At 39.9% G+C, this 144179-nt stretch overlaps 9 protein-coding genes and 1 long non-coding RNA gene across 13 annotated transcripts in view; 5 read left to right on the top strand and 5 right to left on the bottom strand.

Annotated features, from left to right (window-relative positions):
• Positions 1 to 1003, top strand: part of LOC123747587 (four-domain proteases inhibitor-like) — a 6450-nt gene extending 5447 nt beyond the window's left edge. Inside the window, exon 5 of the mRNA XM_045729811.2 lies at positions 754 to 1003. Coding sequence (XP_045585767.2) covers positions 754 to 758 — 5 coding nt within the window. The 3' untranslated portion in view covers positions 759 to 1003. The remainder of the gene's footprint in view (positions 1 to 753) is intronic.
• Positions 1004 to 10671: 9668 nt separating this feature from the next.
• Positions 10672 to 22484, top strand: LOC123747586 (four-domain proteases inhibitor-like). Of its 3 annotated transcripts, none has more exons than XM_069311702.1 (5): positions 10672 to 10826; positions 11419 to 11528; positions 20604 to 20759; positions 21337 to 21489; positions 22250 to 22484. In XM_069311702.1, the coding sequence occupies exons 2-5, from the start codon at positions 11456 to 11458 to the stop codon at positions 22273 to 22275; spliced, it is 408 nt and encodes a 135-aa protein (XP_069167803.1). In that variant the 5' UTR covers positions 10672 to 10826; positions 11419 to 11455; the 3' UTR covers positions 22276 to 22484. The 3 variants fall into 3 exon arrangements, with proteins under 3 accessions (XP_069167803.1, XP_069167802.1, XP_045585765.2); XM_069311701.1 differs by lacking the exon at positions 11419 to 11528 and adding an exon at positions 19960 to 20069 and having other exon boundaries at positions 10803 to 10826; XM_045729809.2 differs by lacking the exons at positions 10672 to 10826; positions 11419 to 11528 and adding exons at positions 19518 to 19564; positions 19960 to 20069.
• A 1781-nt stretch (positions 22485 to 24265) lies between these two features.
• On the bottom strand, positions 24266 to 24688 carry LOC138356077 (uncharacterized). The gene is made up of 2 exons (XR_011224181.1): positions 24545 to 24688; positions 24266 to 24500 (listed from the first exon to the last, which is right to left on the bottom strand). It is a non-coding gene; the product is annotated as an uncharacterized lncRNA (long non-coding RNA).
• A 4049-nt stretch (positions 24689 to 28737) lies between these two features.
• Positions 28738 to 57433, bottom strand: not (ubiquitin carboxyl-terminal hydrolase nonstop). The gene is made up of 11 exons (XM_045729814.2): positions 57205 to 57433; positions 55624 to 55753; positions 55074 to 55289; positions 53981 to 54153; positions 46577 to 46723; positions 39949 to 40052; positions 37336 to 37478; positions 36724 to 36827; positions 34685 to 34836; positions 34209 to 34358; positions 28738 to 32846 (listed from the first exon to the last, which is right to left on the bottom strand). The coding sequence occupies exons 1-11, from the start codon at positions 57322 to 57324 to the stop codon at positions 32804 to 32806; spliced, it is 1482 nt and encodes a 493-aa protein (XP_045585770.1). The 5' UTR covers positions 57325 to 57433; the 3' UTR covers positions 28738 to 32803.
• Positions 57434 to 72637: 15204 nt separating this feature from the next.
• LOC138356006 (uncharacterized) lies at positions 72638 to 73688 on the bottom strand. The gene is made up of 2 exons (XM_069311554.1): positions 73586 to 73688; positions 72638 to 73182 (listed from the first exon to the last, which is right to left on the bottom strand). Exons 1-2 carry the CDS (start codon positions 73686 to 73688, stop codon positions 72638 to 72640), a joined length of 648 nt encoding a protein of 215 aa, XP_069167655.1.
• A 54-nt stretch (positions 73689 to 73742) lies between these two features.
• LOC123747593 (uncharacterized) lies at positions 73743 to 83668 on the top strand. The gene is given in 13 exon segments (XM_069311555.1): positions 73743 to 73839; positions 74924 to 75121; positions 75945 to 76154; positions 76713 to 76825; positions 77051 to 77239; positions 77370 to 77864; positions 78199 to 78808; positions 79326 to 79429; positions 80190 to 80298; positions 81476 to 81714; positions 82483 to 82656; positions 82856 to 83236; positions 83238 to 83668. Coding segments are annotated over 13 exon segments (2973 nt in total). The 3' UTR covers positions 83292 to 83668.
• A 1771-nt stretch (positions 83669 to 85439) lies between these two features.
• LOC123747582 (lipase 3) lies at positions 85440 to 94034 on the bottom strand. The gene is made up of 11 exons (XM_069311556.1): positions 94005 to 94034; positions 93354 to 93539; positions 92476 to 92852; positions 92001 to 92182; positions 91689 to 91803; positions 90766 to 90916; positions 89756 to 89848; positions 88729 to 88890; positions 87467 to 87551; positions 86804 to 86946; positions 85440 to 85609 (listed from the first exon to the last, which is right to left on the bottom strand). Exons 1-11 carry the CDS (start codon positions 94032 to 94034, stop codon positions 85454 to 85456), a joined length of 1680 nt encoding a protein of 559 aa, XP_069167657.1. The 3' UTR covers positions 85440 to 85453.
• A 3893-nt stretch (positions 94035 to 97927) lies between these two features.
• LOC123747596 (ubiquitin-like protein 4A) lies at positions 97928 to 108610 on the top strand. The gene is made up of 4 exons (XM_045729818.2): positions 97928 to 98084; positions 101662 to 101767; positions 102849 to 103063; positions 106992 to 108610. The coding sequence occupies exons 1-4, from the start codon at positions 97947 to 97949 to the stop codon at positions 107067 to 107069; spliced, it is 537 nt and encodes a 178-aa protein (XP_045585774.1). The 5' UTR covers positions 97928 to 97946; the 3' UTR covers positions 107070 to 108610.
• Positions 108611 to 111622: 3012 nt separating this feature from the next.
• On the bottom strand, positions 111623 to 128927 carry LOC123747595 (uncharacterized). 2 transcript variants are annotated; one of them, XM_069311699.1, is made up of 9 exons: positions 128720 to 128927; positions 126409 to 126535; positions 124255 to 124397; positions 122851 to 123024; positions 121610 to 121722; positions 120556 to 120737; positions 119362 to 119475; positions 116432 to 116554; positions 111623 to 115107 (listed from the first exon to the last, which is right to left on the bottom strand). In XM_069311699.1, exons 2-9 carry the CDS (start codon positions 126511 to 126513, stop codon positions 114859 to 114861), a joined length of 1203 nt encoding a protein of 400 aa, XP_069167800.1. In that variant the 5' UTR covers positions 126514 to 126535; positions 128720 to 128927; the 3' UTR covers positions 111623 to 114858. The 2 variants fall into 2 exon arrangements, with proteins under 2 accessions (XP_069167800.1, XP_045585773.1); XM_045729817.2 differs by having other exon boundaries at positions 119362 to 119478; positions 128720 to 128907.
• Positions 128928 to 136339: 7412 nt separating this feature from the next.
• LOC123747583 (uncharacterized PE-PGRS family protein PE_PGRS20-like) lies at positions 136340 to 136855 on the top strand. Its single transcript, XM_045729803.2, has one exon. The coding sequence runs from the start codon at positions 136340 to 136342 to the stop codon at positions 136853 to 136855; it is 516 nt and encodes a 171-aa protein (XP_045585759.2).
• The last annotated feature ends 7324 nt before the right edge of the window (positions 136856 to 144179 follow it).

The following is a 144179-nucleotide window of genomic DNA, read 5'->3' on the forward strand; positions in this document are numbered from 1 at the left end:
TTTTCTGAGTGAAATTATTTTTCAGTTATAATTTTGTTGTCTTCACTCCCCGGAGACACGCACTATCTTCTTAATTATCTTTATCTTTTGAGAAAAATACCTTTACCAAGGAGTAACTGTCCCAGCCTGTACTTAAGGGAAAGTGATTATACCGGACGCAACTCTCTCTGGTTAATCACCTTGAATATTTAGCGACATATTTGTGTTGCTCTAAAGGTTCCAAAAATATTTTAGTGCAGCTCAGTTTTCGTGTCAGTACTAGTGGAGACAAGTTCAAAAATGAAGAATGGAGAAAAATTCTCAAAATTCTCAAAAATAGAGAATGCGTACAGACAAGGGGTTACAAAGTTAATCCTTATGAAAGGAGATTAAGAAAGCTTCACTACATTCCCAAAGAGAAACAAAGACTAGGGGTGACAAGATTATAAGATGTAAATAGGTGGAAGTGAATGACAAAGAGGATATAGAAAAAGTTTATATAAATATAATGGTATTATTGAGGCAAGACGTTGGTAAATACTAGTTTGCGTAATATAATGAACCATCCCAAATCGCTGGATTGTTTCAAGGTTAGACATACATGAAAGAATTTGGAAGGATATCAAGAGGGACAACTTCGTATGGGCTAATAGGTGTTCTACAGTTTTCTTTATGGCAAAAATATGTTCAGTCTAATGTTAGGCTATTCCAAAATCTAAGATAACATAATAAAAATATTCACATGGATTTAAACTATTGTCTTCGAACTTTCAGGTTAGATTCAGGCCAGCAACTGGAGAAGACTTCCAGAGATCGTCCTGCCATTTCCGGCAGTGATCGGAGAAGACTTACAGATTTACCACCATTGTGAAAGCTTTGGCCACAACGCCTCAGTAGCCGTCCACCACCTCATCTAGGCACCGGCACTCTCTGCAACGCCAGTAGCACCGCTCTGTGTACCACTTTGTCATCTGTACCACTATTTTGATTCTCATTAATTATGTTAATAAAACTGGAATACTGAGCATTATTTAACTGTGTCCTAACCATGTCTTTTGCGTTGTTGGTGTTTTTACTCTATCTCGGTTTTGCTTTAATATCTAGTCATGTGTTTGACCGCGCTCCTCGGCTAGTACTCTGATCATATGGTTAGTTAACTATTCACTAGCTTGTCTAGGGATGTATGATGGATATTAGCTTTGCTGGTAAAGCCCAGGGAAATCCCTACAGAAGGGTAGAAACATCTAGGTCGAGTGACATAAATAAAACATATATTTACAAATAAATAACGTAACAGGGAATATTATTTAGGATAAAACTTCCCCTACTCTTCATGTACCTTAACATCTATATAATAATAATCACCAATATGTTTTACCATTCACTGATAGCATAAGCAATATTTCAAACCTAAATACTTTAATATGATAATTGTATGTTGAAGGAAAACCCACACATGCAATAATATTTACCAGACACACATGGATATACTAGGAAGCCTGGACTCTTTATGTATCCCTACTTTTCTCCGCAGCTTCTCAACCTACTCTAGGGTCCCCACCAACTTGAATAAATACGAAATTGTGGTTTATCTGGACATCTGGCAGTGTAACCCTTAAAATTCACGATCGTCAGTTAACGTTTTTAGGAGATGCAGGTTCAAGGCTGTGAAAGTCCTAGACTATGATGGTCCTAGGCTGTAAAGGTCTCGGGAACTACATAACGGAAACCAGGACAATGAGAGGATTCCTTACTCTGTGTAAGACATTTTGTTTTGTCCTTAGGAAGTAAGTGCTATTTGCTTATTACTTAGGGCTATAGTACAGAAAATGGTTATTATTCCCCCTCTAACACTGCTCTGACCCTTGTCTTAAGCCAGCTTAGGGAAGATGTCTTGAAGGTTACTTTAACGCTGCCGACTCCTTCTCTAGAGCTGTGACAAACCTTGACAAACTGTATACTGTAGAGAGAAGAGGTGCGTGAGGGAGATTGTGCCATAATTTATAACTTTGCCTATTGAGATCCAAGACTTCGTATTGCTTATAAATATGCAAGTCTCATTGTAGAAACAGAGAATAATAAATATTGTAAAAATAATTTTGAGGTAATAGTGACTTTAACTGGCGTTCTGGTGATTCCTAGCCACCTGTTACCACCACTATCCTTAACTCCTTGTCTGGCTGTCCGTGGGGACAATTGTGTCGCTGTGTGCTCCAGTGTTCGATGGTTCGTACTCACCTAATTGTGCTTGCGGGGGTTGAGCTTTGGCTCTTTGGTCCCGCCTCGAAGAGTGTAACCAAAACACTCCACCAAACACTGAGAGTGTTTGTTGGTGGGCGCTGTTGGGGGCCGTGCTGGCCAGTGGTATGGGGGTGCCTTTGTCCCTGTAAAGCGGAAGGATACAATTGGCCTGGAATTCACCGGACATACGTCTTACCCAGCAGATAAAGTAGTGCTGTTGGACCTTTTGCGATTGGATGTGTCGGTGGTGTGTAGTGTACAGATTGTTGCAAGTCACCGGGCGGTGGTGAAGTTCGGTTCCATGACTGTCTACCAGGGCTTTGTGGATCGTTATGATGGGTGACTCTTCACGCTACCTGCAGGCAGCCCGTCCTCCAAACAAAGATCCAAAAGTGATTCCATCCACCCGCCAAACCCCCTGTTTATGAATGAAAAGCGGTTTACACATGACTCACAACTGCTGCGTTCGAACATATTCGGAACAAGTGCTTCACTGACGAATTTTGTTCGAATCACAACGCTGTAAATGCTTCACCCACGTACTACAAATACAAATAATCGCCAGCAGAACCTAAACACCTAACCTAACCTAACCTATGCCTATTTATACACAATATGCTAATACATTATAATATTAATTTATACTTGAGAAAATTCCCGTTTTCAATGAACAGCATGTTAAAATATATGAATGCGTCTGTGGGGTTGACCGCTGAATGTAATGGACTTGAGTCGAGGACGGATTGAATACAAATAATCGCCAGCAGAACCTAAAGTTATTATCACACACGACTAGGATGGTCTAGGATGGACTGAGAAGTCTTCGGCGTTTCTTAAGTAGCCTGGTGTAACCATGGCATATAAAAATTGTATGGTATAAACGGTGGAAAGTGGCACTTCAGCAGTGTGTAGTCTCATCACCTTAGGACTCCAAAAGTCAAATATAATCAAGTCATGGCCTTCCCCCCCCCCCCTCACTCTACACCCAAGACATTTCTACCCCTTAGTCTACACGTCAGTTATACCCCCTCCCTCCCTCCCCCTACACCTCAGTCACATCTCCCTTACTCTAGACTGTCTGTAAAATGTAAATTATGTTAATTTATCTTCACAGAGTTCATAATTCACAGAAGTAACTTTGCCGTGTATATGGTACAGGAGTTTACACTGCACTCAAATCTTTACAGCATAAACCAAGTGGCTCCAGACAAGGCCAAGATACAGCTGAAGGAATACAGTACAGCTTGTTACAGAAGGTTCTAACTATAAACATCCTTGAATCGAATTATGAATAAATTTACGAATAATTTGATCGGTATCAGATCATCTCGACTTACTGACGCTTTTCACAATCAGATTTAATAATGTCGTGAGAGTTTATGTGATGTCTGATTTATTTTCCTAGTTTTAGATTCTTACACATTAGCGCTCGAGGGAACACTGGAAGTTACGACTAATGATTTCCTGTTGTCGGGGGACAGGAAGCCTGTTTGGTTTGTCGTGGTCCTGGGTGAACAGAGGCATCATCTCGCCCGGGAACCGTAATGACCATTCAGTTGTGAGCCAACTGTGTAGACCACTACGCTACCGTTAATTAATAACAGGTTACTATAGCTCCTCGAGAGTAGAACCGAACTGTGATACGCGGACATTCAGCGTAAGTAAAGGAATTCACAATTACAAATATCTAGATAACTGTGCAGGTGCTTTCAGGGTGGGTGTGGCTTATTGTGGTAATGGATATGTCTACTACATATATTTCTAACACACATATCCCCAGGAAGCAGCCCTTGGTAGCTGTCTAACTCCCAGGTATCTATTTACTGCTAGGTGAATAGGGGCGCCAGGCTGAAAGAAATTCTGCCCATTTGTTTCTACCTCTGCCGGGGATGGAAGCCGGACCCTTAGGACTAAGACCCCAGAGCGCTGTCCATTCAGCCACGAGGCCCCTCTCGCGTGTGCAAAAAATAGAGAGAACTATTTCTTAAAAGTGGGCATTAACAAAAAACTAATATATCTATACCTACTTTATTGACAAATGTAAGTGAGGAACCACTAAGTTATTATTAGTAAAGTGCGTGGTAGAGAGAGCGTCCATCAGGACGTGCGAGCTGGTGGGGGCGACCTGGACCTGGAGCCACAACACTCCAAAAGTGTTCTTCATTCGTCTGGAGTAAGTCGGAGTCCTTGGCTGGCATCTAACCTGAAGTAATAGAGAACAATATCTTAATTTTAAGAGAATACCGATTATATATAAAATTATATTACCGGGGTTGTAGTAGAGGCAGAGACGTCCTGAAGGCAAACAATCATGGATTGTTGACTGGTTTCAAGAATAGATTGGACAGGAAGATGAGATAGAGAGAGAGAGAGAGCGAGAGAGAGAAAGTATATATGTGGGCCCCGCCAAACATGAGGCACCAGACCTGCTCCGGTGTAACCTAATTATCATGTTGTTGAACCCTTGAACCAACGTAGTGATGACGTAACTCTGGTGACAGTGGGTTCAGTAGTCGTCACGTACAGTAACGTCTAGCGAGAGCTGTTTGGCTTACTGGTCGTTACCTTCATTGAGATCATGTCTCACTTGGTCGATCTTATCAAACTGTCTTAACTTAAAGACAGAATTGGAATTAATATGAGCAGGCATTTAAGAGTTTCGCAAAGGATAAAAATGAGAAACTAGTAAACTATTGACCCGACAACATAATAACACAAATGAAGTTTGTAAGAAAGAAAATTAATTGGAAATATGTCATAAAGTGAAAGCCTTCTTCGCTGCTCAACAAGACGAATTCGGCACGAACCAAATTTTCCGGAGTTGTCGAGGGCTTAAGACTGTGGCACCAACACTTAAGACAGAACAGCTCACTTGTCAACTTGTACCATGTCGTGGTACAGTTGACTAAGTCGCATCTGGGAACATCCCATGCGTAGGTTCGAACCCTCATCACGCCCTTTGTGGATTTGCTCACTTGTTAAGACGTCAGTCTTTAAGACAATTACTTGATGATGAACCTAAGTTCCCTGACTAACGGTTCTTATGTATATTCATTTATAAGAAAGTATTACTATAGTTAAAAAGTTGATTAGTATTATCATTAGTATTTATTATAAACATTAATTACATTGATTATATCCTTACGGTTGTATTATGTTTGTAATTATGTATTAACTTTCGGGTTCTAATATATGAATGGGGGACGATCTTACTAATAGCGAAGAAAAACGTTCATTAGTGATACTTATTACTCCAATTTCGTCTAAATTCTTTATTAAGTCTTTGGAAAACTTTCCGCCAAAGTCATTTACTGATAACAAATTGAAACAGATCACATTGAAATACTCACTACAAGAGCCGTCGTGTAGCTTCTTGATGCTCCAGTTGCTGTTGCAAGAAGCAATACTCAAGTAGCAGTCGTTGTCGTACGTCACGCCGTCAGAGCCACAGACCGGATGGTAAATTTCCCGGCACCCTTGGGGACATCTGGACGTGCCCGCCGCCGCTGTAGGGGCTGGGGGGAGGGGGGGGAACAGTGTACATGTGGGCACCGAAAACAAAAAATCATCCATAAATATAATTCCTAACAATGGAAAATAACTTTACTTTTCACCAAAACTCATTTAAGTAAAGCTAACTGTGAACTTCTCGTGCGCAGAAGAACATTATCACGTCCCATGATGAACACGAGAGACTCATTACTCACCCAAGATGTCTCGTGCATTTATAAAAAAAAAATGGGGTAATCAAGACACACACCCATGAGCGCAAAAAGTTACTGATTTGAACTATTGGTAGTCTAAAGGCGGAGCTTAATTAAGAGCAGATGCTCAACCTTCCAGGTACAAACTGGTGAACCAACCCGTTCTCGCACTTTCGTATAGTCAATATTGACTTATTAAATATGTGCATATGTGACATACTAAACATACTAGTTTACCTTGAAAAGCTTCATAGAAAACACCGACCTTACCTAACCTTCTAAGTATGTTAAGATAAGCATCTTATTGCTTCGTAATTACAATTATTACTTAACCTATACCTATAATAGGTTAAGTAATAATTGTAATTATTAATTGTAATAATAATGTAATTATTATAGGTATAACCTATACCTATAATAGGTTAAGTAATAATTGTAATTACGAAGCAATAAGATGCTTATCTTAACATACTAAGAAGGTTAGGTAAGGTCGGTGTTTTCTATGAAGCTTTTCAAGGTAAACTAGTATGTTTAGTATGTCACATATGCACGTATTTAATAAGTCAATATTGACTGTAATAAAGTGTGAGAACGGGTTGTGTGAACACACACACACATACAAACACATATAGTGAGAACATAACTAGGTGAGCATATATGAAGTGATTTAAGAAGTAGATATGACAGCGCAATATGCTCCGGAACCTATATACCAGTAGATTACAGAGTTTAGAGTCAGGAACTCAATTACCCGCAAGTACAAATAAGTAAGTAAAACTAGGTTACCATACGCGCATAACTAACGTGACAGAACAAGCCACAATAACTTACAAGCCACAAGCACCAGCAGCAGGAGGGCGGAGGTGAAGGTCAGGGAACCCATCGTTGTCACAAGTCTTCACAAGGTGGCAGAACACAACCTTGGGAGAGAAAAGTAAGACATTGTGGTCATTGTTGACCCCCGCTGTTGCTGCCACGACCTGAGACCCTTACCCATGTTTGGTTCAGTGTCTACCACAACCACCATTACTGCTACCACGACCTGAGACCCTTACCCATGTTTGGTGGAGTGTCTACCACCATTACTGCTGCAGCTACCACTACCAGTATCGTCTTAACAGGTAAAACCATGCGTTTTTGAAAAACAGCGCCATCTGATGCACATAATAGCAACATTCACGCTATACTAAATATGTCACGAATTCCATTTCAATGTTTCCGATTGCATTGATAAATTTTATTTTCATAGATTTCGATTACTTTCTTTTTATTGAATTATTTTGTGTGACATTGTGTTGGAATTGAGCTGTGTTGTTTACCATACCGTTCATTTCGTGAGTATAGTTTATTTTTTTATTTTTTCATATTTTCATTTCATTTTTTAACTGTTTTTCTTATATTTCAGTGATGGGAACATCAAATCACTTGATGTTCCCAATTTTCTGATGGGGAACATCAGACCATTTGGGAAGGCATCGGATGAGGGAGTGGGGAATGGTGGGGATGACGAGGGGACAAGGGAGGGGGAAGGATGAGGGGACGGGGGAGTTTGGGATGGTGGGGACGAGGGGATGGGGGAATGGAGAATGGTGGGGAGGACAAAGGGACAGGGGAGTGGAGCATGGTGGGAAGGAAGAGAGGATGGTGGGGAAAGGACGAGGGGAATGGTTGGGAAGCCGAGGAGACGGGTGAGGACTGGGTGACAGGGAAGGTTGCTGTAGCCGGGTACTGCTAGTAATAATATAAACATATTTACTTTGGGCTTGTATCGAGGTCCACCGCCCAAGGTCGAATTGCTGACCCTTCCCACGATACAAACCCGCGACAGTTGACTAACTGTCGGGTAGCTGTTTATATCGAGGTGAACAAACGCGTTAGGTGATAATAAACGTGTCCAACCATTTTCATCGTGCCCTAAAATCGAATCCAGGATTCCCCATTGTGAGTCGAGAACGAAGCCAACTGTACTGCGAGACCCTTAATGTTTAAACCCAAATGCAAGTTGGGGCCTCCTAGGCTTGAGGACTACAGCATTATCACAAAATTAAGTTCTCACCTTTTTTTCTCATCCAGTTGTGGCAGGACTGACGCTGGGTAGCTGATTGCCCGCCTTTTATACCCACTTCTGATGCTGGGTTGAACCGCCTCTGAAAACTTTCCTAGAATAACAGGTTTACATGATATTTTCCCGCGCAGTTCAGAGAGAACTAGCGCGCATGTGTGTGTGTGTGCTCACCTGAATGTGACGTCAGCTACAGCCCCGCTCCTGTGCCAGGTAAGTTCACTACGGGCTCACCATACCCTGTGCTACTTGGAACGTTTTGTTCCCAGTAGCTGAATCTAAAACAACAACAACCCGAATGTGCTGACAGAGACAAGCTGGGCTCCTAGGCCTGCCTTCCGTACACTCTTATATCAAATTGTGTATTAATTAAGTTAGCTACAGTGACTTCTTCATTTTACCTAATCTTCTGATTGACGTCTCTTAATACTGTAAAAGAGTCCTTCTGTCATCTGTATCTCTAGTTTGCACCTATGACCAGGTACATAGCTTATGCAGTTCCCAGCTTTAAATAACGTTTCTTTATCTACTTTATCAGGTTCCCCTTATATCAGTTCAGTCCACTTTCTCGCTCCACCCATACTCAAGATGTTTATTTTGATATAGATATATGTATATGTATGTAGCTGATGTTGATATGTGTGTGACTCTCACGTGTGACTCTCTTCTTGTCTCTATTATTTGTTGACTTTGTCAATGTCTAAGTGTTTTCTATGTCGTATTTATATCCTTGGGAATCTCCACTTCTTTAAGTATCAACTGTTATCTATGTGCTATATATAAGAAGGACCCACATATATAGATGTACAATGTCTCTCCTCTAGAAACACTGCACATCTTAAGCCATCACGTCATATGCATCAAGCTCAGCTGTTTGTTTCACCACATTTCTTCGTGATAAGTGTTTAAGAGTGAACACTGTAACATTTAGCAGCTTCTTCTTCGTAGACCTGATGATATACGTAAAGGTATCTAGCAATTGCAGGTTAACCGTTACGGATCAACAGATTTATTTTAAAGCTAATTTTATTCAGCTTTTGTCATATGTCTTGGAAGCATCAAGAAACAGAGAACAGAGCTGTCATGTAGTGTTGTTGTACTGATTATATTATCTTACAGCACAAACAGGATGGGCCCAAGGATTTTCTATTGAGAAACTCACTTATTATAATAATAATATAATAATAATAATAATAATAATAATAATAATAATAATAATAATATTTAATGAAAAAATATGTATGTTTATCATTGGTTGTTTCACTACTCCCATCTGATATATCCGCTCTCAGTGTTAACTTCTTCTACAGGAAGATCACTTCAGCCAGTGAGTACCGCCCCTAACACGCCCCTGAGCCCTCAGTCAAGCACTGTATGTAAGGCCTTAGGATTGTCATGGATTATGCAGTCAACCTGTACTTAACTCTTTCCGCTTCATCTCTCTCACTCTATCAGTTTTTCCACACCCAGCATCCATGATGTGAGATTCAGTCTTGAGTAAGTATTCCCAGCATGGAACCCCAACTTGGAGAAACTCAACATGCACCAATACCAGTTCCTGAGCCGAAGGGATTAAGTTAAGTGGAAAGACTGAAGGAACTGGCTCTCATAACATTTAATGAAAGAATGAGCGTGAGAGACATGCTAGCATTATAATAATCCAACCCTCACGTAATATACCAAATGATCGCCACGTGACGATTTGATAAGGGTCCACGACGGACCGAAACGTCGTCACATAAGGGTCCACGACGGACCGAAACGTCGTCACATAAGGGTCCACGACGGACCGAAACGTCGTCACATAAGGGTCCACAACGAGCCAAAACGTCATCACATAAGGTATCAACGACGGACTGAAACGTCGTCATATAAGGGTCCACGACGGACCGAAACTTCGTCATATTAGGGTCCACGACGGGCCGAAATATCGCTTTCATATCACGTCATATGTTAGGATTGGGTTATAGGTTTCAGTTCCGTCATGGTGACTTATTCTCTGATAACAAGGGGGACCGAGACACAGACGAAGACAAGAGAGACACAGACTGAAACATGAGACACAGACTGAAACAAGAGACACAGACTGAAACAAGAGACACAGACTGAAACATGAGACACAGACTGAAACAAGAGTCACAGACTGAAACAAGAGACACAGACTGAAACATGAGACACAGACTGAAACAAGAGACACAGACTGAAACAAGAGACACAGACTGAAACAAGAGACACAGACTGAAACAAAGAAACACAGATGAATAACAAAGATAACACAAAATTTCCCCAAAAAACTCGTAAATAATTCCCAATTTTGGCGGGGACAGAAAGCCTGTATAGTTAGGCTTTTGGAAATAAAGTAAACCACTAGTGAGTCGTAAGGCGGGGATCAAGAGCTGACGTTCGATCCCGTAGACACACACATTTAGGATAATACACAAGCGCCTCGCTACAGGGGCCGGCTTCTGGGGGACTTTCTCTCGCTTCTCTCACTCTAGGAAAAGTTTCAGAAGCTGCTTTTAAGAGTAAAAAACTCCCCCATGTAATCCTTATGTAACAAAATATTGAATGAATTTTAAGGAAGTTCTGAAATCTGATGATGGTACAGCATGTCTTCTAGATGCATATACACTTAAAGAGTTTACTTTAGTCCTAGACAACGTTCATATATAGTATTGCTGATTGGTCAATAAACCAGTGTGGTTAATAGGTCTTAATTCCAGTACAAAATCCTATAAGTGTTAGTTTGAACGTCTGGCAGCCCCGCATCTGGGGAGGGTATAAAAGGCGTGAGAGCCACAGCCACACTGTCAGTCCCGCCGCCACAGTAGGAGTTACAGGTAAGAAGTTTAGTTTGTGGACATTTAGAATCTACTTTGATAATGATGGAGTCTTCAAGCCTTTCATGCCCCCTACTTGCATTTACGTTTAAACATTAACTAACGATAAAATTAACAAACACCAGACCCCGATTTTAATCTTGGTTCTCATTATAGATAATAATGTGTCCAGCTATATACACAGTAACTGGTCCGGAGTAGTGGTGATGGCAGTATTAGTGATGATGGTTGTGGTGGCAGCAGAAGTGATGGTACCTAAGAATACATGTCTCTAAGAGTCTCAGGTCGTGGCTGCAGTAATGGTGGTTGTGGTAGACACTCCACCAGACATGGGTAAGGGTCTCAGGTCGTGGTAGCAGTAATGGTAGTTGAGGTAGACACTACCAAACATGCCACTAAGGGTCTCAGGTCGTGGTAGCAGTAATGGTGGTTGTGGTAGACACTCCACCAAACATGGGTAAGAGTCTCAGGTCGTGGTAGCAGTAATGGTGGTTGTGGTAGACACTCCACCAAACATGGGTAAGGGCCTCAGGTCGTGGCAGCAACAGCGGGGGTCAACAATGACCACAATGTCTTACTTTTCTCTCCCAAGGTTGTGTTCTGCCACCTTGTGAAGACTTGTGACAACGATGGGTTCCCTGACCTTCACCTCCGCCCTCCTGCTGCTGCTGGTGGCTTGTGGCCCTCTAGTGTCCGCTAAACGTAAGTTTATCTGGAGTTTGTGGTTTGTTCATTCTAACGCTTAATATACCTGCAGCTTCTTTGTTACACAGTTTGTTTGCGTCGTCTAGCGTACTGCGTGTCATGTTAGTTTAAATTTAGAAGAAGAATATTGGTTCTGGAACAGTTTGTTTGTTAATTGTGTTTATCAATCTCATTCTAAGCTGTTTTTTAGGATTGTTATATACTAGTGATAGTGTTAATTTATTATGTTAGTCTTTATTATATAATATTAAGCAGCAAATTGTATTTCTGTAGATAAAATTAGGCTTTATCACAACCATATCATATAAGTATTAACCTGTTTTATGGTATCATTTGTTTTGTGTGATGAACTCAGTGTATTATACTCTGCTCAATCGTCCTGGATAAAACTACTTTATAACTGAGAAAATCAGTAGGTGACATGAGAAGGATTCGAACGTGCACAGTAGGTACTCCCAAGCACACGTCTTAATAAGACCACCAAGGCGTGTGCTTGTGAGTATACACAGCTTGTGCGGGTTCGAATCCTTTCCCCCCAAATGGTTCCAGCTGATTTTATAATTAATACATCACGATAATCTGGATTTATTTGTGCACTTAAATTCATTGTTTTTAATTATTTCGGGAATTATGCTTATATAACAATGTAATATTTATTACAAGCATAAATATTTTATACTAGAGGGGGAGGGATACCCGGCGTTACTCGGGTGACGGAGGCCGCATCTACACTACACATGGCCTTCACCACTGTAACATCTACACTACACACGCCCTTCATCACTGTAACCATCTACACTACACGCGAGATAGAGTAGCTTAGGCTGCAGACGAGGAGTCACAATAACGTGGCTGAAATATTTGTTATTTCAAATATATGAAACGTAGTCGTCTCTTCACTTTCTAGTGTGTAGCTTAGGCTATCTCTACCCACCTCTGCCAACTATCCCTGGTTGCTGGCTACATCTCTCCCTGGGGATGGGTGGTCAGGTCCCAGACGTTGGCCTCCAGCCTCCCTCTGCTGCCCCTTAGCCAGTCTGTTGCTGAGAAAGGCGCTGACCAGCCGAAACGCTCAACATTCACCTTTCCCATTTATCTATGGTTTTCCCGCATATATATATTATATATTCTGTATATAACATCTTGTTGAACCTGCAAACGACTGCTAGTAGGATCATCGCACATCATTGTCTCTGTGCTACAAGTGACTTCATTTTTCAGGCCCAGCAAATCAATGCTCGGATGTCTGCATACTTAACTACGACCCTGTGTGTGGCACAGACGGGACGACTTACCCTAACGCCTGTGCCCTGGGGATCGAAGCCTGCAATTTCCCTGAGCTCAATATCAAAGTTGATTACGATGGAGAATGTCGTAAGTTCTAAACTTCGTCACCTTGAGTCCATATTTTCTATTGGTGTGTTTTTTTCTGAGTGAAATTATTTTTTATTTATAATTGTGTTGTCTTCATTCCCCGGAGACACGCACTACCTTCTTAATTATCTTAATCCTTTGAGAAAAATACCTTTACCAAGGAGTAACTGTCCCAGCCTGTACTTAAGGTAAAGTGATTATACCGGACGCAACTCTCTCTGGTTAAACACCTTGAATATTTAGCGACATATTTGTGTTGCTCTAAAGGTTCCAAAAATATTTTAGACACAGAAATTACCGGTATCAGCTGAACATTGTTCAGTTTGCGAAATATAAATACAGAAAAGATCTGTGTCAAGAATAGTAGGGATCTAAGGCTCAAAAAAATGTTGGGAAAATGCTTGGAATAAAGGCGATAGGAGATTAGTGTACACAAACAAAGAGTTTACATTAGTCCTGGACTATGTTCAAGACTAAAGTACACTTGCTGCTTGGTCACATACCTTGCGATGATTTCGGGGCTCAACGTCCCCGCGGCCCGGTCCCCGACCAGGCCACCTTATTGCTGAACTGGTCAACCAGGCTGTTGGATCGCAGATAGACGTATGAGTCACAGCCTGGTTGATCAGGTATCAAAGACGGTAGATATTGTTCTTCAGCTTTATCTCGACAATGTTGGGGCCGGAATAGACTGTGCAGCTCAGTTTTGGTCTCAGTATTAGTGGAGACAAGTTCACTGGAATGCGTACAGACAAGGATTACAAAGTTAATCCTTATGAATGGAGATTAAGAAAGCTTCACTACATTGACAGAGTAGGATGTATCTTATTATCTTATCTATGTAACATGTATCTTATTGTATTTTTATCTTAAAAATAATAAAATTTACATTAAAATATGTAAATAGGTGGACGTGTATAAAAAAGAGGATATACAAAAAGTATATATAAATTTAATGGTATTATTAAGGCAAGACGTTAGTATATACTAGTTTGGGTAACATAATGGACCAGCCTAAATCGATGGATTGTTTCAAGTGCAAATTAGACATACACGAAAGAGTTTGGAAGGATATAAAGAGGGACTGCATCGTATGGGCTAATAGGTGTTCTAAAGTTTTCTTTATGGCAAGAATATATGTTTATATAGTCTCATGTTAGGCTATTCAAAAATCTAAGATAACAAAGTAACAAAAATATGCACATGGACTTAAACTATTGCCTTCTAACTTTCAGGTTAGATTCAGGCCAGCAGCTGGAGAAGACTTCCAGAGATCGTCCTGCCATTTCCGGCAGTGATCGGAGAAGACTTACAGATTTACCACCACTGTGAAAGCTTTGGCCACAAGCAGGCGATGAGTCACAATAACGTGGCTTAAGTATGTTGACCAGACCACACACACTAGAAGGTGAAGGGACGACGACGTTTCGGTCCGTCCTGGACCATTCTCAAGTCGATTGAGTATGGTCTCACAATCGACTTGAGAATGGTCCAGGACGGACCGAAATGTCGTCGTCCCTTCACCTTTTAGTGTGTGGTCTGGTCAACTTTGGCCACAACACCTCAGTAGCCGTCCACCTCACCTCGACGCCGGCACGCTGTGCAACGCCAGTAACTCCATTCTCTGTACCACTTTGTAAACTGTACTACTATTTTGATTCTCATTAAGTATGTTAATAAAACTGGAATACTGAGCATGTTTAACTGTCCTAACTATGCCTTTTGTGTGTTGGTGTTTTTACTGTCTCGGCCTGACCTTTAATATCCAGTCATGTGTTGAGCAGCGCCCCTATCCTAGTACTCCGATCATATGCTTAGTTAACACTTACTTCACTAGCTTGTCAAGGGATGTATGATGGTTATTAGCTTTGATGGTAAAGCACAGGGGAAATCCCCACATGAGCATAACAACATCTAGGTCGAGTGTCTAATAAAATATATATTTCTAAATAGCAATATATATAACAGGGAATATTATTCATGAGAAAACTTCCCCTATTCTTCATGTACCTTAACATATATATAATAATAATAATAATCAATCACCAATTTATATTACCATTCACAAAGAGCATAAACAATACCTCAAACCTAAATACTTTAGTCTGATAATTGTATGTTGAAGAAGTACCCACACATGCAATAATATTTACGACACACGAATATACTAGAAACCCTAGACTCTTATGTATCCCTACTCCGCAGTTTCTCAAACTACTCTTAAGAGTCTCCAGCAACTTAAATAAATACAAAATTGTGGCTTATCTGGACATCTGGCAGAGTGTAACCCTCAAAATAGAGCAGTCTCCGTGGTGTAGTGGTAAGACACTCGCCTGGCGTTCCGCGAGCGCTATGTCATGGGTTCGTATCCTGGCCGGAGAGGATTTACTGGGCGCAATTTCTTAACTGTAGCCTCTGTTCTGTTTGGATGAAAAAACGATTCTTCGCGGCAGGGGATCGTATTCCAGGGACCATAGGATTAAGGACTTGCCCGAAACGCTACGCGTACTAGTGGCTGTACAAGAATGTAACAACTCTTGTATATATCTCAAAAAAAAAAATATCTAAAAAAAAAAAAAAATCACTAATTCAGGTAACGGCCTCCAGCGCCCTCCGCCATGTTCTTTTACTGTCCATGGAGCCAGCCAGGTCACTCGCCCCTTGATACCAGAACGTCCATTATTTCTGATTAATCTTTAAATATTCCCTTTTACCTGTACTCTGTTTGAATGTCATATACAAAAGAAAATTTGTCCAATACAAAAGGTGTACATACAATCTTCATGTATTCCATAATAAGCCTTTGATTCCCAGTACTAGTTTCATGGGCGGTGTGATATCAGCGCTCTACGGCCTCCTGACTCCAGGAAACAAACATTTTTCTCAAAACTTTTATATAAACACTCTCTCTCTCTAGCCAAATTGCTACATAAACTGTTTACACAAAATATATCTTAATGGAGGATTCGTAACAATCCTCACTTTAAAAACTTTGATGTGTTTACACTATATTACAGTATAATATTAATTTTTCTTCTGTTATGACCCAATATTAATATATTTTGCTGATTTCTACCATGTCCTATTTACTTACACAATTAATAAACAAAAGTCTTACTTGTGAATACTTTTTTTATACAAGAGTTCTTACAATCTTGTAAAGGCACCAGCATGCATAGCGTTTCAGGCAGGTCCTTAATCTTAATATTCCCTGGAATACGACCCTCCAAAACGTTTAACAATCACATACCCATTCACTGCAGGGTGAACAGAGGCGTTCAGTTAAAGAGTGGCGCCTAGTCAATCCTCCCCGGCCTGGATACGAACCTAGGCCAAAGCGCTGGCGAAACGCCGGGCGAGTGTATTACCATTGCGCCACGGGACTTTGCAGTTAATACCTTGGCCCATTAACTGCGCAGTTAATATTTGGTCCATAATTTTACATACGAACATGTTTTGTACGCAAACAGGATTATAATGTAATGTGTCTCCACGGGTCCTGTATTTTTTATGCTACATAAATAGAATAAAACAAAGGCACCGACGCACCCCAAATTTTGCAGGATATATATACCCACATATATATAGGGGTACATTATATATATATATATATATATATATATATATATATATATATATATATATATATATATATATATATATATATATATATATATATATATATATATTTAATTATGGAAGGGAGTACCACCTCTAGCTGGAAGATTGGGGACCCATAGCCTCGGAGGAAACCACGCATAACGCATTAGAGGGAATGTTTAGATCCCCTCCAATACAGTTTCTGTGTGCTTTTCTCCTACCACCCCCTTCCTTTTTTATTTTTTGTGCTTTATTATGCATTTGATGGTTACAAGATATACATGGGTTGATACAAAAATAATAATGCAAAAAGGTGCTTAAAGGTTATGGATCTCTTGAAAAACACAACAATGGGAAACATTGATGAATGTCACAGACGGGTTCGATCATTGTTGCAAGTCAAACACTTCTTCGAATTCCTCTGAAGTTGGACTAGTGCCCAAGACGCAACAGGCATTTCCCCTCTGAATCGCAACACTGAGGCGCTGGAACAAGAAACTTTTTGCTCTCTGGTCTTTTGTAGCGCTGATCAATTTGTCCCCCAATTCCTTCAGGAACTTCAATGCACATTTTCCCCACGAACCGAGGGTCTCCGAGCCGATCGGAACAAAGCTGTAGCAGTGTGCTAGACCTCTGTATTTAATAATTTTATGCGATTCCCTGAAAGAAGCAGCACCACCGCTTTCACGTGTGCTGTAGTGGAGGTAGGTACTGGCCAGTGTGGCAGCGCACGTGTAGTCCCATACCACTTGCTTACCATCCTTCCAAGGTAGCAAGGTGACCCCATCAGGGCGCTTCTGAGGGTCGTTAGGTCTGGATAAGTGTGGTTCTCTTTGTGCCGGGCAGCGGGCTGTGGCGAGGCTCCTCTTGATGATGTCGTTGACTTCTTCATGTCTTGCAATTTTACCCTGTGATTTACGACATACCAGACCATGACGACCATATTGGTCTGCCATCGCAGTTCCGCAGATGCACCTATGTTCGGTGAGGATGGGGGCGGCTAGGCGAAGGGCAACTCCAATGCGGAGAGCGTCATGACTGAGGCGAGTTCCCAGGGCTGCATTGGGCACAGCAAATAAAAAATCCCCGGCGTGGGGTGCTGTTACCGCTAGGAGGCGGGCTTTGTTTTCAGCATCAGCGTTGTCAATCATTGCTGTGACAGTCTTTTCCATTATGGGGCTATCCCAGTGGGCCTGCTTGTGGTCTTTTGGGACTTGTGGTCGGGGTTGAGGGTGTGCAATGGTGTCCCATTGTCTGGCTGCTTCGATGAACGTTTGATCATGAGTTCCCGCTGTCTCTCTCATACGCTCTGGTAGGATCTGCCCTGCCAATTCGTTGGCTGCTGTACATGAGGATAAGAATGCTGGAAGTGCTACCTCAGTTGCCTTTCGTATGCCTATCCCTCCAAATCTCACTGGCAGTGTTGCTTGGTCCCACTGACTGTCATCTAAATCTAGGTTGAGCGCCTTCCTGAATATTGACCTGAGGAGCTCATCATATTGATTTAGAAGTGGGTTGCCAAAAGTTGGTGCACACCTTAAGAAGTATGTTAGCCTGGGCAGGGTAAGGCACTTTGTGAGAAGGTAGAGGGCATCGTGGGAGTCCAAGTCCCCAATTCTCTCTTCCATCCTCTTTAGGTCTCTAAACTTTTCGTCAAGGACTGCAGCAATGGCATTGTGGCCCAGAGGTGCTCCGAGTAGTGTGCTGTCGGTAGGTTTAACGACTGAGGCTTCTGGTAGAACTGATTTCACTGCTCTAATGATTACTTCACTGGATGCAATAATTTCGCACTTGGAGGGGTTAAGAACGAGACCCATGGACTCCCCCCCGTGTCTTCACCAGCTGTAGGTCTTATAGCAGGGAATCTTGTGTGCCTGCCAGAGTGCCATCATCCAGGAACCAGATGTTGAGCTCGCTATATATATATTATATATATATATATATATTATATATATATATATATATATATATATATATATATATATATATATATATATATATATACAGTATATATATACAGTATATATACAGTATATATATATATATAAATATATATATATATATATATATATATATATATATATATATATATATATATATATATATATATATATATATATATATATTCTTGTAAGTTCTTAAATACTTGTAGTTCTTGCATTCTTGTAAGAACTTTTGTACATTTAAAAGAGAACTTACCACAAAAATCGTAACTAAATCCCTTTGCCGGGGGACAGGAAGCCTGTAAAAAGGTCTATGACAATGCAGTAAACTACTAATGTGATGTAAAGCCGGGGTTTAGGAGCCAACGCTCGATCCAGTAGACACATATAGGTGAGTACACAAACACGGTTTCAGGAAAATTCCTCCCGCTTCCCTGTCTTAAAAAAAAGCTCTCGGATTCTGCTCTATAAGTCAAAACTCTCTCTTACTCTTTACATAACAAAAGTCTGAAGGAATTTTAAGACATTTTTAAACGTCTTAAAATTCGTAACATTTACAGGACACTGATGGAAAAAACAATGAAACAAATTACAGGCAAACTTAAATATTTTTTACGAAAATTTTTTTTCCAGAGACCAGTGGAGTCACCTAGAGGTTACTTTACAGTAATATTATTTGATTAGCCCAATCATATGTAAACATTCAAATGAAGAAAATAACAAAATTAATAAAACTGCAGTTTAGAATTAAAACGTAAAAATTCATGTATTGTTAATATTGTTTTGTTCATTTTAAATTTAACATGTGATTGGGTTAATAAAATAATATTACGGTAAAAGTAACCTTATGGACCACCTTGTATCGTATATAGACCGTGAGGTATACCCATCTAGGTGGTCGTTCATTTGAGTTAACATAAGTCCTAGACAATATTCAGGACTAAAGTATTCTCGCTGGTTTGGTTAGTAAACTATTGTGTTTAATAGGTTAATAATCCCAGTACAAAATCGTGCCAGTGTTAGTTTAAACGTCTGGCAGCCCCGCATCTGGAGCGGGTATAAAAGGTGCGAGATCCACAGCCACAGTCAGTCCCGCCGCCACAGTAGGAATTACAGGTAAGAAATCGAAGATTTGTTCATTTACACGTAAGAACTTATTTGTGGAAGTTTTAAGTCTACCTTGATAAATGATAGTCCTCAAGCCTAGGATGCCCCGACTGGCATTTTGGGTTCAGCATTAAAGATAAAACTAACAATTGCCAGCCGTGTATATTAAAATGTTAGTCTACGGTACAGATAATGTTGTTTAGGTAAACAGTGACTGGTCTGGAGCAGTGTAACAAGACAACAGCCTTCTTCCCACTTATTACAGTAGCAGCTGCAGTCATAAATGTGACAGCAGTGATGGTGGTTGTGGTAGACACTCCGCCAAACATGGGTAAGGGTCTCAGGTCGTGGCAGCAACAGCGGGGGTCAACAATGACCACAATGTCTTACTTTTCTCTCCCAAGGTTGTGTTCTGCCACCTTGTGAAGACTTGTGACAACGATGGGTTCCCTAACCTTCACCTCCGCCCTCCTCCTGCTGCTGGTGGCTTGTGGCCCTCTAGTGTCTGCTAAACGTAAGTTTATCTGGAGATTGTGGTTACACTAATACATACACTCGTGTGCCTGCAGCTTCTTTGTTATAGATTCTTTGCGTCGTCTAGTGTACTGTCGGGCTAGTTTTCATTAGCAAATAAATATTGGTTTTGGAACTGCTTTGTTAATTTTGTTCATCATTCTTTCCCTTTATCACTGTACCCGTCTTGGCTAAATACTATCTTCAATAAACTTCATATACCAAACTAACATTTCATCATATTTTGGTCGAATCTTTGAGGGAGTGAGGGAGGGGAATTTTTAGGGGAAAGCGCAAAACCATTATATACATACAGGATGGAATCTGGTTATTTGTTGAGGTTATCAAGAAGAATGGACGTCAACCTTGACATAATCACCTACTATAATCCCCTAACGACCACCTTGTGAAGGTTTAAGTAGCCCCAGAATTCTAGCCAATTGCGAACGGACAAAATGGTAATTTTCTCTTTATTTAATATTGTTAAATCTGCAACTACAAAAGTCACTGTAATACAACAGACTTCACTTTCCAGGGCCAAGAATTAGTCAATGCTCGGACATCTGTACAGATGACTACATCCCGGTGTGTGGTACGGACGGGAAGACTTACAGCAACGCCTGTCGACTGAAAATCGTTGCATGCAAGAATCCTGACCTCAAGCTCTCAGTCGCTTATAAAGAAGAATGTCGTGAGTTTTCACAGTCGTCAAATTGTATTCATTAATTTTTCATGTTATTTATTTATCTTCTTGTGTGTGTATGTACTGCACTATTTTCAGTTATAAATTTGTCTAGAGAAAATCAATTGGAGCAACGAATGTTATGTTCGCTTGACTCGAACCAGCAAGATACTCCCAGCCGCGCACCTTGCCCCTGTACCACGACATAGCCGAATAAATCGACATGCCACGACTAAATCATGAAATTGCGTGCGTTAACGGGAGTAATTTCAAACTCTATAGAGATCACTTGCCCACTTTCATTTCAGACTTCATGAAAATCGCTCGGTGGTGGTCAGTTGTTATGCTATATTTCTTAATGCATTTAACTGAGGCCTACCCCGACCAGATTTGTCCGTCCCATACTTCAGTCCATTTCCCTGTAAATTTCCATGAGGCTACCACCAAGCCTATGACCTCCAACTTTGGACAGACTGACTGACTCACAGAAACAGACAAATAATTATACATGTTTAAACCTGCAACGACTACTAGTAGGATCATTACATATCATTGACACTGTACTAGAAGCGACTTCACTTGCCAGGCTCAGTAACTGACTGCAGGGACGCCTGCCCATTTAACTACAAACCTGTGTGTGGCACGGACGGGAAGACTTACAGTAACGCCTGTGCCCTGGGATTCGAAGCCTGCAAGAACCATCGCCTGGATCTTGAATTTGATTATGACGGAGAATGTCGTAAGTTCTCAACCTCGTCAGCTTGTGTCCATTTGTTCTATTAGTGTATCTATTTTTATTAGTTTTTTTTTTTAAATTTTCATGTATATATTTATGCTGGTGAATTTTTCCTTCATTCCCCGAGAAGAAACGTACCTTGGGTCTGGACTGTTAAAACAAAGGTATACATTCTGGTTGGTCGGTATGCACTTGTGTTTGTCTTAATAACTCTCCAGATGTTGATAAACTGCAGTTCAGTTTTGGTGTCAGTTCTAATGGAGATACGTTCAGGTGAACACATACAAACAAGAGTGACAAAGTTAATCCCAGGAATTAGAAACCTCCTTGATGAAGAGATTAAGGTGGTTTGGGTATGTTGCCTAGAGAGACTAAGATTAGGGGTGACAAGTGAAATATATATATATATGGATGAAAGTGTATAACAAAATATAGAAAATGTTAAATATATAACACAAAACAGTGTATATAAATGTAATAGTATTATTAAGGCAAGACGTTGGTAAACACTGATGTGTAACATAATGGACCAGCCCAAATCGCTGAAGTGTTTAAAGTGCAGGTTAAACATAAATGGACGAATTTCGAATTATATAAATAGGGACTGCTTCCTATGGGCTAATATTCCTGCTACAGTTTTTTTTTATGGCAAGAATATATGTTCAAAGTAATGGTTTTATGTTAGGTTATTCCAAAATCTAAGAACTTTGATATCAACAAAAAATACTCACATGGAATTAAACTATTGCCTTTGAACTTTCAGGTTTGATTCAGGCCAGCAACTGGTGAAGACTTCGTGAGATCGTCCTGCCATTTCCGGCAGTGATCGGAGAAGACTTATAGATTTACCACCACTGTGAAAGCTTTGGTCTCGTCACCTCAGTAGCCATCCACCTCACCTCGGCGCTGGCACGCTGTGTACCACATTGTAAACCACGTTGTAAACTGTACTACTAATCTGAGTCTCATTAAATATGTTAATAAAACTGGAATATTGAGCATTTTTTAACTGCGTCCGGAGTTTACATTTGTTTTGTTCTCGCGTTCACTGCGTTTATCATTATTTTTCAGTTTCGGCCCATTATTTAATTTGCTACTTTGTCATGTACAATTAAACAAAAATCTCACTTATGAACACTATTAATACTTGTCCTTAATTTTAGATTACGAAAATGTTTTGTGCACCAACAATATTATAATGTCGTGTCTCCATTGTCCTTTAATGGACACATTCATAATCACGACTACTCAGTGTAGTTAACACGCACTAACATGTACTCTAGAAGCATGCTAGTGACAAGACATGATATATACTAATTTTTTTTAATTTAATTGTTCATCAGCCTGATGGAAGCACAATTGAAAAACATAATAGTTAATAACTGGGCATCCACCTTGCAAGTTGAACTGGTAGTAGGTAGCACTCAATGAAGTAGACAGCTTAATTATTTCTGGTTCCCTTTCCTCACTACTAGCATTAAATAGTTTACAATCAAATAATAATGTGCTTGTATCTGAATCCAGACAGATGTATACGCATACTTAATAAGCGGGTAAACATCAAAATATTGTGGATTCCTTCTCACATTGGCCTGCAGGAACATAATCAAGTTGACGCCCTTGCTAAGATTGCAGTAAATAAAGACAGTGTTGATCGGAATCTTGAGTTATCAAATAGGTTCATTAAAAGTGTCATTAGATGAGAACTGTTGGATGAATTTGAAGAAAATAGAACGGTGCAAACTGGAAAACGCATTTATTATTATTAACATCTTTATTGACAAAATTAATTAAAATTTTGACTAATCTGAGGATTTCGATTGTCTTATTAAAGTGAGGATAATGGTTGTATTCACTGTCACGCAGGACAGAGGGTCATACACAAGACAATAAGTCTAAACTGTAGGCAGAAGCACATATATATCATGGTTACAATCAAGGTCCATTGTTCATGACAATGAAATGTGTCACGTAAAACATGTGTATGGAGGACAAGTAACAACATCAGCAGACTGTGGTGTTCCGTGTTGCTATGGAAGTCTTAGTTGTAGGGTTGCTATAAAGCCATTGCTTGGTTAATGACTTTAACACTTATAATGATACATGACTAGCAGCCAAACGTAGCGGGCGACCTGCACCCTCTCTTGTTTTTTTTACAAACAGACGTTGTCACAGCTCGAATAAGACTTTGCTACAAGTGTGTCTGGCAGTTCGGCTTGTATAGGGATCTTAATGAAGTTAAGCGTAGTTTTAACAAAAGACAAGGACACTACAATATTACATCTTGGATTTATTTATTTATATATATACAAGAAGGTACATTGGATAGTACAGTATTTACATTCTTGTAAAGCCACTAGTACGCGCAGCGTTTCGGGCAGGTCCTTAATCTAGCAGATAATTTTAAGTAGGTAATTTCAATCATCGTAATTGTAAAAAAAGGATTGTAAAAATACTGAGCCATTTGGAGATAAATCTAAACTCACGCTGTATGAAATGTCAATGTTTTTTACTTAGGATAAATTACCTGAAATTCTTGCACAATGATTAATTGTAACTACATGGCTAAGGAAATTGAACAATTTCTGTAACTGGCTGACATTATAAGGTTAGCAGGAGATATAGTGACACATTAGCACTCGCTGGCCGAGTATCCAGCACTATACTGCCGGGGGCATGTAAAGTCTAGCTGTCCGGGTTCGAATCCTTCAGGGGGGGGGGGGAGGGGGTTAAGATAATGAGTTTTCGTATATATATATTTTTTTCTAATGGATGAGCGTCAACTGAACGAGCGTCTAATGAATGAACGTCTATTGAACAAGCGTCACTGAATGAGAATTTACTAAACAAACGTTTAACAACGCACATTCAATGAGCAAACTTCTAATGAACGAACGTCTAACGAACAACCATCTAATGATTGAGCATATAATGAACAAGCATCTAATGACCGAGTATGTATGAAATAAGCATAGCTACCCTCCCCCTCCCTCACTCCATCAATCCTTTCTCCCCTCCCTCCCTCCATCCCACCCTACCTCCCTCCATCCCACCCTACCTCCCTCGCTCTCTCCCTCCCACTCGACTCCCCCAAATATTAGAATCCACCAATAAAAACTATTAACACCAGCACCTCACATATTTACTCCAAATGGAACTATTATTTGGCAGAGTTTAAAAGCAGAATGGATTAGGTTATAAGCCGATATTAGGTTATATGTAACATATGCTGGTTAAGAACATACTAACCAACCGGCTTGGAAGGAAATGTAGATGTTTATCTCTCAGAATGTTTGATAATATGTTTATTGTTTGTCATGTGTGTATATGTATGTATTAACACGATGTACTGAACGGGGTGAGAATAGCTTGAGCTGCCTCATCCCTTTGTGTGTATTTTACATCAATAAACTTATTTTAGTTTCAACCGGCTTTGTTGCTTCAGTAACCTCATCATTCGTGGAACTGGTTCCCGGAGAAATTGTGCGTCAATTGACTCTAGGAAAAAATTTAAAACAAAAATAATAGTTCAATGTGAACTATATTCGAATAGTTAACAATAACATTCTATATTCGAATGCACAATAACATTTATGTTATTGTGCAGACGGGAGACATCTCCCGTCACGTAGGGTGCAGTCGTACCTCCACAGATCTGCAGTATCATCTATTGATACTGGCAATGGCTCAAAAGGGCCACCATTTACGGGCTATTCATGCCCGTACCACCTTTTGGGTGACTTAATCTTCATCAATCAATCAATCTGTTATTGTGACATTTGCAATAAAATACCGTGCCACAAGTACCGAGTACTGAGCGTATCTCTACAGTGACCACCTTGTCTGGTTACACAGTGGACGGACAGTGGGGCCGCAAGGCACAAACCACTGCAAACACCGTTACAGTGACTCAGCAGCACTGCATAATTAACCAGTGAACACAATTTCCAAGTGAGGCGTTGGTTCAACGATGAATTTATGCACCTATTAATTAAACCCCTAACATATTCTTATGTATATTTTATAAATAAAATTAATTGTTATTATATATTTCCAGCTATATGGCAATTTCTACTAATATAGATTTTCAATGCAAGCTTTTACAGGGCTTATTCCTTCATTTGACAGCCCTACGTTAGCCTGTTCAAATACGGTTATTGACCAGACCACACACTAGAAGGTGAAGGGACGACGACGTTTCGGTCCGTCTTGGACCATTCTCAAGTCGATTCATTCACAATCGACTTGAGAATGGTCCAGGACGGACCGAAACGTCGTCGTCCATTGACATTGCTACCCTCCAGCCTAGCCTCAGGAGGGCTGACCGTTATGTCGGACGTGACCCAGATATGCCTTATCGAGCACAGAGGTCAGCTGCCTCCCCGGTGTGCGATCAAAACATGCACTTGGCTCGATTTCTAATTGAAACCCGTGTTGTTAGGTTAAGACTGGATTATATACATTATATGCAGGTTTTTGATTCGTTGGCGAACCGTTTTATGTTCGAAGTGATTTGCATCTCTGTACTGTGGTTTGAAATACAACACACAAAAATTGCCACTCCATGACTGCCCATTCCCGGATGCTGGAATGTGAGAAAACAAGGGAGCGCACGCACGCTCCCATGGGTGCGTGCGTGTGTGAGAGAATAGTTCTGCTGACAGTTAAATCTACATCAGTAGGTAGAGAAGCGCCCAAAGGCACTTGTAGCGGAGCCTAAGCCTAGCAGTGGAAACATCTAGAAGTCTGCTAACCTTATTGGATGATCAATAAGGTTAGCAGTCAATAAGGATACACTCGAAAATTATTTCGAGTGTATGATAGATGGGTGTAACTGGTGTGAATTTTACTTTACCTCAAATCAACTAGGTTTTGTTGATGTTCCTGGAATTTATTGTCCTCAGGCTGCTCAAAGACAATCCAAGACAGCAATCAATTGCCTCTTCACGGGCAAATGAAGATTAGCTCATTAGATTCTGATTAGCTCATTAGTTCTATCCTGCGTTCGGAGCAAGACTTGTAACTGTGCAGCCCGTCCTCCAAACAAAGATCCAAAAGTGATTCCATGCACCCGCCAAACCCCCTGTTTATGAATGAAAAGCGGTTTACACACGACTCAACTGCTGACGTTCGAACATATCCGGAACAAGTGTTTCACTGACCAATTTTGTTCGAATCACAACGCTATAAATGCTTCACCCACGTACTACAAATACAAATAATCGCCAACAGAACCTAAACACCTGACCTAACCTATCTTATGCCTATATATACACAATATGCCAATATATTACAATATTTTATACTTGAGAAAATTCCCGTTTTGAATGAACAGCAAGTTAAAATTTATGAATGCGTCTGTGGGGTCGACCGCTGAATGTAATGGACTTGAGTCGAGGACGGGTTTAACTGTGCGACTCATCATAGATGTAAAGTTCCTTGTATAGCGACTTGTGAGCCTCTTGTTGAATCACTTGTGACAAAAGATTATTGATGTATTTGAGTGGGTGATTAATTTAAATAGGTATGTGTATGTATACATGTATACGTATATATATGCACATGTATGAGTATGTGTACACATGTATATACTGTATAACATTAATAATTTTGTAACTAGCGTCAAAAGATTGTTACAGTATTTGCTTAGCTAAACGAACTAGAGGGTTCAGTTCCTGAACCGATTATGTGCCTCTGTAATCCTTTACACCACCGCTCATAATAAAGAAATTGAATTGGAGTTGAGTGCATTCAAGGATGACAAGGAGTCACGATTTAGCCTGTCCTCTCCAGCGTTCACAACGTCACTAAACTCCTGTATTTATTTATTTATATACAAGAAGGTACATTGGGTTTGTGAGAATACATAGCATAGTATTTACAATCTTGTAAAGCCACTAGTACGCGCTGCATTTCGGGCAGAAATTGCTTGTATTAAATTAGATTAAATAACTAAGTATTAAATTAAATAACTTGTATTAAATTGCCTGAACTTAACCAGAGGACCCACGATTATAAAACGGAACATTACGGCAATTTTGCGAGCCTCTTGTGATTTTTAGTACACCAGTTCTTGGCCGTAGGGGATTTATTCGTCAAAATGCGATGTACTATTCGAAATGACGGGTTGTACAATTAACGCGTCGACTTTAAGATTCCTATACACGTTCGAGTGTAAGGATTATGGCGAACAAATGTTTGAAAAGTGGTCGCCTAGTTATTTATACAAGCTCAATACACCGAGGAGTGTTACTAGCGGCGCACACTCGCCCTGATCAGAGATTTAGCCTGGGTTCGTATCTTAGCTGGGAGACTTGACTAACCTAGCTAGTCCTTGACTGTATGCCTCTGTTCACTCAGCAGTAATTGTGCATCTAGTTAAAAGATTGGCGGGCCGTATTCCAGTAAAACTAGTGAATAAGGATTAAACTACCCAATTTCGAGAAGCGTTCGTTTACCATGTTTTTCCAAGTTTGGGCCTCGGAGCCAAAGGATGCCACTTGCCAGCTCAGAGAGGGATAATGGGCATTGGCCAATGCAGGATAGGGTGTCGTCCCAAGCTGTGCACTCACTTTTCAACAGAGATCCTACTGTATTGTACATTTTCCAACATTGGTGCAGACTTCTCCCTCTCACCCCCGCCTAACAGCTGGGTGGACAGAGCTTCGGATTCAGAGTCCAGAGGTTCCGGGTTCGATCCCCGGTGGAGGCGGAGACAAATGGGCAAAATGTTTCTTTCACCCTGATGCCCCTGTTACCTAGTACCTGGGAGTTAAGACAGCTGCTACGGGCTGCTTCCTGGGGTGGAGGCCTGGTCGAGGACCGGGTCGCAGGGACACTAAGCCCTGAAATCATCTCAAGATAACCCCAGCCCGGATATCCAAACCCACCACCAAGGACGACCCCCACAAGCAAGGGGTCGTAACCCCTCCAGTTAGTGATCTGATGACTTGAACGGGAACCCTACATTGGTTCCTTTGCACATACAATACAATGCCCAGAATGGTAAGAGCATCCCCCAATGGACTCTGAGTCGCTTGCAAGCCCTCTCCACCATAAAGGAGAACTATTCAGTTGTTTAATGAATAGGAAGCCACCCTTGACAGCCCAGCAATGGTGTGCAAATGACCCCCTCGCCACACGGTGGTGTACAAGAGGGATCAACATAAAATGGTAAACAGCTTATTTAAATATTAAAGTAGAAAAGCTGATTTTCCCAACATTGTGGTAAGAGTAAATCAAACTAAAGCAGACTGTGACTTAAGTTTATTAAGACTGAGCCATGACATGAGGGCCAGGTAGTGTGTCCTGGCATTTATCACAGATAGTGGCTGGTCACGTGGTGGTGGTAGTACAAGCTAAGGCTGCACGCGCTCTTCTCGCTCACAACCAAATCAAGACTCGGATTCTCAAAGATTTGTACATTAAGTTTTCCCCGGAACTGTTGTTGATTTGGAAGGATTCCATCTCAATGCAGAAAACACTGAAGACAGTGAAAATGACAAAACACGTTGCAGCAACACTACCACGGCCATGTTTTCTCATGGGGGGTGGGGAAAGTAATATATGAACCTAAAGAATCTGCATCTAGAACCCTTTCATTCGCAACTTTTTATTGCACGCACACATTTCACTCATTTATATATCTTGCATGCACTTGGCTCACGGCTGGAAAAATGTTTTCCACATTCACTCTCCTTCTTTCCCTCCCCAATCCAGTAAAGAATACTGGTGTTGATTTCATAATCCTCAATTTCTCGCTTTAAAATGATATGTATGTTTTGCTAACGTACTCATTCATTGGAATCATTTCAGCAAGCTGGAACATTAAAAGCATCAGAATAAATGCAAGAACATAGAAAAGCCCTTTATAGCAACAGCAAAAACCTGACATTAAAAGTATACAAAATACTGACACTGCATTTGACATTAATGACTGGACATTAAGGTCCCTAATAATTGCTATAAAGTCAAATTTGGCAATACGTAATTTACTGTTAAGGCCATAATGGCCAAATACATGCTATTTAATATGCATTTAGTTCCACATTACAGAAAATAGTTGTATTTTATATTTAACATCTTGATTTTATTTAAACAATTGAATAAATTCTACTGACTGTAAATCAGATCCCAAGCCCTTAATTCCACTATACAGTATTTGACATACTTTCAAATTAAATGTTTTTATTTTTAATAGCCTGGGAGTTTAATCACTCTTAGAGATGTTTTAGTTAGCTAAAGCCAAAAAAAATTAAAATGTTCTAATACAATAACTAAAAGCAAATACAGGTATTACATAATTTAAAATATCATGTATAATCACAAACTGTGTCAATAATAAATTTAATCACCATTCGTAAAAAGAGAAATTAATTTAGTTACAACACACACTTCCAACACTTCACCAAATAATCTTTTAAGACACTTATGACTGCAATACAGACTATTTCCAATACCATTCAGTGTTATTGAGGGGCAGGAAATCATCCCAATTTGCAGCCTAAGCAATGTGAATTCATTCCCACAGATGATTACCTGAAATTTACTCAATAAATTTTTTTATTTTTGCACATACTTTTTACGCTGTGCAACTATAACACTGGGAGGATGTTTATCTTGCTAGTGCAAGATGCCAGAAGTGAAAATCTGTCAACTCGAGCTCTCGGGAAATAAACAATTTGCAATCTTAAAATACTAATCTTGAAATCCAGAAAGCCAGTATTTATAAGCTGCAGAACGAAATGCAGCCAGAATTAGGATGGGCATTAATATCCAAGTTAAGGCGACCAGTTTTGATTTTTGATAACCATAAAAATAGGCAATTACGTGAGTGTGTTCAACCGTGTTTTCTTACCAGCACTAGTTATTGAACTTATTTTTAACTATAGACTAACTTTAAAGGACCCCATAGAGTTTACCAAAATAATATATTGCATATCAAAATTATTCAGAAGTTAGGATTTTTACTTTAAACCCTAAATATAATGTTTAAAAACAAAAATTAATAAAAGTATATTTGTCAAGATTAATTCCAGTACTGTACTTAAAATATTAAACAGACTAAGACTTCAAATTCAGTTAAACCAGCTCTGCCAGTTGATTGTCACATTCTCCAAGCATACCATAATCTACACCACTTTTACCTACAAATTTTGACATGTACTTCAAATTAAAATTAATATTATTCCTTAACATTTTCTTGTCACACACATTTTCCAAACATACAAACTTCACATTCATACACATACACACACATCAAATTTACAGGTGCCATTCCCTTACAACTGCATTACACTGTCAGTTAACGTCATTCGTAATCATTAGTCAAACTCAGGTAGTGATGAAGTTCGCACGGAGAGGAATTTTTTTGATGAATCACTTTAAATGAATACATAACTACATCCATACATTCAAGAGCATGAGACAATTACCATGACTTACCATATTTGATTGACACACTTTAAAAGCTAATTGTGTGACAAAGCACCTAACAGTCTTAAATCTGTCCTGTGCAAAAGGTATCAATTAGAAGAAAAATATGGTAACTATCTAACCAGAGGCATTTACAAAAAAGAGTACAAAAGCCTACTTACAGTTCTAGAGGATTGCACGCAATGATGCCGGCAGGTTCCCTATGATACTTTGCAGAATCCATCATCGGCAAAGTATAACTAAATAGAATTGGCCGACTTTTAAAAGTACCAGCATAATTACCTTAATGCAATACTTTATGTATACATACATACCATTGCCAGCTTTCCAAATCACTGGTAACATAGAAATGAATATTACTTCTGACAACATTTACACACAAATCATCTCTTACACTGTATTTTCTGTACACAAATGATCTGTGCACTGTACTGTACTACGGCCTCATGAGGTGGGACAATGTTAATGCCTTTGAATGTGATACATTCAACAAGGCCGCTGCTTGAGCACCTTGCTGCGACTCAAAACATTCCGAGGGCTGTGTTGCAAGGCCATACTATCCATTAATCTTCTGTACAACTTGGAAAATACAATTATTGTACTTAGATCATTTTTCAAGGTATTCGGTTACCCTTAACATTTCTCAATATTCTTTTGCATGATACTTCAAGTTGTACACAAGATTAGAAAAAATATAGCAGTGTAATATGGCCTTAATTTCTCATACTTTGGCTTTTAATACCTGTAGTTTTAAGTAGTCATTCAACGTAAGTAATAAGAATATACTTTTGACATGGACATGACAAATAAACTGTACACACAAAATGCCCATAATACTGTTTGAAGTGTATAAAACATTCATACCATCAGAGGCAAAACCAAAGTTAATGTACCATGTCAGCAGAGGTTTTATTAAAAAGAGTGTGCACTAATAAAGTTACTCCTTCAAAATTAGCAAATTCAGCAGTCTTAAACTAACAATAGCTTCTCAATACCTAGAACAACTTTTCAACAGCTCCTCATCCTTGAAACAAAATGGAAAGCTGATGGCATTATCCTACAAAGTTGCCCAACCGAGTTACATGACATTTTTACACCTGCTATGCCCAAGACTGACGTATAGATCAACGTGCCAATGCTTACTTTAAGAGCTACGCACTGACAGTACATAGGCCAGCAATGGTGGTGGTTGCAGAGTGATCCTTTGCCAAGAGATCACCATATCTACCTTCAACACCAAGCCCTAATTCTTACTTTCAATCTGCAACGAAAGTAAGTTGTTATTACTATCACCTTAAGAAGCTCGGAATACCTGATAACCTTTTGCGTTTACATTCCAGAACCATAGTGGAACATTTATGTACTGAGGACTAGATCCAATTTACACCTTTACCTCCTGTTAAGTCATGGAAGACAAATTAAGATTGAAATTATCACCAAACTTTGGTGAAAATCCCTCAGCTATATAAAGTAAAAAGTAAACACTGTGACATCCTGATTATCTTCAAAAGCTAGAGCCTTTGGTCTCCCTCTGCAAGTATAGTACAAACTACAAAAAGAGGCAATTACAAAATGTTCTGAAATCTCTGCCACCTATTCCGCTATCACTCCTGAATGCAGTAATTTCCTCCTCAAGGTCTATACTGGCTTCATTATACGAACCTTTGGTACATCTTTTTTTCCTAAGAGTTGTCATTTTATAAATTACATTCATAGGTTTGTCGTCACAACTTGCAGAATGACCAGATCTGTTGGTTACCATGAAACGCATTCCCTGCATTCCATTCCAAGTTAGCAGGATAACAATGAAGACGTTCAGAAGTCAGCTGAGATTACAGAGGTTGAAGTTCATCATATCCAGTGGTTGTTGCATGCAAGCCATTCAGTCATACTCTAGTATTTGCTTGTGATAAAAAAGGAGGTATCTGAAAAAAAAAAAAAATGCAATTGTGCAACTGTATATTGATTCCGAGTGAAATAATGACCATCTGTAAGGTTACTACAGCTATATCATCACTATTAATACTCTGTTCTCCACTTGATGTGGTATAAAGGCAATTGCCAAGAAAGGATGAAAAAGTACTATGTAATAAGGAACACATTCTTTTTTTATGACAAAAAATATGGATTTTTCTTATAGTATACATATATAGTATATACTAATACTGTACAAGTTTCAGCCCATTCAGACATACAAATAATACTGTATATAAATGATTGTGTGTGTATATAAAGAGTAAGTAATAATCAAAAATTAGCAAAACACACACTCGTCCCAAAAATCAGGACATTCTACAAGGCAGTTCACAACTATAAGAGGGACACTGTAGTTTGGACAGCATTCTGGCAAGTGACCAAGAACTCGACAGGTGAGTGACACACAACCTAGCCAAAACCGTTTCCCGCCATCTATCAAAGTAGTAAGAGGGCAGCCAAGGGAAATAGATTACTTACAACATTTTTTCATTCTGATGACACTAAAACACGTACAGTAGGCCAACTGTTATTCACAAATCATTTGTATAATCATTGCTGTCCTGCATAATCTATTATAAATAGACTTTTTTGCATCTGTTCTCTAACAGTATTCATTTGTGAACATTTTGATGCCAAATTTATAGAATAACAAATAACTCAAAAAAGATGAAATGATTGTAAGCGTTTTCTTGTACAAGTTTTTGTTTTTGTATACTGCTGAATAGGACCTGCCAAGCACCCTATGTTTACATTCAAGAATGAGCAGAGAGGAGCATAAACTACTATAAATTCTCTTTTGTTTTTGCATCTATTCTCCAGACAATTTATTTGCCAACATTGAGACCAAATTTATTGCCATAAACTAATAACTAAAATGTAAATTTGTATAAAACCTTCCCACAACTGAGTGACCCACGAGTGGAGCGGACAGCCCACAACATTTACGCTCAAAAACTTGTAGAGGCCAGACCGCGAAAGTAATAAGAGTGAGCAGTTTATTACCTACACAGAGCAATGGCAGCCCAATGACCGACAGTGGAAGCAGATTCAAGAATGAACGACAGGGTAAAATCTAACCAAGAAAGCCCTTTCCGGGATTCCATACGAAGTTACTCCACCCTACCCAATGCTGGGGGTGTAGCAACCAAAGAAAGGCATCTCCTGGCAAAGCCTTTACTTTTGATGATGATGATGCATGACTGACTAATCATTGTAATACCCGACATACCAACCACCACTCTGCTGTTCTACACCTCACTTAAGTGCCCAAATTACAATTCCATCTGTTGTGCCATTTCAGCGTTACTAACCCTTCACTCTGAAGCACATCCTGGATGGTTGCTCGAGTGATCATATGATCATCACATTTGTACCACTGGTCGCGGTGCTGACGCACATACGCTGTGTAGTGACCGGCATCTAAGTTCCCTACATGATTTACTACTGCAAATAGAGAATACCTGCAAAAAAAATATAAAAAATGTGTGAAATTATAAGAGGAATACCAAAGACTATAGTCATGTTTCCCTACATTATTAAATAAAAATGTCAACTACATAACATTTCTATCTGAAAATCACAAATTTCAGAGATGCCAACACAACAAAGCCTACTTAAAAAAATTAGCTTTTATTATTCTTCTACAATACATTTTTACCTCTATAGTTATTTTTGCAATTATACAAATCAATTTTAGTTACTTGTGAATGCACCTTTGCACTTGTCAAACACTTCAGTGCACCTCTCCTGCTGTATAAAACATGCATTAAAACAAATACAAACTTGCCTATTATTAATATCAGTTGGATGTGTCGTAACACCGTTATGGTTATTATTGTTGTTTCTTCTGTTAGACATAAATGGAGTCATGTCCAAATGTTCAGGAAAGGAGATAAATGTGGAAATCTTCTTGTGTAACCTGTTGCTATGTTCAAATCTCTGAAAATGTTAATAAAAAGTTTGCATTATTACACGAGATATTTTGACAGTAAAAGCCACAACAGCTTCATAAAATATGGTATAGGACAATAAAATATGTATACAGTATAAATAATCCAACCAATACATGCAAAATAAAGAAGACATTTCGGACTACCTAGGACCCACATCAGCGAGTCTGGATAGATTACGATGTCATCACTTTTGTTTATTTTCATGTGAGGGGTTATTGGGTTATTTAAGACCATTAGATGATAAGAATAAATGAAATCACAGATGGCCTATTGGCCCATACAAGACTGCTCCTTATTTATATGCACCCAAACTTGTCATTTATGCTAACCAACAGTTGGAACAATTGAATGGTCCCACATCTGTTATGTTACCCAGTACATAATTTGTTCCACAGATCAACCAAAGATCAGCCTCATTATTGTGACTAATTCTTTACATACAATAAAACTCATTATCTGGACTTTGGATAACTGGAATTCACCAATACCGTCAACTCAATTGTTTGCTTGCTAGCCTGTCATTCTTTGATTACGGGTACACTTCAGAAAATATTCAGATACAATCCAAAATTTTATTCAAAGAACAGACAATTATCCTATTATGAGCAGTTTTTCCCCATTTGTCTAGACCACACGGTCCATGCAGGTTAAGCAATACTTTATTATAAATGGCCCTAAAATGCATACGTGTACACAGCATATACAAAGTGTTGCATTCAAACCCCCAATGAAATAATGTGACAATTTAATGGCCATGCAGGGAAGAATGCCCAAAGTCATACAGAAGGAAAGTGAGGAAATTTATGACAAATCTAATCTCTTAAAACAAAACCTATGACCGAGGTATAAAATATGATTAATGAATTCCAGTAAATCTGAACAAACAACCTTTAATGCTTTGTTTGGTATCTAAACAGCGAGTTTCAATTATTTAATAAACATTGACACGTTTTAAGAAATACTGTATAAATAATTAGCACTTTTGTGGCCCATCACCTCACCCATGCTCAGAATGAAATATGCTCAAGAAAATACACACACACACACTTTTGGTGTACAGTAATGTTTTAACATTACTCAGGGCACAATAAAGTATAAAATATCAGGTTAAATGTACTGACCAGGGCACAATAATGCATATATTATCAGGTTGGATGTACTGACCAGATCTCTCTAATGTGTAATGTAACCTTCGATTCACAATAACTAACACAGCAGGCAGGCACAAGACATTAAACCTTCAGCACTCGCTGTGCCAAAATGAAACGAATATCCATTAAAAGTTTGAGTTACAGTATATAGGTATCTGCACATTGTCCAGTAATAAATTTCCCCAAATCCTTAAGAAACACTAACTAATTTTATTGTGTGAATTCGGCCATTAGGTCACAAAATTATGGCGAAGGTATTTAATAGTATTGCATGTGCGTCTCCGGATAAGAATTGCAGAACCTATCTGTGTGATCTGAATAAGCTAAATTGAGTAGATAAAATACAATAACCAAATTTTAGAGAACAGAGTCATCAGGTCAATAAATATATCATTAAGAGTCTTAAGTCAGACATGTATATTCTTACTATAAACTCTAAAATCAGCCAACATTACTGTAGGTCAAGTCACATGTGCAAACCTACCCAATTCATGTAACTAACAACTGTAAACATGTTGTAAGGTTACACTATAATTTAAAGCAGTGTAACAATATGAATGAACTATTGATTCATGTATCGTGTTTGAAGTCATCGCTATATCATACTTATTAATAACCCAACAACCATAGATAAAAAGAAATGTTGAAATGGGTTGATTGGTTTGCTTTCACAGCCACGTTATTGTGACTTTTCATCTACACTGATTACATGTAACACTTACCTTGAGATGAAAACTACACACAATAGGAAGTTTCTTCATAGTAAGTTGCTTTGTGGACTCTTGGTAGCTTTGACACCCGCTACATTTAATTTTTGCACTGCTGCCTAAAATAACAAAAATTGTACGTATTACACAACACGACTCGTCTATATAATTGAATGTAATGTTAACTGAGATTTAAATTCATTTCAAGCACACATCAAAGAATCCAATGCTGAAAAGCATTGCTCAAAAAATATGGCTTTAAGTCTCTTTGAAGAGCAACGCACCAGCGTAATAAAATCAATAAATAAGGGAGACGTATCAATGTTTAAAGTTATATCTTGCAACTGATTTAATTTTTGTTTTTAAACCCTGTTATAAATATAACAGATATATATCTTAAGTTTCAAGCAGATAAAGGTGTTATCCATATATTGCACAGGCAGTGAATTTTTGAGTAACAGTATACTGTATACTGTATATAATTATACTATGTATGCATGCATGCATGCATGCATGCATGCATGCGTATATTTTTTACATACAATTCATTAATTATCAAATTCGATATACAGTACTAGCTGTATCAAGGGTATTTAATAGTAAAGGTCATCCTTCAAGTGAACTTACCTAAGTGCTCAGGTCGAGTAAACCGATCTAAGCAATCTGCAAGAGAGGTGGGAACAGTTTTGTCTGCTTTGCTTGTACCATAGGGACACGGTCCCAAATCCAGAGAAATATCCCAAAACGGATCTATCGTAGTCGAGACTCCACTGAAAATCATTAAAAACCTGATACTGAAGACATTTGAACTTTCAATTATATCAACCAGCATATAAAACAAAATTCTTCATTTAGCAAATTACTATATTACATTTCAAAACAATGAAATGCTGAAGCAAACAGAGTACTGTACTTTAACCCTACTTCCCCAAAATAGAACCATTTGTCAAAGCTTTGGGTTATAATCCACATAGTTAACAAACAATAGTGATAGCTATGAACTAAAATGAAAGCAACTTTTACACACAACAAATTTAGCTGCTTATTGTCAAACAAAACTTACATACCACATTATTAATAATAGTAAAAAAAAAAAAAAAAAAAAAAAAAACAATCTTTAGTATATGGTGTTCAGTACAGTATCATTATGCACTTTTCTGAACCAGTCCCACAGTGCTTCCCCAAGCTACCTTTATTTTTATATAGAAATTCGTTTTTTAGAAATGCAAACACAGTTATATACAGGCCCACTATACACACCACCACCAAGCACACATCGACTTTTCTCCCCACATCACAGGAGGGAATATTTCTAATGATATTTTCAAGTAGCTAAGGAATGAATGAAAGTGTGGGAAGTCCAATTTAGGTTGCCATAAAACCAAAAAAATTTTAATCCTCGTCTTTCCAGCAAGTGATCATTGACAATGAAAAAAAAAAAACACGTATTGCTCTGCATACTACATGTTAATAACCAAGTGTTATTCCAACCACCACTAGATGGCAGTATAGACCACAATAGCAAGGTTGGAGAATCAGACATACTATACAGTACTACATTTGAAGTGCCAGTCACACAAGCACACTCAGGAATATCTAGGCAAAAATGGAGAAACTGGAACATGCGAGAGAGCGTCTCGGAAAAGAATACTGTATTTCAACATGTTAGTACAGTACTCTACTCCCTATTTTAGACCTAGGGCCCTTCTGATGTTCCCCAAATCAATTTTCTATGGATGACTAAATCACACACAAGAAGATGAAGACGACGACATTTCGGTCCGTCTTGAACCATTATCACGTAATTTGTCCACTTGATAATGGTCCAGGACAGACCAAAATTTCATCGTCTATTTCCTGGTGTGTGGTTTGATCACACATCAGCCACGTTATTGTAACTCATCGTTTGCAATTTTCTAATGCATACAGAAATCAGAATTAAAGAACCAGATTGTTCCAGTAATTAGCCCAGGTGACAGGAAGCCAAAATGATGCCACACACCCACCAGGATACCCAGTCAAACCCAAGAAAACGTCAAAATGTGGGCAACATTGGAGAGCAAATGGACTAAAGGATCAAAAGAAAACCAGCCTCCATTTGTGAAAACTGCCCAAGAAGTGGGAAAACCCAACTCAAGAAGATATCTCAAGATATCTCAAGAGGGTTGACTAATGAAATGTTGAAACCTGAAAGAAGTTTGCAAACCTGGAAAAGTGGTATGATTACACAGACAAGGCACACTACACTTCATTTCCATCATGTCAACATAGGCAGAATAATGGAAGAGACAGGACAAAATATAATTTCACACATGAAAGGCCAAAGCCATAGATGCACAAAAGCATTACCCGCAAATGGAAAAGGCAGCAAGCCTCAGCAGGAACCCATGTCTCTATGGGTTGTATGACTTACAAGAAGCAACACAAAGCTTGAAGCAAACCACTTCAACACTCAATGTGCACAATGGTACAGTCAGGCCAACATGTTAATGTATACCAGAGATGACTGCACCATACCAGCTCATGGACAGGAAGGTGTCAAGGAATGTAGCCTCCACCTGAGTTACACTGAGGATGTATAACAGCAACACAATCATGTCATTGAAAACCACATTAGCAAAGTCCTAGACTAAACCCCAAGGCTAAAATCCAGTCACAAGAGCAGTTGAACCATGATGAAGGAACAGCCAAATGCCATCAGAGAAGATAACTCTGGAATTAAAAAAATCTTCAAACAACGCTTTAGAAAATACATATACCCAGTGGCTTACAAACAATTGGTACATCATACTACAAACAATGAAGTCTTTGCACAGGCGAATTCCATGACACGGTTCCAAGGCAAAAGCAATCAAGCTTAATTGACGTCATTTCAGAGCCTAGACAGTCGAGTAAACAAGCAAAAAATAAGGTACGCTGGCGCCTACGGTCTTGTTTCTTTGAGCCATGCTGCTACTTAATAGTAGTTAAAGTAACGCCTGGTTACTACACAAGTAGTTTACTGAGCAATCAGTGACTTTACTTGGGTTCCTAATGACCCGTGCAAAGAGGAGGCACATGACTGATTTTTATTATAGTGAACTTGTTCAGTGGATGTTCCTCGTTGCCATGGGTAGTGTGTGTCAAAGAGAGAAAGGTGGTCGATGTGCACACTTGGCGAGATCACTTGGCTCCTGCTCGAAAGCATCCTAGGGCTACTAGCTCATATCTACAAACTGCTCACCAAAACATTCTACTCACTTGCATGCTTGACACACAACATCAGACTGGAGTCCACCAGTAAAAATTTGGTCTATAATACAGGAACATGTGTGCGTGGAATCTCCATTGGAGGGAGGATTGCCCTGAAATTTAAGACAGGAACCTTTAAGTTTCAGCATTTGTATTATGAATAAAATTTACATCATTGCACTTAAGATATTTCCAGGCAAAATTTTCCAGCCAATTTGGAATTAAAATACCATGTAATTATATTCTACACATCTTCTACACTATCAACTCAAATGTAAACCATTTCCATAATCATTACCTCATTTCCCACTTTTGTGGGATGGGGAAGGCATTAGTCCAAAAAAATCAAGAGCAATATTGGAAAAATAGGGCTAGAGATGCTAGTGACATCTGACTCCCTATTACTTACACAAACTATAGTATCACAGAGATCCAGCTTCATCACACTCCTGTGAATCATCTACAGCAGTACCTCACCACTTCATAAAATATACAATGCTCAAGTTTTTATATATAAACTGAACACTTACTCCCTCTTCAAAAATCATTGCCATCATTCCTTTGTTCACCACTTTCTATGGAATCTTCACTCCATCCCAGCTTCCTGAAAGATAAGAGATGAGTGGCCTGTCCTCTACCAGTTTGTATATACAGTATTGGTGTTGTTGTTGTACAAGTTTGGAGGTGATATAATTGGCCAGTACATCATCCAGTAATATGGCAAGTTTCCAGGGTTTTGGCAAAGTAGGCTGTTGATGCTGGTGTCTCAAACCATTGAGTGCACTGACTGCTAAGCTGCTGAATCTCAAACTGTGCAAGCCCACACTGCCTCAGCACACTTGATACCAGATCCCTGGCTAGTAGACAAGTATACTGTAACTGGGAGCCCAAACAGATCCTTCAGGAAGGCTAGGACATGGACTTTCAACAGCAAAAGCTCTCAAAGGACTAACTTTGTTAATCTAGTGAATGGCCTAGACACCAGGTCGAGCCCAAAGGGAAGAGGCCTAAAGCAGCAAGTGTAATGCCCCACCCGAGGTTTAGGGACTGGGTAGCATGCCAACTTAAATGGAATGCTATTGTCTCAATGAAATGATGGGCTGCCTGAAATCCATGAGGTAAGACCCATCAACAACCAGAAAGTAGCAAAGGACTATACTCAAAGTTGGTATGGATCTAGATCAGGTGTACCATTCCTACTCAGAAGCAGGAATAAAAGCAAGTTCCATCAAACTTGAACAAGAGGTAGGTGGTACAGGAGAGAAAAAACTGCATAGCATGAGTGCATTCCTTTATCTCAAGGGATGAAAAACACTTGAGAAGTAGTTTTGGAGGAATTGAGCTCAAATTCCTAAGGCAAAAAAAAATTTCACTAACAAAAAATCTAGATTTAGTAAGCCAACACCCAAGTTGGAATGAATGGAAATCGGTAAACATCTTCAGCATCCCCCATAAACTTGCTTCTTTTTTTCCAACCACCGAAGAGGGGCGAGCCTTTGGAACCCAGCCTCGGATAACCCCCACTCTTCAATCTGGGCAAAATGGGAAGATGTGGCAACATCATAAAACTCCAAAGAAAGAAGGAATGACTAGGTGGGTATGTTGCAAGTTTTGCATCTCCTGATATAGTAGCATGGGTGGCAGTCCCTGTGTAACACTGTAAAAGTGTTTGGTTTAGTTGTATTTAAAATACATAGAGATACACGAGTCGCATACAAGGATTTGAGAAGGCGCCAGCTTGGTCGGCCTGAGTTTCACACCTCTAAGAGTTAATGACCCCAAGTGACCTGAGGTCAGATCATGTGAATTTCACCTTACTTCTACTAATCTTATAATTGGAGCCTGGTAGCCTTCAAACATGCCGATGTTTAAGGAGTGGCTTGGGAGAGAGCCGGAGGCTATCTACTTGTGGGCGGAGTTAGCTACTAGGTTCCCCAATATATACTCGGAGAGCTATCGATTCGAGAGCATTAACAAGACAGACAGAAGACCAGGCAGCAGAGCAGGACGACAACAGCCGAGACAGGCTGTCGGTCGGACGGGGGTGAAGCTGCCTGACAGCTGCAGACTCCCCCCCCCCCTCTCTATCCAACTATAGGCAGGCACTTGGCGAGTTGAACATTAAGGTGACTTGGTCGTGTTTACATATGTTGTGTGATGATCAGGGGCAGTCAGTTGTAGTGTTCTCAGATTCTTGGAGGATGACTCACTTTACATATATAGATCTTTGAACATTGAACATTGAACATTGCTTAAATTATGATACTTAGTATGTGAAATATAATTGAATTTATTATTTAAATTGCCTTTGTGTCCCCTAGAGTTGAGTTGAGGTGAGAAAGCCTCTGGGATTATTGGTTCCATGATTTTACTGAGTACATGAAAGATGGGACATACTAATAATGACCTTGATAACATCTTTTGTGAATATTTGTGATACAGACAAGTTCCATTCCTTGTCTTGTATGTGATGATCTAGAATGGATGGTGGCAGCATTTCGTCTTCTACTACCTACTCTTCTACTATCTACTCTTCTACTTCTACCTATCTACACCTCTCCCTCCACCCCTCTCTAAACTCTCACTTTCAACTAATGACCCTCCTCGCTCCTCCCACCTCCCTACCTCTCACCCCAAACCCTCACTCATTACTTCACTATTCATTTCTTTCCTTTCGTTTTCTCTTATACGTTGGTGGCAGTGAAAGGTATTCTAGAGTTCTCTCTAGAGTTTTGGGTAACTGATCAAGTTAAGGCGCCTTGTAGTCTTAGCACCTAGGTAGTCAAATACTTAGGTTACAAGGTGTTGAATGAGAGCGGTTGCCTTAGGAACTTTGGGAGTGCGCTAGAATAGTTAGCTAATTGGGGACGGGATAACGGACTAGAGAGAGCCGTTTCCCCCGGCCTCGTTAGTTAACTGGGGGGTGGAATAATGGACAAGATAGAGCTATTTCCCCCACCCCCGTTACACCTGCACCTTCCCACTTAACAGCCCAGCCACTGCCTATGCATCTGCGAGCCAATACCATCAGAACCTTGAGCAGCAGAGAAGGATGGGAAACCAGACAAAGATTTACAGGCCCAAAAAATTACTGACCAAACTAGGAGGAGCACCAACAATTAGTGTGTGTACATGTAGAAAGAACTAACACACAAAATCCTTTTCATAAAATTAGAAAGAGCTCTCTCCCTCCCTGCTAGGTAAAAAAGGAGAGTGCAAATTCCTATATCATAAACAAGCCACTGCCTCAATAAGCTGCCGAGCCACAAAGCTCAGCCAAGACTGGCATCCATCTTTGGCAGACTTCGCACACCTGTGAGTCAAAAAGCCATGAACGTAACAAAATGCATGTTGGGGGGGGGGGGGAGGAGACAAAGAGAATGACATACCAGGATCATAAAACACAGATTTACATACCTGGAAACTGCTAACTGCAGATTCAGGCTCTGGATAAGACCGGGTTATCTTTATAACGTCAAAAAGTAGTTACATGGTACACATACCTTCCTGAAGACAACCTAGGTTAGTTCCCAGGATGGGAGGCTAGCCAGAAATATAATTGGCTGGCTCTCACCTAAACTCAATACCTATTAATGAGAATAGCCACAGAAAATGCAAACAAAAACAATATCTTCATGGTCCTCAATACATAACACCTGGTACCGAGTTCAGCACACGGCCATCCAACCAAGACTGAATGAGCACCTCAGTATGAAACGCACAGAATTTATCCATCTGAGACTTCTGTCCATGCTGGGTTGAGTCTCGATAAGCACCAGGCATAATGAGCTAACCTTCCATCTGGTGGTAATTGGGTTAATTACATGTCAATTCATTAGGTTAAGAGCAAATTTTGGTGAATTATGAATTGCCAAGATTTGCTAAAATAAAAAAAAATTCAATCAAGTTGAAGAATGCCTTGTTCATTATAATGAATGGTTACCTCATGGTTGTCTGAAACATTCTCTGAGCTGCCAAAACCCCATTAATAGTTGAATAAGACCATTTGCGAATATATTGTGGTTTGCTCCCTAGGACTACTCACTCTAGCTACATCCAGGATTCATCAAGCATTTACGCATCCACTTCCAAAACCTGTACATCTTTCAGCATTCATGGCAGCTTCATTTACATTCATTAAGTAGTTTATGAGCTTCAAGGCTTCACAATCCAAGATTGTTATAAACAACCTCAGTGTGCTTCTGAGCTCAAACTATTTAATAAATGTAAGCTAAGGTGTTATGATTGAGGAAAGATTTTAACCCCGTCCACGCATACAAAGATCCAAGCTCGTTAATCCAGCTGCCAAACCCCGTTTAAGAATGAAAAATGGTTTGCACACGACTCGCAACTGATAATGTCCGAACACTTTCAGAACAAGTGCTTCGCTCACGTCCTCTGTTCGAACTACAATTCTATAAATGCTTCACCCACGTACAGTACTTCAAATTCAAATAATCACTAACGGAACCTAAACCCCTAACCTATGCCTAATTATACATAGAATTTTTATTTATAAGAATATTAATTTACATACATACGAGAACAAACCAATTTTGAATACACATTATGTTAAAATTAATGAATGCATCTGGGGAAGGACGGCCGCTGCTTTAAACAGCCTAGTGTGAGGACGAGTTGAAGATGGGTCGAGCAAGTGGTTTGTCCGAACAAGTCCAGTGCACAAGGCCAAGAAGCTACGGCGGTAAATCAACGCGGAAACCCCATCATTTTCATATTTACTGCTGTATTATTTATTTTAGCACTCTTAAGTCTTGAACATAAATAGTAACAAATTAAACCAAAAAAGTAGTCACTTAATTTTATACACACTGTACTATATTGTCCTGAATAAAATTTTTACAAGACATATAATACTGTATATATATATTATGTACAAAACCTGCAAGAGGCAAGTGTGAATGCTTAGTGTGTGGAGGGTAATTTCTGATCAACCACATGGGGATCAAATTTCTTTATACAAGCCAGATGTTTGCTAAATATTTACAGGATGTAGGAACTTTCTACACAATAGGGCCCCAGGTCAAATATTGCACTGATGGACCAAATCATGCTTTTTGTCCAGTTGAATATCAGAACAAAAAGGTTAAGGAATTGAGTACGAGATTGAGGCAGTGCATGTGTGTAGGGAAAGGAAATCATTTCCATATACAGTAATGACTTAACGACTATTTAGCTAGGCATGCCCTTCATTCTCTATCATCACAATTACGAACACGATCCAAAATATCAGTCCCAGTGTTAACCAACCCTTTGCTATGGCTACATACAAGCATTACCCACCCCCACATTTGGTGGCTTGCTCCTGTAAACACCGCAGCATTAAGATCTGCTTTGGGATAATTTTTAATTTATATTGTACATGGTTTTGCTTACCTAATACTGGCTCTCTGGTTTCTGAGGCACCAGAAACTGCCAAATAATTAATCTTAAAGCCCATTTATGAGCATTTACACACCTGTTATTCTACTTTAAAAGACCAAACGATAACCTGAAAAATGAGAAAATAAAAACTTACATTTGATAAACAAATTTGTCTGACATTTGGAAGAATCGCATGTAGTCACAGCAAACCAAACTTTTACAACTTTAATTTCAAATTTTTCTTTTTTTCTTTTTTTATATTAAATGTTAAAGTTTCAACAAATTATTGGAGTCTATTTGAAGAGCTAGTGAAAGATTTTGTGGCTTCGTTACATCCAACAATCCAGGTTCCATTGGTTTGTTTTTAAGGCCCATGTGGAAGGTCACCAGAGACTGACCCAATAAGATGTGAACTTACCCGTTGTAAGTTTGAGTACACACACAAAGACACACACACACATGAACAATGAAGTACATATCAAATATAATGAAAACAATTACAAAAAAAAAAAATTATTAAAACAAAGAAACACCTTTAGATCTATACATTATAATTATTCTCTTGTCAAGAAACAAATGTAAAACACAGTTTATCAGCATGATAATGAACAAATAATGAAAAATGATAAGTTATGAAAGCATAAAATAAGGAATAAAAAAATATGGTGAGGAGAGTGCAAAAATCAATAAGTAAGTAATTATCAAAAGAAGGCACCAAACCGGGAAGGCTATGTAGCACCGCAAAAATCAATAAATGGCAACACTGAGAGCATACCGAGATGGGTTAGGCATGCTGAAAGAATGAAAAGATGGGTCGACTGTCAAAAAGAATTAGATGGTAGACATGGGTAGACACGGTGCAAGTGAGCACCTCAGGAGGAGTAGAGCGAGTATGAAGAGCACACAGACAAGGGAACAAGGCTGGGCAGAAGAAAGTTTGTAAGAGCGTGGATCTATTTATTTTAAATGAATATGACGTGTTAGCACTGCACACCTGGTCTTATGAAGCAGTGAATTGCTGCTGTGAATGACTGCTGGAATGATGAACTGCAGTGCTTGTACATTTATGTTGGAACATGATGTGTTGCGACAAGATCCAATGAATGGAGGGGGAGGCCTTTTTAGCATTTTATAAATATATATACAAACAGTGCAGTACTTGCCTTTCATTTTCCTCTCTCCAGAATGATGCCTCCCACCCCAATGAAATGGAAAATTATCATTTTCCCCAAACAGTAAAATGAGTAGTTACCTGGCAATGACGATGCAGAACATCAAGGGCAGCAATAAAAAACTCGTGAGCATCTTGTTGCTCGTACCCTGCCAAGTGTCTGGCGTGAGTCCATATGAGATGTAGTAACTTGTGGAGGATTAGAGGAGCTTTGTTCCCACTGTAAAACTAAAATGAAAATAAAGTTTATATAGTACTAAACAATTTAAATACTGTACTTTAATAATTGTGTTAGCGAAAAATAAGTTACTAGACCTTCATAACTACAACAAAATGAAAGTTCCTTCCAAAAACCCATTTGAACTAGGAATTATGAAGTCTCATTTCTCAATGTGGGCGTCGTCTCTCCCCATTCCCCCCTGTTCACTTGTGTTTATATATGGTCTAAAGTGACTTTACTTTGTGTATTTCAAAGCCACTTGAGTAAGAGCTACCTATGAATATATTCACTAGAATACACCAGATGGGAAGGAGCAAAGGTAGGCCACATAGTCCACGCTTAAGAGCCACTGCCCTGGATAGTATAGTATCCAGGATCTGTCTTGTATCCTTTGGCCAAAAAGAGAGGCTACAAAAGCCCTTCAGGTTAAAGCACACAGTCCTCCCTTAACTATATAACAGCGGTGTCGCTAGAGGTCCCGAGGTTCACAGATCCACCAGTGCTAAACACGTTGCAGATTGTCATTGCTGGTATGCAAGACTTATTGCAATTCTTTCTCCTCTCCTATTTAACCTCTAATCCATGGTTTGAAAGGCGTTGGCACTTCAACAGACCATGGCAGCCATCTAGTAACCATTACCATCATATATCTGCACAAAACCTAGCCAAGTCTATCCTGCACACCACTAAACATAACTACAGTAATTTGAGACAAGTGCAGGTGATTTGTCATCATCTTTGATTTTTTCTAGTCTCTGCTAAAAACCACCTCACTGCTTGTCAGGCTCATTCTACTCGTGATCGTCTTATAAATCATACAAAGTGCAAAAAGCTTCAAATTCAACAGGCCACACAGTAAAAAAAAATTTTTTTTTTTAGCCCATAAGGTAATAAACCCATGGAATCGCCTACCCACCAAAGCAATAAATAGCAAGACAGTATCCAGCCCTATGTATCAATATAAAACTAGAAAATATCCTTGGGAATTATGAGAGTACCTTAAAAATCACTTGCTTCCTATCCCAGTCAAAGTCATTAGAGATGGAAGCGCTTGGGTAAATTATAGGTCCAACTCGTTTCATGATTACAGTGAATCTTTTGCCACAGTTCTGGACATTTCCAGCACTTTTTGGAGGATAAGGCACATACAGTATCTTTTTTCTCAGTTTCCAAACTTTGATTTTACATTCTCCCTGTGCAATTACTTCTAGCTCACTCTTAGATAAATTGTCAAGGTTTAGCATGTTAAATACCAAAGAATCAGAAAAATTTCATACTAAGGCAATTTGGTAATCATGATACCTGGTTGAAAATATGATACAACTATATAACTTAGTTTGAATGGTTGTGAACTATGGGTTCTGTAAAATGCCTGACCTAGATAAGCTGAAGTGAATGTGGAGGAAATTATCTAGGCATAGTTTTGATGTACAGGTGCATCCGCGCACACTATGCAACTTACGGCTTGGCCCGATACTCGTATCTACACCATAAGAAATAATTCGGAGAAATGGTTTCCTCATGTTGGGGAGAGCAGCCTGTATTTAGGCACATCTAGGTCCTCCTAAGCCAACTACTTATCTTTCCAAGATGTAATGAAATTGTCTAAATCCTGGGTACCTATTTTATTGACTGGTAAACAGAGGGCATCAGGTGAAAGGAAGCATGCCCAAGCATCGCTATCCTACTTTGGGAATCGAGCCCAAGATCTCTAATTGTGCAACGGCAATGTAGAGCAACCAACCAACCAACCAACAGCATTATAGAATAAAATAATGTTGGTATAGAAAATGGTGATGCACCCTCCCCTCCCCCCCCCCCCCTAGCTAGATACTTTGTATTTTTAAGAGTATTTGATCCAGGTTAGCCTCAATCTGCTGCTGATATTGAACTGAGGGTATATTTTATAATCTTCTAAAGTTCTTTATGCTACTTTGTATCTCCTCAAGATACATTATCTATGTAAGGAAATTCTCACATTTTCTTTAAGCTAGAGTATATTTTTGGCCTCTAATGCCACATTTCACATTATATGCAATATGTTTCATGTTTTTCACAGACTAATCAAACTACTTCAAGTTAAAAACCAATTGTAAATGTAAACATTTCTTAATTTATCAATAAAAATGTCTCGTCTCTCTCTCGCTTCTTCTAGTATCTCTCGCTCCTCTGCCAGCCTCACTCATCTCATCACTTAGATACCTGTAGTTAACTTTCATGAATGATGCCGCTTCCTTAGTTACTTTTCATCCTTCTTATCTTCATTCTACTTGCTTGGGTTAAAAATTTAGCAGTCATTTGTCTACCAGCTCTTTCAATTTCTTAAGGTCTTCCTGTAACTTTTTTTTTTTGTAATAGATGGGTACAGGAGCAAACTACTTACTGAATTTTGTTAGCAGCCCAAGAGCTTTCTCCTTCTCATAGGTCATAGCAAGTCTTATCCATTAGTTTTCCCTGGAACAAGACCTACCAGTCTGTTAGCAGCTGCCTACCCAATTACTACTAGGGTGAACTGTGATGAAACAGGCATGGATTGACACCTAGTAAATCCTCCCAGGCCTGAACTCAAACCCAGATCAAATCACTTTGTGAAGCACAGGGTGTTACCACTACAAAACTAGGGAAAGCTCTACAGCTTTTCCCAAGAATTTACTTAAGTCAATTTTTAATGGTCTGTAGACATAATACATAGGAAATCCCCCCCCCCCTTTTTTTTTATAGAGTATTAGATAAATTCAAAGTAGCAACTTGCTACGACAAAGCCTAGCGGGATTTCATTTCCAGTCTCCCATGTCCTGATATTGCTTCTATCCATGTTCGTTTCCCATTCACTAGATACTTTCATAGAAAGTTGTATGTCTTGAGTGTAATTCCATTGTATGCACTGTGCATCTGGAGTGATTTTAATCTGGGATAATTCCTAAATTTGTTGAGGTAGAATGCCGAGGGTTTGAAAAAATTGTATACAAGTATGGTATGATTAGTTTATATTAGTTCATAAATTGTTCTATCCTAATTTTGTAGTATAAATTGTGCCAATATTTCGTCTTGTTGTTTTAATGGGCGACTACACTTTTTCCAATATATATATCACCTTTCAAATTTTAAGCTACATGTTAATGCATTTTATGCCAAAAATATGTTTCATTTAGACTTACATACACCGGATTAGCTCAGCGACTATTGTAACAACAACAGTGATTTATTAAATCATTGATAAACGTAGCTTTTAAACATAAATCTGGCGTATACAACATAATTTAGTTTATTACATGTTAATGATATTATTACAACACCCTTAGCTAAATGAAAGTACGGTACTGTAAATTTGTGAAATCAAACCCAACTATAAATTTACAATCATTTATGAATAAAGCATTTGAATCTGCATTGTAACTTACCAAATTGTAGCTGCAGAACACAGCTATATTCATGGTGTTCCACCTTCATAATTTTTTTTCAAATTTATAATTAAAACTAGTGGCAGTTTTCATCATTAGCTAATCTCGTGATGGTTCTTCCATCTCCCATTATATTACAGAAGATGCATAATGATATTCTTTCTACATCTGTTTCTTGATTTATCTCCTAATTTAATTTGGGGTAGGCAATATTAAAAAAAATCCAACATTCCCCAACCATCATTGTTGCTTGTGAGAGTAACCATGTTCCTTTTCCCTGTCTGATATCATTAAACTCCAGTTGCAGACACACTAGGTAAAATGGGCATTTATTCTTGAGTGGTGCATGGCAGTGGCCAGGCTACTGGAACACAAGTTTTAGGCCCTAGGCTAAGCATTAGAACAATTAAGATATTCAACACTAGGTACTGTCCAGTGACCCAATTTGTCTATCGCTGCACACACTGTTCGATTGGCGGCAGACGTGCACACCAGTTCACAGTACTTCAGCAACTTCAAGTTGTGGTTTGGCTAATGTAATGTCTTCTTTAGCCTTCCCTTGTTGGTAAACAGGACTGGGTTTAAGCCAACCCAAGGGGTCTGTACTTAGGTGACCAAGCTACTCTTACCTTGTGTCGAGGGAGCAGACCTGGTAACCCCTTGTTCCACTTGTGGTATCGACTGGATTTTTTCCTCTTTACTGTTGGCAGCGTCATTCGACAATATGGGAGTGGAATAATTATGCCTGGTGTGCCAGGAATCCACTGAATTCTTTGATGCCTTTCATTTTCTGGATTTCCAAAGTTAGACCCAAGGGGGTTATCACTATAGAATTTGTGGTGTGCGAGATATATGGGTCAAATCTTTATATTGGCACAAGGCTTAGTCCATCATTAGAGTTTAGCCTAGTGCCAAAATTTCAGCTTTGGCTTTTCAGGTTTCCCAATTTGGCCTCCTCAACATAGGGTCCTTTAAATTTAAGACAATCTGGCCTATTCTTTTTGATTACCACAATTTGATATATCTGGGGGCCCCTGCACCCCCCCCCCCCCTTTTAGCTCTTAATCCAGCCCTGCTTGGAATCATCATCTGTCCGCAGGATGAGAATGAGTGTTGTCTGTTCTTCAAAACATGAGAAAGATTCTAAACTACCAGTGCAGTAAACAAAACTCGTTCAAAAAACCAGTTCGATTGCACACCACATCTTCCACGGAAAGGAATATTTCTATGCCAAGAAGACTGATCCACTAATCATAAGTCTTACACCTGTATCCCACCTGTTGCTCAATGTAGAGGACTCGTCAGTGCCCAAGCTACGAGGTCTGGACAACCTAGACTGCCAGATCATCCCTAGGCCATGCAAAAAAATGTAAACACTAAAATGCCAAAATCCAGGAAATATTTATTAAGTGCTAAATCATACAGGAATATCAAATAATGACATTGTAGGTGAGCTGCATGAAGGGAAACTAATAAGAGGAATGTAAATATTAACATACCACAGTCTAGTAATAAAAAAAAAAAAGTTGAAGCTAAAGCAATGCAGAAGTCGTACAGTGATCATAATGCAGCAGCTGCAGCGTCAGGATCTGCGGGATGGCACAAGAAATTTACCAACAATGAACCAATTATTCCATCCAAAGGACAATAGAACAGACACATACATGTATCATCAGTTTAAGGAAACAGGTTTACGGGTTCCAGAAGGAAATGGAGAAAGACTCGAGACAACAAATATTATCCAATATAATGCATGCAGTCACAATTTCCAACCCAGAAACTATGCTTTCCCATTATTGAAGATAGGAAGCCAATTAGACTTATCAAGGTTCCCAAGGCCAACAACAAGATCTAAGCCACAAATTTTTACTCGTCTCCCGAGTGCCTATAACTTCTCACCCAGCCTGGAAACCTAACTCGGGTCAAGATGCAAGCAAACCATTAACCACATTGGATACAAATTTGTCAAAATTAACAAGTCAAAAAAATTTATCCACTGCAAGTAATTCTCACATGAGAGTACTACAGAGCAGGTTAGCCAGAGACGTGGGGATAGAGGGTGGGGGGATGTACATCATGACCACCGGCAATCAACGTTACACCAGACACAAGCGTGATGCCATTTCTCTGTTCCCTCTTCTATAATCAAGCCTAGTTGATGGCCATAACTTCCCATTTTTGGAACGTGTTGAATATCCAGTACTGCAGTCTTTTTTTAATCCTAAACAAATGCCCATAACTAAGATTAGCCACTGCACAATTGCAAAGTAAATCAAGTGGAGGTGGCTAACAAACTATTGTGAATCAAGTTCAGACAAGCATGGAGTCACCCCACACAATAACAGTGAAGTGCTCCAACTGATGTCATAAAATATGTAAACAAGACTCGCAAAGAGGTCTTCACTACTTCACTCAAAAGAGTGAAGTACTATGACATTTCCCTGACCAATACAGGACTGCCATACTAAGAAAACTATCAGGTTGCTTACTGCCGATCCAAAATGACTGCTGCTCCAACGAAGTTAGGGGTCACAAATGACACGGAAATATGTTGGACAACACTTCTTGAAACTACAAACCTTGTTGAAAATACACGTGATGTTATTACAATGATGGCAACATAGGACAATGCACGTGTACCGTCATTTGTCAAAGTAGTACATAATGTACTAAAACTAAACAAAATACACAAGTGTTATTGAAGAATTTAAAGAATTGTACTCCTAGGATATAATGCTTAACCTAATAAGAATAATGCACTTTTGTTCAGGATATTTACACATTTATTATTTGAACCTTATATTAAATATGACTTACGTTATCTTGTGTGAGCCTTGTGTAGCCATTATAAATGCAAACCTACATATAAACAAAACCTAATAAATTTCAGAGCCAGAGCCATAAATTAAATAGACCCATGCACCAAGATTAAGAGTAATATTTCAAACAAATGGTCGCCATGTTGGAAAATGGCTGCTTTTCCAACTCTGGAAAAAATCAACAAGTTATTTCGGTAAATATTTTTGCATCTCGGGTATCTTTTCCACAACCAAATTTGTTGTTTGTATCACTAAATCCACAGTTTATTAACTATCTGCTACAATACTTACCAGGCCATTCATTGCCTCAGCCACATTCCATCTTTAACACCATCTGCTCTCAACTTCCTTTGCCAATAATTATCTTTTATAAATACCATAGCCAGGTATTTAATCAATTCCCAATTTCCTTCACTCTCCACATTATTTTTCCCCACATTCACATTTAGCAATCTTCAAATGAACACAAAAAATCTTTCAGTTATGAACATTTTTCTGCTACACCTGCATAACTTAAAAACTATCATAGCCTATATTCCTATCATACACTGTGGGTTTCCATGCTTCTCTCAATATTCTTGCCACCCTGACCACATACCAGTACTTTATAAATATATTAAACTGCCATTGGGGCATTACACAACCCGGGAAGATGTGTATACTGTATATATATAACCACACCTATTTCCGTACACCACTTAACAATGCTACTAGCTTCCCACCTATAATTTTAACCACAATTTATCCAAAGATCTAACTTAGTGCCTTAATACACAACTAATACAGTACACCTCAAAAGAACAGAAAATGTAAATCAGTTTGGATTTCTACTAGCAGAAATATTTTTAAGTGACAATTTGAATTCGCTCCCCATCTCATTGTATATAATAACCTTACACCTGCAGGAAAAGTAATTAATATTTTCTAAAGACATGCAAGAGAAATGTGTTCAATATAATGGAATAATATAAAAGCAGCACTATTATCAATATTCAAAATCAAAACATTCAATCTTTTTAAAAATAAAAAATGACATTGTACACACCTCCTGGAAGAGTCTAGAAATTTCGCAGACTAAGCAGCGTGTCGCATCATTATTAAACTGACACACGTGCTTGTCTGAGAGGAAGTAGTCTCTAAGCAATGGGGTGTGCGTCAACGCCTGGATAATGCAGCTCATAAAGCACGTGTTGCCTAGATTGATCAAACCACGAAGCCCTGATAGAAGACGAGCATAAAGTGAAAACAATTAATGGATTACAGTATAAGCACACACACAAATATAAGCTATTTTGTAAGAGATGAGTATTATTAATAATCATCCTTTTATATTTCCATCAAATACCGCAATGATGAGTTATCGCTTTAATTTAATGTTATTTAACTAGCAAATTATCGCTTCAGCAAAAAAAAAAAAAAAAAATCTTTGGTCCAATGAAATGTACCAACTACTTGGCATATGTTTAGTAAGTTATCTATAATAAACTCTTACATAACCTCAATATACAATGAATAAAAATCAATTCTAGAATTCAATTTTTTCACAACAAATGGTCACCTTCTGAACTTTGACAAACAATTCTGATTTTTTACAATCGCTTCTAATTGAACAACTATTTATAGTAAGTTATCAAAAGTGAAATGCATTACCTGAAAACTATTTCAAGACTTTGCCTCCCATCAAAGGGTGTGGTTTTTCATTTATATCTTGTGCTCTATAACAAGTGGAAGGCCCAGCTATTCATGTGGAGTGTGGCACATTTCATGAATGCCTTGTGTACCACATTTAATTAAAGGGTAGAGCAATCTACATATGATAACCGTTTTGTAATACCTCGGAGAAGCTTTGCCAAGAAGCTTCGGTCTTACAAAATAGATGGCCAGCAATGGCTATACTCTCCTGCCTAAGCCTACTATGCCGCACTTAAAGGAGATAATGCAATATCCTTTGCAAGCTTGAGTTTTGGCACACCAATCATGTGTCTAGATAATGCCTTTCCCTTTCCAATCCTTAATATATGGTCTTAAAACATTTTTATTACAAACTGCAATGAAACCTAGTGTTTCCAATTTTATCATTTAAATGTAATTTATTTATATGTACTGTTACTGTATTAAAATAAAGTGCCAAGACAAACCTATAGTTGAGTTTGCAGTGGGTCTTCGTCTTTTAGGATGCGCCTGAAGGAGTGTAACTTCCACGGCATCAGGCTCCCATGCTCTGTACTCGGTGTCTAACCCAAGTGATCTGCGGGACTTTTCCTTGCATGCCTGAGCAATGCGACCAACCTCCAGGTCATAAACATAATCACCGCACGCCATACACAAAATCTGACCTTGCTCTACTTCCACAACTGAAATGCCATTGTACTGCAATTACAATCATTATAAAAAGTATACTAGAAATTCCTATTTAGTTTAAACTGTCCAGTAAGGGAAAACAGCCAAGCTCTTGACTTTCAGAAGAAATATTCAACACATTTTACAAATGAATTTTACAGTGTAATGTTTTTCACAATGTCAAATTACATTAAATTTGCCTTCGGTGTATGATAGTGTATTTACAATTTTTACACAATACAGTATACAGATGCCGCAACAAAATATCAAATCTGAGTGCATATTTCAACCACTACCTTAGCCTCACGTATATCACCTACGAACATGCACCGATAAACTAACACTAACCTAGATTGTGTTGCATGGAAGCTGCGTGATCCTGAATGTGGCCCTGGTAACAGGCAAAGTGGACACAGTGCAAGCAGGCGTGAAGCCTGGGACTGTGCGCACCACATACTGCGCACACGCACCATTTTGCCTGCAATGGAAATTGATCAAATTACATATATAAAGCCTTTGACAGGGCGAGGGTTAGAGTATAACAATCTCTTAATATAAAAAAAATTTAGTCAAGTTAATTTATAATTAAGGCATTATGTTCCCTTAGTGTAAATAAAGCATTTAGCCTTAGCTTTGTAACCTTTTTCCATACCCACAAACACAATACCTGCACAAAGAATGAACTATTAAAAAAAATAAAAAAAAAATTAAATTAAAAAACTATTAAAATTAAAAAATAAAAATTAACAAAAATTACCAAAATATGCTGTAGATTAAGGTGATTCCAAAACTAAAAATTCTATATACAACTGTATGTACACCATGTGGAATAAACTTTATTCATTGTTTGCTTATAATTAAAATAACACAGTATTGAAAACTAAAGGATTATATTCTATAAACTCTACTTCTTAAAGGGTGACAACCTTGTGCCTCACCAAACGTGTTAAAATAAGCCAAAAATTATTTTTAAAATGACTACCAAGGTCTTGAATGAAAAAGAAATCTTTAAGCAACTCCCCTCACCAATACACAAATACTAATGCAGATTATCTACGGTTACAAAGCTTTGGAGGCAATTGTCCAGTGTTAAATAAGAGAAAGTACACTATTTATCATCGACAGTTTGCCTCAAAGTGCCAAAGCCAGTGACACTAAAAGTGACACCATTTCCAGTGTCAAACTAGACAGTAGGGCCAACTATAATTAGTTCAAATAGAGTTCACAGGTGAATTAAAATAGTTTTTTAATGTCACATGGGGCGGGAGGGTGAAAAGGGGGGGGGAGGGAATTTACTGTTCACACCACGAGTACAAAGTGATCGATTACGGCGTCTCGGCACTTCCTGCGTGATAGCGTCATATCATCAAATGACTCACCTGCCCCAGCCCCTCACTCATGTTAGATATGAATGAAAACTTTAATTCTGAAAGGTATAGTAACGCGGAATACGCTCAACAAAATCATTCATTCATTTACATGTGTGCCAAGAAAAAGGGGAAGAAAAACCTTTCTTCGCCTCAATATTATGACCTTTAGCTACTACGTGTGACAATCTTAAAAAAAAAATAATAATAAAATAGATAAATCTGGGCGAAAAAATTAAATGTTTTAGTGACGAAACTTTTCCACAATTGGGCCAAAATGCGGTTCCTGGCAACACGCCTCTCAGCTGATCGCTCACCAACACCCAAAACAAAGCATCTTGTCAAACCCAAACACCCGCTACCGCCACAAACACCTGCCTCAGGCCAGGCCAGCGGGGCCCCGGCCACACTGCCAGGGCCCTCGTCGGGCTCCGGGAGGGGCGAGTGGCCGGCCAGTGGCGCTACTCGCCCAATAACCCGCTAAAACAAGAGTGGCGCGGGCGAGAGGGGGGGGCCACGCACAGCCACTCGCCGCCGATCAGCTGACGGGGGGGAGCCTCACCTTCTGCTGGCGCGCCGCTTTACTCGTGCAGAACACGAAGAAGCTGTAGATGAGGCGGAATGGCTGCGTTCCTCTCGAGGACTTGAACTCAGAAAGATGAACACATCCTTCCATACTCATAGTTCACTGATGAACTCCCATTTGGCGTCGGTTCACAATAGTCACGACTAAAATCTCGCTGCCAGCCTGCCTCCAGCCCCACGCTGCCACTGTCGGTGTTGCCATCTGCCGGCGAGCCGCCACAACAAAGACTAAACTTGCGCGCCCAATTCAAAACTTACTCAACATTTGATTTGGGTTTTTTTCCAATTTGGTGGGAATTTGGCTCACATAATCAACAATTGTCTTGTCTCTCGATACAGAGAATTATCCCCAAGGTCTTGTAGACGGGGGGAAAAGGTCAAGAAAATGTGAGGGGAAAATGATAGGTTATTTAATTGATTTGCAATACAGCGTTCACGTCAACTCTCAAGGGCGTTTATCAACAATGTTGCCATTTTATGACCAAGTATTTTAATTATTCAATGAAAAAGATAAAAGTATACAAAGAGTTACTTTTCTTTGTATTTAAACATCTAAAAAAAACACTTCAAAGAGTAAAACTGTGGAATGAAAATGGATAACCCGCAATAAAATGATAAAGAGCAGAAATGAAAAATCCAGCAATCTGGCAAGTCCAATTCGTGACTCTTGGGAGGGGGGGGGGGGGTAAGGGAAATTGACTGGGCTATAAATGATTGATATCCTTTGTTTCTCTGCCTCTTACACACGTTTTATTTTGCAAATTAGTGATAGATTGATTGAGCTTAGTAAAGAAGAGAAAAGATAGTTCTTTGCAAATTAGATAATGTGCCAATTCTAACTTCATACTAAACAATGCCTAGCTATAATTGGTAACTGACCAAGGAACAATTTTTTTTTAATTCAATGTGTTTATATAAGGTCAATTATTAGAACAAAAGCCGCTATAAAAGCCCAATAAGACGCAAAAAGAATTTTGCTTGTGTGTTGCTCAACTATATGACAATATATGCATTACCTGCAATGGGTAATTGATATCGATAGTCGGCCAAGATTTGGGGTAACGTAGTTTGAATACAAATACTGTATTTATAAACTTCTTGAGCATAAATTATATGTTGAAATAGTCTCAACATTCTTGGATTTTTTGAAACGGTTTAGTTGCATAATATCTTACACTACTTTTACAGTGTAAGAGTTGTTTTATTTTGCTAAGAGTCTACATACTACCAAATTTACATAAATAGATAGTGTAAACTTTCAGATATATTCCTACTTAATTAAGCCGAGATTAAGCCCAGGTAAGTATAAGTATATAAAGACTTTTTATTTCAGATTTAGGCCTATGATCTAATTATAAGTGTGCCATAAGCAATTATGGCTCTTACTTCTTACATGCGAGTATAACGATTGATTAAAAATCTAGAGTGTTGGTGTGTATTAGTGTGTGTAGTGTGTATTAAACGTGCGGTGTATATTAGCGCGTGGTGTGTATTAACGAGTACCAACAGTGTCTTAAATAAATGGCGGCCTTCCCTATCAACACAATAGTGTTGAACTATTGTGTGGTCTTGAACTTTTGTGCCCGCGAGTTGACTGACGGCCAACGTCAAGCCGTTTAATTTATATTTTCCCTTTGTATCGTTATAAGCAGAACCGGCTCAACAATTTATATAAATCTAAGGAAATATTGTGTCATCGCTTAGTAATGGTTACTAAGTGATGGTTACTAATGGTGATGGAAATGGGCTGATATATATACTATACGGTAAATACAGGAGCCAAACACTCATATGATAGATATACCCTCCTTGCCCTCTCTATTACCAACAGTTTCTATTACTATTGAACCAATTAATTATCTGAACTCTTCTGTTTCTTATATAACCATACAATTCTTTTGGGGATTCGATGCTCTAGTCCGCAGTAAATGAATGAGCTAGTTGATGAGATAGCAAAGAGAGCCACGAAAAAAAAAACTTTTGTCGATGTTGTATGTCAGATAACTTTGAAACAAATAAAACAAGAATCAAGATGATCCAAGAGGATGAAGAAAAGGTTAAGAGAATGGCATTGGTGGACTGTAGTAACACAATTAAGAATTATGCAATAATAAATACAAATTCGTCCTTCACTTATGATAGAGGAAAGTCTATTTGGGAGGATTCACTTTACATGAGATTGAGATTAGGATACAAAATATATCTGGCAATACAGTGTTGATGTCATGTGAAAAAGATATCTAAATTATGTAGCATGCCGCACGCCCACACCTTAGATCATTATGTATTACAGCGTTAACGTATTGATAACTATAGAAATAAGGAAATAAGTAGTGTGCCACATCAAATTGTTTGGATATGTGATAATGGTATGATAGACAGAATACTTAGGAGCTACAAGAATTTTGCCCCAAGAGTATAAACACTTATATGCTGCGCTTACTATATTAATCTGCAATGTTAAATGGGAGTCTTGTATTATGATTTATGGATCTGTGCTCACTGAATTTATTCGCTCCTTGAGGGACTTGAAGTAGAAGGGGGGGGGGGGGAGTAATAGCCTAAGTTACTCTATCCCTTTGAGATGTATTTTTTTATTGTCTCAGTAAACACACTTCAACTTGAACATGAAACGAGTCATATAATTATGTTTGCCAAGACGAACGAATTTCCTAACTGTACGTCATAACACGATACATTCTGCTGTATTTTCATTCGTGTCCAGTTATCATTTTCTTGTTTCCGATTAGCGACGCATTTATATCTCATTTTCGCAACTTTGTTATATCATAATTCCACCATTTTGATTAAAAAGCACAGTGGAGGGGCGTCCTCGACTCACAACTGAGGAACCCCGGGTTCAATCCCGTGGCAGTAACATAAAATAACCCGCGAGTTATTCAACTGTTGTGGGTTGCATCCTGTGAGAGGGTTCGTAGTTGGCCTGCTAAGGGGGGGGGGAGACCTCGACACAATCCCACGTACAGGCTTCCTGTCCCTGACAACGGGAATTATTAATTAATTATTCCTGTCACAGCGACGTGTGAATACTTTCTGATCATGTATATACAAGCGTCTGAACTGTTTTCCTTGCTCCTCATGAGGTGCAGTTAATATGCATATCTTATACATGTTCTATACATAGAACTATACATTCTGCGTCATAGGGCATGCATATCCTATATTATTCAGTTTAGATATTAAAGCTTTTAACGTAAACTTTTCGCTTTTAATTTTTTTTTTTTGCGCTTTCTGTCTGTTTTATTATATAATTCGAAATTTAAGGTGATTTGACAACGAGTGCTTGAACAGAATTCTTCGGCTGTCATTACATTATTTTGCCTATCATTATCTTCGCCTATCAATAACTCCGATTATTGGTGGTTAAAATTATATCCAGTTCATTTGTATCACTCACTTAGATCATTAAAGATACAAACTTGGGCCTCAAAATTATGAAATTTGTCCAATGAACCGCCACGGATGCTCATAATAAGGAGGACTCTCAACAGTGCCTAACTGAGACTAAACCTTCCTTGGAACACCACTAAAGAATATGAACGTTCCTAATCCCTTAATCCTCGTCATTTGTCTCCCGTGTAGGCTTTTTTCTTGTCATTTAGAATAGCGTATTTTCCACAAATTCTACAAATTTTGTCCAGAATTTGTAGAAAGTGACTCCTTCCCTCCTCCAAAAAAAAAAAAAACACAATAAAGAAGTCCAATCCAAGCTTCGGCTTGAAGCAAAGTACAACGCCTTAGCCAGATCAATACTCTACTCCCCAAGCGTTCCCGTCTGCCATACCATACACTGGTGCTCCCATACAGGGAAGGCTTCAGAAAGGGCTCCTAGAGAAAGTAGTTCTGCGTCATTGGCTCGTCAAATGTACAGTCATTTATGAATACAGTTTTTTATTTGAGTTGCTAGTTCCCCTACACTGTCTGTAGCGGCGATAGATCTCGACGGAATCGGAAGAGTTAAATTTCTTTATTGTTGTGCTTTTAATAAAGTCTCCAGCGGTCGATAGGTCTTAAGCCCAATACTAGTCAAACCGGTTCACTGGTTCACCAGTACATCACTAAAATTCAAGCACTTTCGATAGGCCAACCCGTTATTGATTCAAACTATAAAATGTTAAAATATATTTTTTGAATTGGTCGGTAGAGCGACGGCCTCGCTTTTTTTTAAGTCATGTTCGATCCCTAGGATGATCGAAGTGGTTGAGTACCACCATTCCGTCAGTTCATCCTCATATCCCAGCTCATAGTCTGTCTTCAGATTCTTTATAATTGTTATATAGGTGGAAAGCTTTAGACGTGGAGGCTCTTGAAACAGTACATGATCAAAGCGTAGCATGTCTGTCATCAAAATTGGTTCACCCTATTACAAGTCTTTAATTGTATTACTATTATCTATAAACATATAAAGTAGAATTATGTTTGGAGAGATGAAATTGATGTCTTTAAGAGGATGTGAGGAAGTCTTTCACTATCTCCTCCGGACGTGACCTACATGGCTTTGTCTATAGCCTAGTGCGAGTTTCTGCTTCTGCAAACACTATTAAGAGGCGCTTCAGATTGAAATATGCTTATCTAGCGTCTTATTTTTTCTCATGTGTTATGATTCCATATCATCTTAGGAATATGTCTTTATTTCTTTGAAGAATTACAATCAGATTACTGCAGAGCAGAATGTGAGATCCTTGTTCGACGCTATTCAATCCTCGGAGCGAGACTTAACACGGGATGTCAATTAGGCCTTATAACTGCCACCCTTCTGGACACTTCACTGCTCCCTGGGAATCAATGCTCACTGCGCCCTGGGAAGCCATGCTCACTGCTTCCCTGGGAAACTGCTCACTGCTCCCTGGGAATCAATGCTCACTGCTCCCTGGGAAATTGCTCACTGCTCCCTGGGAATCAATGCTCACTGCTCCATGGAAAACAATGCTCACTACTCCCTCGGAATGGCTCACTGCTCTAGGGAAGCAGTGGGCAGCATTATACCAGAAACAATAATTTTCATGTGGTGTTGACCTATCAACCGCAGGTTTCCTAAAGTCCTCGAAAATATATAAACTCTCAGTATATATACACACCTGTAGACTCTCAGTATTTACACCTGTAAACTCTCAGTGTATATATACACCTGTGAGCTCTCAATGTATGTACACAGAGAAGAGGGGGTACATCTCTCGGTGCATAAATATATATCCGAGAGCACCGGGACAAAGAATTACGGGCTATTCATGCCCGTGCCAACTCTTGGGTGGCTGAATCTTTATCAATCAGGACAAAGAAAACCTGGTGTATACATCGCCTGCCATCCTCTGGCTGGAATATGGATGGCATCAGAACGTACACAAAGATGAATGGCAGCGAAACATACACAAGGATAGGCATGCTTAGAGGAGGCTTTGCCTGTCCATTCTCAACTGAAATATGGATGGAAACGCGACGTTCATAGATAGCATGATGGACTTTAAATTAATTATGTTTAATGCAAGAAATGAGATAGGTCAAGGCTCTCTGATCGATTCTGATGTCAAGACGTCGTAACTAAGATAAAGAGAGGCATAATTTTCGACAGTACACACATCACTGTGCCAGATTTCGTGGAAATTGACATGAAAAGTTAAAGCTGGATTGATATTCTCAAATCTTCATTGCAAAGAGATTCTTTGCGCGGTAAATTTGCCAATAACAGTTAACATATATAATTTTTTTTATGAACGTTCAGTCTGCTATTGCAAGATTATGTGCAAGGATATTTTTTATGAAATTGTAAAATTATACTATTTGGGACACACGAACACAAGGAAGCAGTGAAAGAAATATGTCAAAAAGTAGCTATTGAAATATTTAAGTTTAAGGATCTTTAAGGAATCTTGATTTTGTTAGATATCAGTTGGTCTATGGTAAACCCTCCGCACCCCATGACACGCCTTCCGCGCACCGCACCCGCCGCACGCCACACCCATTATCTTGGCACGCCGCACGCCGCACCCATTATCTTGGCACGCCGCACGCCACACCCATTCTCTTGGCACGCCGCACGCCACACCCTCCGCACGCCACACCCACTCCCTCCGCACGCCAGACCACACCCACTCTCCCCACAAGTCAAATCCACACCCTCCGCACGGCCCTAAGGGGCCTGACGGCTGAGTGAACAGCACTCGGGATTCGTAGTTCTAGGGTCCGGGGATCGATCCCCGGCGAAGGCGGAAACAAATGGGCAGTTTCTTTCATCCTGATGCCCCTATTCACCTAGCAGGTACGGCAGAGTTTCTTTCTTTCACCCTGGTGCCCCTGTTCACCTAGCAGTACATAGGTACCTGGGAGTTAGACAGCTGCTACGGGCTGCTTCCTGGAGATGTGTGAGTATGTCCGTGTGTTAGAGAGAAATATATCTAGTAGACATAATAAGGGGAAAAATAGATTGGTTAGAAAGGCGGAATCCAAGAGCTAATAGCTCGATCCTGCAGACACAAATAATAACTACACTCTCACCCTCCATACGCCACTTCGCTGGAAGACAGAAAAGCCCGGGGAGACATGATCACCACATACAAAATTCTCAGTGGAATTGACAGGGCTGACAAGGATGGATTATTTAACACGGGTGGTACACACACAAGGAGACACAGGTGGAAGCCGAGTACCCAAATGAGCCACAGAGACGTTAGAAAGGACTTTTTCAGTGTCAGAGTAGTTAGTAAATGCAATGCATTAGGCGCTGATGTGGTGGAGGCTGACTCCATACACAGTTTCAAATGTAGATATGATAGAGCCCAGTAGGCTCAGGAATCTATACATCAGTTGATTGACGGTTGAGAAGCGGGGCCAAAGAGCCAAAGCTCAACCCCCCAAAAGCACAACTAGGTGAGTACACACACCCTCTGCCACCACACACCACACCCTCCACACACCACACCCTCCACACACTACACCCTCCACACACCACACCCTCCACACACTACACCCTCCGCACATCAGAATTACAGCCTCGATCCTGTGCCAGGAAAGTCCACTTCAGGGCTCACCATAGCCCCATGCTACTTGAAACATTTGTTTCCAGTAGCTGAATCTCCACACAGTCCCATACTCTCTACAGGTTACGCAGCTCATCCTCCACTGCTCCACAGTCTACCAGTTGAGTATCTACTTGAAGACTGTTCAAACAGCCTTCGAGCAGATAACCATTTAGCCAGCTTAATTGGTGTGGGGTTACAGCCTGTTGAAGAGGGGGAGGGGGCAGTAATTCGACCTTGAGGAAGACGTCGATATAAACCAATAAAATAAATAAGACCTCGATATAAACTTATATATTATATATATATATATATATATATATATATATATATATATATATATATATATATATATATATATATATATATGTATATATATATATATATATACATATATATATATATATATATATATATATATATATATATATATATATATATATATATATATATATATATATATATATATATACTAGCTGCCTGTCCCCTCGACACGAATTAAAATGGCGGCACGCACGAGGCTACTGGTCTATCACCCGTCCTCACCCGTCTTTTACTTATCAAGGATATCACGAAGAGGGAGTGAACGCCGACAATTGAAAGGGGAAGATTGAAGGTAATAACAAAATAATTGGATCAATATAACAAAAGGCTTTTCAAGTAGTAAATAGACTTCATAACGAGCGCTGGGTCAATATTGTCCTCACCAACCCCATCCCTGACGTGACCCCCCCCTCCACCCCCGGTCATAACTTACACACGTGGACATATCTATCTAAGAAAAGCTATCACAGTTACATAATTATATATGCAACTGTACCCGGTCCTTGGCATCCAGCCTCTGACAGACAGTCAGATACAGACAGACAGACAGTCAGATACAGACAGACAGGCAGGCAGATAGATTTCCAATGACAGACAGATATACCCGGTAGATTAACCTCGTGTCTGGGTATAATAATAATAATAATAATAATAATAATAATAATAATAATAATAATAATAATAATAATAATAATAATAATAATAATAATAATAATAACAATTATTATTATTATTATTATTATTGCGTTAGTGGATTACGTAAGAAGCTTGAGAGGAGGATTGACTAGGCCGCGGCCCAATCAGTGCTGGTGGGTCTGGGTCGGGGAGGGTGGGGGAAGCGGCAGGGGGAAGGGGAGGAATAAGCACCTCGCTGCTCTAGTTACCAGAAAAAGGAATTATTTATAATTTTATAGTGCGAATTACTGGCTAGCTATCGACCAGTTGGTAGAAGGCGACCAGTTCACATCGACCTCATCCCCCCCCCCCCTTCCTTTCGTCCTCGTTGACTCCCACCGTCAAGAGGATCTTGACGGGGATATAAATATTACCTCCGTAGTCCTCCATTTTTCTGTCTCTCTTGTCCCGAAGCGTCACCTCTTGGAGAAAATGAAAGCCGTAATGGATTGTAAAACCTACTTTACCTTACCCTAGCCTAACTAAACCTGGCCCAAACTATAACCTACTCTATCCCAACATAGCCTAACCTGACGATAGATATATATATGCGGTTTAGAGAGACGGAAAGCGAGACTGGTTGAACCGACATAGGGTTCGATTTGACCGTATTCCCCCGCCCCCTCTAACCGTAATATACGCACTTCCTTGCGCAAGAGACAAGCCTCTCCCCACCCCCCCTTTCCCGCTTTTCTCTACCTCCTGCTCCCCCTTCTAAGGCCTTCCTTCTCTCCTATCTCCCACCACCTCCACCATGGGGGAGAGGCGCCTACTTCACCGTGGGAGACCACCTCACCCATTCTTCTCCTAGCAGCTGGGGGCCCTTGTGCTATCATAACTTATACTTTATTTCCCATTTCAAACAAATTCCCCCCATCACATGTACCACTTTATCTTCTTTATGATAATAATAATCTTTATTCACATGAAGGTACAATAGGGTTGGTGAGGTTTCATAAGATTTATATTTTTACATTCTTGTAAAAGGATTTTCTCCCCCCCCCCCCTCCTCCTCTCCCACCAGCCTGGGAGTATACCTACACTGTATACCCTCCTCTCTTATCCTCAACGTTGTAGACTGTTATTGCCCACCGTGGGAGATATAGTTATTCCCCACCGTGGGAGACAGCTATAGCTATTATTCCCCACCGGGGAAGACAGCTATCCTCAGCATGGGATACAGCTATTTCTCAGCACAGGAGACATCTATCCCTAATGTGGGAGACAGCTAATTATTATAACCCAACACCGTTGGAATTATTCACGCATCCTCTGTGCGAAACGCAGCAACATCATAGCGTGGGATTCAATTATACCCCAACGTGGGAGAATGTTTACCTCCCTCGCCTTTCCTTAACGTGTAAAACAGCTTGTCCTTAACCTGAGAGACAGCTACCCCCCCCCCCCCCTCCTCCTAACTAGGGAAACGAATACGCCCTAACATGGGAGACATTACCCCCCTAATATGGAAGACAGCTGCCCTTAACGTGGGAGATAGCTACTTCCTAACCTAAGACCAACCATTTGGGCCGGACGGTCTCATTCATGTAGGTCGATGTTCAAACCAAAAAAATACAAAAATCCCCGACCGTCCAAGTAGTTGGGCACCATTCCTTCCCCTCCCCTCCCCTCCCAAACCCTTATCCCTTCCAAGGGCTATATAGTTGCAATGGCTTCTTTCTTTCTCCTGAAAGTTCCCTTCCCTTCCCTGGGAGAAACAGCTATTCATATTAAACGTTTGAGACTATTCCCCCCCTCCCACCCCCATCTCACCTACAAAATGATGGGAAACAGCCTCCCCCCCCCACTCCAATGTGGGAGAAAGCATATCCTCCCCCCCACTTCCTCGCCTATTCTAAGGATAGAGGATGCAACCCCCCCCCCCCTCCCCAGCGTAAGAAACAGCTGCTCTCCGCAATACTATACGGTTGCAACATGACCAACCATGACGTCCTTTTGTCATCAAATACTGCCATGTGCGCCTATGCCTCCCTCCTGGCTTGTTATGGTGGTGGAGGATGATGGTAGGTGTGAGGGAGGGGGTGGGGAGGTGGTGGGGTATGGGTGGATGTGGAGGGGTATGGGGGGATGTGGAGGGGTATGGTGGGATGTGGAGGGGTATGGGGGGGATGTGGAGGGGTATGGTGGGATGTGGAGGGGTATGGGGGGGATGTGGAAGGGAAGGGGGATGTGGAAAGGGATGATGAAGGGGGGAAGGGAGCGTGAGGGGGTATGGTGTTATGTAATAGGGGGAGAGGGGGGTGGTTCAGGAAAGGGGTAGAGGAAGGGAATTTATAAAAGGGGGAAGAAATAGCCTAAGCTACGAATCTATATCCTTTTGGGAAGTATTTTATTATTTCTATAAACTTACTTATTATCTCCATAAACTTGCCTATTGAACTTGTTCGAATTTAAAAGACGAGAGAATACACTATTTTTTTTTTTCATTCACGTGTTGAGCAAGTTTTAAATTTTATTCTCAAATGTTAATTTTTGCGTTTTATGGCATTTTATTTCACGGGAATTACTGCTATTGTAAATAATATAATCTTTACTAAGTAGCATCGGGTGCAGGTGTCAGAGATGCAGTCTTGTTTTGTACACACACACACACATACATATATACATACATACATACATACATACATACATACATACATACATACATACATACATACATACATACATACATACATACATACATACATACATACATATATAGCGTAGGTAGGCGCAGTCCGTTGGTCACCCCTAGCGTCCGTTGGTCACCTCTAGCGTCCGTTGCTCACCCCTAGCGTCCGTTGGTCACCTCTAGCGTCCGTTGGCCACCCCTAGCGTCCGTTGGTCACCTCTAGCGTCCGTTGGCCACCCCTAGCGTCCGTTGGTCACCTCTAGCGTCCGTTGCTCACCCCTAGCGTCCGTTGGTCACCTCTATCGTCCGTTGGCCACGCCTAGCGTCCGTTGGTCACCTCTAGCGTCCGTTGCTCACCCCTAGCATCCGTTGGTCACCTCTAGCGTCCATTGATCACCCCTAGCGTCCGTTGCTCACCCCTAGCGCCCGTTGGTCGTGTTTGTCTTGAAGGTTCCCGCGGTGTTGTGGTAAGATACTCGCCTGGCGTTGCGCAAGCGCTCTTTCCTGGGTTCGTATCCTGGCCGGGGGAAGGATTTACTGGGCGTCAAATCCTTAACGGTAGCCTCTGTTTGTCCAAAAGTAAAATGGATACCTAGTTGTTAAACCATTTGGCGGGTCGTATTCCGAGGAACAGGATTAAGGACTTGCCCAAAACTCAACGCGTTCAAGTGGCTGTACACGAATGTAAGAATTCTTGAATATATGTAAAAAAAAAGTGGGTGGACTGAACTTGATGTCAGCATACTCGGTGACATCAAGTTCAAGTACGTTTACGGAGACAATAACATAGATTTCAAAAAAGGATAAGAGTAGCTTAGGCTATTTCTACCTTGCCAAACCCCCCACCCCACCCCCCACCCCCGGTGACATCTCTGTATACCCAGTAATATCTCTCAGAATACCCGGTAACACATTATTGTACCCGGTAACATATTATTGTACCCGGTAACATCATTATTTTACCCGGTAACATCATTATTTTACCCGGTAACATCATTGAACGAAGCAGCTATAAGTGTGTGTGTGTGTGTGTGTGTGTGTGTGTGTGTGTGTGTGTGTTAGTGTGTGTAGTGTTAGAGAGCAGAGTGTTTACGTGGGAAATTATTTCTTTCTATTTATATAGGGGTTGAGCCTATAGCCGCGTGAGTATATGGTAGCCTTCCAGCTTATATAATCATGGCAACAAAATCGCTGGCCTAGGTTTTATAGCTGGTCTCCCCCCCCCCCCCTCCTATAACATGTTCTAGCCCCGTCTGTGTGACAGTAACATGCTCGTACCACGTGTGCATGAGAGGTAATATGCACTAGTCACGTGTGTATCCACGTATCATCCGTTAGTCACATGTTAGCCATGTGATTTGTCACGAACTTATCACGCCCCCTACAGAGTACACATGACAAGCACGTGACTACCATGAGTACACACGACCAAGAGCAAACACCACAATCAAAAGTACACACAATCAAGAGCACACAGCAACCAAGAGTACACACAATAACCAAGAGTACACACAACACACACACGTGAGAACCATGGATTTACGCAGGCGTGTTGTGGTAGACCGACGCTAGGCTTCCGGCGACGCTCGCTTACATTTTCGCTAGAAACTCAATCCATCTCAGGCGGCGAGTGCTCCACACCCCTGGTACTCCAGCCTCAGACGGTGAGTGCTCCACACCCTGGTACTCCAGCCTCAGACAGTGAGTGCTTCACACCCTGGTACTCCAGCCTCAGGCGGTGAGTGCTCCACACCCTGGTACTCCAGCCTCAGACGGTGAGTGCTCCACACCCTGGTACTCCAGCCTCAGACAGTGAGTGCTCCACACCCTGGTACTCCAGCCTCAGACGGTGAGTGCTCCACACCCTGGTACTCCAGCTTCAGGCGGTGAGTGCTCCACACCCTGGTACTCCAGCCTCAGACGGTGAGTGCTCCACACCCTGGTACTCCAGCCTCAGACAGTGGGTGTTCCACATTTTGGTACAGTTATGAAGGTCACCTTATTAAATATATGTTGTTTTAGATTCAGCCACTCGGAACAAAAAGTTCCAAGCCATCGCGGGATAGTTGTTGTCCCCTAACTCCCCTTGCCACTTCGGGGGGTATAGGGTGTTTATCAGGGCACCAATCCCCCCAGCCACTGGGCATGGCGAGAAGGCACCCCTAAGCATACCTAATTCCCTATCAAACACAAACTTAAATACACATACATGGCAGATCTCATCACAACCCACAAGAGTTAAGATGATACTAATAACACACAATAATAACCTGAAAAACAAACATATATAAAATGGAAAATTCTTTTGTATTTTTTTCTTATATGGGACACAGCACACACAGGTAGGGGTGCACAGTATATCATTAAAAAAAAACTAACGCTGAAGGCCAAAACAGCAAGCTGCCTAAGCGGCAGGATTGATGACTTGACGTCAGCATACATGGAAAACTATTCATAGTGTTAGCTCCTAACAAGGCCCCGGAGCGGGAAGGATATCATGCATGCGTATGGGGGTCTCTCCGGCAGCCGCCTTACCTACTCGTGGGCTCCGGCCAGGTCGTCCGCCCTCTTGTGAGACACCATTAGGAGAAGTGGTACTCCAGATGACGACTCTGCTTAGATAGTTGGCTACCAGCTATCCTCGCTGCGGTTCACCAAAGCGAGACTATATTGACCCTTATCCACCCTGTGCACGGTGATCCTGGGACTAACGTGGTCTGCCCCTAGATGTGGTCTTGGACCATATTCTGTTGATGGAATGTGTCCAGGTCAGGGCTTTCACAACAAATTTCAAGGTCGCTCATGGTGAATCCCATATCCTGGAGACCATCTTCCCCTCCAACTATGGGTTATTAAAGAGACAGATACTGTGTGCTTCCAGGTATATTCCCTAACCTTATGTTAAGGAGGCTGTATATACCTGGCACCAGATGTATTCGAGAGTCGAGCTCATATTAATATTTTATTTTTTCAGAATATTTGTGCGTAATTGGTGGTTTTATACAAAATATAAATATTTTATTAACATATAACAGTAGTAATAAAATGTTTTTAAACATATTTTTATTTATTAGTTGATGATTAATCTATATTTTCATTATTGTATGTAACTAATTTGGTGTGATTTAATTGGTGAAAAATATACACTTAATTCCGCACGTGTACCTCTCCCGTTGTGCTAAGTTAGCCCTCCAGACAAGCTCTGACGGTCATTTCAGTTTTCTATGAAAGGTCGGCGTCACGATAAGGCCTACATTTACTAGCGTGGGTTGAGCTTCGGCTCTTCAATCTCGCCTCTAAACTTTCAATCAATTAATGTACAAGTTCCTGACTATATTAGAATCTATTGTATTTACATGTAAAATTGTATAGAGCCTGCATCCACCACCTTGCTTTTCCGCACGTTTCGCTTGTTCACTATTTCACTACTCACAGCTTTATCAATTCCCTCTGATAATTTTTTTCGATACATTCATATCCCCTTTAACTCTTATGTCGTCCAGCGACGTGAAATTTAATTCTGTAGTTTTTCCTCGTAACTCATACATGCTGGGTTTTGAGAGTTAGACATGACAAAAATTAGTTATATTCAACACAAAAATTGGCTCACGTTGTAGAAACACAACATATGCTTAATATTGTACATAACGCGGCTAATTTACTGATCATTATTATATTCAAATAAAGAGCACCTGTTATAGAAATTAATTACAAATAAGGCAATAGCAAAAGATCCTTCAGTCAGCAATTTGGAAAATAATTTGTCCAGGTATTAGGATCAATAGCTGGACATTATTTTTCACCACAGGGATTTACCCAGTGAATGTTTAGAACTTTAGGACTATGTTTAGAACTAAAGTATACTTTCTGGTTATTCAGTGAACTATTGTGGTGGCCTTACTGATACTCAAGAGGCTGATAAGCCTTAAGTCCAACAGCAGACTAAACTAACCTATGTTGTTAAAGATTCACTACCTGGAACAGAGTTCCAAGTAGCACGGGCTATGGTGAGCCCGTTGAAAAAACTAACCTAGGATGAAAGGCCTTAAGCACAACACCAGACTAAGCTAACCAATGTATGTTGTTTAAGACGTGTAAACATGCTATCAGCCAATGGCACTGTCATGGAATCCGATAGTTTCTTCTCGCCAGTAGGCACAACTCTAGCAAAACATGCCAGCATCACAAAGCGCCGTAAATGACCATACCACAGGCAAGGATCTGTATCTATCCCCCAACAACTTTCACGATAACTTTTACAATCCGGCCACTCAGTGCATGCGACCACCCTTTAATAGCAACCCTAAATTATGATAACATTATTAACATATACAGGAATTGTATTCTATTTTATCTCTCTACAGCAGCAGCAGCAGCAGTAGCAGCAGCAGCAGTAGCAGCAACAGCAGCAACAGCAGCAACAGCAGCAGCAGCAGCAACAGCAGCAGTAGCAGCAGTAGCAGCAGCAGCAGCAACAGCAGCAGCAGCAACAGCAACAGCAATACTAAATCACACTCACCAGTATATCTACAGCACCAACACCTGGGGTAATTGTGTCCCTGTAGCCTAGTACCAATGGAGCCACCAGCACCGAAAGAAGTAGTGGAAGCCACCTCCACCCACAACTTTAAGCCCAAATTCGACAGGAAATTCGAACGCCAAGAATGCGAAATTACAACGCAAGAGGTACAACGAAGCCATTGTAGGCGGGGTATAATGAGCTAAACCTCACTTTTTCGTAGTAACTATAGGGTAAGCACTGTTAGGCAAGCACCAGGCGTAGCTACGGCCTTACATGCTCTCGTAGAAGGGGAACGAAGCGGCACAGCTGAATAGAAAAGCCTACATGCGTGTGATAGTCGAGGTAGTGTCGGGAGAAATGACACTGGAGGCATTAGAGTGACGGCAGCAAATGTAGCGATAACAGGAGTAGGAGCAGTAGTAACTACAATAGTGCTAACAACAGCATCAATAATAACAACAGTAGCAGCAACTACAACAGTAACAACAGCAGCAGTAATTACAGTAGTACCAACAACAACAACAACAACGGCGCCAACAATAGTATCAATAACAGCAGCTGCTTCAAAAGTAACAATAACAGCAGCTGCTTCAAAAGTAACAATAACAGCAGCTGCTTTAAAAGTAACAATAACAGCAGCTGCTTCAAAAGTAACAATAACAGCAGCTGCTTCAAAAGTAACAATAACAGCAGCTGCTTCAAAAGTAACAATAACAGCAGACATTGCAACAACATTAAAAGCAGTAGTAACAACAACAATAACAGCAGCTGTAACATACAAAACAGCAGCATCCAAATACGTGTAACATCAACTACTTCAATGAGCATACGTATCAACATCAACACTAACTACACCAAAAACAGCTGCAGCGCCAACATTGTCAGGTGAAACTCTAGCAACAGCACCAACCACACTCTCAGATCAACGAACCTTTTCTCCTACTTCGTTGATAGGCATATACAATAATGGCCAAGACTATTGGTACATATCTACGATAATAGTCAGGGTTATTGGTAGATTTCTATGATAATAGTCAGGGTTATTGGTAGATTTCTACGATAATAGTCAGGGTTATTGGTAGATTTCTACGATAATAGTCAGGGTTATTGGTAGATTTCTACGATAATAGTCAGGGCTATTGTGTAAATCACATCTACGGCAGTCACTGACAGCATAACAGCCTCCACATAACCAACTGCGCCACCACCTCCATCATTACCAACATCGTCACCACCATCTTCAGCACCATCTCCAGCACCATCTCCAGCACCATCACCACCGTCTACAGGGTCTCCAGCACTGTCACCATCTTATCCAGCACAACATCATGTCTACAAATGGCTGCCCTGGGCAGCGTAGAAGCCTCTGGTGGAGGCCGATTGTCTTTACCGTCTGGCTCACTCTGCACATTGGTCACGTCTTAGGTAATGATAATACCATAAAGGATTCACTCACTAATAATACGATGTATTATTCTCAAACGTGAAATATGAAATTCGAAATTATTTAAGTATACCTAGGATTTTATTTACAGAAAACCAAATTATTGAGGCAGTTTCAAAGAAAATGAGTTAAGAATAGACTTATGACTTGAATAAATAAACTTATAACTTGAAAATATCCTCTGTTTAGGACAAAGGTTCACTTGCCAGTTTACAAGTAGATTATTATTTGAACCGTAATAGACTTTCAGACCATCACAAATATCTAGATAACTGTCTAGTTTGTGTGAGAAATAGGTTTGGTGTCTGGTGGTAATCACTTTACCCTGGGGGCAGAGTACACATTTCGGTGACTATATCCTTCATAAATTCAGTTCCTCAGATTTTTAACGATAAAATAGGTGGTCAATAAAGTGCATGTACTATATAATTTAATATATCAGATTATATAGCTCTCTTGCTGACACAATCTACTGTCATTTTTAATATATTCCCACTGTAATTGCCGACTGGTTGTTTATATATATATATATATATATATATATATATATATATATATATATATATATATATATATATATATATATATATATATATATATATATATATATATAAATAAATAACCAGTCTCACGCCTTACCCAGTCCCATCTCTTTCTCAGTCTCCCTTCTCATCTACTTGGTAGTATCAGGTGTGTCAGGAGGAGCCCCAACCCGAACTACAGCAGGAGGTGGATTCACAACCGCAGAAGGTGGGTTCACTATGGCAGGTGGTGGGGTTCATTATGGCAGGTGGTGGGTTCACTATGGCAGGTGGTGGGGTTCACTATGGCAGGTGGTTGGATCAATAGGACACGAAATACGGGTTCCCTCCAGGCAGGAAGGAGGTGGGTCCACTGCACCACGATGCGAGTTCATTAAGCTTGTATCTCAATCGTATGCAAGTAATTATCCGAGCAAAAAGATAATTAAAAGAAATTTCATTATACATGAGTTATAACAAAATATAAATTAGTAATGACAGCCCAGTTATTTTTGCTCATCTGTGCATTTATTTTCCTGCACAGATATGAAGGAGGAGCGGGTGCTTGTGCTGCAGAAGTCTGGTACGCCCTCACCAGAGAGTTATGTCCGTCTAGTCACGCCCTTCCCTAGACTAGACTCTTTCACCATCTGCTACAGGATCAGGCTCGTCAGATTTCGGGAGGAATCGACACTAATGTCCTACGCTTTTTCTATTGACCGGGATAATGAATTTAGGATAGGTGAGAGGTGTTTTTACTGAAACTATTTTATATTTATAATGCAGGCGAGGGGTACTATAGTAACTTGTTCATTGAAGAGTACACTTTTGAATCCTTGTGTATATAGATGTAATTCCTACAGGAAATTGTTTGTAAGTAACCTACGAGGATAGGTTGCGGGGTACTCATGGATAGTCTGTGCACAGAGGATAATTGTAGGATCCTGCTATAATATGCGTTAATAAGACAGATGTAGGGTCTTTCTGGAACCAATGCATGTATAGAGGATAAGTGAGAAATTGTCTCCGTGAAATTATCATTGCTTGCAGATTATATGAAGCATTCCATTGAAGTGCAGTTGTATCTGGGTGTTTTACGAAGATTTCTGACAGTATTCAGGCAGTGATTGACAGATATCCTAATTTATTTGCTTAAGTGATTTATCAAAAGCAGAATTGCTTAGGCTACTTTAAAAATCTAACGTTCAAAAATGGATGATTTGATTAGGCTGCAGATGTAACTACTGCAAAATAATATATCACATTATAATACAGTAGTGAATGGCTAAACTAATGCAATGCCTTTCTTAGGTTAATATACTAAATGACAGAGAATACAACAATATTTGAATAGAATTCGTCGCCAGATTTATATAACGGTACTAGAAGATTTAAGACAGTATTTAATGGATATAATCAGTGTATATAATAATAATAATAATGTATCTGGAATGTATATGTAGACGCGTCACTATTATACAACAGTACTATATTAGTATAGAACATTACTTATACACATTGATACATTACTGGGCAGATGCCCCTGGTTTGTTTCCTGTCCTCAGACCATCGTGAGGAAGAGTACAAGGTGTCGATCCAGGAGTACTGGGCGGCCACGAAACTCGTCACACCCCTACGTTCCTGGACCCATTTCTGCTTCTCCTACCAAATGGAGAACGCCTCCTGGACCATCTACCTGAACGGTGAACGGCGAGATGAGGGGACCTTCCCTGCGCACACGTCCTCCTTGCAGACTGGGGGCGCCTTTGTCATCGGTCAGTCTCTTTATCCTCCGTATTACAGCCGAATAGTTTCTATTTTCTGTATACTCGAGTTTTTAAGCATCACAGGAAATCTGCCTCAGGCAGGTCCCTCTGTCCCAGTGAAAAAAATTAATTATTTTTGGAATTATTGTTTTTTTCAGGAGAATGTTCATGACAATATTAAATATACAATTGTGGATTAGGATGTAGAGTTAACATATATGTTCGTTGCGAAAAAAAGGATCTCGAACAGGGCAAGAAAGAAGTTTGGGCACGTTTCCTTGCTCCCGATGCTATTGTTCTAGCTGTATATTGGTGCCTAGAAGTTAAAATTGAAATTGAAATAATTTTATTGAGGTAAAATGCACACAAAGAGATGAGGTAACTCAAGCTATTCTCACCCCGTTCAGTACAACGTGTTCATACATATTTTGACACATCACAAACAATAAACATATTACCGAACATTCTGAGTGATAAACCTAGAAGTTGATGATTGTTGGCCGCCGCCAGGGCCTATCGTTGGCGATATACATATATATGAATTTCTTTGTGGGCGTGTGGCTACAGGCCAGGAGCAGGACACTGTGGGCGGAGGGTTCCAGCGAGACCAGAGCTTCTGTGGCGAGATTACTCACCTCAACATATGGGGCGAGGTGCTCCATCCCCTCACCATACAGCAGGTGAGTAACGCCACTCACATCACGTTTTTTTTTACTCTCACATCTGGTCCCCTCTTACTCTCATATCTGCCCACTCTCACACGAGGACAACTCTCACTTCTACTCTCCTTGATGACAGCTCTCGCCTGAGACAGACACTCACTCTACGCTGGCACTTAGACGTAAACTTTGACCAAAGTATGCGTGGGTCGTGTCATTGACCCCCAGTGTCACTTTACCTGGTAGGTGGCGGCTTGCGAGGAGGGTCGTCCAGGTGACCTGTTGTCTTGGGCCACGTCATCTGAGTTGTGGCAGGTCAACGGAGAGGCGACCTGGGAGATGAGGTCACGAGTCGACCTCTGTCGGCCCACCGGAAGATTCCTCACGGTCTTTCCAGACCCGGTCACCTTGGATCAAGCGAAGCGCTTGTGTCAGGCGAGTTACTTCGTAACGCTACCTGTGTCACTGTTACTTGAGACCAAAACTGGTGTCACGTGAGTTATTGTTACTTGTTGAGAGTGCAGGTATTGCAAGCGTATTAACATTGATGTTGTTATTCACGCAGGTGGCTGGCGGGAGGGTGTTAGTGCCTAGTAACCCTCAGGAAAATTCGTGGGTGTACCAGAGAACGCAGAACATGTTTTCTCATTGCTCCGGGGGAATGGGCGCGAACTTCCTATGGCTTGGGGCTTCTGACGCCGTCCACGAGGGACTCTGGACCTACCTGGACACTACCCTGGCCATCCCGTGGGCGGGGCCCTGGAGGGGCGACGGGCCCAACGGAGGTACTCAGGAGAACTGTCTGGTGATGCTCAATGGCGAATTCCCCGCTCAGTGGTCCGACATTACTTGCCTCGACAGCTACTCCTTCTGCGTCCCCTGCGAGTTCAACCAACTGGAGACCATATACCTCAAGGGTCCCGCCGTGTGCCCTAACTCACCCTTCAACTATCAGTACGTGTTGGTGGACGAACGTGGCACCAGCCGCCCCTCCCTCGCTGGGTTCTACCACTCTGACATCTTCTGGCAAAACAGCTCCTGGTTCCTCCAGTCTCTCAAGGTAGGTCTCTGGAATTGTTAATAATTAGCAATGCTAATAACATAAATGCAACATAATATGAATTGCAGTTGACTAATTATAACGATAATAATGTTTGTGATAGAACTACTAATATCATTTATAACAATAAAAACGAATCGCTACTACTATGTCTCCTACTACTACTACTACTACAACAACTATTACTACTATTACTTCAACAACTACTATTACTTATATTAATAATAACAACAATAATTATTTCAACGGCACTAATGCAAATAATAAAGTTAATATTAATTATACATGAGGTGGTGGCTGTACCATAACAAACCCGCTGTGTTCCCCTCCCGAGGCTGGCGAGGTGTCAGCCTGGTGGACGCCGGGGAAGGACGGCATGTACCCCTTCGGGACGCGGCCCTGGACGCTGGGCGCGGAGGTGTGTGGCATGAACCCCGGCACTGTCGTCAACCTCACCCTCTCTGTCTGTAAAGAAGGAGAGTTCACTTGCGCCGATGGTTCCTGCATCGACCTGGCGAAGCGCTGCGATTTGCGCATTGATTGCCCCGATGACAGCGACGAGGCAGTTTGTTCCATACTGGACATTCCTCAGGGGTATCGTACTGTCATTCCTCCTCCCCCAATCAACGACTCCCAGTCGCTACACGTCTCTTTCAGCATAAAAGTAATTTCCTTCCCTACTATCGCCACGCAGGATCTCCGCTTCACGGCCACCCTACAGCTAAGACTTCGCTGGAAGGACACGCGCCTCAATTTTCATAACCTGAAGAAGGATCGAACTCTCAACCTCCTGTCTCGGGAGTCCGTCGAAGATATCTGGACTCCACTGGTGTTCTTCAGCAACGCCTTAGGCAACGTGTTTACCAACCTCGAACTGGGGTCTCGCGTAGAGTGTGTTCGCGAGGGACCGTCTGAACCTGGGCCTCACCACTTACCTGACGAAGGTAAGGCAAGTCAGGACGCTGAATAATGCATCAACTCATTAGCAGCAAGAGAATGTACACACAAGTTGATCATGTTATATTCCCAACAAACCTCACCTCTAGGAATTAGTGGCTCAATGGTCATTCTGTTAGTTAAAACACAGATTCCTCCCTCGCTTTGTAATCCTTTTTTGGCGCATGGGTAAAGGGCGTACGTCGTTTGAGTAGGTGAATGAGAATGGGGTAAACTAGCCTCTTCCAGCGATAATACTCAATCCCAACCTGGTTCAATAGTTATGCTGTTAGAGAAACACCTGTTCCTTATTACAAATATTTCTATCAGACCGATTTTAGCTCATTGTTCACACATGTTTTGATGTACAAATAAGTGTACATCAAAATAAAGATAAAACTAATTTTGAAGTAAACAAAAAATAGTATCTTAGTCATTCTTAGAAAATGTATAAACAAAATCGCAATAAAAGCATGAATGTTCACTTGTTATCCTTGAAGTTGTGACTTTGTTCTTCTTTGACAGTGAACGTGTTTTCCGGGCATGAGAACAGCTTGGAGATGAGCCAGCTTTACACTGCCTCTTACAGCTGTGACTTCGATCTCATCCGTTTTCCTTTCGACTCTCAGGTTAGCACAGCCTAACTTAGTCTAATTTAGCATAGCCTAATTTAGTCTAATTTTTGTTTACATATATGCTAATATATTTGACTTATCATTTCACATTTGTTATGCCTTCAACTTATTAATAATTAAATAAGATATCTTAATTTTGTGTTTATTGTTTATTTAGTGATTTGTGTCTCAATAAATCGCCCAAATTGCATTAGTAAAATAGGGATATACAACCAAGAGATGCAATTCCTCTGACTCTTGCTGTGGATACACTCAAAAGTTTACTTTTAGTCGCAGATTCTGTTCAGAACTAAACTGGTTTGTCGGTAAACTGCTACCGTGGCCTTCATAATTTGTCCCATGATTGATAAACACACCGCCAGTCAAATTGTGAAAGAGAAAACGCTTTAATTTCAGCGAACGTTTAGCTTGAAGTGGGAGCCAAGATCTGCCACTAGTCTTCCCTATATAGCAAACGTAGACTTGACCAATATAGATGTTGGGTAATTACAGGTAATATTGATTATGCAGTGTTCCGATTCTCAGATAACCTTCCACTCACTCCCCTCTTCCACGTGAGTCAGGCAGGCTCCACGTAAATCAAGCAAGCCCCAGGGGACTCAAGCAGCCCCAAGTGAGTCAGACAGACCCACACGTCTTACTAGGTGAGTACACGCGAGTCAGGCAGGCCCTAGGTGACTCAAGCACGCCCCCCACGAGGCTCGGGTAGACCCAGCCTTTGTTTCTAGTGACGCCATTGGTTTCCCTCCGTCAGGTGTGTCGGTTGAGGTTCGCTCTGGTCTCCGCTGCGGCCTCCTTCATGGTCATGGACCCGCACCTGGCCACCTACATCGGCCCCAAGTACCTGGTTGAGTACGAGATCGGTGAGTTGACTCACTGTACTCACGCTACGCTACCCGATTAACTGTACTCACTGTGCTACCTGATTCACTGTACTCACTCTATCACCTGACTCGCTGTATTCAGGCTATGTCACCTAAATGTACTCAGGCTACGTAACTCGACTCACTGTACTCATGCTACGTCAACTCACTCACGTTTCCTCACTTGACTTACTGAACGTCCTTTCCAGATACTATATATATATATATATATATATATATATAATATATATAATATATATATATATATATATATATATGTGTGTGTGTGTGTGTGTGTGTGTGTCTTTTTACACTATGTAAAAAGACACCTCTTTTTGGTGTTTTTCGAACAAAACAGTGTTCGACCTCGAACACTGTTTATGTTGGACAGACATAAATCTGTGTACAGTATTTATGTCTGTAGGTTAGATTAGCATTTTAAAAGCACTACAATCACTTTCTGTCGTTGATTGCTCAATAAATCACTGAACTATATGTTTAATACAGCTACACTGACAATACACTGCACCTGCCCGTTTGGTTAACTGAGGCAATCACCGCTATCATATGCAGTTATTGAAATAACTGTAAAGTTAGATGAGATAGTTTAAGATTACTGTGAATAACTGATATGTCGCGTTGAATAAATAAAACGCCATATCTTTGACTTGTGTATATCTCTCGTATCGATAACATTTCTCGAGTGTAAGAGAAATGTTATCGATACGAGAGATATACACGGCCTGTAACGAGTGAATGGGAACATTGACCTCTAACAAGTGAATGAGTTACATGCAGGCGTTAGGTTTCTGCCTGTTATTTATAGATGAAAACGGTGAATGCAACAATCATCAACTCCTGTTAGTGATTGTAAGCGTGCACGCACCATAGCCTATACCTGGCCGTGAATGGTCGGTGAGTTCTCCATGCACTCCGCCCTGCCTACGACTGATTGGCGAGCATTACTACAATTGCTGATTGTGCCTTATCTGTAATTTGTTACGTACCATCTTTCTGGTCGATGGAGCGCCATGTACTGAGATCACGTCATCCGATCTTGGCCATGGGGCGACTTACCCCATGGCCAAGAGTTGCTCCGGGCGACTTACGATCCAATTTCATGTTATTTATTAATATATTGTCACTTACGATTCTGAAACCGCTCTTCCTTCCCCAGGCGACATCACCATGCACCGCCAGGAGGAGGACGGAGGAGGAGAGAGCGAGTTCTCTACCATAGAGGTGGAGGTGAGGTTCATCCGTCGGTACACCTTCTACCTCCTCACCCTCTACATCCCCACCACCTTCCTCATCGTCATCGCCTACGCCACCTTCTTCTTCCACCCGGACGACTTTAACTCGCGCATCACCGTGGCCATCACCTCCCTGCTGGTGTTGACCTCCCTCTTCACGCAGGTAGCTAGCTCCTCGGAGATGCTTCTGGGTCCTCTATAACACTCCTTAAATGGCGTCTATAACTCCTTTACTCTATGGTAACCTGTTGCCCACTGCAGGCTTTTCGACATCTATCTTCGGTGGTATTGTCACGATATACGAGAGCTTTCTCTAGTAAGCCAACCTGCTCGTCACCTCCGTAAACACGATAGCAGTTCGATGGCAAGTATCATCCGTAAGCTTGTGGTAGTTGTGGTCTGGTTACACATACACTCGTCCTGCGATGCCGGGCACCGAGCAAGCTTTCGCCCCGATACGTGGCAAGAGACCGCCGGACCACTACAAGAGGCCGCCGGTCCATTACAAGAGGCCGCCGGTCCATTACAAGAGGCCGCCGGTCCATTACTAGAGGCCGCCGGTCTACTACAAGAGGCCGTCGGTCCACTACAAGAGGCCGCCGGTCCATTACAAGAGGCCGCCGGACCTCTACAGGAGGCCAGACCACTATAGTGTTAACTGAATAATCGGTGAAGAGACTGAATTGGTCAGGGGGGAAGATGACAGATTCTGTCCATCTTGTCCCTCACAGATTCGCCAGAATCACGTTATATAATCAGTGATATGAGTCCTAATATCTTATTCTAGTCCAATTTGATTTTCCAATCTCAGGAAAATAAGATTAACAAAAAAATTGTGTATTTGTTTTGCGAATTGTCTTTATTTTCATTGTTGCTTCGCTGGTGCCTGTATGAGACGTTCATTTTGTTTATTTTCAAGGTATTTTCACAGACGTCAAATGCGCTGCCCAAGACGTCTTACTTCAAGATGATCGACGTGTGGCTCTTCTTTTCAATCGTCGTCATATTCTTGGTCATCTTACTGCAGACTCTCATCAACTTCTCCAAGCCAGCGCCCTCTGCCACCACCACCACCCATCACAACTCATGGGCGGCCAGAATGGCAGTGAGTGTTTGTGAAGGCTGTGTTGAGTGTTTGTGGCGGGTATGCTGAGTGCATGTGCAGGTTATGTTGGTTGCTTATGAAGGCTATGTTGGGTTCTTGTGAAGATTAATTATGTTGAGTACATATATAGACCTTGTTGAGTAATTGCCGTATAAGAATGGAATTCCATTGCTCGAACTAATAACGTCTGCCGTTGCAGAGTAAGTTGATGTACGGGCAAGTCAGGACTTCGCAAAGATCACCCCCAGTCAATTCAGGAGCTGATGAAGGGGAAGAGACATCTTTCAGACGGGACCCTCGCCTTCAGGAGAACCACGCCGGCCTCCGCTACACGAACAACGACGCTTCTAGTTCTTCAGAGACTCGTTCTAATTTCCCGAAGAGCGAGAATATTATCTACGAACGTGCAAGTTTACGTCAGCGGGACAAACAGGAAGAGGACGCCCAGCGACAGAATGTGAAGACCGGCCAGAAAGGGCGGGAAAGTCGGCCGCGCGCGGTATTTGGATCTTGGTTTCCTCCTAAAAACGATCAGGACGGCGTCAATATGTCGCTGATGGTAAAGAGTAGGATCCTGATTCCCCGTGATATTCGCTTTGTTTAACATATGCTACTGGGGTATCGCCTTTATTTAGAGTAATATGTATATACGACAAGTGGTGGTGTACGGCCAACACCTGTAGTTCGGTGTTGGCCGTAAGTCCGCAGCCACGGTCTACAGTTATCGAAACAGCTTGAAGACACCTGAATCGCATTGAATTCTCACTAGACATGCTCCCATTCCTTAAGGTTTGTCTAACAGTTTTAGATAAGTCCGTTCATCCCAAATTAGTGATGAGTATTCAATGATAAATGATAGATCGTAGTTCGTGAGTGGTAATGTGTTAAACACGCCTCTGCATCAATGGGATTTACGACCCTTCTTAGGCATGCAAATCTCCTGCGGTATTTAGCTGCTACATCTATCATTGCTACATCTATCACACCTACACCTATCACTGCTACATCTATCTAGAGCTAATATATAAATTGATAATTTGTATGTCAAGTTACTAAAGTCAGATTATCATTATTATTACCAATCGTATTTTTATTATCGTATTATCGTAATTTCTTATTATTAAGGAGTGTCCGGCTGCGTTCGGGTCTCTTTCCCCTCTTTCCCTTCTCTCTGCCTTTCTTCCTCCCCCCCTCGCCACCTTCTCTCTCAATCCCCCCCCCCCTTCACAAATCTGCATTTGTGCAGCTGCCCTAGACTATATGAAGGGGAGTACAGTGTGTGTCAAAAAGCTAGCTACGTGGTGCTAAAAATCCCCATCACACAGGATGGTTAGTCATACAGAGGCATGTGATAAGTAGTCCTGCACTGGCAGACTCTGGGTGCATTATGAGGATATCCTTAAGAACTCGAGTGAGTAAAGTAATTGCAAAGTTCCAGGTACCTCATGTCAACTGGCCTGAAAGGTCTAATAACTGGGCATTCGGTGATGTAGTGTGGGAGATCATGCCGCAGTTCCTGCTCACAGGGTGTGCACCTGGAGTGCTCAGGATTGGGAGATCCGTCACCTATAGCCACCTGCCACAGATAACGGTAGCCACCTGCCACAGGTAACGGTAACCTAACCTGATCCTGGCCACGTCTCAGAAAATATAGAGAAATCTAGGGACTCGGCCAGCCATCTTTCACTGACTATATGGTGGGAGTCACTGTTGGGTCCTACCTCTCCCCCTCCACTTAATAGCACTGACCCCGACCAGTCTATGTCCATCTCGAACCCCAGACCATTCACCCTGCAACTTTGGACAGGCAGACAAACGAACGGACAAAGATTCAATCTCTATTATATTTACATCTTTCCCCCTCCCTTGTGAATTGTACTAGCTCCTGTACCCTGTTTCTTGTATCATGAACCTTGCGCCATATCTTGTACCTTGTAATACTTCACCTTGTACCTTATACTTTATAACATATCACTTGTTCTCTGTGCCTACCATGCTGCAGAATCTTCCAGGCTTGGCGCCTTCTTTTGATAATTACTTGTCTTACTTGTACTCAGTACCTTGCAAGCCTGAGAAGATAATTAATAGCACCTGGGCAGCAGGTATTGTGAGTCCTGCCCCTCTGAGGTACTTCAGGTCACAAGAAGACACTGCAGAAGGCCTACTAACAGCAAAACAAGGCCATTAGGTCTTCCGCAATTTGTTTTTGCTACATCATAAGGGGTCAAAAACAGCAGAACTGATTCTAACTCCATACAAAGAGATCAAGGAACATTAGTATTGATACACAGAGAAGTCGCTGTAACGTGATATATTCTCATTGATATATACCATGTTACTGTGATATATTCTCATTGATATATACCATGGTACTGTGATATATTCTCATTGCTATGTATCACTTTATTGAGATCTCATTGAAATATATATCACGTTAATGTGATTTCCTCTGTGTATTTAAAGTGGGGCGTTAGAGGTAGAATTCCTGGATGACAGAAGTCAGAATGGATGAGAGGGGGGGGGATGATTGTGTGAAGCCTTGGTTTGAATTCAGTGGAATCCTCGTAGGCTCAGCAGACCCCCAGGATGCAATTCTTTTTGAGCCTGTTTATTGTGGCCTAGACGGCTAGATCGTGTGTCTGGTAATACCCAACGCATAGGTTCGAATCCTCATCACGGACTCCTGTGAATTTTATTATTATTTATGTGCAAAACGATATTAAGAAACATAAATTAACTGAATAAATTATTAACCACAGAGTTCTATAAATATGAAGGAGGATTAGTGTATTGTTTCTCAGTCTCCGTAGCGGTCCAGGAGCTGGAGCACCTGGCGGTAGACGAGGTGGGCGGCATTCTCCGCCAAGACGAAGTCTGCGTGATTGAAGTCTGAGAGAGGAACCCGATAGTCGAGGACGACTTGCGGTAACTCCGCCACCGTCTGGTGAATCCCCTGCAACACAACAAAGTCTGCCCTTAATCTCCGTTTTCTTACACTGAAATTTCTCGTTCTCTAGCAAGCACATTTCCCATTCTCTTAACACTCAAATCTCTCATTCTCTAATAATCTCTGAAGGCTGCATAGAGCCTCGGTAAATATACATACACTCTGTATGTATATTTTCCGAGGAGAGGAGTCAAAACAATACCCGAGTATAATTGAAAAAGAAAGCAAACTATTATATCTAAATATTGCATTATATTTCTGAGAGTCAGTTTGAGTTCTGGCCGAATGTACATTCTTGTAAGTACGAAGAATGTGCGAAATGTACACGAATGTACAGAGGGCGGTACCCTCTGTACAGTGTACACCTCCTATGTGGCTCATGGCGGCTGAGTTAGTAAACAGTTTACAGACTCCAAAGCGCTACGAGGTCGTCCACATATAAGGGTTATGGTTGTTATGGTTGACCTGATATAGCACTTCGGGGCTCGTAAATTGTTTTGTAAATACCAACTAAGCTGGCTAAGATGGAATTAAGAGGTACAGAGCTCGCAAGTGCATTGTGAATGCGGCCCCTGGATCATTACCCTGACCTCATGCAGGGCTCAAACTCGAGGGAATAATATAATAATTTCCTGGACTTTATACTAAAATAAATAGTTAGGTTTATAGCGCACTTTGCAGGGACTCTATTCCCATTTTAATTAGTTAAAAATTGTTTAACAGTCTGTTCAATAATTTTTAATATTTTGATTCTAGATTCAACAACAAATTGACAATTTTCTAGCATAATTATTCCTAAAAGGAGTCACATCTGAAGAAGTTAAGGTAAGGTAATTATCAGGAGAAAGCACCAAGGTATTACGACTGTATTGAGCCGCAGGAGTTAGGAAGCATAAGATTTATATCACCAGTGCAGTAGAGAAAACAATTAAAATCTAAACAAAAAAAGGGCATCGTCTCAGAGTGTCACCAACATCCTAGAGGATAGCAACAGGAATGAACACTTGCTTCCCAGCCACTTGGCCTGGACGGTAGTGGGACAGTCTTGCTTCATGCAAGTCGGCGTTCAAGCCCCGACCGTCCACAAGTGGTTGGGCACCATTCCTTCCCTCCGTCCCATCCCAAATCCTTATCCTGACCCCTTCCAAGTGCTATATAGTCGTAATGGCTTGGGCCCTGATAATTCCCTCCCTCCCTCACCTGTGGATCGGCAACCCAGTCGTTTTCAGACCAGAAGACACCAACAGGGACGGTGACGGCGCTCAGGGTGAACTCTGGAGGGTGAGGCGTCCCGTACACCGCCAAGTTCCTCGCCTCGCCGAAGTCGAAAGCTTGAAATTCGCCTGCAACAGCATGGTACAGAGCTGAGAGTGGTGGCAACCGTTCATTCTGGCGGGATGTTGTGATGTTCGGGGTGTTGTTTGGTGGAGGAGGTGGAGGGTTGGTGGTTGTTGATTGGTAGATTAGTGAGATGCGGTTGTTATATACGTGGTTGTACAGTGGTTGTTCCATGTGGGTGTTACAAACGTGGTATGTGGAATTCCCCCATATGTACTTTCTGAGGTATTTTGTCACAAACCGTAATGCAGTGTATTTGTATTATATTTATTTTAATTTTTATTATTTATATATCTACCTCCTGTGACAATTTTTGCCAAATATTATCAAATATGAAGACAGTCTACGTAATAAGCTGTTTACTGCAAGCTGGATAATTTAAACAATGCGTTGGGCAAGTAAATTATTGATGACAGCCAATGGCAGACTACATTTTGAGATGGATCTACAGGAGGGTACTCACTTGAGTGGTGCATCTACGGAAGAGTACTCAACTGAATGAATGTTCTGTAGAAGGGTACTCACCTGAGCGATGGACCTGGAGGAGATGAACGAACAAGTGGAGCCCGATGCCATCCGGCCAGTGGGAGAAGATAACAGGTAGATACTCCTATAAGAGAACACTCAAGAGTTACTCAAATACAGTTTTTCTTACAGGAAGAAGCTCAGAGACTGAGTTACGAGTAATATAAATGGGTACACACAAACTGCTAAAGGAGATTTGCCTTAATTTGCCTGATGGACACATCTTTAGTGGCCTTGAAGGGGGGCAGGAAGCCCTGAGGACCACCATCTTTAGTAGCCTTAAAGGGGGTAGGAAGGAGACAGGAAGCCCTGAAAGCCACCTTCTTTAGGAGCTTTGAAAGGGACAGGAAGCCCCGACTGCTACCTGTCCCCGTGCACGTATTCTCGTGCAATTAAGGTGCACGTGAAAGAGTACCATTAATTCAGGCGGACCACCATCATGTTTGGCATCCATGGAGAGCTGTTCTCATTTGGAGTCCTGGGGCCAGATTCACGAAGCAGGTAAGCAAGTACTTGTGAACCTGTACATCTTTTCTCAATCTTTGGCGGTTTTGTTTACAATTATTAAACAGTTAATGAGCTCCGAAGCACCAGGAGGTTGTTTATAACAATAACAACAATTGATTGGAAAGTTTTTATGCTTGTAAACTGTTTAATAAATGTAACCAATGCCGTCAAAGATTGAGGAAAGATGTACACGTTCGTAAGTACTTGCGTAACTGCTTCGTGAATCTGGCCCCAGGTATTGTACGAAGGCCAAAGTGCTACGTCTGGTTATGTTTCAACATCAGGACAACTACTACAGATTAGTGAGCTTGTACAAAGCTTATGGGTGGAGCTGCCATCTTGGGTGGAGTGTCAGAGTACAAATTCAGGTACCCAGGAGGAAGGTCAAGACCCGACCTCAGTATCTTGACCGGGCTGAAATGCCTGGATCTATACTCACCCCCAGTGACGTCACGCAAACTCTGGAAAGGAAGCAGTCAAGGGATAGGCCAATATAGTTGCTACCCTGTGATTGGTGTATTCATACGGAAGTTCGCTGGCGCCCTGAGGGGGCTACCACAGTAGGGGGAGGAGGTGCTGTGCAGTCAGGCGAGGGGGGGGGGGTCACCCGTATGCCAACGGGTCTTTATAGAAATATGTTTGGGGGGGGGGGAAGGGTACCTTGTACCTCTGAAGGCTGTCGACCATATTGCAACTGGCGATACTGCAACCAGAGATGGTCAGGGGGACAAAAAAACTGATGTTCGGACACTCACCTTGTCCAGGTAGACGGAGTTGATACCACCAGCTATTGAGAAGTAGAAGATGATACACAAGATGCTGGTGAAGGTTCTCTCTCCACACAGGGCCGAGGACGCTGCCATGGATTTGTACGTCGACGGAAATAACTCCAGCTTTCCCAAGCGTGTTAGCTGCTCCTGCAACACAAACAACCCCCACTGAGGGCAACATCTGCAACCTAAGCTTACCTCCCACGTGGTCTTGCCCAGTTGGTAATACCTCCCCCCACCCCATAGGGCCTATGGGGTAAGGGTATATACACACGCTTCAACAACAGTAAGTTAAGGGTCCTCTGATAGGTTAGGTGGGCAGGAAATTCTCATAAAGTTTCAAAATGTTATGAAAAACGTGAATTGAAAGTCATCTATTCTAACCTTACAGAGTTGGCCGGACGACTCAAACAGAAATCAAGAAAACGGAACAGTACGTCACTTTTGTGAGTCGATTTCATTTCAACTTACGTCCAAATTTGGCCATAGCGCGCATACGAGCCAAAAGTGACGTTATTTTTAAGAGGACGGGTTGCCCCTCCCATTCCAAGCACGGGAGACATCTCCCGTCACGCAGGGTGCAGTCGCAACTCCACAGATCTCCAGTATCAGCTCTTGATACTGGTAATGGCTCAAAAGAGCCACCACTTACGGGCTATTCATGCCCGTGCCACCTTTTGGGTGACTTAATCTTCATCAATCACCATGCCAAGAGGGAGGGAGGGTACTGCATATACAGGCGAGCCGTAAGCCTGGAAATGCCAGGCTTGACCTCGCTTGTATATATAACATAAACCATCCTCCATTGGAATTTCCCATTGACTGTGTCTCTGACGAAGGACAGAGACCACACGAAGATGTTAAATAATAAAAGTTTAGAAGTTAAAAGACAGTTGGCGCTGGTGGTTTGAAAGAAAGAGAATTGGTCGAAATCTTGGAGAAAGATATAGGAATTTGATATTTCTGTCTGTGTGAGAAAGTGTCGGAGTTTCTGACTCTCTCTCTTGCTTACATCAATAACACTGCCAAAGGGTGATAGAAGACTCATAGGGACATGTCTGCCTCGGATGTGTGCTGCTGGCGCCATAGCTGCTACAACCCGCACCTGTGGAGACAACACTTTAGAAGACTGTGTGTGTAATTACCTAAGTGTAGTTACATGATGAGAGCTACGCTCGTGTGTGTATGTGTGTGTGTTTGCGGTTCTGGCATTCACTGTATGGGTGTATTTATTATTTGTGCCTGCAGAATCGAGCTATTAGCTCTTGGACCCCGCCATTTAACCGATCTATTTGTTTCCTTCAATTATGTCTACTACCTATATTTCTTTCAAACACACCCATACACATCCCCAGGAAGCAGCTGTCTAATTCCCAGGTACCTATATATTTCTAGATGAACAGGCCCATCATTTGAAGGAAACTATCCCAATTTTGTTTCTGCCTCGTCTGGGAATCAAACCCAGGCCCTTAGGACTACGACCTCCGGCTGCTGAGACTGAGTGGACAGTGCTTACGTTTATCGAGGCCAATATAGGCCATCAACTGATCTTTCCCAAGATGCAATCCTCAACAGTTGCCTAACTCCCAAGTACCTATTTACTGCTAGGTGAACAGCGGCAAGGAAACGTGCCCAAACGTTACATTCTCTTCTGGAATCGAACCCGGAACCATTGGGTTCAACAATAGAATTCATCCTATCTAAGTGGGCGAGGCTGCCACCTCTTTTCTTCTCGGCGCGAAGCAGAGAATTTACAACGCCTGAATATGTTTAGAAGTACAGCGCCCGGCAAACACACAACGCAACAATCCCTATTGTTTCCTTGTTACAACTTGCTACAAAGTTGTTACATCTTGTTAACAAGTTTTTATGACGTGTTAGAAAGTTGTTACAACTTGTTCAAACTCTTCAGCAATGTTCGAAGTTTCGTCGTGCGTTTGGCGGGAAGGTACCGTATCTTAATAATTTTCCCTTTGAAGAAGCATTTCAGAAGAACATAATCAAAAGACACGGCGCACCGACCCAGGAGTTGATGTATGGGTGGTAGTTGACCACAGCGAAGAAAATGCTCGCACCGAGAGAGTGGCCCACATAGTCGACCTGCGCAGCGCCTGTTGTCTTGCGCACATAGCGCAGCATGGCGGGAACATCGTAGCGCGCCAACTCGTTGAAACTGTACACAGAGGGCAGCGTTGATAAGCACGATGATATGAACAATTATTTACAGAAAATAACCATAAAAAACACTTACGGGGCTATTCATGCCCGTGCCATCTCCTGGGTGCCTTAATATTCATCAATCAATCAATCAATCAATCATAAAAACAGCAATGATGATAATTATAGTTCTATCATGGAAGGTATCCCCGGTCTATTATGCCGGTATATTCCCCTATATAACTAATACTACTCGACATAACTAATCATACACAATATACACACACATATATATAATACACAAAATATAAATAAAATACACAACATATACAAAACTTGAAGAATACAGAACATACGTGTGAGCTCTTGTAACAAAAAAAAGCTAACTTCTTCAACAACAGTCCATTTATAATTTTTCAAAATTAAATTAATCATATAACATTTGTTATAACCAATCGGGTTGCTAAGTAGCCAAATTTAATACACCTTTTGTATATTGCTAGCGTCCATTGTCATTTTCTAATTACAATAATATTGTATTATAATTTTGATATAACAGGCGCAGAATTTCACAAATTATCGCCCTAGAAACCAAAACAATAACAATTTATTTGTTAAATGTTCACGCTTAAAGATTGGATTTGATATGCTAAGTTTATTCCTCTTACTAAATAAATATGTCTATCCATGAGTATGTAGAATATTCCGTTAAGTTAATGCTAAGTCCTAGAACTTGGGATACTTGCCACCCACCTGAAGTCCCATAATTTGGGATAGTTGCTACCCACCTGAAGTCCCAGAACTCAGGTTGGCTGGGAGAGAGACTAACATGCCGTCGACCATATGAAGTTCCTCTAGCGTTGCCAAGCCAAACATCGTACCCCGCGTCCGCTAGGATAAAGGCTGTGAGGAAAAGCCTAATCATTAATATCATACAAATATTAATTAATGCTAGTAATACACTACTAAGATCAAAGTCTATATTTTATTTTGTAAGTTAATCCATACTATATAACACACAAACACACATATATACAATATATAAAGGACGTTTTTATTAATAATAAATATTTGAAAAATTTCCGGAACTTCGTACTCACCTAATGCTTGGTCGGGGTCGTTCAAGACAAATCCCGCGCTAGAGAAGAGCACGCCATGCATAACGAAAACCACACGAGGCTCGCCATTGCTACTCCGTCTCCTGCCCTTGTAGGTGCTGCTTTTGATGCCTTTGTAGTTGCGGCTCTTGTTGACTCTGTGGTTGCTACTGGTGGTTTTGACACTGTTGAGTTGAAGAACAGAGAAGCCACTCAAACGCAACTTAGTTATGAGATATCAGGAAAGTTTCTAACAAAGTAGAAAAAAAATTAGATACATTATGTCAAAGTTGTCTAAGAACTAGTGAACTAGTTGATACTATTCTATTCCCTTTTAAAAAAAATTGTATTGGCATATAGAACAAATGCTAAATCATAAACTTTGAGTGAGGGATCGACCAGAGTTGTGATGGCATGCATCACTTCCCCTCTGCCTCTGGCTTCACTTGTAGTGACCAGAAGGTTATTATCAACCTACCTGTCCCCTGGTGCCTTGAGAATCGCGGTCTTCATCACCTCCCCCAACTCTGAACCTCCATCATTCTTGTGTAGAGCACGATGGAAAGCCTCAAGAAAGGTGTGAGTGAGCCCGAGGATACTGGTGTCAGAGAGGGTGTGGCGGTAAGGAAGCGTGCTAGTGTTCGACAGAATATAAGGGTTGGGTAAGCCGTTCGTATATGGGAGGTTTCCGGCGTTCGGAAGTGAGTCGCTGTAAGGGTGGGTGTGGCCATTCGGTAGTAGATCGTTGTTCGCGTTGCGGCCATGCGGAATGCGATGCATCTCTAGGATGTAGCCGTCGTCGGTGGTGACGTGGTGGACCTCGGCCGGGTACCCGCGGACCTGGATCAGCTCTGGCTGGTGGAGACACCGTTCGTCAATACCGCAATATGACTGCTCGTTAAGGTATAGCTGCCGTATCTAACAGTCTGGGGCCAGATTCACGAATCATTTACGCAAGTACTTACAAACGTGTACATCTTTCCTCAATCTTAGATGGCTTTGGTTATATTTATTAAACAGTTTACAAGCATGAAAACTTCCCAATCAACTGTTGTTATTGTTATAAACAGCCTCCTGGTGCTTAGGAGGCTGTTAACTGTTTAATAATTTTAAACAAAGCCGCCAAACATTGAGAGAAAATGTACAGGTTCGTAAGTGCTTTGCGTATCTGTTTCGTGAATTTGGCCCCAGAACCGTACTACTTGGCCTAGTAAGCAAGGCACGATTTGCTTAACAGCAACAACAATTGTCGTTATTTTCATATATTTCTTTCAAATTTGTTTAATTATTTTGGTTCAAATTAAAAAAAAAATCCAGTTGATTAGCACAAATTACATCTGTCCATGGATGCCTTACTGTGGTGAGGTGAGTGTGTGGGTGCTCAGGTGTGCGCCGGGACCTGGTGGGGTGGTGGTGAGTGCTGTTCGCTGCACTGTGGTTGCCTCCTGCCTGCGTCAGCAGCAGCAGCAGCAGTAGCAGCAGCAAGAACAGATGAGGAGTGCCTTCCGTCATGATGGCACACACAGGTGTTTTGAAGTCAACCTGGTCAGTGAACATTTGAATTACCAGAATTACAAATAAGCTGATGTACTGTAATTGTGAGCGTGATTTGATATATACTGATAATAGTTCCAGTGCTGATGGGGTTCATTTCAAAAATTGTAAAAAAAAAGGTGGGATTTGTATACACACGAGACTTACTAAACAAATTCACAATTTATATTTAAAAACAAAAAAGGCAGTGGAGAGAGTTTTTCATAATGTTCTTTTGGTGCTCCCAATTATTTGTACGTCGGTCGATTCAACTAATTCACGAATTTAACTAATCCTCCTAAAATTATATTACTTAAAGCAAATGTTTATTATTATTATTTTCTACCACAGACGTGGCCACACATTCTTATAGCAACTATTTGGTCGAACGTACAAAAATGTAGCCTATTCCCGCAAGCGTTACCATCGTCAAAAAAGTGTCGTACTAAATTAAGTGCCCTTATCCTAACTTACCAGAGGACCCACAAACAGAAAACGAGACATTATGTCATTACATTACATTATTCCGCAAGCCGCTGCCATTTTCTAGTAACAACAGTTTTTAGCCTTAGGAAAAGTATAGGTCAAAATTCAGGTAAATTTAGGTAAAATGAGACGTGCTATTAGAAGCACTGTTGCTCTTAATAATGTTCATGTTTTCTTCTATTAAATTTGTAGAGAGCCCGAAAATATAAAAACCAAAACCAAATTTAAACATTCTTAGGCCTAGTATTTAACATATATGTACTAAATTAGGACTGAAACGTATATTAGACCTAGAATTGCTTGGACAGGTTAGTTTAGGCTTTTAGTTAATCTTCCATTTTCTTGGTGCCATTGAGGCTAATTCATCGATAGAAAACGGGAAATTTGTAGGGGACCAACAGTCTATTTGTGTACATTTGACTAAATAATTATAATAATTCATTATGAAGGGGGGACAGGTAGCCAGTGTATATATATACATGTTAGGCTTATATTAAGGTTCCCCTCTCTTCCCCCAAGATTGAATTACTGACCCATTCCAGAATGCAACTCCCATAGAAGCTCTCACTAACTCCTGGGTACGTATTTGCTGCTAGGTGAACAGATGCACCAGGCGATTGGAAACGCGCCTAACCATTTCTGTCCTACACGGCATTCAAACACGGAATTCCCGATTGTGAATAGAGAATGAACCCGGCTTCGTACTCTACTAGTGGGGGGGGCTATAGGCTACAAGAATTACAGTGTCCGCGTTTCTAATTCCATTTATTGTATATTGTGATATACAATAACCGGCGGTTCATTGTATCATTGTATAAGGTCAGAGGCCACCAAATAAGCAAGTCACATTTTGTCCACAGGTTTCCCAGAGGTGCGGCAAACCTGCCAGCAGGCAGTGGAAGGCACTTAGATGGTTGGCAGTGGAAGGTACTTGGGTGGTTGACAGTGGAAGGCACTTAGATGGTTGGCAGTGGAAGGTACTTGGGTGGTTGACAGTGGAAGGTTCTTGGGTGGTTGGCAGTGGAAGGTACTTGGGTGGTTGACAGTGGAAGGTTCTTGGGTGGTTGGCAGTGGAAGGTACTTGGATGGTTTGCAGTGGTCGGCACTTGGATGGTTGGCAGTGGAAGGTACTTGGATGGTTGGCAGTGGAAGGTACTTGGATGGTTGGCAGTGGAAGGCATTAAAATGGGTGGCAGTGAAATGCATTAAAATGGGTGGCAGTGGAAGGCATCAGAATGGGAGGCAGTTGAAGGCACTAGGATGGCTGGCATTGGAAGACACTAGTATGTCAGACATAGGATGGCACTAGTATGGCAGACAGTGGAAGGCACAAGGATGGCAGGCAGTGGAATAGCACTTGGATGCCAGGCACTGACCGACAAAACTAACAGGATTAATTAAGTAGTCACCACACAAGGGGGGGCCCGGAAGCCTATTGTCGGCTCCCTCCAGCAACCACGTGAGAGTAGTACAGTAAGGTCGACACTCTCAAACATACTCACGCGTGAATGTAGGGAAGGGACTCTGGATCATGTACACCAGTCGATTGATGGTTGGGAGGCGGCGCACGCGAGCTAAAGCTCCACCTTAATTGGGAGCGGAAAGTGAAAACACTGGCGGCGGCGCTCGCCCTCACGGTAATACACTGTATTGACCCACTCAGGAGGTATAAAGCAGGTGGAGCTGGCGGTAACAGTGAAGAATGGAGAATGACAAGTGCTCTCTCACACCCCACCTCTTTCCAGATTGGTCAGATAATACCAGGTCACTACCACCACGCCCAGTGTCAGGTGTTTTTTTGTTTTTGTTTTTGTTAGATGGTGTTGCAAACTAGAACGAGCTTCGAACCTGCACTTGACTTCTCAACTTGTTTTTTTTTTTTGGAAGGCTCAAAATTGGCCTGTGAATGTACCAGCCTGACCTTCCAAGCAGCTTCGTGCCAAAATTTACTCCATACTTTTCCGCTTTTTCAAGGTCCAGACTGTCCAGACTGACAATTTTTTTCCAAAAACAGTAAGTTAAGGGTCCTCTGGTAGGTTAGGAGGGCAGGAAATTCTCCTAAAGTTTCATAACTTTCGTGAGCCGATTTCATTTCAAATTACGTCTATTTTTGGCCATAGCGCGCATACGAGCGAAAAACGACGTTATTTTTAAGAGGACGGGTTGAAGTAAGACGGTAACGTAGCAATTCAATATGCGCTAGGTGGACAGAATTCGATGTCTAGGTGCTAAAACAATTTGGAAATTTCCCGATATCTTGATAAATTGGATGTGCCCTTTGTTCAAGTTCAAGTGCCCTTTGAATTGGCCGCGCTAGACGTTAACGTTGGAAGATCCTCGTGGCTCATTATAGACATGTAAACTAAACAGAACCTAATTTTATGATATGGCAACTGAAAAGTTTATTAAAAAAAATAATTCCTGTAATATAGGCTACCAATTGTTTCTGCCGAATATGCCCCAAATTTTCATCCAAAATCGACTTGGAGCTAGATAGATGACAGCCTCAATATTAACACAAAGTTCAGAACATATATTTACATATAATTTTTTCGGATCAGCATGATATTAGTATTATTACACAGAACTGAAAGTTACAACAAACTTCTATGAGGGAAGGAAAACGAAGTCTACTCAAAAAAAAAGTTATTCCCACATCCTCTGCTAACACAGAACGCCAGCAAAGGAGTTATACAAAATAATTATAGGAGAATTATAAAGGAGAATTATACAAAATAATTGAAAATAAATCAGGTAAAAATATTAAATTTATAATTCAACAATATATTATCTTTATTTGTCGGTTATATACAGCGGAAAACAGGTAGAGCTGAAAGCTAAAGACGCAGAAAATGAAACTGGAGGGAACGTTAGACAGAAAGCAAGATAGAAAGTTAGACAGAAAGCAAGATAGAAAGTTAGACAGAAAGCAAGATAAAAAATTTGACAGAAAGCAAGATAGAAAGTTAGACAGAAAGCAAGATATGAAGCAAGGTGAAGAAGAAAGCAACTGAGCCATAGCAGAAAGCAAGTCAAATAGAAACCATGGTGTCCTTGACCAGAAGTGAAGCTGTGGATGACTGGACGCACCCCGGGGGCCCTTCTCGTTAACCTTTCACTCGTTACTTCCATTCACAGTTAAAAACATGTTCTCGATTCTTATTTAATAGTCCTTACTTAATAGTGCTTGCTGGCAGCCCAGCTGTGTAATCAAGTCGTCTCTGGTGTGCCGTGCTTGCCGGTAGAGTATACAAGAACATGCACGAGTAAATATAATCGCTGAAAAGAAGCCTATTGGCCCCCATACGAAGCAGCTCTTATTTATACCTATAGACTACGATATCCTGAAGTTACTTAACTTGGAATCCCTCCGAATCCACTATAGGAGTGGAGGCATCCATCTGGTGCCAATTAGCCCAAGATTTACAAAGAACCCGCTTCCTAGGAATAACTTTGTCGTCTTATCATGTACTTGTAATTTCAACATTCTCCCTCTGATATCGCTTGACTGTGTTATCATTATCTGGTCTCAGAACCCTTCGTTTTTCAGTATTAAACTGCCTTGAAATTAAAATTGAAATTGAAATAAGTTTATTGAGGTAAAATACACACAAAGGGATGAGGTAGCTCAAGCTATTCTCACCCCGTTCAGTACATCGTGTTAATACATACATAGACACACAACACAAACAATAAACATTTACCAAACATTCTGAGAGATAAACATCTACATTTCCTATGAACGAACGTGTTTGTTAAAAAAAGGGGTTGTATATAATTTGTTAACAATCTCACATAGTTTCCTCCCTGTTGTTTGCACGTAACCCTTTATATAAATGACTCGGTATATTTTTATAGTAATATATATGTAAATTGGTGAGGAAATGTTAGAAGTTAGAGTAGAGTAGAGTGTATAAAATGTGTTTGTGAATGGTGTGTCAGTGTTGTGGTAGTGCCCATGCAGACGCCTCCACGGCCCAGCCCGTCTCCTGTAGTGCTGCCTCGCCTCACTACGCGGCCATGAAGGTTACAGTCAAGATATTACAGGGCAGCGAGTGCTCCATGGAGGTGAGTCCTCAGCTCCTGGGCTCCTGAAATAGTGCTCGAAGGAGGTGGTGGAAGTGAGTGATGGTGGTTTGTGCTCCCTGCTTTAGTATCTGTGTTTTTTATCTTTTTATTTTTAGCCTATTTCTTGCGGGGGGACCTAAGTAGAGGGTTAATTGGGAGGGGAATTAGGATGATTTTATGAACATATCATTGAGGGGGAGTAAGCTAATTACGAAATTGTTGTGGAGGTGGTTATGTTCTTTTAAGACTGCTAACACCCTGGTGGACCACCACACTCTTAAAGTTACCCAAGTGAACCAGTTAAAATGTTATGGTAGCCAGAATTGTGTATGTCGGTACAGAAATCTACAGAGAAGAATTTAAATGTTCAATTTGAACATTTATCATGTACGGTAGTGAACAACATGTAACACCTGTTTGCTGTTAGCCTGAAATTGGTTCTACTGTATTTGTGATTTGTCTTATTTATCCTAACGTTGTACACCATAACTGATATTCTGCCAATTGGTTTAACTTCTGAAAAAAGTTAGTGACAGGAATAATAACTTTAAAACGGGTGTACTGTGGTATGGCGAGTTGGTTCACTCTCGGCTCTAGCCGCTTGACCTTCCTCGTATCGTTGTGTTCGTAGTTTTACTGTGTATTTCGCTTTTTAGGTACGTCTCAACCTTGCATGTTCACTGTTACATACGGTAGATAAGAAAATTCATAGCATCGCCTGGGATTTTGATCTGATGCGTTTCAAATGGGTTTCACAAATTGTTTAAAAGCCAGTACAAATGTTAATGATATCCAATTAATTGCAATATAAACCATTAGGATGTTTTCCCCAATTTAATGATTGTGAATGTTAGGTACAGGTCCTTAGATCATTCATTAAGACTGGTATGTGCAGGGTCTGTGTAGAGGTCATTCATTAGGGCTGGTAGGTACAAGGCCTTTGTGGAGATCATTCATTACGGCTATCACGTTGCATATCAGACACATCTTTGTTTTAGTTTTGGGGCTTCTGCACTCTGTTAAGCTTAGTTTAGGTTTAATGGTTTAATTGGATTGTGCATGGCCAACTCGAAGCTATTTTTCACAACTGAAAATTGGATTTTATCTATCGAATGGTTCAGCAAATTCCGAAGTATTTACTCTAGGCCTTTGAAGTAATATATTCACTCATAACATTATCAATCCAACCAATTTATTGCTAGGTGAATAGGGGTTTTGGGTGAAAGGAAAATATCCTTCCTGGGAATGGAACTGTGATTCATTTGGGTGTGAGCTGACTGCATTAACAACTGTTACATGTGTCTTTGATTCCAAATGCTGTATTGCTTAGAGCTAGGTTTTTGGACGTAAAAGAATGTACTTTATGATGATCCTTCAGGGCTAATCATAGGTTTCTTTTAAATCTATCCCTTCTCGTACATAGAGTATACAATCCAATCTGTTCTCGACACCTTTTACAATGTTTCTCAATAATGCAAGTTGGTAACCCATTTTATTCATTTACAACTCTTACTAAACCAATCCTGTACCTGAATTTACCTGAGGGGCCACTCTCTCTAGTGGTCTTGATGGGAACAGGAAACTGGTGGCTTGTCTGAGGTCTTCCATCCTGAGGATTTTTTCCAACTGGATTTTGAACTGGAGAAATGTCCTGGCATTTGTGGCTTTGTAGGTTAAAGGGTTCCATGGGTTTATAACCCTATGGGCTGAAAGCATCTCCTGTTTTGTGTCCTACATTGTGGCATTGTAGCTATTGCAGTATCCCCATCACATTTGGTATGCAGTGTTTTTAATCCTGTGGCCCTTGGCCATTTATAGTATGAGAGTTGACTTAGTTCTGGGATGATTTTTGTTGCTCAGTGTTGAACTTTCTCCAAAGCGAATATCTTTTGAAAGAGAGGTTTCCATGCTTGTATACAGTATTCCTGATGAGGGTGCACTAGAGACTTGTACAGTTGAAGAACCACTTTCTTTCCTTGAAGTCAAAGGGAATAGCTAGCTTTAGGTTTAGTCTTCATATCTTAAGCCATGTTATTGTGACTCATTATCTGCATACAATACAGTTATAACTTGAGTATATTTTCTTGTTTAAGACAAAAGTTCACTTGCCAGTCTAAAAGTAGACTATTATTGAAACTGTAATGTGCTTTCAGACCATCACAAATATGTAGATAACTATCCAGGTGGTGTGAGAAGGGATTTGGTGTCTGTGTGAGAATGGGGTTGGTGTCTTGGCATAATCATTTTATCCTGAAAATGGGCTGTTTTCTGTTGGATTGTAGTGTTATTGATTTGATAGTTAAGATCACTATTTTGCCCTAATGCAAGATCTTACATTTGTCAATATCGAAAAGCATTTGCCAATTTTCTGACAATTAGTGAAAATCTACATGGTTTCTTTGCATGGCCTTAATTTCATTTGTCTGAAAATTTGATTGTGGATCATATTATTTTCATCTGTCATTAATGTATATTACAAAATTGGTTGGCACCGTGGTGAACACAGTCAAACTAAAATTCTATACTGTAGTTTGTTTGCATTGTTAGTTTAATGCATTACATTCACTTGGAGCCATGGAACAGCTTTTAAAAAATAAGGTTTAGAAGTCAAGCATTGGAAAATATTATGATAATGATGAAATCTCTGTATAGTTAGTTTCTTCTAGTAGATATCCATAGTATAACATTTTAAAATTTATATTTTTTGTTAAATTCACTCCTAAAATTAATTAGCTCTTCTTAAAGTTAAGTAATACTGTAATTACACTACAGCTTTCTCCTTTTCCTTAAATTATTATCTTTTCAATTTGCCTTGCAGGCGGCTTTAAGTGCATTGTTTGTATACAATTTTGTAAATGTGTTCTATCTCTTGTGCTATTATTTAACCCTCCCACCTCCCCTTCCTCATGAAGCCTTGTCACTGGCTATACAAATAGAACGCTAACAAATAAAGTTTGACTCGTATAATTTGCATAATCATGGTTGCATTTAGGCCTACCTTAACAATTTTATTCCTGGTTATACAGGAATGTAACCCCTTGGCCAGTTAAGGGCCACCTGCATAGCATTGCATTTTAATAGCATAGCATAGTATTTTAATTTTAATAGTACAGTTGGGTTCATATGTCCAATATTTGTCAAAATAATTGTTGATGATTTATTTGAAATTGTTGTATGCAATACACTGGTGATTCTTTCTAGTAAGGTCTCAGTACTACAGTTGGGTTCATTCTTGACTCCCAATCGGGAATCCTGGGTTCAAATCCTAGGGAGCACAAAAATGGTTGGGCGTATCGCCTAATTAGTGGCTTTAGGTATTTGAATGTACTAGCTCTGTCTATAAATAATCTGAATGTTTGTAACTCTGCATCTATTTAAGTACTTTTCCTAAATAAAATATTATTATTATTATTAATGCCTCTTGTTTATTCAGCAGTAAATAGGTACCCGAGAGTTAGCTGTTGTGGGACTGCATCCTGGGGAAGTCGGTAATTTGTACAGTATATACATACATACACAAGCTACTTGTTCCCAACAGAAATGAAGTATAAATTATTAATTTGTATTGATTTTTCAGGTTCCTGGGAGTTCAAAAATTTCGGAGGTTAAAAATATTGTAGAAGAATTCCTAGAGATTGCACCCCATGCACAGCGACTTGTCTATAAAGGAAAGACTTTAGCAGGTGTGTTGTAAATGTTATAGAATTTTGTTTAGCCCCAGTGTAGTAAAGCATTGAATATATGATTGTTATTTTTGTCTTGTTTTAGTCTGCAAATTAACATTTCATACTGAACATGCTAGTTCCAACGGTGTTTGTTTATTAATGTTAGCATCAGCTGTACCAAAGTCACCATGGGAAACCTGCAAATTACTGATGTGTGATATCATGGGACAAGGTAAGCTTTTTCCTTAAAATCTCTTCAAACACTAATGTTGCTGTGATTTACACAGTAAATATATAATAGTTATAGGGTTTATTGTATACTTCGTACAATATCTTTCACTTCAATATGTTATAATTTTACTGTGCAGGGCTTGGAATCTGACTCTTCAGTAATTTTCCAAGTGTGTATCATGAGATATCTCTTAGAGATCAAGAGATAGAAGATAGAAGTGGTCTCTGTAGTTTAAAGGACTAATCAATTCTGTGTAGGGGCCCCAAAAGGGCCAGATCATTTACCCCGGAGTGCATGGAACGGACTGAACAGCGAAGAGTGTTAAGAGGCTCTGAGAGTCTTCAGATTAAGGATTGATCCAATTGAATAACAAGATACTCAAAAGGGTCTGTTCACATGCCCATGTCGTCTGCCAATGGGAAACTTGTAGGTACTAGCCTAAATACTAAACAAAAAGATTGCCCGCCACTTCTTGCCCTCAGGATGCCGTCACTGCTGCAGGATAGGCAAGTTCAGCAGTCTGGAATTACTTCAAAGGCCATGTCTTGACCATTTTACCAAAGTGTGGTGGCTTGGGTAAGTATTTGATGTACTGTATAATTAATGAAACTGGCTAGGACTTTGGGTTTAGGTCACTTAAGTGTCCATATTATATAATAGACTGACCTCTCAAAGAATTGGCTGGTAAGGTTGCCCAATGCAGAGTATCTTGGGATGACTAGCTTGAGGTAGACCACAGATGGATAATAAAAGTACATCTACTCACATTGTGCTCTACGTGTAATATCAAACTTTTCTATCCATCTGCAAATGTTGCAAACAACTTTCTATTGCTCATATAGCTTCAGATTCTTGTATCTTTGACAGATGAAACGACACTTGATGAGGCTGGAATTACCGATGGAGCCAAGATTCACCTAATGGTAAAGAAAGGGGATATTACTTCTCCGTCAAGTGCAGCAAGCTCCTCAAAGAAACTAGAGTCGCCATCGGCTATGGACTTCTTTGCTCAATTAGATTCATTTCTTAGTAAACATTTAACTCGAGAACAAACCACAAAAGTGGTCAGCGAATTTAGAAAGGTTAATAAGTGTTTGTTTGTGGTTCACCCATTTGAACATTATCTTCATTCAATACCTTTTAATTTTTCAGTAAATTTTAGCAACATCCTTTTTTTCTGGGAGTTTTTCCTCAGTAGCTCATCATAAGTGGTTTAAGTTTTAAGGGCTTAAGTGGACCAGCCCTTAAGATTAAGGACCAATGTACCAGGTTTCAGAAACCCACTCTTGCTTATGGGAAGCTGGCGACTAGAAACTGCCCCTCTACTAGATGAGGGGAGCTGGGGGCTAACAGATCAATTTAAAACCAAGAAAAGACTAGAAAGCACAAGCACAACAAGACTGGCAACTGCTTTATTAAAATTAGGTACAGTACCCCAGAAGTAATAAGGCATAGAATCATTGCTGTAAGTAAACACCTTAATATATGCCTGATTGCCTCCAGGTGGCAGCCCATGTCACCTGAGGCTTCAGCCAACCTATCCCCTCACGAGCTACCCTAGTCAGACTCTCTCACACAGGAAAGAAGGAAATATGGTGGACTGGTAGCTACCAAGAGCCCCCTAGAAAATGGCATTTCATTAAATTAAATTTATTTGTTTAAGGGCCTTGTTGGCAGCAACTTGAAATTAGGTTACAACAGTGCCATAACAAAGGAGGCCAGCATTTCTGGAATAGAACAAAGATGAAAACAGAAAAATGTTACCAGGGCCTTCCTATAGAAGGTGGTGGCAGCAGGAGATGAGTTCTCCTGCCACCATGGCAGAATCATGGGTTACATTGATGTGTTACAATGGTATAACAATACAGTACTGTGCTAACAGTATGTGTACACTGATTATTCAAATTACGTTATTTATCTATACCCTTTGTAGTATTATCAACCCTTGCGAACAGTTGCAAGGTGAAAGTGTGGTATGAATATGGAAAAATCATGTTAGAGTATTGTGGTAGAAATAAATTATTTAATAAGCATGTGTCAGACTAGTGAGGTAAGGAATGACGATATCTAGGAGAGGGAGAGTGCAAGAGAAAAAAAAGTGGAAGGATGTACCGAGATGGTTTAAATGTGTTGAGCGAATGAATGATGGTAGACTAGTAAAGAATGTATTGGCGTAAATTTAGGGACTACCAGTTGTTGCCTGGGAAGGAGGTCGGAGAGGACATTTTAAAGAAGGGATGGGGGTTATGAGAGAAGGTAGGGAGCCGGTGTGAATACTTGTGGCTATGGTAAAAAACAAGGCTGAGTGAAAGTGACTTGTATGGAAAGAAATTTTACATGTAAAAGAAAGAAGAATGAAACCTATTTTACTGTATGACAATTCGCAAAAAGTGCTGGTGATCACAAACCAGGAGGCCTGGTTAGGGACCGGACGGCGTGGTCTTGAATCCCTAGAGCCATCACACGGTAGATCTTGTTTGTGATACAGTAGGTTGTTACTGGATTGTGATGGTACTTGCTAAGCTATGATATTAGTGTGATAATTTTTTAATATCTATAACATTCTTCCTTTATATTATTTGCTTATTTTTGTCCAGACTGGTGTCCCTCACACTCACTAAAGTCAGAAACAAGGTCATGATAATGTGTGCATGTACATTATATATAAAGACTGGTTTTGAAATTAAAGGAACATATGAGGAAAATGAAATAAGTCCAGATCTGAACAAAAGTTAACTAACCACCACATTGCCTCTTTAACAATGTACTGTACAGTACTGTATATAAATTCCTATACTGTATATAATACAGTACTTAAGAGTATTAAGTTTGTGTACATTTTTTTTTAATAGAATCATCTTCAGTAATGGAAGTGTTGTTTTGTATAATTAATTAGAATATAGGGAATTTTCTTTTTAAAGGTAAAGGCTGGATGTGGTGTTTGGTTGAAATACTCGTGTGTGATTGAGAAGAGGAATTTTGTGGAAGAGAAAATTTAAGATCTAAGTGTCAGAGATAGGAAGCGGTTGGTGCAGTGACAGCCCTAATTAGAAAAACTTAAGAGGATGAACAGCAGCCATAGGGATGCCTGTATGTACACATGTAAGATGGTGTTTTATGTGTAAAATAAATGGTGCAGTGAACATGGACTCTGAGAAGCATGTGTGTGGTATTAAATGAATAGTGTAGGGAATGAAAATGTCGTAGAATGATAGTGCAGAAGCCAATCGGTTATTTGATTGAAGTTACTGTGATGTCATAGGCATATTGAGTGAATTGATGATAGACCGGTGAAGGGGTTTTATTAGGAAAGTTAAAGGTTGGAGAAGAGAAATACCGGGAAGATGTGTGTCAGGGTTTTTTAAGAGGGCGTGAATGTGTTAGTATATGGCAACTTGAAAGGAATATTACATCTAGCTTTATGAAATAATAGGCGAGAGCTGATGTGTGGTGAAGCCTGGCTATCGGTGATATTATATGATGTGGTTGATGCAGTGACGGACGGTGCTATTTTGTAATACAGTATCTATGACACTTTTATGCTCTAATCGCTCACCTTTTTTTCTCTGGGCTGTTGCTTTCCCTACCACATGAATTCAGATAATTTTGATTATGTTGAAGAAACTGAAATGATAAATTTTATTACTGTGTGGAGCCAGATTATGTAGAAATAATCCATGTAGAATTTGGACTTTGCTGTACAGTGGTACCTCGGTTTACGAACGCCCCTGTTTGCGAACTTTTAAAGTTACGAGCCCGATTTGTCGGAAAATTTGAATCGGGTTACGAACTTTACCTCGGGATACAAGTTTGTTGATACTTGTACCGCCGACCTAGTGCATAGTGGCACGGCGATCACGCCTAAGTTTACCAGTGCCTCGCGCCCAGTGACTATCCCGCCTGAATTCTTCACAAGGATTTTTATTTATTTATTTTTTTTTTTTTGAGCATGAGTTATTATATATCTCGCCATGGGTCCCAAGAAAGCCAGTGGCAAGGTTCAAGGCAAGAAATCACATGTGAAAATGACCATAGAGGAAAAACAAGAGATCATTCATAAGCATGAAAATGGTATACGTGTTGTTGAACACGTGTTGGCAGTACAACAAATCTTCAGGGGAAGAGGAGGCAGTAGAGGATGTCCCTTCCTCGTTAATTAAGAAAATGTGTGCAGTATGGGAAGAACTGCAAAGTTTTGCTGAAAAGAATCGCCCAGCTAAAGCTTTAGCAGGCCGTTGCATTGATTTTATTAATGACAATGTGATGTCTTGCTACAAACAAGTGTTACAAAGAAGGGAAAAACAATCTTCAAGAAAAACAATGAAAAAATCATGCAGTGAGCCAGAAGCAGGACCTAGTGGTATGCAGGCAAAACGTGCCAGTGTGTACCCCCCAGAAAAGTCCTCACTGCCTGATGTTATAATGGAAGGGGACTCCCCTTCCAAACAGTAACACCTCTTCTCCTCCCCCCCCCCCTCCTCACTGTCTTCCATATGCCAACAGGAGTCTTCATTAAAGGTAAGTAATAACTTGTACATACTTTTGCAGTGAAGATTTGGGTGAATTAGGTATAAAATTTACTCTGAAGTTAATTTTTTGGGGAGTCGGGAACGGATTAATTAATTTCCCATTATTTCTTGTGGGGAAATTTGCTTCGGTTTATGAACCATCTCCAGGAACGGATTAAATTCGTAAACCGAGGTACCCCTGTATTTGTAGAAATACAATGACTTATAATTAGCTTTATTTAATGTATACACATTTGCCACATTTGTACCATAATTTGGGAAAGTGATAGTCTTAATTGTTATAGTTATTCAAATACAAATGGTTTTGTCTTGCTATAATCTGTTCATTGATTAATATATTGATTTGTAGAAATGGTCAATAGCCAAAATATGATCTGATCATAGAAAGGGTTATTTGACAGATTGGGTATAAATAAAGAGCAGTACAATATTGTAATTTAATTTACTGTAAAGTTAAAACTTAGTAATTTTTATTCTTCAGAATTGCCAGTTGATGGTGGACAGTATGAATTTCGATGATATCGAGAGATTTGCAGCAAGCAACTTTACCGAGTTTTAAAGGTATATGCACTGCAGATTGTTTTTTTATGAGATCGTACATAACGGATTAAAAAATGGCGATAAATGATGACTGAAAATTGAAGTGAGTTGTAGCAAGACTGGCTGTGTGAGTGAATATAATAATCACATGACAATAAGATGAGCATGTGAAGTCTGACATAAAGAAGCAACACTGATAATATGGAATTGTAAGTGTTTAATCAATTTATCATTTATGTTTGCAAAATTTTGAAGATGGAGATACAGTATATGCCAATATGAAATATTTTAAAAGCTGAGAATTGGTAACATTCTTTTTTTATTTCCTTGTATGCAGAGACCAATAATTTTTTTTATTCCATGTGCATCCTTACTCGTAGGTCTGGCTGCAAATGGTTGTGTGTCGGTGTGTGCCTGCATGTGTATGCATGAGTGTCCATGTGCGTGTGGTTGTGCATTTTGTTATACCATAACTTTTCTCTGATATTATCTAATGTAAAAATATGGGAAATGAAAACTTTTACTTTGTAAATCCTGTAAATGGAAGATTGACCATTTATGGTCACACTTTCTTGCATAGTTTCAAAGAGTCTTTAGGTCTTTGGAATAACCAACCAACTCTGCAACCAACACTAGTACAAATTTACGGGAGATTAGTTGTGTTTTTGTGCACGTGTTACTAGATAGCCGAGAATTTTTCCTGACTCTTGACTATCGTATACCTTTATACTGTGTCGTTATAGATTCTTTAGCCCTAGTTGATGTAATTTGTACATTTATTTGCTAGTAAAGTGATAAACATTTGTTATGTATGTCTGATGTCAGATGGAATTAAGCCATTGTATAAATTATTATTTTGGGTAATGGTGGTTTCTTATTTTTTGTATCTTGAAAAAATTATCGACCGAGTGATTATCTGTGCTATTATATTCATTAAAAAAAAGGTCAGTACTAGATAGAATGATGTGTATAAATACAAATATACCATCCCCATTCTCCTGTTTAGATAGCATTTGTAACTGTGCACTATAGTACAAAGCTTGCCATTCTAAGCAATTAGATAGAACTTGTACTATTCACTTTATATTTGGGGAAAAAATTAAGCTAAAAAGACTAAATATTCCTAGGCACAGATATGTACTATATTCAGCCTCGGATATCGTGTATTAGGCCTAGGAAGGTTAGATTAGTTTAATTTGTCTTTGCCACAGAATTAGAAGGTAGTTTTGCGGTTTGTCAAACTCAATAGTGCAGATTTCTAATTTCGTTGTAAATTGGTATATGTACTATGGTCCTCAGTGTTACTATAAGTACTACCAAAACAGGAGGATGGGCTGAAATATACAGTATAATGTAATGCTTTGTTTTATATATATAGAATCATGTGTATTTGCCATATAATAGATTGATACATAAAGCTAATTGGAATTTTGAGAATACTGTATATAAATGAGTTATAATAAGCTATTTTCTCACTTGCTGCATAAGTAAGTTGTAAAATTTGACAATTGTAGTGATAAATTTAATTGTAAGACTATTCCATTAAACTGTTGACCCAGATGAGCCATTTACATTGATACTCTTAAACACTGTTTTTGGGAGAATGTGAGGTAAATTAAAAATGTATAGTGTAATTTTCACCAAAGTTGCTAGATTTAAACAAAATTTTGTTGACACAGTTTTGTCCCTATGAACCATTCTAACTCGATAAAGCAAGAGATTTTTAAATACTTGTGCTTTTGATATATGTAGGCAAAATCTTCATAAATTTAACCTTGGTAAATTAATCATTCCTCATTGTGATTAGCATTGGGAACTTTGCTTGTAGGGTTTTGTTATTTTGTTCAGTGAACTACTTTGATTTTTGTTATTATTACATTGTAAATATTGGTGGTGGTTTGAATAAGTACTGTAAATGTTTTTCTTATGAGGAGGTTTATACAGTATCTAAGATGGTCAACAAACTTCTTTCAATGAGTTGATAACACGAAATGCTTCTATGCAGCTGTCATAATGCAGTCTATTAGTTTTCCTTCACATGATGCATTATCATCCTGAGTGATTGGCCCTTATGCATATCCTGCAACACAGAGGGTACTAAATACTCTTCCAGCTTGGTGCCTTCATTTAATGATTACTTACTTCCTTTGCATGATCATAAGCCATATCCCATTTTTAATCCTCCTCTTTACCATTCCTTCTTGTTGTCTAGTCATCACTTGAAACCCTTGTACATTTTGCAATTAAGTCAGCTGAAGAGCAGGGTTGATAAGTTGGATCATTGTCATATGACTAGTACATACAGGACTCGTCTTTGGGTTCTGTTGTGCACTGGTCTGTGCAGTTGGGTCACAGCCAGAAGGTTCCAGGTTCAGTTCCTGCCACAGGACTGATGTTTGGGTACAGGTTTTTTTTCACCTAGTGACTATGTTCACCTAACATTAAATAGATACCTGGGAGTTAGGCACCTGTTGTGGGTTGCATTCTAGTGAAGGTCAGTAATTATCCTTGGGGAAAGTCGTTACTATGGCAAAACTATAACCTACCTTTTTCCAGCATCTTGCACTTGCCGTTCACATCTTCATTATTAATTCCTCAACTAGTTTTGCCACATGAGTTTCATAAACAATAACATGAGTTTCAAGTTGTATAAAGTGGACATGTTTTCTGCTCCCACATAAGACATTGTAAGATCCTAAATGATCTTTTAAACACTTTGGAATTGTATCCAACTTGCATAATGTTATAAGCTACAGTATAGCCATACTGGCTTAGGGCTACCTTTTGATGTTTGCTTGTATACTTTTGTATCGTTAATAGTTTTTCTAATCTTTCAAAATGCTTCCTATATTTTGTCTATCAATTTTAATCTTGAAATCACATGTCTTGTGTCTTTCTACTCTTGTCTATCTATGAACTTGAGTATATTGTTACGCAGGTAACCATATTCTTGGTGATGACCAAACCACACTTCAGAAAATAGAGAAGTAACAAAGTTTCGGTCTGTCCTGGACCATTATAAAGTTGTCCACACAACTTGATAATGGCACAAGATGAACTGAAACATCATTTCTCCATTTTTTTGTGTGTGGTTTGGTCATTATATCTTCATCATGTTATTGTGACTCGTCGTCTGCATAGTGCTTGGTGCTTTTTTTCGACAATTACTCTCATACCCCACATATCAATTTATTCTGTAGTGCCAAGCAAAATCCACCACTTAATTTGACCTACTGGTATGAACCCCATCACATTACTCTTAATCAACACAGTTTATCATTTTTAATAAATTTTCTTTCATTATACATTTGAATTGGTTAGGAATAGTTGAGGTATTGAGCACATTCAAAAGGGGTTAATAAAACATGATGCTAATTAAGACACTAACAGTGATAATTTTGTAATCTATGTTACCACCTCTTGATAATTACTTACTTGTAGACCTATGATGAAATGCTATCAACTCGTGTTGTTTTATCGTGGGTCTAAAAAAAGGTACGTTTACCGTTGCATATTAAATAAATAATAAATAAATATGTTTATTCAGGTAAGGTACATACATACATACAAGTGATGTTACATTAATGGATTGATATATAGATAGAGCTAGTACATACAATGCCTAAAGCCACTATTACGCAATGCGTTTCGGGCAAGTTGTTGTTTATTATTCTATCATAACAGTAGTGAGTGCAAACTGTTTTTTGTTAGATATACATATGAGAGTTTGTAGTGTGAAGAATTGCACAAAATTTACATAAGGATGTGCGTGTGTTGCATCAGGTGTAAAGAACTTATTTGGTTTGACCAAAAAGCCCCACAAAACTTGAAAAGTGTGTGCTGCTTCTATATTTTTCTTACCTTTAAGAAGAGGTGTGTGTATAGGCATTAAAATAGGCCATCAGTCTAAAGAGTCAGTTGTTAGGTCTATGCTATGCAGAATTACTGATTCATGTTTTGTATTGGTTATTTTTTCACATAGATACATTTTCTAACAGTTTTTTCTAGTGAAACTTGGCTGCAAGAAACGTACATTTGAGAGGCTTGTATGAGTTTTTTGTTTGAAAGTTTTTATTCTGTGTATCACTGCAGGGCAATTCTTAGGATTTTCTAAGGCCTTTGAATGTAATGTTTGTCATTTAAGATTTTTTATACTGAATTATTTTCCAGTGTTATGCAGTTTTAAATCTCTTTGAAACAAACACAAACACAATATCCCAGTTCAAAGTTGAACTGGGAAATTCATGCATAAAAATCAATTTTAATTAATAAAGAGTATATAAATTATTTGATTTTTAAATTTTAAATTAATCGCGAGAAATCACTTCTCATATGGTTGGTAAATTTAGCTTGAGCAAATCTCTTCCCATGAGTTAGGGATGTTTGATCAGAATTTGATGAGACAAACAACATTCAACTCTTACAGTTGAAACCAAGCTATTTTTCTTGGAACACGGTTTGGTGCCTTCTTTTGATAATTACTTTCTGGGAACATCGGCTTTGGCCATCTCTTGACTGTATTTTGTCAACATATAATACCTATATAATACACAGGTGAAATGAATTAAACTCTACAAATGATAGTACTATAATAGGCATCTTGTACAGTAGGCCATTGTATAGCATGCATTTATATAGTACAGTACATTTTTGACACAAGTTTCCATTTCGACCAAAACTTTAATTACCTCAATATCTCGTGTGTGTGTGTGTGTGTGTGTACTTGCCAAGTTGTGCTTGTGGGGGGGGTTAAGCTTTAGCTCTTTGGTCTGGCCTGTATGTGCGTGGAATGTATATAGGTAGTGGATAAAGGGGTATATCTGTAGCAGAAGACGGTGAAAGGAGAGACCTAGAGAGTAGCAGGATGTTACCAGTGGCATCCCACAAGGGTCAATATTTGGACCAATTCTATTCCTTAGCTATACTGTATGATTTATCTGGCAGAGGGGATAGATTTCTTTGTCAGTGTTCACTAATGATGCTAAATTTTTTAGGGGTATAAATACAGTGGAAAACCAAGAAATTACTTACTTACTTGGTCAAAATAAAAGTATGGTTCCTCAAGTGGCTACTGGAGTTCAACGTAGGCAAGGAACAGGTTGGAGGATATGAGCTATTGCACGGGAGAATTCCTCTCGGAATCAGACACTCAAGAGGTTCATATGGTATTATGTCGAACCTGTCTGCAGAAGCCCACAAGAAAAGAACTTGAGCTGCTTCATACAGAAGATAGACTAATAAAATAACTGCCTTTAAGAGAGTACTGCAAGCAGTTATCAAAAGCGCTATGGCAGTATTTCTATATACTGTAGTGTTGTCTCACATAATATTTAAGATACCAATACAAGAGCAGAATGATGCAAGATGATTAGTGAAATCAGACAAAGACACTTTTTCGAAAGGCATGTGTCATATAGAAAAAATGGGAAAGCAAAATTTATGATCATTCTGGAAATTGGGACATTCAATTAAAAGATCAATTACTATGGAACAAAGCAATTTTGACATGCAGGTCTCTGTTCCACACAAAGTGCCCACAAGATTAATTAAATTTCGTACTATATGTGGCTATCCTATACAATACTGTACTGGTTTAATAGGATGTCAATGTTTTTGTTTTGTTTAACCTTAACTATTGATTTAATTTCAGGCATCATTCAAAGTCTGGTTATGCAAGTTGCTGATGTAATACATTATTCGTGTTCAAGTGCACCAGACCCAATCTTTCTGTTCGAAACTCCACTCGGTTAAGATAAAGATTTCCAACATCCACAAGTAATTTTCTTTATAATAATGTATCTGATATTTTTGGTACTTGCATAATTTACATAAAGGTTATCTTACATAAAAAGATATTAAATTAATAAAGGTAATTTACATAAAAGGTAAAATAAGTAATTATCAGAAGGCGACACCAAACCGGGAAGGCTATGTAGCACCATCAAATGCGCGGAATAATCAGAGGGCACTAAATATCACCAAGGATGCCAATACGAGAACAGAAACGCATAAGGCGAACGATATCAAAAGTATCCAATTCACCAAGAATTCTATCACATAACAGGTAATTAAAGGACATAAGGTTAATTTTGTCTTATACAATCCAACCTGATGTGGTGATATTTGGTATCTGGCTTTTGAAAGCTGTTGAACATTCGTTATTGTATCCAGCTTTAGATAATAGCTAAAGTGTTCAATATCTGGCACATCTCCACTACCATAATATAGTACTGTAGTAATAATTACAGTCTGGCAATAATTGCAATAGAATGATACGTTGGCACCAAGGATGACATGCCTCTCACTAAGGCATTGGGTCTGGCAAGCCAATTACCCTGTAATTATCAACCAGGCTGTGACTCGTACGTCATTCTGCGAGCAGCCGCGTCTAACAGCCTGGTTGATCAGTCCAGCAACCAGGAGGCCTGGTCGACGACCGGGCCGCGGGGACGCTAAGCCCCGGAAGCACCTCAAGGTAACCCTAAACAAACTCCATATCCCAAAAATGGTACTGTATACCACTTTAATTTATTCTAAAAGGACATTATATTTTTATGGGGTGGGGGGATATACAGTATATAAATATTAAGAAGTATTGACCTTAAACAATACAGTACCTGTATACAGTACAGTACTCTTAATCACGCTGGAATTGATCACACTAATTATCTGTAAGCTGTGCGACAAGACTGGGGCTGTTTTAAAGGTACCACACAAGATTTCAAAGCCTCTCATTTACACAGGGAGGGCTCGATATCTGCTTCCTCAGGCCTCTTTAGGACAAAAAAAAAAAATATTGTGGGCACTCCTCTTTGGTGAGTGCCTTTGTCTCATTTAAATTTACAAAGTCACTACTTAGTGGCCTTTTTTCTTACAGAGGGCAACCATGAGCAGTGCATGCAGTAGCCATACCTGATGCACAGCACAGCCATGCAGCATGTACCCACCGCATCACATAATAATGAAGAAATAAATAAGTGACTGCGATTATTTACCGATGATAGTACCAGAGAAGATCCTGTTATAAAAACTATGTACATAGTTCAGATTCAATTCAATGTACCCAATTCTGGTTACAATGTTCCATTTTGTGATGTATAGATGAACTAAAATACAACTGTGCTGTGGATATCTGCCTCGAGCTATGAACATCGTCACCAGCATCGGGTAATCTGATATTTGAACCGTGTGCATAGTCTTTATCATTGTCAGGGTACTGTAAGTCACTATCATCAATAAATGATTGCAGTTACTTAACGATGATGAAATCAGTGATGCTGTGGCCATGAGCTGAGCTGCTGCATGGGATACTTATAGTTGCTTATTCACTACTGAGGCCCTCACACCCAGAAGGGGTGTCTATAATTTTTTTGAGGATGGCATCTGTTTACTGGAGGCCTGAGGAAGCAGATGAGAGTTCGGTGTACCTGCAGGAGTTTTAAATCTTGTGTAGTACTTTAAAACATAGATCATTCTCGCACAGGGCGATCATACACGACAAGAACATTCCTCAATGTTACGTGCATTTGAGGGGTTAACGTATTAATAATAATATTAACAAATGTAGGAAGCATTACTGTGTAATCTACAAATCTGTTTGTGGTTTACTCACCTGAGGTAAACATTTTGTAAGTGTCAATGATTCAATACAAAGTTCAGTTTAGGAAATCTTACTATAAATCTATACTCCAACTTTGAAATCTTGTACTGCTGGCAGTCTTTATCATTTATTGCAGAAACTGCATAATGAGAAAATTGTCTAAACCATTTAAGTTGTACTCATTGGAAATACACAGGCTATACATTCTTCAGTCATCTGTTTCCGAATCCCTTGCCAGTATACCGTGTTGGTCCAAGATTTCTAGCTCTGGTTCAGTTTTGAGTGTAATGCGATGGTGTGGGTCATCCATTGCAGCCAGAGTCGAAGTTTGCTCAGAGAGGGGGGAGTGTGGCGCGTCGTGAGGCATGTCGAGCTCCTCCCCCAGTTCTTCCCCACTCATCACTTCAGTGCTCATGGACACCGATGAGGAATTGCTAATCAAAATGCTCTTCTCGCTCTGAAAACAGTACATAGGTTTTAACAAATTCAACAAACAAATTTTTTTTTTTTAGATTGCCACAACTCCCAGAGCAGTATTATTTGTTCTCATTCCAATAACTTGAGATTTTAAGAATACAATATCATAATTTTTATCACGTTAAAATAGTTAGCATGAATAAAATAATATAATTGCGATGCTGTATAAACAAAATTTAGGAAGAAAACACACTGGAAAAATCTAATTAATATTGTACTAGGAGTACCTGACTCGTGCCCAGGGTCTCTCCCAATATTACTCTTCTCTCATCTCTTTCACACCTCTCTTTCCTACCCTTTACCACCTTCCCTATCATTCACCAACTTGCCTACCTTTATTCAAAGTTTACAAAACACTATCATTGGTGAAATAATGTAACAAGAACTTTAATTAAATAGGAATTAATTATTACTGTTATATATGTGTACAGTATAAGTGAATAACAACAATACTAACAATAAAAATGGATGGTAGAAGCAAAAACTCGTACGTACAGCATTTAGAGTCAAACAACAAGTTTTCTCCAAGTGCTCTTTATTCTCTTCTCCAAGGCTATGGGTCCCTACAATTGCACCAAAGGTGGTTCCCATTCATTTATTTATATATATAAATGGGTACCATTGGTGCAATAGTAGGGACCCATAACCTCAGAGAAGGGAATAAAGAGTACTAAGAGAAAAACTTGTTGACTCTAAATATGTACGAGTATTTGCTTCTCCTATCACCCCTATTATTATTATTATTATTATCGTCATTATTTATTTTTATACAAGTGTATAACCATAATATTTAATTCCTATTGAATTAAAGCATTCTTACTACATTATTTTATCAATGATAAAGTGTTTTATCCTCAAAGTGTAAGCTTTGAGGATTTTATATGCCACTCTACCTTTATTGACAAAAATATACTTCTGCACATATTTAATACAGAGGTCCTTTAACTAATAATAAAATGTTGAACACTGACCATCCTTTTAATATGACACAATTATCATTACCAAGGCTAGTACCACCAGTATGGCTTGTCATTCACAAGTGACACTACATACATGTTGATGGACACTTGACTCTTAAAATGGAAAGAGATACAAAAAAAACCTGTGACCACAGGATTTTAGTTCAAGTGGTCTATAGGTATGGCATGAAGTTAATAGTATATAAAACAAAACTAAGTAATAAATCTATGCCAACAATGTATAAAAATGCTTTATTCTTGTGTGTAGGTGCAAATGAAACTACTTCAGATCTAAGATCAAATCACATACTGTACCAGCAAACGAAAATATATTGCCATATCTACCGAAGACTGGGTGAGAATCTGCTCTTCTGAAAGAATGATTTCCTGGGTATCTTGTAGCTGAGAAATCTGCTCTGGTGTGGCACTCAGTATTCGAAGTTCACAAGTTGGAGACTGGGTTATTACCTAAACAAGATCAATATAGTCACTATCAAGTTTAAAACCCAATGAGGTAATGAATAAAAATAAATTGTCATATCAATGTTTCATACATTATGACTTGTGTATTTAAACAAAATGCTTTAGTGACTGTTTTCATATAAAGATTCAGTTTTTGCATGCTAAAACAAATTATCATCGCTGAAAGACACGATTTAGACGATAACATTGAGAATCACTAGCTTAATCGCAATGGAAGAGATCCAGTCCCAGCTAGTCTAAATAACCAGCACTCCACTGTATTGATAAGGACAGATATGGCTCAATCACATGTGACGACTGAAAAAGATACCCCCTGGGTCATCTTGGATATCCCTGGGTCATATCTTGCAATACAAACAGAGTAGTTTAAAAGAGTAGTGTGATTACTACTACAATAGTCTCTCATATATTTAGGGTGGAAGAGGAGCTACCAGTGTATATTTGTAATGGTGGTAATTAATGGGGGCAGAGGTGTACAGTATTTCAGGTTACCGATACTGTAGCAGGTCTACTGTGGAGGTGACTGCCGGCCAGAATGCTCTCATTCAAATTTATTATGAATTCCACACGAGGCATACTTTAAATAAATTTCCACAATACTATATTGTACAATATCTTATATTATGCTACTGTATATTGAACCACTACCCACATTCACTCCATAAAAAAAATAAACCACGATTTATAGTTTTCTCATATTTGACATCCCAACTTGCAATAAATTTTGCAATTCATGACATCGTGTTTCAAGTAATTCATGGTGGTGCCTCTTGTCAGCCATAGGAACATATTTATATCTTCCAAATCTGGTAATTCCCATTGTTAGGGGTAGGAAATATGTACTTAGGCTTATCGAGGTTCCCCCTAGGCTGACCTTCCTCAGAATGCATCTTCAATAGTTCTTAACTTCCAGGTACCTATTTACTACTTAACTCCCAGGGGCCAGATTCACTAAGCAGTTACGCAAGCACTTACAAACCTGTACATCTTTTCTCAATCTTTGGCTGTTTTGTTTACAATTATTAAACATTTAATGAGCTCCGAAGCACCAGGAGGCTGTTTATAACAATAACAACAGTTGATTGGGAAGTTTTCATGCCTGTAAACTGTTTAATAAATGTAACCAAAGCCGTCAAAGATTGAGGAAAGATGTACACATTTGTAAGTACTTGCATAACTGCTTCATGAATCTGGCCCCAGGTACCTATTTACTAAGTGAACAGCAGCATTGGATGAAAGGAAACATGCCCAGCCATTTCTGTTATGCCCATGGCCCTTGATTGCAAGTCGAAGATGTAGACCACTGTTAATTCTCAAGAAAATGCAATTTGTTACACAAGATACACAAAAATTACTATGAAACTGTACTGTAAAATACAAATGTATTAATAACGCACCACAATGAACTAATCTGGCATACTTTGAATAAATTTCTACAATGCTGTACAATAATACATCACTTCTTCCAATCTTGCAGGCAAATTCCTTCCCTCCGTCCCATCCCAAATCTTCATCCAAGTGCTATACAGTGGTACCTCGGAATGCGAGTGTCCCTGTATGCGAGTTTTTCGGAAGACGAGCAGGATTTACTCCAAAAATATGTCTCGGAAGGCGAGGGTTACCTCGGGATGCGAGTTTGTTGATACGTGTACAGGCCGACTGGCGCGTGGTGGCATGGCGATCGCGCCTCAGTTTACCAGTGTCTCGTGTCCAGTGACTATCCCACCTGAATTCTTCACAAGGATTTACAGTTTTTTATCGGTTTTTTGGCCATTTGAGCATAAAAGTTGTCATTATATATCTTGCCATGGGTCTCAAGAAAGCCATTGGTAAGGTTCAACCTAAGAAAATAGCTGTGAGTAGAGGCAGTAGAGGATGTCCCTTCTTGATTAAGAAAATGTGTGAAGTATGGGAAGAACTGCAAAGTTTTGTTGAAAAAACTCACCCAGATAAAGCTGTAGCAGGCCGTTGCATTGACCTTTTAAATGATAATGTGATGTCTTACTACAGACAAGTGTTAAAATGTAGGGAAAAACAAGTGTCATTAGACAAATTCTTAGTAAAACAAGCAAGTCCTAGTGGTATGCAGGCAAAATGTGCCAGAGTGTGCATACCAGTGAAGTCCTCACTGCCTGATGTGATAATGGAAGGGGACTCCCCTTCCAAACAGTAACTCCTCTCTTCCTCCCACCTCCTCACCATCTTCCATACGCCTACAGCATTCAACAGCAAGGTAAGTAATAACTTGAACATAGTTTTGTAGGTTTATTTAGATGAATTAGGTATAAAAATTTAGTTTGATGTGGGGTTTTTGGGGTAGTCAGGAACGGATTAATTCATTTCCCTTTATTTCTTATGGGGAAATTAGCTTCGGAATGCGAGTTTTCGGAATACGAGGCGTCTCCAGGAACCAATTAAACTCTTAAACTGAGGTATGCCTGTATAGTCGTAATGGCTCGGCACTTTTCCCTGATAATTCCCCCCCCCCTTCCTTCATGCTCAGTGTACTCTACACTTTATTTATATAAATATTAAATAATAGTAATAACTTTGTGGACTAGAAATCTTGACTGGCCAAAACTGAGTTCATAGAGTTTTGCATAGAAATCTCAATTATTTTATCATGCAAAAGCAGTGGGTAGAATAACATCAGAAAGTAGTAATGTACTATATTGGGACCTGACTGCACAATATATAATGAAGGATTATTAAAACATTCTTAATATTAATATCATACTAAAATACAGTCTCAAGTCAATCTCATCTTGAGAATACAGTGTAGAAACCCTCACCTTAACATCACTTAGATCCAAGTTGGAATTTTGGAGAGAATCAAAGTCGAAAGAAATATCTTCTGTGACAGCAGGATCTTTTCGAACAGATGAGGTATGGCCGATCTGTGGCGCCTGCTGCAAGGAATCACAGCATCACTCTAATCCAGTTTATCATAAATAATTCTTGTTTCCCCCTGCCCTTCAAGATACTGGTATTTTATAAATAAAAAATATATAGATAATATTTGCATGAAATACTTCATACAGAATATGCAAAACATAATTAAAAGTTTTAAACTTGAAAAAGAAAATTAATTTCTTAGTCTATGTTATCCTTTTGTTAGATATGTTATTCTTCTGCATCCTAATATATACAGTACAGCATTATGATGCCGAACCTACAGTCAACCACATCCCTCCACTTGACTCAGAATGGAAGACCAAGTGACAATCGAATGGTATACAACATTAAGCATAATGCAAGACTTCTCATAAGTCACGTCTAGCCTCTGTTCAGATATTCCGTTGATCTCATCAGCATCCTATAGCGACACATCAGGCACAGCCAGCGAAGGACTCATCAGCTGTGGTTGAGAAAGTTATCTCAAAGTTTCTATAAAACTGGTCTACCACTTCTAGCATATTTATTTCAGTTAAGAATGAATATTGAAATCATGTTAGGAGTCAAGTTATCTCACTAATAATTTCAGAAGCCAAGTTTAAGTGGGGCATACAATAATTACTGTATGCTCACTGAACTTGTCAAACTTGCCTAAAACCCACAAAAAGCACCTTCAATGGGCGAAAGAAACTGATAATTTGTCAATGGTTTAAAGCCACCCACGAGGTGTTTACTGCAACTGCCTAAACAGTACTGCAACTGCCTTCCTTCCTTCCGGAGGGATTCCTACCTGAGGGCTCTAGATTCGAGTAATTACAAAAAAAGTACAGTACTCTCATATAGGTCTGCTGAAATTTATTCGTGGGCTTAACAACTAGTGAATAATTAGCGTGGTATGTTAATCTTGTTCAATATTTGATGAGGCCGTATTTGGGTGAACTATTTGATACTAATTTGGGGGGAAATTACACTGAAAAAATTTAATGTTTAATGTAGAACATTTTCAAGATTTTCTTCTCTTATTATCCTAAGACAATCTGAAGGCAAAAAACCTAAATAAAAATAAAAAAAAACATTGCCAAAACACTTACTCGACTATTTCGAGGTTGAGTGACCATGCCTCTGATTCGTCGTTTCCAAGCTGAGCGGCATTTTGAGTCCATATTCTGACAAATCTTGTGCCATAACTTAGACGAGATATTAAATTTGTATTGCAAATGACAGCGTATTCCAAAGATCATTAGTGGGTCTAACTGACGTTTATTCCATCTACCTGTACAATAGATAAAACAAGACAGGTGTATTTCTGATTTACAAAATATAATTTCCAAATGCCAAGAACCCTAATTAAAAGCAAAATAAATAATATTTATTTTACATATGTAGATTACATATCTACATACTTATGCTACATATATATGTGTGTATGTATGTATGTATGTATGTTTTATTTCTAATAAAAACTAAAGCAAATTCTTCAATAAATTACAAATTTTATGTTTTGAAGTGATCTGAAAACTGATAAACGACAAAATATTGGCAAGTTAAACCTAAACTTGTAATTTTAGATGGCAGAATATGGTTGCAAAAGCACATATTCTTAGATACAATAAAGTAACAGAACAAACCAAATAATAAATACAACACAATTTTTAGCAGTTCCTGCTAAAAAATGAATAAAAATATAATTGAGTTTGGTGTTACAAAACCTCCCAAGGCGGAGGTATCGGCTTGTAACCGATACTACTGCACTGAGGTTTAAAGTGCAGTAGATAATTATCAGGAGAAAGCACCAAGTCATTATGGGCTATGTAGCACTTGGAAGGTATACGAGGATAAGGATTTGGGACAGGCTGGAGGAGTGAAATGCTGGCCAACTTTATCCTTATACACCTTCCAAGGGCAAATGTACTCAGATTATTAATATGTGGCATTAGTGCATGTGTATAGTGCATTTTAGAGGAATTACACATTAGTTATTTTTTATACCACTCAAATTCATCCACCTCCCCATTATCATAGACTTTTAAAATTGTATTAAAATCTACCAGAAGACTACATGACCCAATAACAAACGTGATCTTCCTAGCACCTTCATACAAAAATACTGAAATTGTACAGCCGATATTGTTGAAATTTACTCACTTCTTCCTGACAAATTAGAGGTGGCCAATTCTTCCTTTGTAAAGAGGTAATCCAACAAAGTAAGCGCCATTTTTTCAGCTGTGATACAGGTAGCGTTGATATGGAGGAGATTTCTGAGGAAAATATGGTACTGAAAAATAATTTACTGTAAGAAGTGATTAAAGTGGAATAAGGTTGCTAAATTCATGAGAGATAAAGAGAGAATGAGATGTATAATCAAAGATTAGGCTATTAAAACAAATATATATATTTTTACATACAGATTTGGCAATTTCAGTGTTGTTCAGCTAATATCTGGTAACTATTTACATTTCCAATTTCAAAATCCTACATTTATTGGCATTACACTGCATCTACTAATTTCATCCACTGCTACTGATAGCATTCATTACAATATCACTAGTGATAGCACTAAATGACTAAAACAGACAAGGGAACTCTGGAGAGCCAGTCGTTACAGATTCCAGAAACATAAATTACTTCTATGTACCCCCCACACAAGAAGCATTTGTATATACAGTATCATAATACTTCATAGTTACCCCAAAGTTTCTAATATTAAACACAAATCACCTACTTAGCTGAATAATGTTCTCTGCCTGCCCACAACTGACAAGAGTACCAATCAAGAAGAATGTTAGAAGTCACAAGTAAGGTGTTGGTGAGGGGGAATAATGGCTGTGGCAGTCCTTGTGATGTGAAGTAGTACTGGGATTGGTTTTGAGTTTTTAAAGGGTCTTTCTAGAGGTCACTTTGAGTGTTACTGAGTATGTATTCTCCAGTATCTTACTAGCACTAATACGATCCATGATGGATAATTTAAAAGATCTCTGCTGCATCAATGCTGAATGTTGATCTTAACTGACTCTGTGAGATTATATCCATAAATCCAGAAGGATCTTGTGCATAGGAAGCAACTGGGTGGAATAGTGCATTAAATATTTTTTCCTCTAAATAATGTACTCTTCAAGTGCTAGTGCTTTAGAGGCTCATTAGATTGAGATGAACCTTTATAAATACTTCAATAATTTACCTTAATCACATTTATTATATTATTAGCTAAATAAAAGTAGAACAAAATTTCTTGGCGCCTTAGACTGACAAGTCTGGAGTATATATGACTACAAAAAAAAAAAATAGTTTAAAAACACATGCGATAAAACAAGAATATACTGTAGTTTATTAGGTGCTGTTCTTATAGGGCCTCGAGTAACAGAAGAAACAAATCAGGGCTTACTTACTGAGGTGTTATCGGGCACCTGACACGCAGGGTGGGGTGTGCAGGATCACCCAGCCATGAGCCATGTGGAAAATCCTCCTCAGAATTCAGTGAAATTATATTCATGTGGTTGTTGGCATCTGTGTCCTGCACTAGTATCGGGGCATTGGACATCTCGATAGCCATCTCCATGGATCTGAAAAGTGAAATAGTATGAGTGTGCAATTGGCCATAATGGGGCTAAAAATGACAATGCAGTACAATAAAATTACAGGTAGGGGCTTGGAAGGCTTTTGATACTTTTGGGGGAAGACGTTCTGACGGTCATTCCTGGGCTGGCCTGCAAATTCTGCAGTTACTCCTTCGGCACATTATGACCCTATTGAGATGCTTGAGAGTTCCATGGCACCATACCATATACCACACCCTGTCTGACTGCATCAGTATGTAAATGAGATGTATGCCAAATTTTGCAAAATACATGATGAAGGCACACAAACATTCATATCAAAACAGAGATGCAAGACCAGAAAACAGGATTGGTTCAACAGAAATTATGAGAGGACCAGTGAGGAAAAGACAAGAAAATGGGTTTTTATTTTTTTGTCCGGTTCTATGAAAATGAACCAGATTTCATAGAACCGGACTCAATACGAATTCCAAAGCAAGAAGAATATATAGAGGTATCTCAAGATGAAGTGGAAAAATTACTCAAGGAGCTAGTAAGAAATAAAGCAGTTGGACCTGACAGAGTTTCACCTTGGGTGCTGGGAGAATGTACAGCTGAGCTGAGCATTCCACTCCAATTAATATTCCAGACATCCCTGTGCACAGGAATCTCAGCAGATTCTTTTTCAAATCTCAAGAAGTATATAAGGAAACCAGAAAAGATGCAGCAGCATGTACAAAATGGCTTCTAGAACTGAAAAACGAGTTACAAGGAGAGACTACAGACATTAAACATGACAATACTAGAAGATAGAAGAAAAAGAGGTGATATGATCACCACATACAAAATTCTAACAGGAATCGACCAAATTGACAAGGAAGAATTCCTTAACCCAGCAACATCGTGAACAAGAGGACACAGATTCAAGGTAAGGAAACAAAAGTGCCAAAAAAAAATATTATAAATTTTTTTTGCAAACACATATGACAAGAAATACGATGTAGATTTTTAAAATATGACGTAGATTTTTAAAAAGCACACATGACAAGAAATAGAGTAATTGTAGGTACTGCATTAGACAACTGACACCTAGTACTGTGGGGCTCAGATTTTGTGTAATTTGTTGGAAACATTAAATTCCATGTTAGTATGTAGCATTGCATTGCATTGCTGATTTACATCTGGACGAGTTTTCATGAAAATAACTCGTACAGCCAAGCTAAAAACTAAGATCTAAAAATAACAAAATAAGCTCACGCATTTTGATCTGGTTGCTTGCCAACGAGCCGTTCAATTACATCTAACTTTGAAGATAGTCGGTTGCATGTCTGAACCAGTACAGACACTTTGGTCTCTAGAGAAGTAAGGCGAGTGTTCATACATGTTTTGATTTCTGTGACCTGAAATACAAGAAATGTTATTACTATGTGGGAAGTTTTGAAAGATACTGGTAAAAATGCAGTGCCAGACTGAAATACATTTGGACAATTTTCTTACTGACCATTATGAAAAGAGGTCTTGTTTGGCAAAAAGTTTTAAAATGAAAGCTATTTCAGCCTGATGAAGTGGTTGAATAGATACATACACAACCTTCAATACCTGCAAAACATCTCTGAGGAAAGAAGAGAATAAGTCAGCGAACCCACCAAGCAAACTTCTGCAGGGAAACCAAATTGCCAAGCTGGAAGGATGAGGGAAACCCAGAAAAAGGACCTAAAACCCATTCGACAAGCCTGGGGGGGGGGGGGAGAAGACACCCTGCAATGTAAAATAATAGAGAATCTCCACCACATGAGAGCAAGTTCTGTGGTCCACTGCCCCCAGTGCCAAAGGCAACTGGAGCACCTAGGCAGGGTGCTACCAGACCCTACTACTTGAGGCAGGGCAGGGGCAAAAAGAGCATTGTTGTAGCCATGAAGAAGTGATTCCCATGAGAGATTAATTAAAAAATTGGGGCAGACTTTTCCAGCTGAGTGCTTGTGAATGATAGAACAGCAGCCACCAGCAACACTCAGTTACTCAGGGCGCCTGACAGCTGGGTGGACAGAGCTTCGGATTTGTAGTCCTGAGGTTACGGGTTCGATCCCAGGTGGAGGCGGAGACAAATGGACAAAATATTTCTTTCACCCTGAAGTCCCTGTTACCTAGCAGTAAAGTACCTGGGAGTTTGACAGTTGCTACGGGCTGCTTCCTGGGGCGTGTGTAACAAAAAGGAGGCCTGGTCGAGAACCGGGCCGTGGAGACGCTAAGCCCCAAAACCAAGATAACCTCAAGATTACTGTACAGTACTTAATAAGTTATCTAGTATATACTTAATGCTTTGCATATCGGTCTTTCCGTCCACCTTTCTTATTTTTTGTTATATTGTGATTTCTTTTTTAGTTTCTCTCCCTAAAGCTTCCGTATCTCTTACAACAATCTGCAATTTAAATTTTCCTCTTTTTGGTGCAGCTAGTTCTCATGTCCCTGTGTTCATTTTTTATTAACTTGGAAATCCTAAAACTTTTTTGGCAGTTTTTACTGCCTATCCTCAGTTCCTTTTTTTCCTCATAAATATTCATCCACTTTATTCTCCATACTGGTGCTGGGTTCATTGATTTAGCATCTAATACATTAAAAGTAAAATAGCCCTTTGCCTTCTGTTTTATTAAAGCAGTCTGTGGCATAGTGGTAAGACACTCGCCTGGCATTCCGCGAGCGCTTTGTTCCTGGGTTCATATCCTGGCTGGAGAGGATTTACTGGGTGCAAATCCTTAAATGTAGCCTCTGTTCAACTCAATAGTAAAATGGGTACTTGGTTGTAAAAACGATTCTTCGCGGGGTCGTATTCCAGGGAACATAGGATTAAGGACTTGCCGCAAAATGCTATGCATACTAGTGGCTGTACAAGAATATAAGAACTCTTTGTATATATAAATAAATAAAAAAAAAAAATATTATTGCATACATTACATAATCAAGTTTAGTAAGAATGTACAAATTGCTTATTAAAATCTGTACAAACACAACCTATTGTACCTGTATACATATAAATAAATATTATTTTTTAATATATTTGAGAAGTTTTTCAAATTGTTGTGGCATATTATATGGCAAACCTCACATCTAATATCTTTAGTTCTTTGACTTAAACCATACCTACAGACACTATATTTGATATTACTTGCTGTAGTTGCTATAGTACAGTACTTTAATACACTTATTTAACATAAGGCCCAGTTATTGTGGCATTACTGTATGTCTGTAATTTTTATCATATATTTTATTATTACCATTAATATTTGTTTTTTAAGTTATAAGTTATAGACAAGTTAATCTTACATTATACTCAGTGTAGAGCTTGAAAGTACTACTGTATATTGCAATATGAAAACTAGGCAATGCTTATATAAGACAATTTTTCCAACCTACCTCAGTCAGTAAATGATTCAAAAGGTCCATTTGTGTGACTCGGATGCGTTTCACCGGGGGAAGTGAGGTCGAGTCGTCGTAATCGTCCTCGCTCTCCTCCCCCATGATGCTCAGCTTTCTCTCCAGCCTGTGAATTATTGACATGTAGGCTATGTAGTCGACGAGGAGGCATGGTCAACGACCGGGCCGCGGGGACACTAAGCCCCGAAAACACCTCAAGATATGTATAGGACTAGAGATTCTATAATGTGGTAGTTTATGTGTAACTTCGTTAAGTGTCACCTTTATATTGTTTATCATTCCTAAATTTCTTGAACATCTAACATGTGAATGCTTTTTATATTATATTTTATATTATAATTGTTATATATTTGTGTGTGTGTGTGTGTGTGTGTGTGTGTGTGTGTGTGTGTGTGTGTGTGTGTGTGTGTGTGTGTGTGTGTGTGTGTGTGTGTGTGTGTGTGTGTGTTCTCTATAAACTGTAGCATTGCAATAAAACAAAACATACGAAAAAATAATAGGGGTGGTAGGAGAGGAAAAGAATAAAGTATTCAGTGAGAATCCACAAGATCTTCTCTGAATGCTCTTTGTTTTCTTCTTCGAGGATGTGGGTCCCTACACTTGCACCAGAGGTGGTACCCCTAATATTTTATATTATATTTATTTATATAGAAGAAGGTACATTGGGTTTATTAGAGTACAGAGAATTGAAGTCTTACTTTCTTGTAAAGCCACTAGCACGTATAGCGTTTCGGGCAGATCCTTAATCTAACATATAATTTTAAGAAGGTAATTTCTAGTAAAATTAAAAAATGTTTACAGGTACATTGTAAGAAAGTATAAAAATACATTGGAAGAAGATATAAAAATGCATTGTAAGCAAGTATAACAAAAAATTGCATAAGAAATTTGACAGGAAAAAAGTATTGTAAGTACATTAAAGTAAATTTAAGGGTTATCCACAGGTACATTTTAACATAATTTGAGGATTATTGCAAGATATAATGTAGCAGACTATGTGTATAACATGATATAAGATAACAGCAATGATTACAATGGTAAAGTTGTATGGCATAGGTACATATTTTTGGGAATTTGGGGAATTTAGAAAACCAATCTGCATTAAAATGTCAGTCAATGATTTGATTGTATTCTGAGGCAGCTACTAGTAGCTATTTCACATCTGGTGTTGATATTAGCTGGTTGCTTGCTGGTATGGGAAGTGGATGGAATTGTCAAGGAGAGTGTCAAGCCATTACGACTATATAACATTTGGAAGGAGTCATGATAAGGATTTGGGATGGGACGGAGGGGAAAGGAATGATGCCCAACCACTCAGAACGCCGATCTGCATGAGAAGCGAGACCGTTCGCTCTATCAGTCCATCCCAAGTGGTTGGGACTTGGGAATCAGATTGGATGTGCTTATCAAGTTAAATACTTTCCAGTTGGGTACAAGTGAAAGGATGAATAACCCAGTGGATTTTCTTTCATCTGTTGATGGGGAGGGGAGGGGGGTGTTGTACATTCTGCTGTGGTGGTATGTTCCTTTCACACGATAAACAAAGCTGCCCAAAAAACTCGCTTTTTGGGGGCAAATAAACCGAAAGTCAAGGACTTTGTTATTTAGCTTGAAAATAAGTAAGTAATTATCAAAAAAAGGCACCAAGTCAGGAAGGCTATGCAGCTCTTGTTGAAACTAAATAGAACATAGTTTCAGGTCCAATATATTAGGCTATCATAATAACCTAATATATATTCTAACCTAACTTGTACCTAAGGAGAATCTAGACTATTTTATCACATCCACAAAATTTAGAACATGGCTAAATGGTAGGCCCATGGGCCAAAAAGTGACATCTCCGGCCTCGGCTAACTCGACCTATAGAAGACACGAGACCAATATAAAATATGGGGCAGATTTTCCATGAAATTTCAGATTTATTATATAAGCAACTGTCACTGAAGCTTAACTTTGACTTTTATAGTTAGCTAACCCCCCCAAAAAAAATATTTGCAGCACTAAATAGGCCTCATATATATATGAAAAAAATAGGTATATATATAAATGATTGACTGCAAATATGGCAATTTTATTACAAAATTAATGTAACCCATCTCATTATCTTTATTTAAGTAAGATAACAGGTACAACTGATGAGTGAATCATGACTATGAATGAATAAAACAACTAAATAAAATAAATAAATAACTCATCCCACTACATAATAATCTTGAGGCGTCTCAAGTCATCGATTTTCCCGCAGCCACAGCAAGCTTGCCCCAATTGACCTCACCCGACAACATCCCACCTGAGATAGTGCGGTGCGAGCTAGCAGCAGGGGTCAGTGCCCCCCGGGAAGCTGGCTCGGGGGGTCAAAAATCCCACCAAAGAGTCCCGGTCCCTCGAAATCTCGCCGGATCCCGTGAAGAGCGAGCCGGTCACCCCCCGCAACCAAGATGGCGGCGGCGGCGGGCGGCCCAGACGGGCCGTCTGTGTTAATTTCGTCATGGCGGCTCCTGCGCCGCTCCTCGGGAGGCTTGGCCTTTGCAGATGGTGGGATAAAGTGTTATTGCGTCTTGTTGTGTTACTTAGAAGGGTTGGGAGGAATGATTTATTTTGGGGGGGGGGAGGATATAAGGCGATCTTCTTTGATGCCTCGTTCATAGAAAATTTATTTTTGTGGGGTAGCTTAAGTATATATTTAGGTATTTCGCTTGTTGAAGTCATTTTCGTGAAAATATTATATAATAATTATGCGTGGATATTACAAGATATAACCAGATTCGTATACTCAAGTTTTATATGAAAAGAAAGACACCAATCGAGCCCCACGTAAAAAATACCAGATTAAGTTATTTGATAACATTTTTGGGTTGTATATATTCGAACCCCAGTTGGAAACAGACCCAACTATAGGATGGGTTAACCCAAGTATCGCGCTTCCAAAAGGGTCGCCCAAGTTGGAAAAGACGAACGCTGAAAGAATATTGTTGAAAACATCTTGATAACTGATTAAACCAAAATTATTTATTAGTCAGAAGAAAGACAGAAACGTGATCTATATGTAAAACCTCTACCAGACAAATATTTTAAGTAAAACCGAAAATATTTGTAGTTGTATAAAAGTGGCAGTTTTCATCGCTCGTCAAACTCGAAAACCGCAGCATTCATTTTTTTTTTTTTTTTTTTTTTTTTTTTTTTTTTTTTTTTTTTTTTTTTTTTTTTTTTTTTTTTTTTTTTTTTGAGATATATACAAGAGTTGGTACATTCTTGTACAGCCACTAGTACGCGTAGCGTTTCGGGCAAGTCCTTAATCCTATGGTCCCTGGAATACGATCCCCTGCCGCGAAGAATCGTTTAAGAACCATGGTTCATCTCAGAACCATGCCTATTTCACGCAGATTCCTTAATAAACGTAAGAGTTTTATATGTCACAAGAAAGACAGATATATAAGCTTCGTTCTAAATACCTTACCATGGGCATATTTAAATTTAAAGCGAAGATACGTGTACTTTTATAATAGCCGAGCTCCGACTCCGGACAGATCGATCGACGGAGCAACTCTCTCTCAGAACAATGCTTATTTCACGTAAATTTGTAAATAAGCGTAAATTTTTTATATGCCTCAAGAAAGATAGGAATATAAGGCTCATTTTAAACACTTTATCATAGACATAATTAAAGTTCTAATGAAGATTCATGTATTTTAATAATCGCCGAGCTCCGACCCCCGCAAAGACTGAGCGACAGAGCAACTCTCTCAGAAGAATGTTTATTTTACGTAAATTCGTTAATAAACACAAATGTTTTACACGTCTTAAGAAAGATAGAAATATAAGCTTTATTTTAAATACATTACATTAGACATATTTAAAGCTCAAGTGAAGATATATATGTTTTTATAGTGGCGTTCAGTAGCTTTTCGGTCATGGAGTGCAGACGCCTACGCACTTGCCAATATGTTGTGTAATTAACAAAGATACGCTAATAAAGCCTAAAATATTACATGCCTCCAGAAAGACAGAGCTATAATCGTTATTGTGAGTGCATCAAAGGAAATATATCATGTTGGAGACCAATGATATAGCAATTTTAATTTAAGTTTCGAGTCCCGCCCGGTCGAGAGAGATGGGGCGACTCTCGCCCCATCTATTGGAGATTCTGTCCACTAAAGACCCAAAGCTACTCAAACCTTCCTAGCATTACGTAAGCAATGAAGTAATATGGTATATTTACTCACTATAATGTGGATGCTGAATGCAGAAAATGAGAAAACATAATTTTACTCTGAAAAAATATCATTTCATAACAAAATAAGATGTAAATATGTAATATCAAAGGAAGTTGATGGTCCAAGCAACAATATCGTGGAGCGACTTATCCAAGATATATTGCTCTCTGGAAAGTGTTTGCTGGCATATCAACCTTCTGTACACAGTGATCCAGTCGTTGAACTTCTCTGCTCAAATTATCGCAAATTTAATTTATGATGTTAACAAGTAGAATGCGTATTTTTAATCAAATCTAACATAACTAGCCAGAAAACGTTAAAGATTATTTAAAAATACATGGTTGGAAGTTAAATCAACTCCATAGAACAATATTTTTGTTATAGATACTAATCGTTATTTGTTGGTATGCGTTCGCTACTTAAACTATCATGTACTGTATTTATGTAAAATCTCCCTGTTTCTTCGGACATGGAACACGGAACCTTACATGCTCTCTGATTTACTGTTTAATAGAGATTCACAAATAAGCTTATGATTGTATACGTTATCAAAAAGGCAGTGACAAAGTCAATTTTGCATTTTAATCACAGAGATTAGATCTTAGTGAGATAGGAAAGATATTCATATTTTAAAGAAGGATTTTTGAACCATCGCTCTCCCTATCGATAGAAACTAATTTTTTTTTGTTATTATTAACAAGCTTAAGTATACACAGTAATGTGCTGCTACCCTATTCTATATGAAAGATTACACAGTGTATATCAAAAACTAGCTATAAGTTCATTAAATATTCCCATCTTACAGGATGGTTAGTTATATATGGAATCAGGGGATAAAATACCAGCCTCAATAAAAAAAAAAATCAACTGTGACTAACAAGAACACCACTTACGGGCTATTCATGCCCGTGCTACCTTTTGGGTGGCTTAATCCTCATCAATCAATCACAAGAAACAAGGGATACATCTCCCGTCACGCAGGGTCCAGTCGCACCTCCACAGATCTCCAGTATCATCTATTGATACTGTTAATGGTTCAAGAGGACTACCACTTACGGGCCTACCTCAAGGTAACAACCAGGTGAGAACATAAAATATAAGGCTGATCTATTAGCCTCCGTTAGCAAAATCCGGGTACAGCATAAGAATATCTTCCAATATTCCTAAGTGTATGAAGTAATTACAGAGTTCAAAGTACCTTATACCATTTGGTCTGAAGCCACTTATAACAGGGCAATCACAGATATAGTGTTGGTGAGTATGTTCCAGCTCTTGTTCACATAGTTTACAATTGGAATATTCACCATTGGGGGCTATTCATTACCTGCAGCCACCTGCGATACATATCGATATCCTAGCCTAATTCTGGCAATTACAATGTCACACTGTCATTGTGACACTAGTGGAAGTTTTATACTGTCCGTTCATATAATTCTCGATTCTAAACATGTTTACTTAGTTTAGTTCATTAATTATGCACCCCATATATCATCTTGTGGGCGGTAGTGGAAAAGGTTACAGAGGCACATAAACATGTCATAGCTCTTTATACTCTTGCTTTCTGGCTTTTGTGTGTCAATGACTGCTCTTCTGTCTTCCCTAATTTCCTAAAATATTGCGGCTTTGACAGAAGAGATTGGAATGCCCATATCCCACTCAACTTCAGGCTTATCACATTCAGTTTTAGCTGCCTTGTTTGTGTCATCATGCTGGACAACACCTATATGAGAAGGTATCCATACAAATGAGACTTTGAAACTCCTACTGTTTGCAATAATAATGTTGTTTATAATGGAAGTTACAACTACAACCTGTTTACAGGTTGTTTACATGACAGCGGAAGATTATCATAGAAGAAAGGAGGGGGGGGGGGTAGAAATAGCCTAAGCTACTCTATCCCTTCGATATGTATTTTCTTGTCTTTCTTTCTGAAGTTGAATTTGATTTGATGATTTACTACCAAATACAATGTAGTAGTAAGTCTTTTTCATTGTTAGTGTGAGTTTGTTGGTTGACATCCATGAGTGGACTTTTTTTTAATTCATTATTGACAATATTATTTAGTGTGTGGGTGCTAGTGTGTGTATGTATGTAATAACTGAATAAATGCTAGGATTCGTATAGTAATGACTTATCATTTGTGAAATGCTTCAGGGTGCAAGTTCTACTCTGCTTAGGCTAGGAAGATATAATTATTTTTTTTTTTTTTTAGATACATACAAGAGTTGTTACATTCTTGTACAGCCACTAGTACGCGTAGCGTTTCGGGCAGGTCCCTGGAATACGATCCCCTGCCGCGAAGAATCGTTTTTTCATCCAAGTACACATTTTACTGTTGCGTTAAACAGAGGCTACAGTTAAGGAATTGCGCCCAGTAAATCCTCCCCGGCCAGGATACGAACCCATGACATAGCGCTCGCGGAACGCTAGGCGAGTGTCTTACCACTACACCACGGAGACTACATTTGACCAACATTTTTGTCACCACGGGATGGGCGGCTCTGGCGAGAAATTTGTGGGTGCAAAATGCCTCACTAGCAGTAGGGTTGACGGGGCAAGCTGGCGGTCCTCGGGAAAAATATGACGGGGAAGAAAATGGCTTAACAGCAGGACCAGCTGGTGGTCCTGACGAGTTATCAGGCAAAATGGTGGTCTTAGCGGGAGAGCTGACAGGAGGACGGGCTGGCCCTGGTGGAGAGTTTGTGGAGCAAGCTGGCCAGCATGGCAAAAGTGTTGACAGGCTAAGCTGTGGTCCTGGCAGGAGAGTTGACGGGGCGAGCTGGTGGGTCTGGCAGGAGAGTTAACGGGTCATTAAGCTGGCGACCCTGACAGTATAGTCAACGGGGTAAGCTAGCGGCCCTGGCAAGTGTTAACAGGGCAAGCTGGCGGCCCTGGCGGGAGAAAAGGGGCAAGCCAGTACCCTTGACAAAAGAATTGACGGGACATCCTGGCGGCCTTAGCAGGAGTTGACGGGGGCAAGCTTGAGGCAGTGACAGGAGAGCCGACGGGACGGGACGGGAATTATCAGGGAAAAGCGCCAAGCCATTATGACTATATAGCACTTGGAAGGTGTCAGGATGTTCTCCTTGACAGGAGAACTGACGGGGCAAGCTGGCGGCCCTGGCAGGAGAATTAACGGGGAAAAATGGCGGCTCTGGCGGGGGAGATTACAGCAAACTGGCGGGAGAAATAGGGCAAGCTGGTGGCATTGACAGAATTAGTGGGCCAAGCTGGTGGTATTGACAGAATTAACGGGCCAAGCTGGTGGAATTTTGACAGTTAACGGGCCAAGCTGGTGGAATTTTGACAGAGTTAACGGACCAAGTTTGAGGTATTGACAGAATTAACGGGCCAAGCTGGTGGTATTGACAGAATTAACGGGCTAAGCTGGTGGTATTGACAGAATTAACGGGCCAAGCTGGTGGTATTGACAGAATTAACGGGCCAAGCTGGCGGCCCTGGAGGGAGAGTTGGCGGCAGTGATGGCTCTGGTGGGAAAGTTGACGGAGAAAATGACAGGAGAGTTGATGGGGCAATCTGGCAGCGATGACGGGAGAGACGGGGCAAGCTGGCAGCCCTAAAAGGAGTTGACAGGGCAAGCTGGCAGCCGTAAAAGGAGTTGACGGGACAGCTTGCAGCCCTAGAGGGAAAGACGGGGTAAGCTAGAGGCCCTGGTAGGAGAATTTACAAGGACGGAAATATGGCCGCCCAGGCGGGAGATTTGACGGGGCAAGTAAGTAATTATCAAAGGAAGGACCAAGCCAGGAAGGCTGTATAGCACCAGTTGACGGAGCAAGCTGGCGGCCGTGGCGGGAGAGCTGACAGTGCAAGCTCACGGCGTCCATGGTAGAAGAACTGACGGCAATCTGGTGGTTTTGACGGGGGCACAATGGCGGCCCTGGCAACTGTTGATGAAGAAGGGGAAGGGAGTCGGTAGCTAGAAAATTGACAGGACAAGCTGGCAGGCTGGTTCGAGAAATGATGGGGCAAGCGGACAGCCCTGGAGGGAGTATCGACGGGGTAAACTGGTAGCCCTGACGGGAGAGGTGACATGACGGGGCGTCGCGGCCCCCGGGCTGGGGGGCAGTTGACGCGGGAAACACGGTCGGCGACGCAAGATAGAAAAGCGGGAAAATTAGGTACTACTTTGTGTAGACTTGAAACTGAATACTGCGGTCATTATGTTTATAATGATCGAAACAGTCACAGATTAAATTTTTAATTTCTAGGTAATTAATAACAAATATGAGGCGTAAATCTGTGCTAAATTCTGCTTGTATATAAATTGTTGCACTTAATTAACTATATCAAATGACATGCCAAAATGAAATAATATGCGAGTAAAAATCATATAAAATAATATTTGTATCAATAAAGTTTTAGCCCAAAACATTTGTTGTATCAGATTTTGAAATAGATTTATTGTAAACATTTTAAAATTATATATTTGATAGCAGCTTCCTCGACTGTATTAATCCGCGAGGCTGCGACGTCTGACCCGGGAACCGCGAATCTCGTCTTCATTCGCCATCGTGCCTCCGAACGGACCGGTTGCTGCAGGTGAGTCTCTTGCTGCCTATACCTCTTGTTGACCTTCCGTCAATAATATTAGCATATTATCTTAGTGTCTTTGCTAGTGAGGCCCCCAGGATAATATTCAGCGGTTTACATATAACATAAGCAAGGGAGCAGTGAGCATAAGTGACCCTTGGTATACTGACGGTGGAGTTTTAGGCTTACAGAGTCCGTCCGACGGCCAGTTGGACGGACAACCATCAACAGTTGTATATCTCTTTCCGAATTTTGATATATTTGAGTGATCTTTTATAGTATTCCCTTCTGTGCACCCGGACAAATATCACTCGTAAGTACCTTGTGTTTTTGTGATTTGCCGTTTTTATATAAATAAATACGACAAAATCCTTATCTTTTCAATTAGGCTGTTGTGTCTAGCTATTCATATGTAAGGTAAAACCAATTAAGCTGTTGACATTTTTTGAAGTCATATTGGTACCTATGATAAGCCTATTATTTTTTTTTTTTTGCAGGGATATTCCTGCGCGGGCCCTAAGTCTCTGGCTGGCCCACTAAGTGTTGCTTGTTCCAGATTTACTTGGACGGAGTATGAGTACTTATGACTCGTATAAAGTAAGTAAGATTCTGAACCATGTGTTTAACAACTTCTGCTCTGTTGAATCTTAAGTTGAACTCTTATTGGGTTTGTAACTGCTAGCTGGTGGTGGTGGTGGTGGACATGCTAGTAGAGATATGAACAGAAACTGCAATAGATTATGGTGTATATCTGAGATTCGATTACGAATGAAATTGAGTTGACAGATGATTACAGAAATGCTAAGGTACTGAGGCTAATGATTATATATATGTTAATATACAGAAGGTAATAACTGAACAAATGCTAGGATTCTTATAGTAATGACTATCATTTGAGAAATGCTTCAGGGTGCAAGTTCTCCTCTGCTTAGGCTAGTAGGATGTAAGTACAGTATTGACTCATAACATTTCTATCGCCACTGGATGGGCGGCTCTGGTGAGAGATTTGTGGGTGCAAAATGCCTGACTAGCAGTAGAGTAGACGGGACAAGCTAGCGGTCATGGCGGGAGAGACGGGGCAAGCTGGCGGGAGAGACGGGACAAGCTAGCGGTCATGGCGGGAGAGACGGGGCAAGCTGGCGGTCATGGCGGGAGAGACGGGGCAAGCTGGCGGTCATGGCGGGAGAGACGGGGCAAGCTGGCGGTCATGGCGGGAGAGACGGGGCAAGCTGGCGGTCATGGCGGGAGAGACGGGGCAAGCTGGCGGTCATGGCGGGAAACGGGGCAAGCTGGCGGTCATGGCGGGAGAGACGGGGCAAGCTGGCGGTCATGGCGGGAAACGGTGCAAGCTGGCGGTCATGGCGGGAAACGGTGCAAGCTGGCGGTCATGGCGGGAAACGGGGCAAGCTGGCGGTCATGGCGGGAAACGGGGCAAGCTGGCGGTCATGGCGGGAAACGGGGCAAGCTGGCGGTCATGGCGGGAAACGGGGCAAGCTGGCGGTCATGGCGGGAAACGGGGCAAGCTGGTGGTCATGGCGGGAAACGGGGCAAGCTGGCGGTCATGGCGGGAAACGGGGCAAGCTGGCGGTCATGGCGGGAAACGGGGCAAGCTGGTGGCTGTGACAAGAGAATGGCTGGGCAAGCTGGCGGCCGTAATTTAAAGGAGTTGGTGGGGCTAGCTGGCGGCGCTAAAAGGTGTTGACGGGTCAAACTGGCGACCGTGACGGAAGAGTTGATGGGCCATTAAGGTCTCGGCGGCCATGGTGGAAGAGTTGACAGCAAACTGGTGGCTTTGGGCGGGAAAGTTGACGGGGCAAAATGGCGGCCCTGGCAAGTGTTGACGAGGAAGGGGATGGAGCCGGTAGAAAGTTGACGGGACAAGTTGGCGGGCTGGGTAGAGAGAGGACGGGGCAAGCGGACGGCCCTGGAAGGAATATCGACAGGGTAAACTGGTAGCCCTGACAGGAGAGATGACGGACATGACGGGGCGTCTCGACTCGGGCTGGGGGGCAGTTGACGCGGGAAACAGTGTGCGACGCAAGGCAGAAAGAGCAGGAAAATGAAGAACTACTTTTTGTTGAGTTGAAAATGACTACTGCGAACATTATGTTTATAATGATCAAAAGTCATAGGTAATTAAGAACCAATATGAGGCACGAAACTGCTAAATTTTGTATTTATGAAATTTCTTGCAGTTAATAACACACTCAGACACACATAGAGACAAACACACACAAGAGACAGACACACAAGAGACAGACACACACACAAGAGACAGACACACACACAAGAGACAGACACACACACAAGAGACAGACACACACACAAGAGACAGACACACACACAAGAGACAGACACACACACAAGAGACAGACACACACGCAAGAGACAGACACACACGCAAGAGACAGACACACACGCAGAGACAGACACACACGCAAGAGACAGACACACACGCAAGAGACAGACACACACGCAAGAGACAGACACACACGCAAGAGACAGACACACACGCAAGAGACAGACACACACGCAAGAGACAGACACACACGCAAGAGACAGACACACACGCAAGAGACAGACACACACGCAAGAGACAGACACACACGCAAGAGACAGACACACACGCAAGAGACAGACACACACAGAGGCAGACTGACACAGAGACAGACTGACACACAGAGACAGACTGACACACAGAGACAGACACACACACAGAGACAGACACACACACACAGAGACAGACACACACACACAGAGACAGACACACACACACAGAGACAGACACACACACACAGAGACAGACACACACACAGAGACAGACACACACACAGAGACAGACACACACAAATACAACAAATGTACAAATAGGTGAGTACAGAGACAGACGCAGACAAAGAGGCTGACACAAAGGCAGACAGAGACAGACAGAGGCTGACACACAGACACCCAGACAGACACAGACAGACACACAGACAGACACACACACACACACAATCAGACACACACACAGAGTCGTGGTCAGGTTGTGGGGGTCCTGACGGTCTCCAGGTCAAGCCCATTATTATTTTAGTGTTGGGGAGACGGGACACCACGAGCGTAGCTTTCATCCTGTAACTACACTTAGGTAATTACACACAGACAGACACACACACATAGAGACAGACAGACACAGAGACGGATAGAGACAGACACAGACAGGGATAGAGACAGACACAGACAGAAACATACATAAAACAGACACAGAAACAAACACGGGGACAGACAGACAGAAACAGAGACAGACAGACAGAAACAGACACAGACAAACAGACAGAGACAGACAGACACAGAGGCAGACACAGAAACAGACACGGACAGAGGCAGACACATAGACAGACGGACAGACATAGACAGACAGACACTCGCAGCCACAGACAGACACAGAGACAGACACATAAGGGGCCTGACGGCTGAGTGTATAGCACTCGGATTCATAGTCCTAAGGGTCCTGGTTCGATCCCCGGAGGATACCTTGAGGTGCTTCCGAGGCTTAGCGTCCCCGGGGCATGGTCGTCGACCAGGCAGGAGGCGGAAACGAATGGGCAGTTTCTTTCACCCAGATGCCCCTGTTCACCTAGCAGTAAATAGGCATCTGGGAGTTAGGCACCTGCTACAAGCTACTTCCTGGGTATGTGTGGGGGGAGGGGAAATAATCAGTTGATTGATTGACAGTTAAGAGGCGCGGCCAAAGAGCCAGAGCACGACTCCCGCAAGCACAACTAGGTTAATACACACTCTCTTCTAGGAAGTGATGTGGCGGAGGCTGACTCCATACACAGTTTCAAATGTAGATATGATAGAGCTCGAGAAGCTCAGGAATCTGAACACCAGTAGATTGACGGTAGAGAGGCAGGACCAAAAGCTAAAACCCTTCAAACATAACTTGGTGAGTGCACACTGTCTGTGTCTGTCAGACAGACAAACATTTATTTATTTATTTTATTTATTTATTTATGCATATACAAGAATGTACATAAGGAATGTGAGGATACAAATATGGTAATTACAGTCTTGTAAAGCCACTATCACGCGCAGCGTTTCGGGCAGGTCTTTAATCTAAGAAAATTTTAAGGAGGTAAATACTTGCAAAATTTATAGACAAAACAATGATAACAGATTACATGAAATGAAAAAAAAGATGAGAGAAAATTGTAGGTACAGTATATTAAAGCACATAGGTAGCTAAGATTGATTGCAATGACAGCTTGAATAGTAGTTGACAACAAATTGGTAGGCACAATACAGCAGAAACAATATAAGATTGATTGCAATGACAGCTTGAATGGTAGTTGACAAAAATTGGTAGTCACAATACAGCATATGGCTAGCACATAAAAGAAGACAGCAATGAACACAATGATAAGGTTGTTTGATATTACATAAAAATTAGGAGATTGGGTAACACTAGGTACAGAGCAAATTTAAAGCTCAGTGTAGGAAACTAAGAAGATGAAGTTAGGTACTTTTTGGTTTTGCTTTTAAAAAAGGCAAAAGTTTTAGTTTTTCAATTCACTAGGGAGTGAGTTCCATAGACTAGGTCCCTTAATTTGCATAGAGTGTTTACACAGATTAAGTTTGACCCTGGGGATATCAAAGAGATATTTATTTCTGGTGTGGTGATAATGGGTCCTATTACATCTGTCCAGGGAGAGTTTCAGAGCATGGTTTGCATTTAAGAACAGGGTTTTGTAAATGTAGTTGACACAAGAGAATGTGTGGAGGGAGTTAATATTTAGCAAGTTTAGGGATTTAAACAAGGGAGCTGAGTGTTGTCTGAAAGCAGAGTTAGTTATTATTCTGATAGCAGATTTTTGCTGTGTGATGATGGGCTTAAGGTGGTTTGCAGTGGTAGACCCCCATGCACAGATACCATAATTAAGATAGGGGTAGATTAGTGCATAATATAGTGAGAGGAGAGCAGAGTTAGGAACATAATATCTGATTTTGGAGAGTATACCAACTGTCTTAGAGACTTTCTTAGTTATGTGTTGAATGTGGGTGCTGAAGTTGAGTCTCTTGTCTAGGAATAGGCCAAGAAACTTGCCATCATTTTTATTACTGATGTTAATGTTGTCTATCTGTAGCTGAATTGCATTTGATGATTTGCTTCCAAATAAGATGTAGTAAGTCTTTTCGATGTTTAATGTTAGTTTGTTCGTTGACATCCATAAGTGGACTTTTTTTAATTCATTATTCACAACATTATTTAGTGTATGTGGGTTGAGGTTTGAAAAGATAAGGGTAGTATCGTCAGCAAACAATATAAGTTTGAGAATATTAGAGACATTAGGCAGATCGTTAAGGATCAATAAGGATATTCTCATGTTAAGAAGTAACTTGATATTTTCATATTTATTTTTATATAATCATTTTCAATTTATCCTATTTGACTTGATTTTGTTAGGTTCCCCGTTTGTAACAACACTTGGGTAATTACATGCACAGACGGATACTCGTCCTGCCGTGGGAATCAAACCCAGACCATTTAGGTCTTGAACTCACTGGATGGCCCATGAGGAAAATTGTTAAACAGTAAAGGGGCATTCTCATGTTTGTAAGGAGTGTAATTGCATATTTCCTCTTTACTGCTAAGTGTGTGAAGGCACTGCTTGACAGTCAACACGCCCAAATAATTGTCGTTCATGCCATGGGAAATCAAACCCAGGCTATTTCATTGTTATTTGCCCCCCCCCCCCCTCAAACCTTTGTAATAAAAATTTGTTTATTCATTTTGTTTTTGCTCGAAACACTTTGCATAATAGTGGCTTCATAGATTGTGTAACTCCTGTCCTTACAATTTGTACATTACTCCTTTGTTCTTTGTACACACATTCTTTTGAATAAAAATTGTAACTTGTAAATTTTGACTGTGAACTGACTCGACAGCCCATGTTGTAAGTTGTTTAAAATTTTTGGTATTCTCCATTTTTAAAGAGTTATTTCATATTTACCTATTTGCCGCTGGATGTATGAAGGCACTGTGTGAAAATCAACATGCCCAAATAAATGTCAATCCAGCCATTGGAATCAAACCCAGGCCATCTCGAATGGGAACTGACTTGACTGCCCATGATGTATCAAGGGTATCCTCAGTTTTTAGAAGTAAACATTGAGGGTATTCTCAGGTTCTAAGAAGTAATTTCATATATATACTATACCTATTTGCAGCTAGGTATATGTATGCACTATATGAAAGTCAACATGCCCAAATAAATGTCTGTCCTGCCATGGGAATGAAACCCAGGCCATTTCAGTTGTGGACTGATTCGGTGGCCCATGATAAAAAAATTGAAATAAAAAGGATATTCTCATGTTAAGGAGTAATATAGTAATTAATTAAGGAGTAATTGTTTCTCCCCAAAACACTATTCGTGTTAGTGGCTTTACATGGCTATCGCAGATGTGAAATGATTTTATATCCAATAATGTATCAAGAGTATCCTCAGTTTTTATTTAAGTGTCCTGTATACTTATTTACTGCTATGTATTCAGAGGAATCTTTAAAAGGAAACAAGTGCCTGAATAAGTGTCGGTCGTGCCATGGAAATCAGACACAAACTTATTCGGATTGGTCAGTTTTACTATCATGCAGGTACAGTAAAAGGATTCAAACTGACTTGACAGCCGAGGGTGAAAATTTTTAAGCATTTGAAGGTATTCTCAGGTTCTAAGAAATAATTTCATATATACCTATTTGCAGTTAGGAGTATATAGGCACTGGGTGAAAGTTAATGTCCCTAAATTAATGTCTGTGCTGCCAGGGAAATCAAACCCAGGCCATTTCAGTGGTGATCCGATTCAGTGACCCATGATAAAAAAAATTTAACAATGAGGATATTCTCAAGTATTTTAAAAGGTAATTTCATATTTATTTAATAATTTTAAATTTATACCATTTTACTTGCATTTCATTCTCTAGAGTTTTCTTAGCTATGCATGTAATTTATAATTTTTATTATAAATTATAATTATAATTTACACTTATACTTTTATTAATAAAGTAATTGTAATATTATAATTATAATATTACACTTATAATTTTCTTTTCTGTTTATTTACTCAGTAATTTGTCTTTAATTGGTGCATTAATTTTTGTTTTTACCTGTCAATCCTTCTGAATGATACAGTACGAGCATTTCACTTTTGGGGGAATATGATTCAAATTGATAACCTAGCAATCATTGTGAATCCCAAAGTAACATTTAGTGCGTGGTTTAGGGTTCCACAGAGCGTCTAAGCAGAGCTTCGGCGGACGATTAACCCTGGACCAGCCCATAGTCGCAGACCTCAACGTGGTGGGCTGGTGAACATGGAAAATCACATTATTGTAATGGTATTCCATGGCCAACTTGCGACTACATATTAACTAATTTTGTTGAACATAAAATATCACATTATTGTAATGGTACTCCATGGCCAACTTATGACTATTAGTTACCTGATTTTGTCAGTTTCTTTGAACCTAAAAATCCTTGCACTATAAGTCTGTATTTACTATGATGTTTACGGTTCACATATATTATTGTAAATATGAAATGTTGAGCTGGTTATGGTTCTGGTTCTCTTTATTTATTGGTTCTCTATATTTATTGGTATACTGCATTTAAAACTTTTGAACTTTTACTAAACATTGTCAAAGTTTGTATTACTGTATGTAATTATATGTTTATTTAATATTTGCAGCTGAAGCCGTTTTGCAATTAAGGTATTTAATTTGTTGTTGCATTCATTACAGAAATCTGAACTTTACATGTGCTCCTTTAATTAATGGCTTGTGTGTATTAAAGCAAACTGCCCAAGATGTAAATTTTTAAACATTGAGGGCATTTTGTTTACATCAATACTTTCATATTACTGCTACCTGTACAGAGACATCCAGTGACAGTAAACATTCCTGGTTAAGTGCCATGGGAATCAAACCCAGACTCTCTTGGTTTTGGACTAACTTGATGGTTGAGAAAGTTAATTTTTAAACATTGAGGATTTCCTCGGGTTCTAAGGAGTAATTTAATATTGACCTACTTGTTGCTAAGTATACGTAGGCACTTAGAGAAAGTAAGCATGCCTGATTAAGTCTGTCCAGCCATGGGAATCAAACCCAGGGGAATTTGGTTGTAAACTGATTCGATGGCCCAATGATGAAAATTGGTAAACAATGAGGGCATTCTCCAAGTTTTAGGTAGTAACCTAATATTTATCTATTTATTGCTAAGTGTATATAGGCACCAATTGAAAGGTAGTGTGCCCGAATAAATGTATGTCCTGCCATGAGAGTCAAACCCAGGCTATTTCGGTTGTGAACTGACACAAATGCCCATATCCTCAATTGTTGAAACTTGAGGATACTCTCGGGTTTTATATAAGAATTTCATATTTACCTATTTGCTGCTAAGTGTATGAAGGCACTGAGTAAAGGTTAATGTGCCTGAATTAATGTTGTGTACTGCCATGGCAATCAAACCCATGCCATTTAGGTTGTGAACCGATTTATTGGCCAATGATGTATCGAGGGTATTCTCAGAGTTTTAGGAGTACAGTACTTCCATGTACCATATACCTGTTTACTGCTAGGTATTCACAGGAAACAATTCTGTCCTGCCAAGTGAATCAAACTCAGGCATTTTTGTAATGCCTGAATTAATGTCTTATACTGCCTTGGGAATCAAACCCATATCATTTTGGATGTGAACTGATTTAATGGCTCTTGATGTATCGAGGGTATTCTCAGTTTTTAGGAGTACAGTACTTGCATGTATACCTGTTTACTGCTAGGTATTCACAGGATACAAGTGTCCGTTCTGCCATGGGAATCAAACTCGGGCATTGCTGCTTGTGAGCCAAATTACTGTGCTACAGGAATTAATGTGTCAACTAGGTTTGGTAAAACTTAGCTTTTGAATCTCTTGACATTTTACAAACTGGTTTTAAAGTTCTGACTGGCTG

This window comes from Procambarus clarkii, chromosome 70 (assembly GCF_040958095.1).
Source record: "Procambarus clarkii isolate CNS0578487 chromosome 70, FALCON_Pclarkii_2.0, whole genome shotgun sequence".
NCBI lineage: Eukaryota > Metazoa > Arthropoda > Malacostraca > Decapoda > Cambaridae > Procambarus > Procambarus clarkii.

Coding starts and splice junctions, on each gene's coding strand:
- LOC123747586 (XM_069311702.1), top strand. CDS start 11,456: ATGGGTTCCCTGACCTTCACCTCCGCCCTCCTGCTGCTGCTGGTGGCT. Junction 11,529..20,603: donor CCCTCTAGTGTCCGCTAAAC/GTAAGTTTATCT, acceptor TTCACTTTCCAG/GGCCAAGAATTAGTCAATGC. Junction 21,490..22,249: donor TGATTATGACGGAGAATGTC/GTAAGTTCTCAA, acceptor TTGAACTTTCAG/GTTTGATTCAGGCCAGCAAC.
- not (XM_045729814.2), bottom strand. CDS start 57,324: ATGAGTATGGAAGGATGTGTTCATCTTTCTGAGTTCAAGTCCTCGAGA. Junction 46,724..53,980: donor TTTCTAGACTCTTCCAGGAG/GTGTGTACAATG, acceptor TTTTCATTTTAG/TTTTACAGTGGGAACAAAGC. Junction 40,053..46,576: donor TTCTGCATCGTCATTGCCAG/GTAACTACTCAT, acceptor CTTAAATTTCAG/GGCAATCCTCCCTCCAATGG.
- LOC138356006 (XM_069311554.1), bottom strand. CDS start 73,688: ATGGTGCTGGAGATGGTGCTGGAGATGGTGCTGAAGATGGTGGTGACG. Junction 73,183..73,585: donor TATGTGGAGGCTGTTATGCT/GTCAGTGACTGC, acceptor TGTATGTTACAG/CTGCTGTTATTGTTGTTGTT.
- LOC123747582 (XM_069311556.1), bottom strand. CDS start 94,034: ATGTCTCGTTTTCTGTTTGTGGGTCCTCTG. Junction 92,853..93,353: donor CACACACTCACCTCACCACA/GTAAGGCATCCA, acceptor TGTCTCCACCAG/CCAGAGCTGATCCAGGTCCG. Junction 91,804..92,000: donor CGACCCCGACCAAGCATTAG/GTGAGTACGAAG, acceptor TTTTCCTCACAG/CCTTTATCCTAGCGGACGCG.
- LOC123747596 (XM_045729818.2), top strand. CDS start 97,947: ATGGTGTGTCAGTGTTGTGGTAGTGCCCATGCAGACGCCTCCACGGCC. Junction 98,085..101,661: donor GCAGCGAGTGCTCCATGGAG/GTGAGTCCTCAG, acceptor TTGATTTTTCAG/GTTCCTGGGAGTTCAAAAAT. Junction 101,768..102,848: donor TAAAGGAAAGACTTTAGCAG/GTGTGTTGTAAA, acceptor TATCTTTGACAG/ATGAAACGACACTTGATGAG.
- LOC123747595 (XM_045729817.2), bottom strand. CDS start 126,513: ATGGGGGAGGAGAGCGAGGACGATTACGACGACTCGACCTCACTTCCC. Junction 123,025..124,254: donor AAGCAACCAGATCAAAATGC/GTGAGCTTATTT, acceptor TTCACTTTTCAG/ATCCATGGAGATGGCTATCG. Junction 121,723..122,850: donor AGGTGCCCGATAACACCTCA/GTAAGTAAGCCC, acceptor TATTTTCCTCAG/AAATCTCCTCCATATCAACG.
- LOC123747583 (XM_045729803.2), top strand. CDS start 136,340: ATGGCGGGAGAGACGGGGCAAGCTGGCGGTCATGGCGGGAGAGACGGG.